The sequence below is a fragment of the Haemaphysalis longicornis genome, unplaced genomic scaffold (genome assembly GCF_048455015.1).
Source record: "Haemaphysalis longicornis isolate Haplotype H1 unplaced genomic scaffold, Haemaphysalis longicornis Haplotype H1 scaffold_9, whole genome shotgun sequence".
In the NCBI taxonomy this organism is placed as follows: domain Eukaryota; kingdom Metazoa; phylum Arthropoda; class Arachnida; order Ixodida; family Ixodidae; genus Haemaphysalis; species Haemaphysalis longicornis.
Window position 1 is genome coordinate 81,731,897 of NW_027526460.1, and position 144,179 is coordinate 81,876,075.

A 144,179-nucleotide genomic window follows, 5' to 3' on the forward strand; every position below is an offset into this window, starting at 1 on the left:
AGTACGCATGTGTTTTCGTGGATCCCTACACCAAAGAGCTGGTTGATACGCTCGAAAACATACAGAATATGTCAGTGCGATTCGTATTAGGTAATTGGCACGCTCAACTTAGCATGAGAGAAAGTAAACGGAAACTGAAATGGCAGGACGTGAAAGATCACAGACGAAACCACAGGTGGAACTTTTTTCGTAATATCTATCATTCGAAAACTGGAGTAGAAGGGGAGAAGTATGTCCAAGCGCCATTCTACATATCGCAAAGTGGGACCGCTATCTTAAAGCAAATTATTAACTTTTCTTTAAAGGTGACGCCTTGCGCGATTCATTTTATTTTACATCAATACTGCAGTGTAATTATCTTCCACGTATGATTGCATTAACTCTTTATATTGACGATTTTCAGCGCGCTTTGTAGAAATATTTTGTTATTTTGTCTCATATTTAATGCTTAGTGTTATGTATCTCCCTTCTGTAATGCATGAAAAGGCAAGCTGGCATCAAATAAATAAATAAATAAATAAATAAATAAATAAATAAATAAATAAATAAATAAATAAATAAAAATAAATAAATACATACATAAAAATAAATAAATAAATAAATAAATAAATAAACTTCCAGAGGCGCAAGTTTGCCTCCGACGGGTTGGGAACCCTACGCATTCAACCTTGACCAATAAAATATTTATTGCCCTATTCGTTGCAGTACGCAAGGTTTCCTGTATGCATGCTACAATTGCTATGTTATTGGTTTGAAACAAATTATGTAACTCTAATTTTACGCCTTTCCTTGCGTGAACACAGAGGGATACAACTGCAGCCACCTGAATCAGGGCGTCATTCGCAACGCGTCTAGAATTTTTTGAACGTAGTGTGACATTAGAAGAAAATTTAATTCTTTTGGACTATTAAGTGGTGTGGACGTATACTCATGAAAACAACATTAAAATAGATTGAAAATGAAAGTACCTGTTCGCTCCTTCTTAGGATCAGCCCTGCGCAAGATCATCAGAAAAGTTGATCGAGTAGATAGTGTCTTTGCAAGAAAAATGGGCAAAAACTGGATATACTTTTTTGTGAGGGAGTTATATTAAATGCTCCTGAGTGTTTTGTTGAGAACCAAAACGCTTCGTAAAGGCATTCACGCCGGTTTTATATACATCAAAATTGGTCAAGCAACTGTTATAAAAATAGTTTATGTAGTCATAGCATGAAAGTGTTCCGGAATATTGCCATAAAAGAAATTGGCTAAAAGCGGGGCAATTTATCTCTCTGAAATTCAACCCACTAAAGTATGCGCCCTCCGCCGCCTCCCCCCCCCCCCCCTCCTCTTTCCCCGTTTATTACAGGTAAGTCGCCCCACAGAGGATATCAGGACCTGGACAATACATCTATTCAAGCTCTACAAAGAACTGAATATTTTCTGTGTTCGGCAGTAAAAGAGGCACAGCAATTAAAGGAACGACATTTGTGAGCACTGTTTAATAAATGAATTTTGCTGTCAACTGAGGCTTGTAATTAAGCAAGGCTGCGCTGAAAGTTTGACAGCTGGTGGTTGCGCGCGAGTGCACTTTGATGTGGCTGCATTGGACCCAAAATGCTGGGTTTGTGCTGCTTGTGCACTACGCGAATGAGTCATCTGCTTGCGCGACATGCAGTGACCGGCCACAGTACAGTTAACGTACTGTGGCTGAACTCCAACGCCCGTAGCACGGCCGTATTTCCGGTAGCTTTAGTCCGGCTGGAGTCCGACGACCGCATCTCGGCTGTCCTCCGGCGGCCGTACTTCGGCCGTACACGGGTAGCTTTAGAATGGCCGGAGCCCTACGGCTGGAATCTGGCCGTATGACCGGAAGCCGGTCGACTGGCCGACGGACACTGGCCGTTGGACAGCCATTGGAGTACGGCCGTATACGGCCAAAAGGCCCACATTTGGACATGGGCCGAACATGGCTGCCGGAAAACGGCCGGATAGAAAATCACCGGCCAAAGTACACCGGCCTGTTTTAGGCCGAACTGTCCTGTGCTGCCTGGGGAGTCTGCCATTAGAGCTAAAAGACTGTCGCCATAGATAATTTTTCGAGCTGTTGCACTTAGCAGCCGCATTGTCACTTTGCTAGGTTACGTGTTGCTCTTTTTTCAGCGTGTAATCACAGTTACTACCACCGTTTCCCGTGCGCCTGAGCATGCGCTTTACAAGGAGCGTCCGGCGTCGTCAAGGTGTGCGCGGGGCTTGGGTGGCTAATTCCACTATGGTTGAATCCTTACGCGTCTTAGTGCAAGCTTCGCCATTTTTAACGCGAAGATTTCTATGCCTCACTGATGGCGTTGTCGTGCCGTAGAAAGCACTGCAAGAAAGCCTACAGGGGTTTCACAAAACGACGATGTTGATAAGGGAAGCACACCAAGCGCATAAAAAGAAAATCTCCAGTGGTAGGAATCGAACCTGGGTCCATCGTGGTATAAAGCCAATGCCAAACCGATTGCGAAATTCCAACGCGGTTGAATTAGTGCGGATTTTGAACTGTGACTTTGACTCAGGTTGCATGGGAAAAAAACTTCATGTTTTAATCCTCTTAAAACAGGTCATTTATTTGTTTGTCAGTTGGATGAAGTCTTTTCATGTTGATGATTGAGGTAGGGTAGGCCTCATAGCCAATGTGAAGCTTCTGTCTTAAAATACTGAATTTTTCTCGCTTCACGTATCGGTATTATTGTGTTGTCGGCAGCGTGGGGCCACATCTTCAAATATATACAAATGAGGCCGCATTGGGTCGCATTCAAATGGGGCTAAATGGGGCCGCATCTTCAAATTTTGAATATCTCCGAAAAGGGAATGTTTCATGTGGTTTGCAATGAAAGCGAAGTTAAAATTCACATGTACAAAGCAAAATGAGTTGGAATGCGAATTACTGGCGGTTGTGACTGAGCGTAAGTGGGGCACGGCAGTGGTGAGTGCGAGTGGTGTCAGTGACCAATGCGAATGGGAAGTGGGAGTGCGAGAGAGTGTGAGTGACGATTACAAGGGGTGAGCGTGAGTGTCAGTGAGTGCGAGTGGTGACACTGAGGGGTAAGCGGGAGCGTGAATGAGTGCGAGTGGCGGGAAGGAGCGGTGAGCTTGAGTGCTAGTGAGTGCGAGTGGGAACGACGCCTGGTGAGCGCGAGTTGTTGAGAGTTGTGAGGACAAGTTGTGAGCGTGAGTGCGAGTAAGTGCGAGTGGTGAGGCTGAATGGCGAGCGTGAGCGCAGTTGAGTGCTGAGTGCTGAGTGCAGTTGAGTGCTGAGGGCGAGTGACAAGCGTGAACACGAGTGAGTGTGGGCGGGAGCGCGAATGGTGAGCGTTCGAGCGAGTGAGTGCGAGAGGTGAGGATGAGTGGAGATGGTGATCTTCAGTGAGTGCGAGTGGGGAGGCCGTGTGGTGAGCGTGAGCGGGAGTGAGTGTGAACGGTCAGGACGACTGGTGAGTGTATTTACGAGTGAGCGCCAGTGATGATGGAGAGCGGTAAGCGAGCGCAAGTAACAGCGAGTGGTGAGAACAAGTGGCGAGCGTGAGGGCGAGCGCGTGCGAGTGATGAGGGTGAGAGCGAGTGATTTCGAGTGGTGAGGATGAGTGGTGAATGTGAGCTCAAGTGATTGCAAGCGGTGACTGCGAGTGGTGAACGGGAGTGTGAGTGCGAGTGAGTACGAGTAGTCAGGACGAGTTGCGAGGGTAGGCACGGCTGAGTGCGAGTGATGAGGACGAGTGGTGATCGTTAGCGTGAGTGAGTGCGAATGGTGAGGGCGAGTAGAGAGCGTGAGTGCGAGTGATCGTGAGTGGTTAGGTGGAGTGGCGAGCGGGAGGCCGAGTGAGTGCAAGTGCGGAAGACGAATGCTAAGCATGAGAGCCATGGAGCAACAAAAAGGTTAGGAGAGGCCCTGACGTCACATTTGTTAAGCCGCGGCCGCCATGACTTGAGCCCACTGAGTCCAGCACTGTTTCCCATCATTCTTTGCTGTTTCCGGTTTGATGTGACTAACATGGTGTCGCCCTCCCTCCCGCTTCGCAGCGAAACAGCTTCGTCGTTAATTTCTCGGTGCGATGTCATGTCCTAAGCTGGTGATTTCACCTTCAATTTGCCCATTCTAACGCTCACCCAAAGTTTCAATGGAAAAACAGCCTTCCTTTTTGAGATCGAAGGACGATTGTTCAGCTCTTAGGCCTGGCAAAGTAGCGCTCGTCGTCGTATTAGCAACAGGCTCGAGAGATCACGAGTGGCTACTGCACTGTCTGTTCGTAGATGGCGCTAGGAATCAAGGCACCCTACGCAAGGCGAGCGTCGCGCACGAGTTGCAAGCTACATGCGCGTGGACTACGTACGCTTTTCACGTTTGCTTACATCAACTCTGTAGTAAAACTGTCTAATCTCACTTCACGTGAATAAGTGGCTGCAGTGGTTTGCAAGATGCCTCTCTGTTGCGGGCCCGGTTGCCGGTCACACTCGCGGTTTACAGGTAAGTATAGCCACCCACGCGCTATTTCTCGAGCAAAACGGAAGCACTAAGTGTTTGCCTCACTTTGCTTTGTGTTCGTTGAGAATAAATTCCCAAACGAAGCAAATCGCCGCAGAAAGTGGGTCGATGCTGCCGAAGTTGCCAACACGCACCGTTTCACCGGCAGGCCGATAAGGATGGAAAACCACTGCACGAATCGACGAGATAACAGCAACTATGCTCACCGACCACGCCAATTATTAACCATGGGGTGCTGTTTTCGAAAAAAAGATTAGACCACGAAGGAAATTGCAATAGAAGAAACGCTGCGAAATCAGCTGTACTGCAAAGATTGCAGACGACGATGACGCCCCAGCGGCTATCGCGCTTGGTTGCCAACGTAGCGAGGAAGCCATGGTCGCCACAGTCAAAGCGCCGTAAAAATTGTCCGTGGCATTTTGCCTTGTTTAGCCACCGCAGCCGTAAAATATAGGCAACACTGTCTATGGGCTCAAGAAAAATGACGCCACTTCCTCCACACTTCTTGCAATGCATTGGGATGCTCGGGGCCGCCCTTGAGTATTCTTTTCTCCGTGATGAGAGCGAATGAATGAGAATGGGGACGGCAAGCGGTCCATGAGAACAGAAGTGAGCGAGAGCACAAGTGAGTGCAAGTGGTGAGGGCGAATGGCGAGCGTGAGCTCGAGGGAGTGTGAGTGGTTTGGGCGTGTCGTGGCCATGAGTGCGCTAGGATAAAAGTATTTTTGAGTGAACGTGAGTGACTGGTACCCAGTTTTTCCGAGGAGTGTCACCCCTCGCATTTGTGAATGCTGATCTTCACTCACTACTCAGGAGTGGTGAGTGCACTTGCGCTACTTGCGCGACGTGCGGGGCTTACCGCATTAGGCAACACTCTTGCACTTGTACTCGCTGTTGGCTATTCGTCACAGGAGCTGCTCGCTGTGGTGGTTGCTGCTGGCGCTACCCACTCGTGCGCACAGCCAATACTTAATGGCCCAATTTTCTTTAGATTTAGGAATATTTCGCCGCTGCAGTCCTGTCAAGGGGCAACATAAAATTAACTCTCGGGTGGCGTGTTGATTTAGGAGTACAATTTGCATGGACTTCTGACGCCATAGGCAGTATGTACTGATACTTTTCTCTTTTCTGTGTAATAACAATGGCGGGACTGCTGTGCACACTCACACAGAATTAGGTTTCGGGCTCGCAGCGTTTTATATAGGATATGATGTCGGTCACGGGAAAGCCAGAAGTGGACATGGAGGAGGCCGAATGTGGAGCATAAAATTAAATAGACCTTTTTTTGCGACAACCTTCGCGTCTTGCGGGATGTGGATGTGCTCGGAAGGGTGAGGTGTAGTGACCAGGGTTGACATTATCTCGAATTAGGATAGATTTGAAGAGAACCCGACACAAGCTAGTAGGAAAGAAGCTGATCAAAGTGCTAAGAGTAACACGTAAAGTTGAAGGATTCAGGATCGCGCTTCAGAATCGATATTCAGCTCATACCAGAAAAGCAGAGTTTAAGACACAGGAAGCCGGCGACATTTTTACCCGCATTATCACGGAGTGTGCCGTCGAATTCGGGGCGCAATGGCTAGATAGGTTACTGGTAAACGTTCACAGGAGACGAAAGATTTAATTAGGAATAGGGAAAGCATCACAATCTCCACCCCAGCTGACCTAATAAAACTAGCGAAGCTTTTGAAGTTAATCAATTGGCGGACGACAGCTGACATACGGAAGATTAATATGGGGAAGATCAGGGCAGCTGTAAAGAACGGATAGCCAGAAAGCAGTGAAGAGGCGTCTAGCAGTGGGGAAGAATCAGATGTACGCACCTAAGGACGAGAGAGCCAATGCCATCAAAAATAGGGATAAAATTGTCACAGTAGCCGAGGCGTTCTACAGGGATCTGTACAGTATCCGGCACATCCAGGACAAAACCGAACGACAAAGTAGTTCAGAGGAGATAGACATCCCACCAGTAACGACAGAACAAGTATGGAAGGTTATGAAAGAAATTCAAGGGGCAAAGCGCCTTGTGACGATCAGGCAACAGCAGACCTTTTGAAGGATGGTGGGCCAAATGGTACTAGTAAAACTGGCATACCTGTGCACGCAATGCCTAATGACCACGAGAGTACCTGAATCTTTGAAGAACGCTAACATCATCCTAATCCATAGAAAGGTGACATAAACCACTTGAAAAATTGCAGGCCAATCAGCTTACTGTCAGTCGCCTACAAGGTAGTTACGAAGGTAGCTTTAGGGTCTCTTGTTCGCTAGGGTCTCTAGCTTAAGGGTCTCTTTAAGGTCACAATGGCTCTCTTGTTCATGGAAGCCTCGATAAGGCAGAATGTTTTAGCTCTTTCTTCAGCTCTGTATTTTCGGCGCGCGCAACTAACAGGGATCCAATGTTTCACTACGGGCTTATCGGAGGGGAACCCATGAATTACATCGTCTTCGACAGTAGGGGCATTGAACTGCAGCTTGAGCGCTTAAGTACCACTAGTACCAGCGGGCCCGATAACGTGCCGAACGTTCTGCTCTCCGCTTGTGCAGGCCCGTTGTCTAAATACTTGTGTGTACCTTTTACTAAGTCCTTGAAATGTGGTTTATTGTCTGCAGACTGGAAAATCGCCATTGTTGTTCCTATTCCGAAATCGGGACCTCGAAATTTTGTGTTCAATTATCGGCCTGTGCCCTTGACTAGGGTCCTCTGCAAGATATTTGAGGACGTACTTTTTAGGAACATCATAAGACACTTGAACTGGTTTTCTTTATTATTTCCTCGGAAACGTGGATTTAAAACTGGTTTTTTTTGTGTTACTCAACTTACAGAATTAAAACTCGACTTAGCATCAACCTTTGACAAATGGGGTTGTGCAAATTGCATTTTTTTAGATTTAAGGAACGCTTTTCACGTAGTTCCTCATTCCTTGCTGCTTGAAAAATTGTCGTGGTACAACACAAACAAAACGGCTGTTGAGTGGATAAAAGAATACTTAAGTTGCAGGACGCAACGTGTAGTCGTTGGCGGTGAACCGTCGAACTGTGTTGTTGTGTCATCGGGGGTGCCTCAGGGTTCAGTTTTGGGTCCGCTCTTGTTTTTGTTATACATGAATGATATTTCCATTGGCATATCATCTTGTATCACATTGTTTGCAGATGACTGCGTTTTGTATCGTGTTATAAAAGGCCCCGATGATTATAATGAACTACAAAAGATTTAGACAAGGTTGCATAGTGGTGTGATAAATGGGGCATGGGTATAAATCTTGACAAAACGGTGCAGATGTGCTTTACTATACAACGGTCGCCACATGTATATACGTATAGCATTAGCGGGACAAGTCTTGCATCAGTGTGTGAATATAAATACCTTGGTGCTTACTTGACCCAACAACTATGCTGGCACCGTCATGTTGCCTATATAATCGCTAAGGCGTGTAGAGTTCTTGGTAAATTGCGTAGAAATACGAAGTGCTTTCCTTTAGAAACAAGAAATTTACTTCACAAGACTAACATAAGGCCAGTACTGGAATATGCTTGTACCATCTGGGACCCCTGGACTGTGACCGACATAATCAAACTAGAAAGGGTACAAAGCTTAGCAGAACATTTTGTTGTTCAAAATTATACTCGCTATTTTAGCCCATCCCAAGCAAAAAAAAAACTTAAGCTGGAATACCTTTCAAAATTGTAGAAAGACATTCAGATTAAAAGTTTTGCTCAGTATATGTCATAATAGAAGCGGCCTCAATCGTGATAGCTAAATAAAGGCACCAGAGTACACCTCTGCAAGGTGCGATCACCCACTTAGGATTAAAGAATATAGATGAAGAACAGAATTTTTTAAGATTTCTTTTTTCCCTAAGACGGTCAGTGAGTGGATTAGATTGCCTAGTGATGTCGTATTACTGTCTTCAAGCGATGCATTTGCTTCAGCTGTGTGATTTTCGTTTTCGCATTTCGGTTTTCATTTTCTTTCAGTGCTTTCTTTCTTGCGCCACCAGAATCATGTTTTGCTCCGCACATGTACGATTATGTCTTGCTTATCTTCTTTGTTGTCGTTGTTGTTGCGCATACATTAATGGTGTTGGCTCTTGATTTCTGTCAGTGATTTGTTCTGAACTGTAATTGATATTTTCATGTCTTGAGTATTACCTGCTTTCTTTGTCTAAGTTATATATGTACTTCTTCCCCCACACTGTAATCCCAAACTGGCGCTGTGGGTACCATGATAAATAAATAAATAAAATAAATAAACCTCCTAAAGAATTTCTGCCACCCTATATTTCAGTCAACCTAAAGACCAAGCAGGGTTTCTTGACCCTGTTGCGAGTTGTTGCGAGTTGTACCGACCGCAGTCTGCTGGTAGCGGGGCCGGTCGCCGTCGTTCCGTCGAGCCAGGACTAGGGGAGAGCTTAGATCAAACTCAATGGGTTTATTTATATTTTTACAGTGAGTTGTCGAGATGAAGACAGATCTTGGCGGGCCGCAGCACGCCCTTTTTGTTGACCCCCGATCCCTAGTTCCTAGGTTAGGGATCCCCACACAAAACAATGCGGACCAATGGTGATGTGTAAGTTCCTCGCTGTGAAGCACCGCCCTCGGGTAGGGACACGCCTTTCAGGTATGTCGGCAGATGCACGGTACACACACACACACACACACACACCCTTGCCACTCGTCAGGAGCCTGTAGTAGAGGGGAAGAATGGAAGACGCGCGGGCGCAGCGTATCCTTTTGGTGTCCGCCGCACGCTGCGTTCCCACGGTGGGGTTCTCGCACGTACTTCCCAGGGAGCCTAACAGCACAGATTAACAAGGTTCGTGGAATCACTCCGAGAAGAGTTAATGGCTTAACCATTGCCACTGCCTTCCTCGCTGTGTTGCCGCCGCCACTGGGTCCCATTGTCCGGTCGTCGCCGTCTGGGCTTTCATTCGCACACGCGTTCAGTTGCTTAAGCCTGGGAAAGAGCGGCGGCTCCTTAATCCCTTTGGGGCAACAACACTCAACACCGCTCAAAAGCCGCTGTCAATCAGTGGCCGCCGCCGCGTCGTGTCGGCCTCCTTTCGTTTCCGTCGACAAACGGTGGGGTGGTCGACCGGCGGGCGACTGACCCGCGCAAACATGGCACCAGTGAGTCATAACAGCTCCTCCGCCGACGGGAAGATCTCGGACGTCGTGTAGTATCAGCTGCTCGACGGGAGCGATCACAGTAGCAGCATTCTTTCAGAACCATTGAAACCACAAAGACCAACCTCCCGAACCAGCAAGCGCCGGCAATGAGTTTTCCGCAACCAGGCTGCTCTTTCAAAGGTGCTACAATGCACCTACGCTTTTCAATTTTTTCATATGGCAACCACACTAATACTCTTGCTCACAGTTAAAACCTTAGACTGAGTTACTCAAAACACTACTCAAAACGATTACTGAAAACGTTCCTCAACTGAAAACAAAAGAAAGCGAAAGAAAAGCTAGAAGGCTCTGCTTAATGTGTCAACATTGGCGTTGGCAGAACCCTTCTTATACTTCACAGTTAAGTTAAGCTCCTGAAGCGCAAGGCTCCAGCGTAGTAGTCGCGGATTCTTTTCCGACATTTGCGATAGCCATGTCAGCGGGCAGTGGTCAGTGACGAAGACAAGAGAAGTTCCATAGAGGTAGCAGGCTAATTTTTGGGTGGCCCACACAATGCAGGCACATTCTTTTTCTGACGCACTGTAGGCCTCCTCGCGAACCGAGAGTTTCCTGCTGGCGTACAGCACAGGGTGCTCGTTCCCGTTCTCATCCTCCTGGCAGAGTATTACTCCTAAGCCTCTGTTGCTGGCATCGGATTGCACAATAAAGGGACGATCATAGTTCGGTGCATGCATTACGGGTGAGCTAACAAGAGCCTCTTTGAGGCCTTAGAAGGTACCCTCCATTTCCGGCCTCCAAACTACCTTTTCGGGCGCCTTCTTGCGCAGTGCATCCGTTAACGGAGCGGCTACTTCCGAGTACTGAGGAATTTAGCGCTGATAATACCCCGTCAAACCCAAAAAGGAGCGCATAGCAGTCTTGGTTTCTAGCTGCGGGAATTCGCTAACCGCCTCTACTTTCAACTCGTCAGGTCGCCTCCTGCCCTGCCCTACCACGTGCCCTAGGTAGCGTACTTCGGGGCGACCTAACTGGCACTTAGCCGGCTTCGCTGTCAGTCCAGCGTGCGTCAAACGTCTAAGCACATCGCTAAGATGGCACAGGTGGTCTTCCCATGTATTAGAGTAAATAGCAATGTCGTCTAAGTAGTGAACAGCGTACCCTTCAGCCCCATGCAGAACTCGGTTCATTAGACTTGAAAAGCAAAATGGGGCGTTCTTAAGACCAAAACTCAAAACTAGGGCCGGAATGGGCCCGTCGATGCCAAAAAGGCTGCATACTCACTAGCTCGTTCAGACATTGGAACTTGCCAATAGCCTCTTACTAAGTCCAAAGTCGAGACGTATTTTGCGGCACTCACTTTTTCGACCAGCTCCTCCACGTTGGGTATAGGATAGGTCTGGTCCTTCGTTATCGCGTTAAGTTTGCGGTAATCCACGCAAGGTCGTGGATCCTTGCCACGAACCTATACTAGTATCATGGGGGACGTGCAGGTGCTCTCGCATGGTTCAATAAGCTTAAGCTCCAGCATTCGATCCACTTCTTTTTTCAAGATCTCCTGCTGCCGCGGGGCTAACCTGCACGGCCTCGACTTCACGGTGGTGTCCGAAGTTAGTTCAATGTCATGAGTGATAACCGTAGTTCGCCCTGGCCTTTCCGAGAAAACTGTGATGTGTTCTGACAACAAGTTACGTAAGTCGACTTGCTGCGTCTCAGTTAAGCCCTCAGTAGGTGCCACGGCTTTCATGACGTCGGTAACCTCCATTGATCTTCCAACCTCAACCAAGCCTGGAATTTCAGGCGTTAGCTCCTCCGGGCTATTAAGAGCCAAGTTCACCTTCTGCACTTCTCCCACATAGCGCTTCATTAGATTGTGGTGATAAATGCCAACCTCTCGGCGTCTTCCTTTCCATTCCAGTGCATAATTTGTGTCCGAGAGCTTTTGCACAACCCGAAAGGGCCCTTCCCATTGAACTTCCAGCCTATTTGCTCGCGAGGGGCGCAAGACCGTCACCTGGTCCCCTTCCTGATAAGCTCTCAGTTTCGCGGTTCGATCGTAGTAGCTCTTGGCTCTACTTTGCGCTTCTCTCATGTTCGCCTCAGCAATGTCGCGAGCGCAACGCAACCTTTCCAACAATTGGAGAATATACTCGACCACGGTAGGGTCGGTACCTTTCGACTCCCAGGTTTCGCGCAAGAGTCGCAGTGGAGACCTGAGCGTCCTTCCGTAAACCAGCTCCACGGGGCTGAAACCCGTCGCTTCATGAGTGACCAATCTCTGCGCAAACAGCATTGCTGGGAGACAGGCATCTCCTCCGGGCTATTAAGAGCCAAGTTCACCTTCTGCACTTCTCCCACATAGCGTTTCATTAGATTGTGGTGATAAATGCCAACCTCTCGGCGCCTTCCTTTCCATTCCAGTGCATAATTTGTGTCCGAGAGCTTTTTCACAACCCGAAAGGGCCCTTCCCATTGAACTTCCAGCCTATTTGCTCGCGAGGGGCGCAAGACCATCACCTGATCCCCTTCCTGATAAGCTCTCAGTTTCGCGTTTCGATCGTAGTAGCTCTTGGCTCTACTTTGCGCTTCCCTCATGTTCGCCTCAGCAATGTCGCGAGCGCAACGCAACCTTTCCAACAATTGGAGAATATACTCGACCACGGTAGGGTCGGTACCTTTCGACTCCCAGGTTTCGCGCAAGAGTCGCAGTGGAGACCTGAGCGTCCTTCCGTAAACCAGCTCCGCGGGGCTGAAACCCGTCGCTTCATGAGTGACCAATCTCAGCGCAAACAGCATTGCTGGGAGACAGGCATCCCACTCACACTTCTTTTCGAAGATAAGGGCTCGCAGGATTCGCTTCATCACGGAATGACACCGCTCTACACTGTTGGACTGCGGGTGGTAAACTGAGCTGTGGATTATTTTCATCCCACACTTCTCGAGGAAGGACCGTAGTCAGAACGCTGGTGAAGACTGAACCCTGGTAGCACTGTATCTCCTGAGGAAAGCCCACTCTCGAAAAAATAGACAGTAGTGCGTTGACTACTTCTACTGAGCTTTGCTCCTTCATTGGGATCGCCTCTGGAAATTTGGTTGCTGGACAAACGGCGGTAAGCAAATACTGGTAGCCTGAATTTGTCGCTGGGAGTGGTCCAACAACGTCTATTACCAGCCTGCGAAATGGCTCCGAAATGAGCGGAACAAGCTTAAGTGGTGCCTTTCCCTTCTCGTGCGGTTTTCCCACTCTCTGACAGGTGTCACACGACGCTCTTACGTGGTCCTCAACTTCTTTGAAGCATCCTGGCCAATAAAACTCCGTTAGGAGCCTATCTTTGGTCATCCGAGCTACTAAATGCCCCGACCAACCAACTCCGTGACAGAGATCAACAATGTCATGCCGATACTTAGCCGGCACTACAATCTGGTCAAACGTGCGACCTTTTGCATTCCGGTAGTGGCGGTACAAGATGCCATTTTTGACGGGAAAACTGACATTCTTCCTCGCCACCCCTTCCGTGACGGTGTTCCAAATCTCCCTAAGGCTGGGATCGCTGTTTTGCTGCTCGATGAGCTCGTCTCTTGTCACTTTCCCCAGTACATTGCCTAGTGATTTTGATACAGGCAACAACAGCAGCCCCTCTTCCGTTTCCCCTTCAGCTATTTCAACGGTAGTCTCCTCCTCTGATCCCTCTCTCTCTTTTTCAGCAGGTGACGGGATAGTAGGCTCCGCTGTGCTGACCGCAGCTGGTGTTGCTGTACGCCCGGCGAAACTCGGTTCTTGCCGCTCTAGTTCGGCTGATAACGCGCGTGCTTTAGCTCTAGTCAAAGGTTGGACTGTTCCCTCGTGAAAACTTTTCCCTTGCTCTCTAAACAGACGGTCGGTCCGATTCGAGAACAAGTAGGGGTATTGCGAGGGCAGCTTGTCTGACACCGCCGCTTCCGTCTCTACTTCTCCGAACGGCCCAGTGATGACTACTCGAGCTACCGGGAGACAAATGCTTCCATCTTCCAAAACCGGCTTAATCCATGCGCACTTGCCGTTGTAGTCTGCTTGTGCCACATAGTCAGGGTGCACCAGATCAATGGTTGCCCTACTGTCTCGTAAGACGCGGCATGGCTTTCCGTTCACTGCAAGGTTAAAAGGTACGGACTAAGAAGCACCTCGCTAGTGGCAGAGTCACAAGTATATGAAAGGGCTGGTCTGGGTCTACGACAGGCTACGGCAATATGACCGACCTCCTTGCATTTGTAGCAGGTAGGTGGTTGCGTAGCGTCAACAGGACTCTTTTTGGAAGAACTCTCCGAAGCCTTTCCCTCCTATTTGCTTTGTGATCCTTGACTACTTGCAGCGAAGTCCGCCTTTTTCTGTGCTGTCATACCTGCGCCAGCCACCTGCTTTCCCGTCCAAGGTTTTCCTCTATCTCCCGCTTTTGCTGGAGGAACCTCATCCCTTTCTCCCTGGCGGGACGCGTACTCATCAGCCAAGTCGGCAGCTGCCTGCACTGTTACTACTCCGGCCCTATCTTGGATCCAGAGCTTCATTGGCTCGGAAAGCTTAGAAAAGAACTGTTCGAGAGCCACCACTTGAAGAGCCTTTTCGAAGTTCCCAAAAGCGCTAGCTCCCTTCATCCATTCTACCAAGTTTACCTTCAACTCGTAGGCAAACTCAGAATACGTGCTGCCCTGCTTCTTTGTCAGATTGCGAAACCGCTGCCGCAACGCATGTGACGAAAGTCGGAACCTCTTTAGAAGGCTATCCTTCACTTTGTCAAAATTGTCCGCATCCTCCACCGGAAGCCGCGCGATCACACCCGCTGCTTCACATGGCAGCAAACTCAACAAATTTCGAGCCCATGTGCTACGGCCAAGCTTCGCTTTTTCACAGGTTCTCTCGAAGTTCACAAGAAAGAGGCCCACATCTTGCCCTACTTTGAAGGGTTGCATTAGTTTTGATAAATCACATAGATTTTGTCTGCCTGCTACCTCCACTCCTTGAACCTCAGCCATATTCCTCGCTTCCACTTCCAGGCGCAACTGTTCTATCTCCAGTTCTTTTTGCTTTAACTGGCACTCCTGTTGCTTTAGTTGGCACTCCTGTTGCTTTAGCTGGCACTCCTGTTGCTCCCGTTTTTTTTGGCGTTCATGTTGCTCTCGCCTTTCCTGACGCTGCTGTTCCTCACGCTTTTTCTCGCGCTCCTGTTCCTCTTGCTTTTGAATCTCATTCGACGTTTCTTTGATATCTTCACTGCTCAGGTTCAAGCCCTCGATAGCGCGAACAATTGCATCTTTCTACATCACCGAATCTACTTCTGCTCCTAGCTCCTACCCCAGAATCAGCAGCTGATTCTTCAACAAACGCTTCCAATCCATGACAGAGAACTAGTGTGGTGCGGCTCACTCTCTACTCACAAGTTCCGGAAACAACTGCTTCTGTGGTAGCCTCTACCAACGAAAAGATTGCACTTCTATCTTATCAGCCTGGCAACCAAAAAACCAAAGCCAGCACTCACCGGTTCACAGCTGTCAGTCTCCATGATCTCGGCGTGTTGTTCATTCTCCGTCCTCCAGGCTCAGGTCCAACCGCTTGCCATCCAGTTGTTGCGAGTTGTTGCGAGTTGTAGCGACCGCAGTCTGCTGGTAGCGGGGCCGGTCGCCGTCGTTCCGTCGAGCCAGGACTAGGGGAGAGCTTAGAGCAAACTCAACGGGTTTATTTACATTTTTACAGTGAGTTGTCGAGATGAAGACAGATCTTGGCGGGCCGCAGCACGCCCTTTTTGTTGAACCCGATCCCTAGTTCCCTAGGTTAGGGATCCCCATACAAAACAATGCGGACCAATGGTGATGTGTAAGTTCCTCGCTGTGAAGCACCGCCCTCGGGTAGGGACACGCCTTTCAGGTATGTCGGCAGATGCACGGTACACACACACACACACACACACACCCTTGCCACTCGTCAGGAGCCTGTAGTAGAGGGGAAGAACGGAAGACGCGCGGGCGCCGCGTATCCTTTTGGTGTCCGCCGCACGCTGCTTTCCCACGGTGGGGTTCTCGCACGTACTTCCCAGGGAGCCTAACAGCACAGATTAACAAGGTTCGTGGAATCACTCCGAGAAGAGTTAATGGCTTGACCATTGCCACTGCCTTCCTCGCTGTGTTGCCGCCGCCACTGGGTCCCATTGTCCGGTCGTCGCCGTCTGGGCTTTCACGCGCACACGCGTTCAGTTGCTTAGGCCGGGGAAAGAGCGGCGGCTCCTTAATCCTTTTGGGGCAACAACACTCAAAACCGCTCAAAAGCCGCTGTCAATCAGTGGCCACCGCCGCGTCGTGTCGGCCTCCTTTCGTTTCCGTCGACAAGCGGTGGGGTGGTGAACCGGCGGGCGACTGACCCGCGCAAACATGGCGCCAGTGAGTCATAACAACCCTAATCACACCATCAATGAGGTGATAAAGAAGTGCGCGGAGTATACTCGAAACATATATATAGCCTTCATAGATTATAAGAAAGCATTTGATTCGTTCGAAACCTGAGCAGTCATTCAAGCTTTACGGAATCAGGATGTAGACGAGTATTATTTAGGAATATTAGATGTTCTCTACAATGGCTCCGCAGCTACCACCGTCCTCCGTAAGGAGAGCCGTAAACTACCTATAAGGACAGGCGTTAGACAAGGAGACACGATCGCTACAATGTTATTTATAGCATGTTTACAAGAGGTATTCAGAACATTGAATTTGGAACCGGTGGGAGTAAAGGTTAATATAAAATACCTCAGTAACCTTAGATTCGCTGATGACGTTGCCTTGCTAAGTAACTCGGGGGACGAATTGCAAAGCACGCTTTCCGCACTGATCCCATTCATGAAGTACGGATAATTAGAAAAATAAAAATGGGGTGGAGTGGATTGGGCAGGCAATGTTAGATAATGAATGATAGCCTACCATATTCCCACAAGATGAAAGGGGAGGAGAGCTGCTTGCTACCGGTACTCACCTACGGGGCAGAAACTTGGACGCCGACTAAGAGGGTTCATCTTAAATTGAGGACGACTGAGTGAGCAATGGAACGCAAGATGATATGTGTAACATTAAGGGACAAGAAGTGAACGGAGTGGGCGAGAGAATAAATGCGTGTTAATAATATATTAGTAGGAATTAAGAAGATATGGACGTGGGCAGGGCATGTAATGCAAAGGCAAGATAACTGTTGGTCACTAAGGGTAACAGAGTGGATCCCTAGAGAAGGCAAGCGTGGCAGGGGGCGGCAGATTGTTAGATGGGCTGATGTGATCAAGACGTTTGCGGGGATAAATTGGTCTCGGTTAGCACAGGACCGGAATAATTGGAGAATATTGGGAGAGGCCTTTGCCCTGCAGTGGGCTAGATGGGCTTGTGATGATCACGATGATGATGGTTTTGGTAGCATCGTCGCAACAAAGTGAACGCACTTTTAACCACCGCTGGGCGTTGCGATTGAAGCATTAGGAACCACTGAGGTATGGTGTCGCAGCTACTGGTGTACATAATGGCTTCTTTGCTACAGCGGTCATATGGAGCCCTACTCATTGGAAGAGGCGTCGCATCTCTTCACAGATTTGTGCATCACAATGGCGAAATGGCTCGGATGGGTGATTGACATGTAGAAGAAGAAGCCAGTTTTCGAGTCTTTGGCTTTTAAAATGTATCAGTATTTGTCCCTCGTTACGGCAGGGCTTCGTTGTGATCTCCACTTCCCCGTTGACCGGGCGTCACACATCCTTCTACGACAGTTAAGGGGCTTTCCTTGAGGCACGCGATTTGACGATGTCCCTGGTAAATACACCTGAAAACATTAGGACTGGCGTATTTTTTGCCAATTTAAGCAAAGGTTTTGTGTTGCTTTATGCTGCATGTTTTTTGCACTGATTCCTGTACGGCAATATGCCTACCCTTCTTGATGTCCACCAAACGAAGATGCTCATCCTCACAAGGATTTGACATAGCATTTATCATTATGACCCGTAAAATGGCCCCCTTCGTTTTGTTCCCCAGCTCCCGCTGAAGTGGGGGTGTGCGTTATTGGAGATTGAGAACAATAGCACGTTATGTGTGACTCTTCATCCACCTTATCGAATCGAGGGGTACGAATCGCTACTGTAGCGTGCAGTGTCTACAATACATACTTCATATAATCAGATCGCGAAAGGTAAATTACGCGCTGATCGCGTAATACGTTATCATTAACGGTGATTTACCATTGCGGATGTAAAATTATCTGCTCAATTTGAAATTGAGACACGGGTCTGGCACTTTGCGTTTTTACGCTGTCCTTGCATGGTTACCAACCTGCTAGTTGTGAATACTAAATCGCTTGCGCTGTTTTATTTTCGTAATTCGTGGCGGGTTTCACCAAAACACTGTAGTCCCCGCCATGTTTGCTACGATAGTTAAGTGAAAAGGGCTTCTTAGTCAAGTGTTAATTTACGCCCCACATGCGGAGAGGTGTTGAATGGGGCTGGGAGTCCTCATTGCGCCAAGCAGCATGTGGTGCGGTGAATTGTTCACTTTCGTGGCAGTTTGATAACGTAATTTCTGAGTGAGTGAGCTAGTTTGTGGTGATTGAGAGAGTGACTGAGTGAGTGAGTTTGTGTGTGAGGGATTGATTGAGTGAGAATATGAGTGAGCGTGACGAGATGTTTGTTCGTTTGATTTGCGAAAATTATGCACGCGTTGATGCTTGCTGTGTCACTGTGAGGTGCTAATATTGTCGTTATCGCCGTTTTATAAGCAACATGAAGTTACACGCTTTTGTCTATTCGTCCCAGTGTTGGTTTGTAGTCAGAACTTTGCAATGGAAGCTATTCACGGCTTGTTACTACAGAAATACTCAATGCTCTCGCTTTTGGAAAGAACAAGAATTTGTAATTGAAGTTTGGCAGAGTCGCTTGTTAGCGCACAGCACGCGAGAAGTTCAGTACTCCGGCTTCGTGGATTTTATAATTAGGCTTGTCTTTGAACGGGAGCATATTACTCATAACGCCTACACTAAACTGCCGCATTTTGCGATGTCATCCCCTTCGTATTACTTGACCATTGACATTGCATGCCTGTTTTTTCTGCGACCGATCGCCAAAGTGCTACCAAACCTCACTTTTATGGCTTCCCGTGACAGGAGACCTGGCGTTCCGGGCAACAAGGCCTCGCTGACCGTTGTGGCTGCAACTACACAAAGTGAGTCGCTGAGGTTGCTAGTGTGCAGTACTTAACGCCAGCTGCTGTGAGTTCAGACCGCGTCGTGCAAATGTATGCCTTTTGTCCGGTATCGAATAGAAATAGATTACTTGTATTTTCCCCTAACACCGCCCTTTTTTGTCTAGTCGCTGTTTTTGTCATAATGTGCGAAAATATGCAACACAACTAACCAGCGCAAGTTCAAACATGAGAAAGTACAGCCTCTAATTGAACAATAAAGCGGTATTTTTAAAATGTCTGGGTTGATTACAAGTGCGGTACTTTCATGAGCAACGAGCCTACTGCAATTGTGTCCGAAATTTGTTTCGATATTTCGAATAATTTGAGCCATATGCGGGTGGTACGCGTCATGCGGAACCCCACCACCAGTTAAGCCTGATTATGTGTTTTTTTACCTCGGCGGCACGTACGCGCCGGAGCCTGCTTCTTTTGTGTTTTTCATATGGCGCCGTCGGACTCGGCTGCACATTCGAAAAATGGCTTGTTTACTGCTGGCTTTCACACATAAGCTTTCAAACTGTCTCGGCTCGCCCTGTACCCTAACCCTTTTGCAATATTATCCCCCCGGTATAGACACACGTAGACTTTCCTCGAAACTCTGTCGGCGAAGGTGTGCAGGCCGCAGAACGCAGTCGTACACAATAAACTGTGCACCCTCTACACCATTACACACAGAGAAACTAACTTTAGGAAGCATCGCCGGCATCACTTCGGGAAGTTAGCCGAAGCAGGAGAGCTGACCTAAAGGCAACCGCGTCCGCGGCTTCGGCGGCGCGTCGCCGAACACCGATGCGACAATTTGCGCTGCGGAAAACCCGCATTCACTCCGTTCAATGGAGATTTTGAAAAATCAACAAACAAAATATCTGCAACCAACAAAGCTATAATAAACATTATTCGAAACTTCACTAGGAGCTCTGGCGACACTTTCTTACCCGTTCTGGTTGAGAAACTTACTAAACGTGTGAGAAGCCTGCTGCCCGTGGTGGTTATTGGGTGCGGGTCGCGACACCTACATGCGGGCGCCTGTTAGCGGCTATAGAAGCCCAATAGTTCGTTTAGGAGCTTCCTCATAGTGTACAGGCTAGACAAGCTTCTACCTTGATATTCTTTGCGAACACCCGCTGCCTGTTTTCAAGCCTTCTACCGGAAATAAAAATTGCTTTCCACACAAGGCACTCAAAGTTCTCCCTTAGCCCTTCACTACGGCATATCTCATAGCCAACGTGGAGAGACCCTCGTAAAAGACCGAAATTATTCTTTTCACTTCACGCATTGGTGTCATTTTTGTATCAAAGTGGGTTCACTGAAGATTTCCACAAAAAGGAATCATTCGTGTGGTTTACAAATATAACGCGCTGTAAAATGTTATGATTTAATGACAGAAGCAATAAGAGTGGGCATTCGAATAGGTATTTGTGGGGGGTGTGAGTTGGGAATGCAAGCAAGGGTTGTGAGTAGTAAAAACCAGTCCCAGCGCGTGTGAGTGGAGGATGCGAGTGGTAAGCGCGAGTGCGGGTGAGTTTGAGTGGCCAATATATGTTGGAAGCGTGAGCGAGCGTGATTCGAGTGGTGAGCACGAGAGTTGAGATGGAGTGGTGAGCTTGCGCACGAGTGAGCGCGAGTGGTGACAGTGATTGGTGAGTGTAAGTGCGAGTGGTTACGGCGAGTGTTGAGGTGAGAGCGAGCGATTGATTGCAAGTGGTGAGGTCGAGTGGTGGGCGCGAGCGCGAGTGAGAGCTCGTGGTGAGGGTAAGTGGGGAGCGTTAGCATAGGGGAGTGCGAGTAGTTACGACGAGTGTTAGGCGTGGGCACGAGTGAGCGCAAGTGGTGAGGGCGATTGGTGAGCATGAGTGAGAGTGAGTGGGTGAAAAAAAAATATATTGTTTGAGTGAGTGTGAGTGAGTGGCGTCAGTTTTTTCGAGGTATGGTACGAAATGTTTGCCTGAAAAGTACGTATAAAAAGCATAGAACTTCACATTTCAGATATTTTTCTGTCAGAGTTCGTTGACAGCTGTTTTCCAAATATTGAAAGAAAAACTTGTTTTTAATATTTGTCAGGAATGGCCAATGCACTTTTTTGTTTACCCTTTGGACTGAGTACTTCGGGCGTAGGGTGATAATGAATAGCTTGCGCTCGGCCTGGTATTTTAGAAAGTTTATGTGTGATACACATGGACAAGACGTATGACATTAGAAACTATTTGTCAATTTTATTCCCGAATACAAGAATGTTCAAAAATATTCCTGCCCTAAACATTCAAACGCCTTTTGCACCAAAAATAAATATATATACCACCAAACATTGTAAGTTTTTGCTTTCAGAAAATTATGAGGTTGAATTTGATGCTGTACAAAAGGGCACAAGGAAAAGGTTGCAATGCTCCAGCTCTTTAAAAGAAAATATCCGACACAGTACCTGGAACTGTCTGTTGCTGTTTGAACCACAGCAGGTTAGTTTGTGACATGTGGTCTCTCATGCTTGCGGTGGTTGTTAGTGCTGCTCTAGTGTCTACGAAAGCTTACCAACCAAGTGCGAATGATGTATATCAAGTAAGAAGCTCTTTATTTATTTATTTAAATGTTATTTTTTTATTTGTTTATTTGCGTCTTTCTTTTCTGGAGTGGGATTTCTAGTCAATAAAATCATAGCTAGCAACATAGACGAATACTATAGCATAAACTTGAAGATCACACCACCGCTGCTTTGAGTCGATGACGAAGAGCCGGTGGAAGTCTACCATGCTGACGGTGACTTAACCTCCACCACTCTCCGCGATGAAAACGCGACTTCTTTCATGCATATGACAACGATTACTGGACCCGCACCTATTCAAATAAAGAATATAGTGAAACGTGACTATATGTAGTGAAATGCACTCTCTTGAAGCCTTGCGCGTGAGTGGAAGCTTTGCGGATTTTATGTTTTTGTCTGCTTTCCGGAGCTGGCTTATGATGAATTCAAACAATAATTAGGAAATCGGAGTGAGATTGGTAGTGAGACGTCGACGGCAAAGGGAACTAAAGTGAATGAAATGAAACGGAGATCTCACTTCATCTCGTCTCTCCCATCCAACAGCCTTATTTCTGGTTATAATATTTTTGTTACTCTTATATTTACCTTTTAGCACTGAACTAAATACTTAACCGTTTACAATTCCTGGCATAGTCCCGCTCCCCCTCTGAGGGTAAAAACCAAGTCATTAACGTAAGAAGAAAGTATGAGCGGCATTCTTGTGAAGCGTTTTTGAAATATAATAAAAAAGCACTGAAAAGCTTGCTGACTTCGGGAGTGCCTGCAGGCGGGCTCAAGAAAGTTACCGTTGGGAAGATCTCGAAAAGAGCTACTAATAGTGCCATTAAGACTCACCATTTCGTCATTTGTACTTATGTTGTCCTTGAAGCGCTGTAGCATATGTTGAATGCATTTTCCGCCCAAACGTCATCTCACCCTTTTATAAAGTTTTTTAAAATAAAGTTTTGATACGAATTCCGCATCAACCACTTGTTTAAATGCAACATGGGCCAAATCCTAACTTATCGTAAAAATATTCCTCAGATTGAACGCATAATTTTTAATTATTTCTGGCCATTAACTTCTCTTAGCTTACATGTCATCATCATCACCAGCCTATCTAGGCCCACTACCGGGCAAAGGCCCCTCCCAATAATCTCCAACTGCCCCGGTGCTGCACCAACTGCGACCAATTTATCCCTGAAAATTTCTTGATCTCATCTTCCCATCTAACTTTCTGCCGCCCCTGTTACGCTTGCTTTCTCTAGGGATCCACTCAGTTACCCTTACTTACCAACGGTTATCTTGTCTTCTGACATGTAAAACATCATAAAATAAATTTGACAGCTCTGCATTTAGACCCGGCTACAAACCTCCACTTTCATACCAAATTTGCTTTAAGTGGATTTGGCGCATTTCAAAAAATACCGCCTCATTATTTAAAGCGGGTGGTCAGACCTTCTGGCCGTGGTGGTGCACTGCGTGAGCTCCACCAAAGTCCAGCGAGAGCTACCACCAAGTGTTCTAGCTCCTGGCATACAGCTGATAAAGATCCGGGCATGCCGGAACCAGCGTTAGTTGCAGGCAATCCTGAGTGGCAGACATCAAGACTCGGCAAAGCACAGCCAAGCGGATGACAAGTGTACGCAGTATGATATACGGCGGAGGATCTAGCCTTGGCAGAGCCTTTACTTGTTTCAGCTAGATCGGAACCATCGACGCGCCTTGCGGTTTTTAAATCTCTATTTCATCCTACAACAAACACACCCGCGCTTGCCATCGTGGTCGTAGCTAGCACCTCGAAGGCTGCACTTGACATGCTCCTCGCAGACCAGTTTGTGGCCGGTGCGCTGGTCAACTCCCCACTGCCGGTAGCGGCAGAACCAGTTCTGATCGCACGCAGAACCGCCAAATACCCCTGCTTTGCAGCAGTGTCGTCACCCCTCGGGAGCTTCAGGGATTGCTCGCCGCACTCCCAGCAGCGCAGCTCACCTGGCACAGACCAGGTGACAGCACATGATTCAGAATTTGGAAGCCCCAACAGATGTAACGGACCGGGCTATCAGTTATCGGCATTCGCGCTGTGGGATATCACCCAGTTCTCCACCCCACCCTTCCCTCTCTTTTTAATGTCTTTCTTGTTCCTCGCCTCCGTGAACATGGATACTTAATTGCAGTAAATGTATTGTCCGGGTTGTTTCATTTGGGCGAGGTTCAGCTGATGGTGGCTGGTTGCCCTGTCTGTCTACGAAACGTTTACTGGTACAAAAAGTGGTCCTAACGTTCGGTATGACATCGTCAATCGCCAAGAACCGCTGCAGCTTTTTGGTAACAATAGTAGGAACTGGCTATGATTTACGTAGAAGCTACACCTTTTCATCACAGGTAAGGCATGAGAGAAGCCCCGCTCATTGGCTGTAAAGCAGTGATTCCTCTGGTCATTGCGGGGGACGAGGCGCTGGATGGAAGTCTGCAACTTCTCATATTGAAACAGGTGAGAGCAGAAGATCACGACGCGTTACTGCAAAATGGTTGTACCAAATTTGTGCCTCCTACCACCAATTGGTTTGCAGTTACATACGTTTTGCGTTTTCTAGGTGCGGGAGCGGCCGCGCGCGCTGAGATACACGCAAGAAGATCAAACTTATCTTTCGCGACAAGGTGACGCTTTAAAGGCCATACTCCCGTTACCACGTGGCTGTTCCAATATTTGGCAAGGTAAATAAGCTGACTAGGCGCATTTTTGCTGAAGTTACAGCCAAAAGCCAGAAGGTCTGTAGGTCTGACCGCCATGTCAGAAGGTCTGACCGCCATGTCAGTTTCCACTCATGGCGGACGCGTTTGAACGAAGCTGCGGAAATTTTCCCACTTTGGTCAAAAAATCTCTCACTTGATTGATTGATTGATTGATTGATTGATTGACTGATTGATTGATTGCTGTTGGTATCCCCTTCAAAACGGTGTGATGACGTGTCATGTTACCAAGAAAAAAAAACAAATATATTCTTTTTATTTATTAGCGCTGCTCTGAGAGCAGGCACAAAATGCTTGTTTTTTTGGGTGCAGGTGGTCGGTTTCCTAGAAATTATTCCCCTCTCTGCTTCTCCAAGCCCTTCTCTCCAAGCCCTTCTCTCCAACCTAATTCGATGCGCCAAGGTTGAGAAGAAAACCAGCGCACCCTGGAGCGTCAATCATTAGGTGCCTGAACATAGCGTGCTGAGCCCATGGCTTTTCGACCGCGCCCATGCACCCATCACTCCTAGCATCGCCGGTAGCCTGCATTACCCAGTTCCCTTCAGTGTGCATGAGGGCGACATTGCACTATAAAATCACGAACCATCACAGAGGACATCACCTTCAGGACCACCGGCCTTCAAAAGAGCATCTACGTTGTAGCGGCCTTCCTGTCGTATAAGGAACTGACTCTGCTGGACAGCACTTGGTTCCCCATTGGGGCACCATCATTCCACGAGCTACTTTGCCACTGAGGCTGCACGACACCCGTCTTCACTATTGCAAGTACATCACCTAGTTCTGCCTGGTGATCGACTATAAGCTGAATTAGATTCCTACGGTGAAGCCCACCCACTCATAGATACAGTGAAATCCCATTATGGCGAACCTCAAATAAACGATTTTTTCAGATTAACAAACATTTTGAAAATCCCCTCTCAAATCTCCATTATTTTTTTTATGTAAAATATTCACTACTAAGAATTTCAGAACACCGATTATTTCAGAATAACGTATCAAATGGTATCATCGTCATATAAAACAACACCAGAAAATAACGAATTCCGAGTGTACGAAATTACTCGTGTTGGTGTGAACGACGACTAAAGGTGGGCATGTACAACTATCATCAACATACTGAACGCGCGTTAGCTCTATCGCCATCGCCTGCGATTGGGGTTCTGGCTTCCTGACAAGACCAAGCATTTCAAGGGAAGCAAGTGCAAAGGCGGCAAGAAGTCGAAAGTGTGAGTTTCTGTACTGCTGTGCTGCAGTGCCACAGGCACTAAAAAAACTCACGCCCTTGGTCATCGGAAAATACAAGAAGCCTCGCTGCATGGAAAATTTGGTCTCGTTGCCGTGTTATTAACAAGCCAATTCACGCGCGTAGATGACGCGAGAGCCGTTTATTGAATGGCTGCTCAAGGTGGGCGATGAGATGGGGAGGGCGGGAAGAAAGATCCTCATTATCGTGGACAACTGTTCAGCACACCTTGTTAAGTTTCGCCTCACAAATGTTCGGTTGGAGTTCTTCCCAACGAACGGCACGTTCCTGCTGCAGCCGATGAACCAAGGGGTCATAAAGAGCGCGAAGGCTCATTACCGGAGGCGTCTCGTTCAACGAGTCCTGATTAACCTTCGAATGAAGGTCGCGACCGCAATCAACGTGTGACAGGCCACGGAAATGATTACAGGGGCCTGGTGGAGCGTGACAGCGACCACCATCAAGAACTGCTGCAGGAAGGCCGGCGTACTTGAGACGCCACGTGAAACCGAACACATGGTGCCAGACAGTGAACAATGTGATTCATGGGATGAAGTCGCAGAAAAGTTCTCCCTGGATGCTGATTTCACCTTTGAGGGTTACATGCAGTGCGACGATGAAGCATGCACGTCTGCTGAACTGACCACTTAAGGCATTGTCAACACCGTTCATCGCGATGATAAAACCAGTGACGAGGACGCCGAGATCGATGACAACGACGCAAGACAGGACCCGCAAGCCGGGGCGAAGAAGCCATGTTTAACGCCGATGTTTTGCAGTGCGTAGCAAAAATGCGCAGCTTTCTTACCAGGTGCACCAATGCCACCGAGGCAGTGGACAAGAACGTGGAAAGCTTCGCATAGTTCGTCTTGCAGTAGTTGAGTGGCAGACGTCAGGAAAATATCACCGATTTTTCAAATATGCGTGCATCCCAACCCGCGTTAAAGGCTAACACGATTGTACACGTGTTCTCAGTAGACGTAGGCGGGTGCTTTTGTTACGTTCACATTTTTACCGCATATTTGTTATTTTTTCACTACAATAGTTATTCAGAATAACAAATATTAGCGGTTCCTTGAAATTCGTTGTATTGAGATTTGACTGTAGTCTGGTGCTATACGGGGTGCGGCAGGTGCTGCAGGTGGTCGTCACTACAAACGTACTATCGTTCGGTGGCACCTCCGTCGGTCTGCTATGCCTTGTCCTTGCCGACCGAACCCTTTACCACTTGACGTAGCTGATGCACAAACAGAGGCGGCCCATTCGGCCGTGCCTCGGTGTCCTACAGTTGTCTCTAACCGCTGGAACCGACATTGAGGCATCCACCTGGCCCATCTAAACACAGGCTCTGCTGCGACAACTCCTGCAAATGGAGTCTGGCCAACGCTTGAGCCCTCCTCGGACGGTGCCCGTTACGACCGAACTCGCGCATGGCGACGCTAAGATCCCTGTTCCAGAAACACACTGAGATCCCCGCAATCTAGGCGTTCAGCACCCGCCGTCTGACAGGATCATCGCCCTCCCGGTGTACACCAGTGCCAGCCTTGCGCGCATAAAGCTACATACCAACTGCGGCACTCTGACACAAAGAGGCCATCCTGCAGGATGGTGTATGAGGCCACTTAAAATTCGACGCAGGTAGCGTTGCATCCCGGCGACCTTTTTAGCCGCGATTGGTTGCACGGCGCCAGAGATTGGAGTAGCCAGGATCGGCCGCTTCCCTTTTCCCGCTTCGTCAACCACTGCCGAGCTGGCTGGAATCCACCTCGCTCAATACCTTCTAGTATGTAGCCACCAGTACACAGCTGCAGTCATCCTTACGCACTCTAGGCGAGCTCTACTCCAAGTGCTGGAAGCAGACATGCCTATGAACCGTAACGACCACGTTGCACCCTTCCTGGTTGCCAAGCTTCACACTGTCACCTCGTGCGGCTGTGAACTGAACCTTTACTTGTTCCCTTCTCAGTGCGGCGTCGAGGGCAACGAGGACGCAGGCACGCTGGCGAAGAGGGTAATGGGCAGTCATCAGCGCTCTCAACCGTGCACGAGATTTTCTCAAACCCGTCACGCCAAACGACTATATTGACGGCTAACTTTCTTCCAGGAACCCGCCGCAGCCACTTCCACTTCGCATAGGGCACTTGGAACAGGCACGCCTACCCAGCCTCTGTCTGAGTGGCTGAACACTGCTGCGCAGGTCCACCATCAGGAAGGCGGAGCCCCACCTGCCTGCAGCAATCGTGCAGAACTCGAAATGGTCTAGGATAATCTTCGCTTCTTCCCGCATCATGACGCAGCAAGGTCACACCTGGGAGCCGCTGGGAAGCGCGGCTATTCTCGACGGGCCCTGAGCAGACAACAGTGCGGTCCTTCCGGAGACCTTGATGCAGTACCTCGTGGCCACGGGGCTACTCCAAAGTTTCTAGCAACCCCGGAGGTGGGGTCCACAAAGTATAGAACAAGGTACCCTTCTTCCTTTTCTCCCAGAACTGGTCTCCTCCCACTTATGCTCCGTTCTTATCTCATCAAGTTGAACGCGGGAGTGCTCTTTAGTGAGCCCAATCGAACTTTCCTTTCTTGCTTCTGATTAAATCACTTACTACTACACTCTGGGTTATCCAAGCTCCGGTATTGTTAGTGGGTTCATTTTCGACGTTTCTCTTGTCTGGTACGTTGCGTTTCAGCGCCCCCTCCATACGATGCCTACCTATTGGACGAATATGCTGAGACTATAGCACGTCGTGGGCCCCGGCTTGGCGCCCCGACATCCTGTATTTACTTCATTTGCTTGTTTTTTTAGTTCAACTGTAACTTCTAGCAGGCGTTCTACCCTGCAAAGCCGCGAGCATAGTTCCACCACTTCCCACCCGGTCTCCAGTACCCTCCAGCGGTTTACTTTACGTAGACTTCCTATGCAGATGCCACTCTGCGAATCAGTTTTACCAGGAACTAAATTGCACGACATCTGCTGCGCAGTAGCATTAGGTCATGCATTATACGTTTTCCACCAAACAGCATGCATACTTTGCATGCTAAAGCTCTAAAAACTCGTCCACAAGTTCTAGGCCATTTGAGCTCTGGGCCATTTCAGAGGCTGTTAGGTTAATTGCCACAAGAGCGCAAGTTGCAAGATGGGTTGCCTGCGCAGGCTAAAAGACAGCATTCTAGCTTCTGATAATACAAACCCTGACTCCAGGAGTGGGGTAGCCTCTGTTTGCTCTCTTGATTGCCAAATCTCTTCAAATGGCACGTGATCATGGGCATGTCATAGACTTTCATTGGGATTCGTGTTCTGCGACTCGCCGTAGCCTGTAAAAGTTCTTTTTTGTTGACAATTAACTGTGCGAACTGACCATCCCGCGCATGCGGATACGTCGAGGAAGAATTTTTTCATCTGTTATCAGACTACCACTTGTACTCGCAGCAAAGATGTCAATTGTTTCACAAAATGCCACTAGCTAACCATCGTATGCCGTGTCTAACACTCTAATATGTACGTGGCCTGATGGTGTCCTTCAAAGTAAGGTCATTCGCTCCTTCGAAGTGTTATTCACATAGAAAGATATAGCTTCAAATACTACCTGACATTGTAAGCCTTTCACCGCGAAAACATGAATACGAACCCAGAAGGACACTTTCATGCACACTAACTAGACCTCAGGAAAATTTTATTTTTGTCATGCACTTCTGATTTTTGTTGTGTTCATGACCCCTAATTTAGTGAAATGGAGTAGCCGGGGGTATATTGACTTCCAACTTTTCCACTGAATAAACCAGTTAGCCTACCTACATAAGTTAAAACTGCTCGTACTAAAAAGAACCGATAAAAACCTAAGAGATATCACATCGGAAAAAAATACGATGTCTTGTAAAAAGCATGATCCGCCACGTGCCGGAAATCCTGTACCTATCTTGAACATTAGACTTTGTATCGGCACGTGGCGGATCATGCTTTTTACGAGACATCGTGTTTTTTTTCGATGTGATTATACTTAGGTCTTTATCGGTGCTTCTGTTGTTTTTCTTTTTCTATATATATATATATTTTCTGCTGCAATAAAGCGCCCAGTTGTTCGTCAGCGCCTGTGGTCTTGTCTACCTTTCTTCGACTGGTCGTTTGCGCTGTTTTGTTAGTCTAACATTGTATCAACTGGCCCGTCAGCACACCCTTCTTGAATTTGCTTTAAAATTGCGCATAATCGTTCCTGTCTACTCGACCGTGGACGCCACGGCGAAAGCTGCGCGCTCTCTCCCGGAGCAGGGGGAGGCATGGGGCGTTCTCTTTGGAGGTTCGTAAAATCAAAACCCACACTCTAGAAGAACCGCACATAAACACAGGATAGTTGATGCGACCTCCAAAGCCGCAGCTGAAAAAGCCACGCATGGCGAGCAGCTTAAGAGAATCACTGCCCTTGAAGCAAACGTCTCGTCAACCTGGGAGCTCTTACAGCTTGATGAACACCTCCAGACTGTGCAGGGTAATATGTTAATTATTCAATCCGATCTCCAAGGTAGCATAGATAACATCCGTGCTTAACTGCTGACTTTCATAGGAGAGGTTCTCAAAAGCGTCCGCAACCTGTCTGGCACGTTCCCCGACTTGACACACAATTTTAACCAACCCTTCAAGTCTGGCTCCGCGACCGTCCGAGTCTGGCAGTGGAGGGTTATAGTAGAAAACGAAGCAACTTGCAATTGCACATCCAGTCGGTTGCAACCCCTCCAGACATGTTAGCCACCCAGGAATCCGGCAAATCAGTTTAACTTAGCGGTTACAACGCATTCCAAAGCGAAACGAATCCTAAAACAGCTTTACTAATCGAGATAAACATCCCGGCGCATAAAATCCAATGCCATAGTGTAGAAATCACCCACGTTCTGTTCACGGTACTTCCCATAAAAAGTGGAGGATATGAATCTTTACTCTTGAACGTATATGAGGCGGTTCTTCGAAATGAGCCAAATCCAGAGACAGAAACTGAGTCGGATAAAGCTGCAGTGACCACAAAAACTCGGCAACTTTTCCCTAAATAAGTGCTGGCTAGTAAATAGTTGATATAACGTCCTGAAAACGTTTACGCAGAATGCAGTTCTTACCGAAAATAAGGCGGATTCTGCTGTTGCCCGGATCAAAATCAGCCAAATGCATTTGCCCAACAGGCAGTTTGCTTTTGGCTTCAGTTTTCAGACAGTTTTATGTGTGTTTACTGAAGTGTTTTGCGTTTCAAAGCTGGCCTACTATGAATTGAGACGGCAATTCAAAGATAGGCGAAAGAATTGTCCCTAGATGTCAACGACGAATTGAACAGAAGTGAGCCATATGAAACAGAAATTTGAAATAATGATTTTGTTTCGTCCCCCCGTTTCTGCAAAATAACTCTGGTTGTAATAATGCGTTTTACTACTATATTTGCCACTTCAGTACTTAAAGGAGCACTGACACGAAAATTTTATGTTACACTTTTATTGCTTTTATCCATGCTTAATTGTCTGGCCAACCTAAAACAGCACTTCAAATACTTCAACGCGCGATAGTTAATTACATTGAACGTCCTGAAAATGGTTTGTTTCAAATTCCTGTGCTTTCATCTCGAACGGCGCAAATGACCTCACCGCTTTGTGCGGACGTCACCAGCGCCCCCTTGAGAGGGTGTTGCGCCCGCTCGCCGCTCGTGGGGCCGCGCGCGTGAAGTGACATCACGAGGTTTTGACGAGCGTTGTCACGTCACTTCTTTTTCCTCTCCTGGAGTGATGTCACGCTGATGTCCATTTGCTGAGTGTCGCTCTGCGCGCTGCTCCGTCAGCGCGATAAATGAGATTCAATTGAACTATGTTCTTCGCGTCGCAGGCCACTCATATTTCAGCCAGGGTATTCTGTTGAGTGAAGGAAGCGAACTTTGCAATAATATTAACGCCGAAATTTGGTGTCAGTGCTCCTTTAACTGAATAGCGGCCGCCTACAGTCCCTCGCGAATCCCTGCGCCCTCACTCTGAGAATACGAACCGCTTCATCAAGGTGGGGATTAAGATATGAGCAGCGTTCTTTTCTAGTTTTTGGAAATTCATGGCAAATCGATGGAGAACTTGCTTGCTTCGTTAGTGCCTTCAGGCGTGTGGAAAAAACGTACCTTAGGAAAGAACTCGAAAAAGGCAGCGATTGCTACCTAGAGGACTCACCTGCTCTCCATTTAAAGTTCTACTGTTCTTGACGCTCTATTGCATAATTATTTGCTTTTTCCACCGACACTCAATCGCATAATAATTGAAAGTCAAATAAAATAAAGTTTTCATAAGAATGCAGCATCAATTTAGGTGTTTCAATTCATTATGAGCCACATCAAAGCTTACCACCACAATATTGTTTAAATTCATGGCATAATTGTTAACTACTTGCGGCCATAAATTTCCCCCAGCTGATATGTAACATATATCACCTAATGCGTTTAATGGTGCTGCGTTTAGGTTCGGTAACAAACTTTCACTTATTTCTCACTTTCACGGTAGGTGGATTTGGCTCATTTCGAAAAAACGTCGCATAGAGTAACCCACGGGCGCAAAATCGCCTATTAAATATTCGGTTTTGCCTGGCCAGGAGAGAAGTCGGCCCCAATGCCCCTAGTGTAGTGGGTAACTTGAATGCACCACACATGGCGTGGGGTTATTGCAAATACCCTAAAAAGGGAAGAGACCATATGGACCAGACGCTGATCCACCATTTCACATGAGAATCAGACTCCAATGCTTCAACCTGAATTGGCAAAAATGGCCATAAAGATTCCGCTCCAGAGCTCACCTTTACACCCCATTTAAAAAAAACGCAAGATGAAGAATCACTAAAAGCACCCTTTGAAGTGATCATTTGATCATGCAAACCGATCTTACCCTTTTCCACACCATTAGAAGACACCCCCGACAGCAGCACCTCTCAAACTGGGACGAGGTCAGGAGTTCTCGACCTGACCACGAAGAACATCAGTAGCATATAACCCATTAGATCTGCAAAAGTTGGCAAAGCAACTGTTTACAGACACTCGAGCCGTAACCAAACTAGTCGAAACAGATATACCTTCGGAGGCCATATATCCTCATCTGGAACACCTGTGGCACGCGTACAAGAGCATACAAAATTGTTGGAGACGGAACAAACATAACCATAGCTTACGCCGTAAACTCGCGAAACTGAAAGCGAGCATTCAAAAATACACACTGCGGCTCTCTCAGGATCAAAGGGGCGAAATCTGCGGCCAGATGCGTGGCAATGTGGGGATGAAACGGACATGGCCTGTTCTCAAGCACCCCCTGAACCCGAACCAGTCGAAAACAGATCATGCCCATCGTCTCACTAGCATCATCAAGGGACTCCCAAGCATGGATGCAGACTTAGTTCATAAGATCAAGGGCATGTATTTGCCCAAGGGCACTAGCAACCCTCCACCCCATACACTAGTCTACCAAGTTCGTATATGGACAGGGAAATAGCTGAAGCAGAAGTGCCACGAGCCTTACTCAAGCTCCGATCGGGCTTGGCACCGGGCCCTGATCAGATAACCAACAAAGTTCTGAAGAATCTCGATGATCACTCCATCACAACCATTACAGGTTACTGCAACCATTGTTGGCAACAGGGCACGCCGCAACAATCCTGGAAAAATGCAAAACTAATATTAATTCCCAAACCATGAAAACCGATTGCTTTGGAACACCTCCGGGCCATTTCCCTTACCTCGTGCCTGGGAAAGCAGTTTGAGCATATCATTAATACACGCTTGGTTCCCACAGTCAAAATTTTTACCCGCTCCCCCTCTCGATGATCGGTTTCTGTTCGGGCCTATCAACGCACTACATCCTCCTCTAAATCTCCCGTGAAGTCATAGTCCTGCAAAACAATTTGGACACGGCGGCTATTCTTGCCTTAGATTTGACCCAAGCGTTCCATAACGTGTCCCACGGCGCCATAATGACTGCAGTGGAATCCACCAACGTGTTGCTTTGTAGGTACAACTATATACGCAGTTTCTTGTCGAACCAAAGCGCCATCCCCCAGATTGGTAGCATCACCTCCGAAACGGTGGATCTCCGCTCCAAAAGCCCACCTCAAAGAACGGTAGTATCCCCCTTGTTGTTTATTTTGGCCATACTTAACATCGCTCGCCGTCTTGCGCGAATCCGAAGTCTCAAATTCAGCCTTTACGCCGATGACATCACGCTGTGGGTCAAATGTGGGCGGAAGCGACTCCCATAGACAGGAGACACTAGAGGAGGGCGTTCAGGTTTAGTACAAGCCGCCAGCGCGGGGCTTTTACTTGCTACCCCAGTAAGTCAGAACTAATTTTACTGTCGACAAAGAGAAGAAAGTACCACCCGACATTTGAATTCTTAAAGAAAACAACCCGATTCCAGAGCCTGCACCCTTAAAGTTCTGGGGATGCTTATCCTTAATAATCGTACTAACACACAATTCCTGCGAAAGTTGAGAACATAAACTATAGTACTCATCAGACAAATCTCCAACCGCTGTAGGGGTACCAAGGAAGAAGAGAGGATCCGGCTGATCCAAGATTTTATTATCAACAGGATCACCCTGCCCTACCTGAATCCGACTGCCACTAAATTAGATAAGGTTAATCGGCTCATCCGAAGGGTATACAATTCTGCCCTCCACCTCCCCCTTAACACACCCACTGCCAGATTTCAAGGCCTTGGTGAGCACAATACTGCAGACGAGCTTATTGAAACCCACTTTTCTAGTAAGGTAGACCGTTTGTCTAAAACTCCCACTAGAACCCATATCCTCAGGTGGCTCAGTATAGGTCATACTGACTGCCCTGTGGCTAACATTCCCCTTCCTTCTGAAACCCGCGGAAAACTTATCATTAAACCAACACAGAGCAACATGCATCCCTTATACCACGCGAGCCGCCGGGAAAAGAGTGCACGTTCTCTCCAAAAACGACTCTTCGCTCGATCCAACGTAGTTATGTTACAGAACGTGGATGCTACGTGGATGCTACAGAATACAGGCCCCGAGCCGTTTTCGCCATTGCAGTTATTAAAGACCTTGATAAACCCCTTTCGAATCCATATCCTTAAGTACTCCACATCCCGGAAGAGGCAGCAATAGCTGTAGCCCTCTCGCAAAGGCCCACCCCCTCGATAATGATCTCCGATTCTAAGGCGACCATTCAAAATTTTGCCCACGGCCAGGATTCATCAGAGGCATCCAATATTCTCCGAAGCCACCCACCCGACTTCCCGGTAGAAATTGCCTGGACTCCGGCGCACACTGGCCTCGCTGGTAATAAGGCTACCTACCCACGATACGGCTCGAGGGCGCACAATCTGAGCCGGACATAGCCTCAAACCCAAACACGGGTCCAGATTTGCCAGAGATAGACTTCTTCCGTACAAAGAAATAACCGTTCAATACCATCTCGACCATCGTAGGTACCCCCAGGCTCATGTAAACATTACTAATTCCGAAGAACACCCGCGGCGTCTCCTTCAGACGAACACGTTCCCTAATCCCGCTATACTCCGCTGAAACCACCCTGCACACTCCCTTCCCCAGAATGCCGCCTTGCACGTAGCACCGTCGCCACCCTTCCCAACATCTGGGGTGCCCTAAAGATCCCTTTCCCCTAATTTCCTGTGATGAGAAGTGAGAGGAAGTGCTCGGGAGATCAGACCTAGAGGTACAAACGTCCTTGGTCACCAGAGCTGCCGATGTCGCCGTCCGACACAAGCCAGGGGCCACAACCACCCCCTGAGCCATAAAAAGCTCAATAAAAATATTCTCTCTTTCACTCTCTTCAGCGGCCTTGAAAATATCACAGGCCTGCGAGTTTTCTCTTTCTCTCCGAAACGTGGGAGGTCTATTTCCGGCCTGGTGCAATCAAGAGTAGGCGTTGATGTCTGCTCGCAAGCGCCCACTCAATCTTCTAGTACTTTTTTGAAGCAATAAGTGCGCTAAGGCTGAATGGTGAGGTTGAAAGGAAAGTATTGATTTCGTTGTTCAAACACCGCGCCAACTCAAAACACAGACGAAACGCCATAAAATTCCTCACAGATTCAAGCACAGAAGAGGTTGTTTCATAGCGCTGACAGGCGGCGGATGGCCATACGAAATGCCAAAGGTAATCTCTGGGGTTGACCACCAACGGGCAGTAAGACAGCCGCCGCTGTGACGACGGTATTACATTGGTGCATAATAAAAGAATCTAAAAAGAGCACGGTTCGTTTTTTTCGTCTTTCACAGCGATTTTCAATGTTGCCGCTTCACTTGCACGTGTAATATCTGGCTCAGGAATTCCTGCCCCTGTAATCTAAACGTCTCGCAGGTGTGTTTGTATTGCTCAAAGAGACTGCAAATATAGCTACAGCGCGAATAAAAACAACGACAGAGGAAGAAGCACATGATATTGGAAGGCATAGAGTGAAATGTGCAAGCCGGGTGTCAATCGTGTTGTCGAAAAAAGAGGTGGATTTGCTTTCGAACACCTTATGTACTTCGGACATGAATTAAGGTGGTGTCTCTATAGACTGTGCGTAGTGCGGGAACGCGTGTTGATATGGTTGTGAGATACCAAGGATTGTACGTCCATTTTCTGCTGTTGTTTTTGTTTTTTATACTTTATTGGTGTTACATGAGTGCGTATGAAAATTGCAGTGTTTCTTGTAATAAATTCAGCTGAAAGTCAGCGCTCGTCCCGTTGTCTTTCTGTCATTGTTTCTTTTCGCGCAGTAGCTGTTTATTAAACCAACTATTAACTCGCCCAATAGTACACTTTGTTGAGTACAAAGAGGGTTGCATGGTCCCTTTAGGTACGAGCTATTCCCGTGACCGGATCAGTTGTGGGGCTCTCAAGCCCGTAATCCGTTAAGTGTGCTTGTGTTTCTTCTATCTGTGCATACATTCTTTACTTCCGAAGAATGTCTGGTGTAAGCGCTGCCTCTGTCGAGCTTTCGTTCCAGCGCCTACGCAAAGGCATCTTGGTACAACTATGAAATAAAAGTTTTGAGGGGCAAAGCTCCTGAGGGTCTCATTAAGTCCAAGTACTAAAAAAACGGGGCACTCGTTTTCTAACGCCTCGCGCTGGAACGTTTCATCTCCCTGTGAAAAACGCGTTCAACAAAACTGTGGTGGATTCCTCTCTCATACGAATTGCTGAAACACGAAAGTGAGATGTGCAGGGAAATCTACAGCGAAAGGAGCATGATTTACGGGTCGGCGGCTGTCTTGGTGGTGTGTCACTTCGGTAAAGGCACCGCAAGTTCGGTCCTGCTCGTGCCGTGTGCAGCAGATGGTTGGGTTGCGAGGAGCTCGGATTGGGCAACACGAGAGGCAGAGATTCTCCCCTGGCGTTTCTCTCCGTACCAAATCAGTCGCGTTCACGGCATAAACCCGTTGGCGTCTTTGCCTTTTTGCGGTGCATAATGTAGCAGTTGTGTTACATTGGGCTATCGCAATGAGAAACGACGCAAATTACGTTGCCCGATCAAGTGGGCCATCGCAATGAGAAACGACGCAGATTACGTTGCCCGATCAAGACGCCAACTGTCGATGCTCGTGATGGTCGTGATGCAGAACTTGCTTCACCTCTCCTAGACCGCAGCACCATCCGCGTCATTGAAACATTTCTGCCCTTTCTCTGTGTTAGTTGCACTGGCAGCATTTCCGTAACGTATATGACGTCAGTGAAATCTTGGGTGTATACCGGCATTAAACGCGTTCTTGGTAAAAGAACCCACCAGACACTCGTGTTCCAATGCCTAACGTTAGAACGCTTCGTGCTTCAAATCAAGAGACTTTTGCAGCAAAGATATATTCCTCTGCCGTCTAATGGTAACGGTTTCTCCTCTTCAGGCAAAAACCCCAAGGCGCCAAGAATACTTTTATACACTGCATGCTTTGCTCCTCCTCAGAATTCTCTTTTGTGCGGGTGGCCCGGGATATTTTTCAAACGTAGTTCAGGCGGCTATAATTTTACATCAACATGGTTCGGGCCAGGGAATGAAGCATGAGGCAGTAAATTGTTTTGCCAATTTCCTTTATGAACGTTGGGTACAGGCGTATCAAGGCGCGACAAAGAAGCAACCCCTCGCTCTATCCAGGGGCGCAAATACTAGTCGTACTTGAGAATATAAAAACCACTGGGGTCTTTCTCCCTGTAGAATCTGCATAGTGACAATATTTCCTGTTCTTTCCAGGAAAAAAAATCTGTTATTTCGTTCACGAGAGTACGAATGTTTACAGCATTTGCGCCTTTACAAGTCGTACGCACCGAGAGAAAATACAAAGAGTTGAGATTTAAGACGTCAGCTTTTGGTGGTTGTTGTGACACAGCGCTGCAACATTATGGTGCTCCTCTACACAATACTTTTCTATCTTGATATAGAAGCCTGGCCGTGGAGGGGTCCCATGCATGCATGCGTTTAGTGTATCGTCATGCCAGTAGCTGAGTGCACTTAAAATAATTACATGCAGTGTTCGCGCCATTTGTTTTTGTGCTCAACAGGGGCTAGCAGAAGTTCTTTCGAGTATCTTCTTTCTGTTTTCCACCGTGCCAAAGCTGCCAGCACACATCTTCTCTCGGGCAGGTTAGTAGTAATGAAAAAACATCGCTGCGAGTCGTGATATTGCCACAGGGGAACTGCAATCATGGTCAAAGGCGACTAAAATTATTATTGATCGCAAGGTGCCATTTAAAACACAATAGACCACAGATATAGCTGCAATAGAGAGAGAAACATTCATTCCAGCTTTCTAACGTGGGAGCGGTTCCCTGGTCCTGAAATCCAAGAGGTGAGAAGAGAGCTGTCGCTCTCGATGCCAGGATCCGCTGTACATCCACATGGTCGTTGGTCACCAGGTTCGCCCACAGCTGAGGTTGGGAAGAGGAGATCGGAGAGGTGGACGTTTGAGATTGCACCCACACTGTAATATATTATGAGGTAGACTTCCGGGTTGTAAACAGAACTGGCATTCAGCACAGTTTTGAGCTAGAAACATACCATGCAAGAGAACTGGGTGAGAAAAGTGTTGGTTTGTAGTCTGCAGAGCAGCGATTCTTGTTCCTTGGAAAGTGCAGGGTGAGGGGGAGGAAAGTGTTGTCTTTCGGACCGGTAATATTACCGGTCTTTCGGAACGGTAATATTGATGTCTTGATATGTTACGAGCGGGATTGACGAGGTCGTCTCCTCGGAATCCTGGAGAGAGAGGGCGCAGGCTTGCTGACGAGCAAAGTTGTTGCCCGTAGGTGAGCAATGGCCAGGAGTCCACATATTAATAACTTTATGGTGGGGTTGCTATGGTAATAGTAATTTTAAAGTTGAAGGGGCCACCATCGTGGCTAAGAAGCTGCGGAAGGCAGATTGGGAATCCGTGATAATGATTGGGTACTTGGTATGTATGAGGGCAAAGGCAATAGCTAGCTCCTCGGCAACCCAGGTTGGGGATATTTTGATTGATGCTCAGGTAATAAGGGCGCGCTTTGTGGTGACTGTGGCTACTTTGTATTGACCATTAGGGTAGGTACTAGCATCCGTATAAGCGATATCTCTTCTTTTTCCATGAATATTCCTATGTGCTTGGCTTCGGGCTTGTCGGCGGCCGGGATGGAGGCCAGGGTGCAAATGTTTCGGTAAAGGGCGAACCCCGATTTTACTTGAGAGAGGGACCAAAAAACTTTATTTTGCCAATATGGTGTTTATGGAAACGAGTCTCAGCCTCTGATTCTTTCCCTAACATCGGCTATGAGAATCCGTTGGCTCCGGCGTAGCCTCTGGCCATTCGGACTATCCGGATTTGGACATCCGCGTTATAGATGCACACAAGGTTCATAAATACTTTTCCACCGTATTTAATAAAGAAGCACGTTACAAATTCTTCTTCTGAACGCATTCAGCAATAGTATGGCAGAAATGTGCGTCGGGTTCGAAAGACACGCAGCCACCCGTTTGGATCAACAATGTTCTCCCCGGCCACGATTACAACTACCGGGAGACAGAGGGGTGATCCATGGGCAGAGCATGCGATTTTTATTGCACGGTGGTGCCAGGTTGTTGTATGATTGATTCTCCCAGGGCGTTTGATTCTCCCAGGGCAGACAAAACAATGCGCAACCGACAATGCTTGTGGTGGATGTGACGATTGACGCTCCTCCCTGTGGTGTGGTGAATTTACAAAGTTGGCAAATTCCTGCCACGTTGAAGGGTTGTAATGCATGGAGTGGTGGACCTTGGTCTTTCGAAAAGAAGAGGCAAGGACTGCAGGCGGTGAATGGTTGCTTTTATGCAATTGTGCAACGGGTATTTGGCCAAGCAGAGTTTGGGGTGAACGTTTTCGGCAACAACCAATCCTCCATCCAACCAAAGAAAATTGCTGTTTCCTGATTGGCATTTTAAGAGCAATTTGTGTTAAGGAGTTCAATGCAATATCATGTAAATAGGTTGTAAATAGAGGAGGAGACGCATCAAAACGTTTGTAATTGCAGATGTAGCAACTATTGTATCGTCAAGGTTTCAGCAAATCGAAGAGTTCGTCTATCATTCTCCCGTTCCAACGGCTGCCCCACCAGCAAGGCAAATGTGCAGAAAGGGAGGGAGATCCTTACTGGCGCAGTGCCACAGGATCTGCACGGCTGAACTGAGGGCGACAGTGGAGAGCGACATTGGCCGAGACTCATTCCAATCGCCTCCAACTGACTAATGAAGCAACAGGGCACCAAGCTTTATTGAAGACAATAAAGCAATGGCATCTCACCGATTTCTTAGGAGAAAGAGCTCCAGGCAAGGGTACCTAAGGAGGGTACCTTTCGATTTTCTGTCCGCCAAAGGCAACGATAAAGCCTTTAAAATTGGCAGACCGAGAACAAAACAACTCGGAAATGAACGGAGACGGGGTTGTAAACTTCCAGGCGTTGGAAGTCCCCAAGAGCCCCACTGGGGGTCAGAGTAGTGGCACGCCGGATACGGCGTCTGAAAAGTAGCCTCCGCTGCTTCAGCTGCAATTGAAAATTGCTGAAGTGGAAAAGGAGAAGCAGCGCTTGATCTCAGAAAGCTAGGTTGTGAGCTTGAGATGGGGCTTAGTCCAAAGAGACCAGTGACAGTGTATCGCTTGGCTGAACGGCAGATTAAGACAGGTGGATCAAATCGGCCAGCTTGTAAATGGTGTAATGGCAGCAGTGGCGAACATAGAGGCACTCGCGCCAATGTTGCTCGGGGACATTGAGGCGATGCTCGATGGTTATGACGTTCCGAGCAATTGGGACGCGAGGCTTGCTTCGCCATAGCTGAGTAAACGGCCAGTATATGCTGACAGCAGAACGGAGAAAAAAATCTCTAAGCTGAAGTTAAGAACTTAACAAGTGGATCGAGACGGGGTAGTTGGTGAATGATGTTACTAAGAAAAAACAGCGCCAGGAAACGATACGACAGGTAGGAAAAACAAACACTACGCTGAACTACCACCTGAGTTTCATTTTGAAGAAGAATGAATAAATACTAGAATCAAAAACAAGGAAGAGAGGAGGAAATTCATAACGCAAACACATAAAATCGAAGTTGATTGTGGAAATGAATGCAGCCGCGAGCGATGCGTCGATCATGATGTCAGGTATTTTATCTCCCTGTCCCACAACTCGATAGAGGCTGAGAGAGCACTCAAACACTTTACGGACAGGCCATGGCAGAAATCTAGCTGCACGGTGTGCAAAGTGCCAGCAATGCCAGCTGTCCCCACCAGCATTTGACAGCACCGTCATCTTGAACCGGTATCGTGAGCAGCGCAAGAGGGAGATACACGAGGCAATATTTATCCACACCATGGTAGATACGTGCGTGACCACACCCTCTAGCCAGTTGTATGACAGGGAGATAAAATACACGGGATTGTGATCGACGCATTACACGTGGCTGCTTTCATTTCCACAATCGACTTCCATTTTATGTGTTTGTGTTATGGATTTTCTTCTCTTTTCCTTGGTTTCGATTCTAGTTTATATTCGTAGTTCTTCTAAATAAAATTCAGTTGGCAGTTCAGCGCAGTGCTTGTCTTTACTCCCTGTCGTATTGTTTTTTGGCGCTCCTTTTTCTTAGTAGCTGAAGTCAAGCATTCCGGACAGTATCATGGTTTCGACACGGGGTTATAAAGGGCTGTTTCTCGAGTAGAAAAGGCGAGATAATAGTCCTTTATCGGTCCTTTATTAGTCCTGGTATCAGTTCGCAGCGTATTCCACCTTGAAACACATTTTGACTATTAAATCCAGAGTTCGCCGGTGGGCACATTCAGGGAACTCAAGCAGCTAGTTGTCACGGAACATTAAAAAATGGTGGAGTCCAAAGCTGAACGCGCATGTTGTTCGTAATGAACAAAATGCGTTTTTGTCGCAGACTGCCGTGGCAAAGGTGGCGAAAGGCTTTGAGGAGAGCGAGGGGCTGGGCGAGCGCAAAACACGGTAAGTGTGAATGAAGGGCAAAAACAACCTAAAACGCTCGCAGATGTGCCTGCGGGCATAAGGTGGAGGAAAAATGTTTCGAATGCAAGCCCACTTATTACTTTGCCAAAAACTGTCCTTAAAAAGGGCTTGGTTGCACGTCAAGTGTCGAAGCAGCAGGGCGTTCAGAAAACACACCGGTGGTTGCGAGAATGCCGACGCCTGCATTAGGGTCAACTGTGGCAACGATAGACGGGGTTGGGGGATATAAGCAACTCAAGAAACACAATTTGGCAATAGTTACGCAAAAGAGCTCGGGTCAACCATTTGACGCGGCAGTGCACTGACAAGCGACAGCGCGCGTAAAGAGAAAGTCTGCCGTACCTAGATACGATTCCAGGACTTCGCAGATAAAGCTGACGGGAGCGTTCGGGCAATAAGAAGTAACTCGAAGCTCGCTTCTGTTCTGCTGAATGCTACTGAAGGACGTGGGATCCGAAACGGTTCAGGCTGGTGTACTTTGTGCGGTCACGCAAAAGCCACTAAGGAGACCGGCCCACTAATCACGCCATGCGATTACACACAACTTCTTAAGGACAAACCTTTTATCCTGACAAGGTGCTAGATCACCGCCTAGCGGTCGAAGAAACGGAACGGTAGCTGAGGATTCAGGGGAGACATGCCAGGAACAACAGGCGACAACCTGCGTTGTAATAACCCAGAGCAATAGCAAGGGGTCTGAGCTGGTCAATGCTTACTCAGGACGAGTTTTTGTATTACCAGGAAAACGTCACAGGTCTTGTGTTTAAGGGGCTAATGATACCGTGTCACAGGCAGAAATGAGTGCTCAGAATTGTGAAGATTCGCTATGGGTGGCTCCATTAGAAAAGCGTAAAACCTGAAGCTGATGAAAAGCTCATGTTCGTTGCCGCGGGTGTCCCGGGACCTGCAAAAGTATTGTTGATGGGGTCACGAATGCCAGGTTTATTCTCCGGTGAGGCAGAACGACAGTGTCTTGGTAACACCCTTGGTGAGGCCTAGCACTCCATTTCAAACAATAATTATAGACTGTATCGCCCTTTTTGGCACTCCTTCAGTACGTGGTCATTGCGGTGCTCTTTGAGTTGTAGATCAACGCAGTAGGTAGCCGGAAGTAGTATGGCTTCAATCACTAACGGCAAAAGCTTCTTGTTATGTAATACTGCAGATAATCTCTCTGAACAGGCAGTGCCGGAGGCCCTATGCTCGTATCAGGGCACTAAGATTTCGTTGAAGATGAAGTACTTGATGTTTCAAATAATGGGAGCTACACCGATATTCTCTACACCTGATCACCCATAGAGTAGTATATTGGTGGAACGCTGGAATACCATGTTTAAAAGCATGCTTTTCAACATATTTAGTTAAGATAGATGCCTGTGGGATACGTTTATGCCTTTCTTGCTATGGGCATATTCATGAGGTTCCACAGGGAGCTACAGGACGGTCACCGCTCGAGCTGATGTACGGACGGGTGCTGACTGAACCTCTCTCCATTCTCAAAAAAACGTGGTCTGTAGACTACGTAGTACCAAAATCACAGGGGTTCCTGAAAACAGAATACATTCCTGGGCTTGTAAATTGCTTGTAAAAAGCGAGAGAGGAAGCCGCTCGACCGAGTGAGACCACTCAGCAGGAGTACGTTGTATGCTACAACGTGAGGCCCCCCGGAAAAGAGTTTGTGGCAAGCACCATGACAGCATAAGGAAGGGGAAGGCAAGCTAATAGCAAATTAGTAGGGCCTGGTCACTCTGATAGAGAAACAGATAACGTACAGTTGCGCAATGAAGCTCGAAGATGGCTCTCTCGATCAAAACGTAGGAGACATACTGGCAACGCTCCAGTCAGATGACTTTGCACACTTGGATCGCACACAGCGAAAATAGCTGGGAGACTTCATCGCGAGACACGTGGGACGGTTCATAAAAAAACGAGGAACGTGAAAACTGGGAATCCACAAAATAAAAATCAAGGTAGGGGAGCAACAGCTACTCGCATCTCCTTACGCTGTAGCAGTGGTGCTTAGAAACGCAAAGAAATCAATTTCGAGATTGGGGTTTACACACCCTGTCGAAATTCCGCACGCGTATTCACTGGTCTGTGTATTAAAAAGGATGGTAGCATCCGCATCTGCTCCCATAACAGGAAGCTGAACAAAATGACAGCGGCAGGCACATTTTTAACGAACATTCCAACTGACCTGTTATACCAGGTAGTGAAAGGCAGGTACATAACTCTGCAACGTGTTCATGGGCTACTGGCAAAGACCACTTGATGGGAAAGTGCAGATTTATACCACTTTTTCTGCTCCCTCAAGCCAGTGCGCATAAAAAGTGATACCCTACGGCCTGCAAAATGCTTCCAGACAATATCTGCAAGTCATCAATGATACACATGCGCCATATCGACATGATGCTTCCGCATACATTGAGGATGTGGCGATCTACAAGGAGATCTGGGAAGAGCACCCCAACGTTTGTCGAAGTGCTTGCGTCACGTCACTGCCTAGCGCGGGGCTTACGCTTAACGCAAGAAAATGCCGCTTTGCAGAAAAAGAACTTTAATACTTCCATGATAATGCGGAGTGAGGCAGGCACCGGACTGATTAGGAGATGGTTCCGGCAGTTAAGAACGTCCAGGTACTAGAAAAAAGGACCACTCCGAAGTTTTATCATGTTGGCCAACAATTTTAGGGAGGATGTGCCTGAACACCTACTTCACACGCCAATGTAATACGAAAAAATCCGAAGCAATCCGCCGAAACAATCACCTTGGAGAACAGAGCCTCTGGAAGCATTTGAAATTTCAGACATTTTGATTTTTAGTGCAGCTGTCCAAGCTGCAAGCACTAGACCAGAAGGTAGAAGTTATCATCGCCAAGGACGCATACCATTACGCTGTTTGTGTTTGTCTGGCACTGCAGGATGGCGAAGGGAAGTAGTGCACTCTGGCTTTCTTGAGCGCAAATATTATCTCGGCCCACATTCTCATGGCCACAGTAGGAAAATAAGCGTATGCGATCACTTGGGCGTTGAGGGAGATAGAGGCATGGTTTTTTCGGGCTAACTTCAGGGTGATCAGTTATCACAACTGCCTCAATTTCCAGGCCTTACACTCCACAGATGGCGAGGCTACTGAACCTTAACCTAGAAGTCGAGCAAAAAGATGTATCTGAACGCTAATGCCGACACCATGTCGCGGTTTATGACTCACAACCAGGACGCATAAAAAAAAGCAAGGAAAAGAGTAATGTATGCTTCGCCGGTACAATTGCGTGACGAAATCAAGCGGCACATGCCATGGACAGTGCCCCTTTTGACGAGCCTGTGGAACCAGGAGAATATGTAATTCTGTGTTGTGTGTTACATGCTAACAATGCAGTGGAAAAGGGTTGGAGGAGAGGTGCTGGCTGCGGAAGACAGGCGGCCACCTGGATACCTCGTCAATACTCCACCGCTCCCCCCCCCCCCCACCACGCTTACGGTGACCGGGCATTAAGGGGTGACTTGTCGGCTGACCATGCAATGACTCTTGCACCACGTTGGCAAACGCTTACATGGTTGCGAGATACCCCCTCAACCACTCCGTCGGCATTTCACTCTCATTGGAAAGCACAGCAACCGACAATGCACGTGGTGGATGTGAGGGATTACGCATCTTCCTGTAGTGTGGTGATTGCACTGTGTTGGAAAATTGCTTACACGTTGCAGGTGATGAATGAATCCAGTGGCAGACCTTGTGATATTGACGAGAAGGGGCAAGGTCTGCAAGGGGCGAATAGAACCGTGATAATTTGTGGGCAGTGGGAAGTGGTTGCTTCCTCGCATATGAAATGAGAATCAGGAGATCACAGCTGGTGCTGGTTTTTTCTTCTCGAATTTCGCTGCGCTTTAAGACTTAAATAGGGGCAGAATGCACTGAGTGTAGCCGAGAAAAAAAATGACCTGCAATTACTTGTGTATTGGCATCAGTTAGTCTACAGCACGTGTTCTGTATCCCCACGATGTGCACTGGTCCCACGTGCAGTCAATGGCGGTGTGACACACGCAGACCACCGTGATCTATAGGTTCCCAAAAGAAAGATTTCCCCGAATAGTATTCGGGTTCCCCTGCGGTAACTGTAAATTTGCGTACATACGCCAAAAACTGCATCAAACACACCTAAAGTAGCGGGAATACACTGACACAAACCAGAAAAAGGTCTTCAATGCGAGTGGTCGAACACACAGAAGTCGGCAGGCACAAAAAAAATCGCGTGCAAGGAACTTGAGTGTTCAAATTACAGCGTTTTTTTAGCTTTGCGCTGCCTACGTGTTTGTGAGTAGCGTCTGATTGTCTGCAAGTTAATGTTAGAGCTATTTCTGGCAGACATTGCCGAGGGTTTTGGTAACGTCAAAGTGACCCAGCAGATTTATCGGGACAGGATTAAACTCTCCGGGAGGAACAGATTACAGAGTATGCCGTTATTGTCTGTGCTCTGGTGAAAAACGTCGTTATGCAACAGAACAAAGTCAATTCACTCCCGAGGTCCGTCTTAAGTTTGCATTTTCCCCTCCAATGTACCATATTATCGCCCGAAGCTCTGCGTGAAGTCGCTGTCTGGTCGCCGTGTCGCAAATAATATGCCACCGATGACAGAACAACCTTCTCAGCCACCCTCACAGGATTGTTGGACAGATGCACGGAATGACCTGTAAGCATGGTTTCTTGGCGACCCGCTTTAGAAAAGATGGTTACATTAAACTCCAGGAGTTTTGAACCCTATCCCGCAAGACGCCCGCATGGATCTCGAGATTGGATTATCAACAAGGGGTTGATGCTGAGTCATCTCATTAAATAGCTTGTCCTAATGTTGTTGGCTGAACTTTGTAATTACGCACACTACTGCGAATCAGTGCGTTTTAGTAGGGAGAGTGGTTTGACTCGGCGTGCTTGGGATATTTTCTTTCCATGCCTTCTTGCCGTTCGAACATCGCAGCGTCACCGCGATATATAAAGTGCCTTTGGGAAACTCAGCCCCGTGCTTTTATAAAAATGCGATGAAGATAATGTGGTCACGTAGTGCTCGTCTTGCCAGACCAAGGAGTTATCATCTAAAATTTTGGCATTTTGAACCGGCGTGAGTACTATCAGGGTAAAGACAACGAAGTGCGCACTTGTTGCTTCGAAGGGTGGCAGAAAGGCTGTGACGGCTATTTTTGTAGGACACGGTCTTATTCCTTTAGCGCTGATATGATACAAGAATTTGAGCTCTGTGAAGATAGTGTCATTCTTTCTGGTTTTAGAGGAAGGCTACCTGAGTGCACTTCCTTGAGTTATTTAGGCAGATGGTGGGCATTAAAAATGTTAAAGATACACTGAATTATCAGAGTAAAAGCACCATATCGTACCTTCAGAATTTGCGGGTGCTGCGGTCATCAGTTTTTGAAATATTGCGGTGGCAGAGCAAGGAGCAGAAGGGAAAAGTGCTAGTAAACACCCACCTGATAATTATAAGACCATCTAGCTCAAGTCAATCTGCTGCAAATTGCTAGAGCACATTATCGCTTCCCATGTTCGCCGTGACCTCGAGTCCAATAACTTCTTGTTTTCCCACCAGCATGGTTCTCGAACAAGCTTCTCGTGTGACAAGCAACTGTTTTGAATTAACAACCGATCTCAATTTCACTACGGATAAAAATAAACAAACTGATTGCATATGTATCGACTTTTAAAGGCTTTTGCCCGCGTTGCCTATTGCCGCCTAATACGAAATTATCTGTTTTAAACTTGATTCCTTTACCCTTAAGTAGATCCTCAAGTTTCTTTCCTTCCGCAAACAGTTCACTACAGTTAATAACTACTCCTCCACTCCCTGCGATCTCCCCTCCGTTGTCCCCCATGGTAGGGTTCTCGGACCTCTATTATTTTTTATCTATATACATGACTGACCAAAATATACATCGTTTAATATGACTATTCACTGACCATTGTTTAATATATCAAGCTATTAACAATGCTGGCGAGCACCTTACCAATCAACACATCTTACCAAACTTAGTGGCTGGTGGGACGTGTGGCAGATGTGCTTTAACGTTTCCAAGTGCCGTACCATGACCATCAGTGGTAAACACAGTAACTACAATTATTCCTACACAACAAAAAATGATACAATAGTTATGTGCTTTTCTTAAAATACGTAGGCGTCTATCTAACACCAAACCTTTCATGCTCGGCACTCATTAGTGTTATTTGCGCGAAAGCTTCAAACGCATTAGGTTTCAAAATTTAGGTTTCAAAACGCTTCAAAATTTACGCAACTCTCCATAAAACATTCGTAAACTGGCCTATGTCACTTATGTACGCCCACAGCTGGACTTTGTATCTTCAGTCTGGCCCTCTTACCAGTCTTTTTTAACCACTAAGATTGAGTTCATACAAAACAGATGAGCGCGGTTTATATCACGAAATTACAGCACTCAATACAGCGTAAAAACATTAAAACAAGAACACCTAATTGCGCCATTGCACGCTGGCCACTCAGTTGCGCTGTTGTGTTTACTACATCAATATATTCACAGCACCAAGCTTTCTACGCTACCCCTAACGGAACCATTGCGCATGTCTAGACGCCTGCACAATTCCCATAGCTTCACTCGAATGTACGCAAACCAAGACATTGAACTCATCAGCGCTTCCTAAGGCTATATACTTGAGGCATTCTCGAACGATCTTCGCGACTTTATCACATGTAACACCGAACCAGCTTCATTTCGCGAACATGTGTGTAACCAATTTTCATCGCACAAATATCGCTATGTTTGCAGCTGGAGCTGGGCCAACTTGCCTAGTTTCACGCTTTTCTTTGGTTTGTCTTTTGTTTACGTTGTACTTACCCTGGTCTCGCATTTTATGTTGTTGCGGGACTTCGTATGTGTGGCAATATGTGTAGGTGAATGCATGTGTATGTCGTACACCTTGTGCTTCTGATTTACTTTTTACTGCGTTTTACCTCTGATGTATCCAAGTGATTGTTCTCCCATGCCGCTCACTTTACTCTTATTCCTGGGAAACCGAATTTTTTTACTTTGTTTCTGTTATGCACCCTGAAGTTGTTATACTGGTTTTCTGCATTTTGACAAACCTTCGCGTTATTATAAATGTTTAAGTGTGAGGTACTACCCATGTATTGGCACTTCTGTTACGATGCTGTATTACTTTATGTGTATTACTGGTCTTTGTTTATGACCGCCCTGTCACATTTTGAAGTTTGTACCCCCTTACTCAATTCCTTCATTGAGTTTCTGGGGTATCACGAATCAATAAGTAAATAAAAATTCGTATAGCCAGATAATCTCAGCAATGGCCACTTGGTATGTCCCCGACGAAACAGCTACAAAAACGAATCACTAATGTATGTACAAGGGAATGCATTTTTTCATGGGGTTCCTCTTGCTTGAGGCGTTTCTGTCGTTTATGTGCAGTTGCAGAGTCCTAAGGTAAATTAAGTGAAGGTTGTTACGTGCTAACGTCGTTGATGTGCTCTTGCCGTTTGAGGTGCTCCAGTGATGTGTACACACTTGGATATAGAGTACACTATTGTACGTTTTTTGTGCTAAGAAATGAAATGCAAATAGTTGTAAAAAGTGTTGACTTCTGGCAGTCATAAAACTAAGTCTCGATTTTGTAACTTCAGCCACCATCATGTTTCCCTCAGCCCCATCATTCTGTTGACCGTGCTGCCAAATCAAGCGGAGTCCGGGCAATTGGGCTCCTGCTCACTACCGTACTGCTGCGGAAATGAGCGCATTTTGGAGCTGGAGCAGCTGCTTTAAATTTACCTAAATAGAATACCTAGTGAACTGCACATACCCAAAAATCGGCGCTCAGCAAGGTTACCGCTAGATTTCATCGTTGTGTGGTTGGGTGGCATTCTGTCAAAGTATGTATGTGCACCTGTTGAAACCCAGCTAAACGGTCAACCTAAAGGCGGCCTGAAACTTGGCACTTCCAAGAAAGCACAATGAAACATGTAATACCGCAATTTGTCAACCGATAACACCACGGCTAACACACTGCGAGCAGCTTCCCAGGGTTTCAGAGTGTTGCTCTTCTCACTGCCCTCCGGATGCACGCGAATGTACATTGCGTTTAAAAGACAAAATGCGCCGCCTCGTTATATGCAGGCAACCATGCGCGGATACATTGCGTTTCGTAACTGTATTTTAAGATCTAGGAAAGAAGAAATGTCGATCGTTGATTGATTGATTGATTGATTGTAGGGTTTAGCGCGCCGACGCAACGCAGGCGATGAGGTGCGCCGTAGTGGAGGGCTCCGGATTAATTTTGACCACCTCGGGATCTTTAATGTGCGCCGACATCTCGTACACACGGGCGTTTTTGCTTTTCGCCTCCATCAGAAAAGCGGCCGCCGCGGCCGGGAATCGAACCGGTGACCTCGTTCTCAGCAGCGCAACGCCTTAGCCACTGAGCCACCGCGGCGGGTAGAAACGCCGATCGTAAAAATACGCTTATTCTTCTTTATTACACCGGTGACATTAGAAGTGTGCGCAAATTTATGCTCAATGAGATTGATCGGGATGTATAATTTTTACCGAAGACACTCCGCATTGCAATTCCAAAGAGTTGGAGAGCCCTTTTATAACCAAAGGTTTCTTTGCGGCGAGAAAAGGCTCTCTAGAGTTGAGCAGTTCGGTCATGCTATTGTTCGTTGTCCATAGTTTGCAAGCGGGCTGCTCTTTTCGAAACAGTGAAACATTTATGTTTTACCACGTCATAGCACACATTCTCCAAATACTAAGTGTAGTATCCGGGGTTTTCGCATCTCAGTGTTTCGGGGGTTCTATCACCAGGGGCTACGCCACGGGTATATATGTGACATCACTCTGAATAAATGACTTTTTTTGGCTTGACTCTTCGACTCGAGCGTACATTTTCAGCTTCGCCCTTCGGGGCTTTCGCCGACGCGGCACCACAATAACGCAGCCGACTCAAGTACCGACCGAAATGTAAGCGCTCGACATCATTGTGGTGTCGCGTCGGCGACGGCCCCGAAGGGCGCAGCTGAAGACGTACGCTCGAATTAAAGAGTCAAGCAAAAAAAAGTCATTTATTCAGATTGGCGTCAAATATATACCCGCGGCGTAGCCCCCTGGCGGTAGAACCACCGAAACGCTGAGATGCGAAAACCCCGGATACTACACTAAGAATCGTACCTAAACCGTAAAATATTTCCTTTTTGTGCAGTTTTTAGACACCGAAGCCTCAATATGGGTTTACTTCCAAAACGATACACAACCCTTGGAAACCTGGACATCCCTGAAATGCTTAAGATATAAAAAACAATTTTTGAATCCAAATATTTACTGGTTCGACCAATTTTTTAAATGGCGAAATTTCATGTAAGTATTTGCACCGCTTCAATGTCAAATAGTGAATCCCAGAGAAGACGAAAGATTAAATAATGATGCATACAGTGCTGACAATGTCGAGAATTGTTCAAATGAAAAGGTTTTGCCGACAGAAAGAGCGCCTAGTCCAGCCAAAAATATTTTCGGGAATCGTTGCATCGATATATATGTTTTTACAGTAAAAAAACAAATATTTACAAATATCACTGAAAGTGAGGTGTAATAACAAAACTTAAAAGGAGCCGGCCATGAATATGTCATGCGAAGACATACCTTGGTCTCTACAAATAAAATATATAAACCTGTTACCCATACCTGGACACCAAAAAGAAAACGTTTTACGAAATTGTATAGAAAAATATTTTCGTTTTAAAACTTCTATATCACCCTTAGGACAAAGAAATAGTGAAACATTTAAACTTTTTTATCCAGAGACACCAAGAGGAAAACATTATAAAGAAGGCTACACAGAAATATTTTAGTTTTAAGCATCTTTATCAGCCTGAGATGAAACAAACGGTGAAACAGTTTACCTTTTTTATTAAAATTTTTGGTGTACGCATTCCGGGTGAGTTTAGCTACAGGAGCTCGCTGTGGTTAGGTATAAACAGCTTACACCTATTTTTTTTGACGCCGCTACTAATATTTGCATCTACAGTGACAAAATCTATATGACCCAAAAATATTGCAGGAGTAAGCTTTGCCAAGTTGCGTTGCATAAAGCCAAGACTGTAATTCCATACAAAAGAAATGAATCATTTTCTGCCAAGGTTCTTTTGACCTTATCCTACCACAAATCTAATCTAAAAAAAATTACCTTCTCTTGCTAAATAAGTTTGAAAGGAACGCAAAAGCTAAACGCACCTCTACCCTTCACTGAAAGGGCATCCAATCAATTGTCAAACCTTCAAAGGCCCAAATCGTGAACGAAGAATGAACCCATTCGTAAATTTTTCTCCAAAAGAGTGAACGCACATACGAAAGACCTAGATGCACACAGATACGCGCTTTTGGAGATGAAGGTATGCTATTGTAATCTTTTATACTCGTACTGTGTTATTTAAAACCGACCCCTTTTCGCGATTTTCAAAATACCGTTTTGACGCAATAACAGCCCAGGCTCACGCACAAGCTGTGTGTCCAGAGATCTTATCAGAGCATTTTGGTCGATCAAGCGGTCTGTGAAGAAATTTCATAGCTTTTCCACAGGACGCCGCTGGTCCCACTCAGAGAGCTCCCAGACTCAGGACACTCCCAGACCGCGCCTGTGGTGCAAATTTCTTTCAGATGAAAACATCGCGCAAATAAGGAGTAACAGTGAACAGATTAAACAGACCTGCGCTGACAACTAACTGAGAATATTTATTGTTGTTACCAAATATAATAGTTTTGTTTACTCCTAAAAAGTAAAAATGCCTGCGAACCACTGATAATCTGCTGAACTTTTTGCCGCGTGAAAGAGATGCAGTTTTTGTAGAGCGCCTGAGTGGGGCGGCTATGTGTGCGAAAGTTTAGACATAGTGGTGGTACTTCAAGCGAAGCCTGAATAATTTTGACACGGCTTTTTGTTGCTTCCGCTTCCGAAAATCAGTTACAGCCGTAGTTCTAGCCGCGTTATGCAAAGGTCGTTGACATTGACAACGTGGTTCTGAAACTTGAGTTCCTTGTACCTAAAGCCGGCTTTTCTGGCTTCAGATTGGATACCATCTTTTCAATGAGCTCGAGAAATGATTTTATTAGTACAAGGCATCTAACCTACTGGTACATGCAACATAAGAGTGCTAAACTAGGCAAGTGTGCACTATCAGGCAGGCTGCTACTGTGTCCACGACTTTTATATTCGTTACTGTTGCCGTGCACACCCAAGCGGCATCAGCTTGAACTCGTTCAGTCCGTTCGGTGTTATTTACTGAATATTCTCCTGGTCTCTCGCAAACCCTTCCAATTCTCGGTACTTTGCGTAGATGTCAACTCAAAGTGAGTTATCCGGGTGGCAGAGGCGGTTCACGGTGTCGTCGCTTGGCAGTAGGAGATTGCGTCATCATGGGTAATTTTGTTATTGCCGCGTGGCGCAATCATAAGAAGCTCCGGATACGGTCCTTTTTCAGCATAATTACACTTGGGCCATAGCAGGGGCGTTTGGGTTGTTGTTATTACAACATATGACAACAAGGGAAGCATTACCATAGGAGCGGATAGCTCAAAGCAAGAGTAAGCTCACGCAGTAAGGTGAGTGTTGCTTACGCCAGCCTACACCTTCAATGATAATCCATACTAAATAAAGAACGGTTGAATTACATTTGTGATCTAAGAAAATGAGTGGCTATAATAGAATGGAAAGTCCTTTTAATTTTGCTGATATTCTTGAGAGAGCAACGGTTTCATGTGAAAGATTGACTCGCATTCAACAGGCCGTTAAATTTGCAAGTAAAATCTTTGATAGCGATGATTTTCATAAATTTCTGATTTCTCCACCGAACGGATTTCATGTATCATTGTTTAGACGATGAAACTTCGCAATAAGCTGCCGCACCAGAACACGCCATTTTGTTTGCTTCACGCCGAAAATACATTTTTAAACAGAGCCACCCCACTCGAGAAATCGCTAGTCAATCTGTGCGACCAAACTGAAGTCAGAGGCACCTCCGAAAGTGGACAAAATTTCTCAGGCTTGAAAGGGCAAGAAAATAAACGTGGTTGTGGGCAATCTGTCAAGTCACAGCTTCTAGAGTGCTTTCTATTGGAGTGATAATGGAATTCGCGCAGAAGTTAGCAGGCTTTGCTTTGATAACCATTGATTCAGAAAAGTGAGCCAGAAAGGCTAATCCGATAATCACGTCACTGTAGCTGCTGTAGAGTACGAAGGATGCTGCAAGGTGCTTAATGCCATTTATTTTTATGGGAGAGGTACATGTGCTCCCTTCACATGATACCATATACTCCGGCTGTGTGGCTGTCCCAAGCACTCAACTTGAAAGAACCTTTCTTCAGCTTGGACCTGATTATACCCGTCGTCCTTACGTGCCCCAGTTCTGCTTGTTTCAGTAACGGTTTATGGTGGCCGTCGACCGATAGCTGGGTGCCGGGTGTCAGTGCCTTGTAATTCGGGGTGATTAGAAGCGCCGCACCACAGCTTGTCTATGTTTATGGCCAGTGGTCGCGTGGTGCCGTATTGATTATGGCATGCTTCCTCATGCCATCCGGGCGTCACGGCGTCTTACCACAGTCGCGTTTCGCCGACGCATCCCGGATAATCTGGGGCAATTTCCTGCATGGACGTCGGGGGCTTCGTCACTGTTCTGTCGCTCCTTCGTTAGAAAGCTTGCTTTTATTCACCATAAAACAAATTTACCTGCAGAAGTCGCGGCTGCCAGGTTTTGTAGCGTGCCCCCCCCCCCCCCCTGTCCCGTGCCCTATAAGTACCCTGTGGCGGGTCACTGGTCAGTACGGATGGGGTGACTCAAGGTGGCGGAGCCGAGCTCAATTTTGGCTGCTGGTGAGCAGGTACTCGCCCATCTGACTAGGATGGTTTTGGGGGAAGCGTCGTGCTGTGTCGACAGAGAAACCTCCAAGACGGATTTTTTTGGCAGGTATGTGGGATATATTGACGAATTCACCTCAGTAAATTTGCAGCCACTGACAGTGGGTGATCTCCACACCGGGGCCTTCTTCGGGATAGGGTCATGCAGTATGAATAGATCATCGGGCAGGTGATGATGGACAATACACGAACGCACCTTGCATCTCCTTAAACCCAGAAACACGGCTGAGGGCGTTGAGCAGGAGGAATGTAGGGAGTAGGTAATTGAACGCGGGGTGCTGCCGTTGGCGAAGTTAGCTGGTGTTTGTTGCGCTAATCATAATACGTCGGTTAGGAAACGGAATTTCTTATTACTTGATACATCACTCGTCGATTGGGAAAAAAATCACTGCTGGTTCTTCTTCCACTTTGTGAAAAGGAACCAGTAGCCACGCTCGACTGAAGAAATGAATTGAATGTGGCGCAGCCCACAAAGGGCACCGAACAAAACTGCCATGTTTCTTTGCAATTGAGCACAACAATTCCCTTTCTCTTAGCGGAATAAAACTGAAGATTTACCGTTTTATTCTAGCGGACGCTTATAAGGCTTTCTGCCTCATTCCTGTTGAAGCTCTTGCGTTGAGAGCAGAAGGAATTACACAGTATATACAATTTCAGTGTAAGCGATTTATTTGCGTGCACTCAATGAAACTCGGCATTATGGTAAAGACGTCTTAATAACAAACGATCATAGGAGTTGCTCCTCGCACAGGGCACCTGTACTATTCAAGGTGATGGTGGGTGGCGACATCATGGACGGAGAGTGCCGATGCTTAAATTGAAACCAACAATGGCGATGTGTTGAGAGGTGGAAGATAGAAGCCTGGAATGGTGGACGCAGGTGGCGCTGTAGAGTTCCCGCTGATGGGCTCAGTTGTGAGCTTAGAGAAATGGAGACGCCAGGACAGAGCAGAACTGGAACAAGTTGCCTTTTTCTATATTTCTTACTCATTACGCTGCTTTAAGCAAATCTGTTGGGCAAGTTGGTGCATTATGATTTAAAAAAATAGAGCGCGACTTGGACAACGACAGTAAAGAAGGACGACGAGACAATCGCTGCACACTTATGCAGAATTCTACAGTGATGCTTCTAAAATCTCCACTATGGTGTCTTGTGCTGCTTATCGTCCGAAGTTTAATGCAGCCAGAGCCCCTCCCGCCGCTTCCCGTCACCGGGTCGCCGGGGTCCCCTTGCCTGGCTGGACAACTAGCTGGACAGCCTGGAGTTGTAGATTTCTATGTTCAGTCCGCACCGCTTCCTCGAAGGCAGGCGGAATCCTTCTTGTGTTTTATTCGTGTGGGTATTCGAGGCAATCCCATACGATGTGCAGACGTCTTGCTTGGGCTTTGTGGAACGCCCGACAGGTGGCATCGGGTATGCCTCCGGGTACATCTTGTGCTTTAGGTAGGGGATCAGGACCATCTTTGTTTCGAGTTGCCTATAGATGACCCCGCCTGACCGTCTCGATCCTTTGCTGGGCGCCAGAAGCATGCGTCTGGCAATTCGATAGGCCTGAGTAGTTTCTTTTTATGTAGTCATCAGGTGTCGTGTGCTGCGCCGCAAATGCTCTCCGACATTTTGCGCGGCGCGGTTAGTGAGTTCCCGCGCACAAGCGTTTGCGGTTTTATTCTGGTTCTCAGCACGTTCTGACACCGTCCCTGCATGTGCTCGAAGAACCACTCGATTCTTGTCTTCCCTTTGCGGCTTGGTTTCCTTCGCAGTAGTTTCTCTATTACGGGAGAAACCCTGCCTTTGAAGAAGTTTTTGACAGCTTGCCTCGAATCACTCAGGACCATCGTACTGGCGGGATCTTTGATGGCCAGCGCGATCGCCCCCTCTTTTGCTCCCTCCGATCTGCCGCTCACAACGCTGGCCGCTGCTCGGACGTTGCACTGGGCGTCCACCACCGTCACCACGATGCCACGTCTGTTGTAGCATTCTCCTGCATCGACGAATCGGCTCCAGCGTCCCCGGCGTGCAGCTCCACCGGCGCCTTGGCCCGTTCTCGCCGCTTTCCCTCATTGTATTTCGGGTGCATGATACGTGGGACTGCATCCACCTGGATTTTGTCCCTGGTGTCGCAATGTAGCTGCATCTTGGTGCACTTCTCTTCGTAGTCGTTGTAAACCAGCTTGTCCACGATTCTTCGGCCTGCTTTTGTTCTTGTCAACCTCTCTAGCTGCGCAACCCATTGGGCCTCGGTGATTTCGTCCAAGGTGTTGTGTACGCCAAGGCTTAGCAGTCGCTTGGTACTTGTGGACTCGGGTAATCGATGCCCGTCTTATACGCCCCTCGGATGAGCGATTCCGGTTTTCTAATCATTGGTCTTGCGCTTGTGAAACTCCGCCACGTATGTTATGTGGCTCATGACGAATTACAGCACTAGTCATGTGAGATTCTCCTCGCGCAGCCCCATCTTCCTATTGGAAACACGTTTCATGAGCAAAATGGCACTGGCAACTTTGCCGACGATCTACGCCATTGTAGCCCCATTGTCGCTCTTCTTGTTGCGAAGCTTGCCTAGTACCCGGATGTCGGACACCCTGGGGATCACCGACCCGTCCTGGGTGTGTGTCTTGACTGCTCTCGTTCTCTTTGTTGTCCACGCTGTCTGTACGTGGGCTTGTACAGTAGCAACACAGACGTACTGGGTGAGCATCTCAATCCAGTGCTCTCGAGGCTCCAATCAACCGACTATACTGCTTTCTCAGGACCTCTGCCACTTGGGCGTCGCTACCTCCCTTTACCCACAGGGTGATATAGTCGGCGTATATCGTATGCTCGACGTTGTCCACCTCTGCGAGGCGGTGGGCGACCCTGAACATCGACAGGTTAAATAGGAGCGGCGAGACCACTGACCATTTCGGCATACCTCGGCTTCTGACCTCTTTGGATTACGTCTCTACCTCTCCAGCGATGAGCACCGCCGTTCGCCTTGTCAGAAAGCTCTTAATACACTCGTAAGATCTTTTGCCCATGTCCAAACTCGAAAATGTTTCGAGTATTTATGAGTGGTTAACGTTACCAAAAGCTCCTTGTAGGTCGAGCCCTAATGCTGCCGTGGTGTCTCGAGTATCCCTGTCGATGGCTAGGTGTCTCAGTAGCGCATGGCGACTTGAGTGCAGAGATTGCGTCGGAAGCCGATCATCGCTGCGCGGTAGAGGTGGTTATCTTCGAGGCAATCTTGCCACCGTGACATCAGGAAGTGCTCGAACACCTTGTCCATGCAGGACGTAAGCGAGATCGGTCGGAGCGTGTCTATGCTTTGTGGTTTGCCCGGCTTGAACATCAGGATCATCTGTGAGCTCTTCGATTCTTTCGGCACGATTCCCGTCCTCCAACAGCCGTAATATTTTGTCAGTGTTACTATAGACGCTTCGCCTGGGTTCTGGAGCGGCCTATTGATACCCCTGTCTAGCCTCGGCGACGACCTGCTATTAGGATTTTTCAAGACCACTCGTACTTCCGCCACGCTGATTTCTCTGTCTAGTCTCGCGGTCGTTCTGCCTCGATAGTCGCTGTGCTTTACCTTCCGCGAGTCGGGGATGTATTTCTTGAGATGCTGCTGCTCCACCGCCATCGCTCCCTTTTCTTTGATTTCCCAATGCGTAATTTTCTCTGGTCTGTCGCGTTGAAGAGATTTTTTCTTGGTTTCGCCCAAGAGGTGGCGGAACAGGTTCCAGGTCTTTCCCTCATGCAGTAGGCCGTCTGCCCCGTTGCAAATTTCGTTCCATGTTTTGTTCCTGAGCACGCGGCTGTGCTTCTAGATTTTGTGATTGAGCTCCGCCACCTCTTTGCGCAGTATCCTGTTGAGCTTTTGCTTTTTCAATCGTTCTCGGATAGAGCGCTTAGCCCCCAGAGGGTGGACTAGCCGGCTGTCGACTCTATCGATCCTGTTGTATCCCGTCGTAATCAACCGTCTTGATGTCCCTGGTGACTCTATCCATTCAGGTGCTGATGTCCGTGATTTTTCCTCTGCTCGTTGAGACCTCTGCATCCGGAATGCATCCCAGTCGACCCAGTGGTGCTTTCGTATTTGTCGCGTTGGTGTCTGTAATCTGATCCTGGTGTCTACCATGGCGTGATCACTGCCTTTATTCGCGCCGCTATTCCGCCGCATGACATCTTCCTCCGCAATGTTCTTAACGAAGTTGAGGTCAGGCGTTGTGTCCCGGGATACAGAGTTTCCGGTACTGGTTAGATTGGACGGGTACATGACTAGGACATATACTTTGGCTGCCGCGTCCGCCGCCAGGTGCTTGCCATTTGCGTTGCCTTTGATGTCACCCCAAGACTGGTCTGTCGCGTTGAAATAACCGCACACGAGCAAATTGGCTCTTCTCATTGCGTGCTTACCTTGCTGAAGAGTGCCCAGGAGAGTTTGCGTTTTCTCGGGCTGCTCTAGATGTTGGCCACGTAGATGGTCGTCTTTTTCGTGGCCTTTTTTGCGATCCAAACCTCAAAAAATGCGTGGTCGGTTGCGATGTTCTTAAGCTCTATTTAGAATGCGGTGTGTTTCTTTTTAGTCATGACGCATATGCCTCTGCTACCCTCTTTTGCGGCGTATCCGTGTAACGGCCAGGTCTTCGATAACGTCCTCTGCACCAGTAGTATATCTATTTCTTGATCACTCCTCCTAAGATATTGTTGTAAGACTGTCGATTTCCTGTCGAGGCCATGGCAGTTCCATTGCCACACAATCACTGCTGTACCTGGATTCGTTGTTGTTCCGTTCGCACTCCCTGCGCCACCAGGTGCTGCAGCGCCGTCTCCATTTTGAGAAATCTTTCGCCGTAGATTTTGCGTTGCTCGGTGATGGCTGTCTGGATCTTCTCGAACATCCGGTCTACTTGCGCTTGCATGCTTTTCTGAGCCACCACCAACTAATCCGCTCGGGCCTCACTGCTGCTGATTTCTATCTCGCCTTGCGTCACCATTACTCGTTTCTTGATGACCGGTTCTTTGTCTTCTTGCTCGGTGTTCCTTCCTTCCGTTTGCGGCTGCGGAGAGGAGTGTTTCGGAGGCTTGGTAGCATTTTAGGGGAGCGTCGCATGGCTTTGCAGCGCCTGGCGCAGCTCCTTGTTTTCGGTGCGAAGGGCCGCAAAGGCGGCGCTTTTTTCTTGTTTCTTGGAGCGTTGTCTCCTGGTCGCATTCTCACCGCTCTTCACGACTGATCCCTTGGCTCTGTAAGGCCAGCTCACGCGCTCTCGCGAAGGCTGCCGTCCCCGCCTCGTGCCGCTGGAGCTCCTGCTTTTGTTGCGCAGTATACTCTCCCTGGAAGGCGATCTTCCCCTCGACTCCGCTCTTTCTCAGGACAATGTTCTTCTTGTCTTGTTGCTTGTCAGCTGCAGCGTTGGAAAGTCTACGGCAAGTGACAGCTGTTGCTGCTGCATTTTTATCTCGGCTCAATGCGCCGCTCCCACTGTCGCCGCCGTACCACGCCCGGCATCTTAAACCGTGCCTTGTACACTTTGTTGCCGGTCACGTGGTTGTCCCTGCGTGGATTGCCCTTCGGCATGCACGCGTGATCCTTCGCTAGATTAGGCTTACCGCACCCCGCGGCACCTTCGCTCCTTGGGGTCTGGTCACACGTCTCTTTGGAGGCGTACGTGGCCCTATCGTTTGCATACATCAAGTTTTTCGAGTACAGCGAGCAATTTAGTAGCGCTTACTTGTTCCTGACGTAATTTGGCACCCTTGTGCCGTCGAAGACTGCCATGACCAACGTAGTTTTATCAATTCTAGCACTGAGCGCTAAAGGGTTTTTGCGGTTGACTATCTTGGCATCAATTTTCTCTGGGGTCTCGGTGATCAGTTTTCCCGTTATTACGCCTTTAGCAGTGGTGTGCGGAGCCGTGATGTAGGTGCACACTCCGTACTTCTGTCCTCTTATCGTGAGTTCTTTGACTTGGTGGTACCCGTTGGCCCGTTCGTCCGGCGTCGTGCAAATGCCAATGATATTTTGTTGCGCGTCGACACACAGAATATCCGCGGTTTTGGCTTCCCAAGAGAATCTTGCCGCCGCATGAACTGCCCAGGAAGCTTCTACTAGGCCTAGCTTGACCACGTTAAGTCGGCCTTTCGGTCTCATTACAATCTTGATATTGTCCCTCGGCAGAGCCGGCATTCTTGCCGCTTTGATGGCCATTGACCTCGTTCGCCTTGCTTTTATCGCTTTGTTTCTTGCTGTTATCGTTTTTCCGGCCTTCCCCGTTGATGCGGCTTTACGCTGTTGCTGCTGCCTACAAGCGAGTCGACTGATCGTGATCTCCTTCCATCCTGCCGTATTCATTTCCTCCGGCGAAATGTCGTTGCCCTCTACTTGCACAGCCATATTGCTAGTATTGCTGGTAAATGAAGTACTGCCTGCATCTCTTCCTCTTGTTCAAAGTTCTGGGATTCTGCCATTCTTCGAAATTCTGGGCCTAGCCTTGGCTTTGACTCGCATAGACGTAGCGGCCTCTCGCATACTGTTGATTTCAAAGGCCATAATTCGACAAAGAAATCCCTTGCCTGTGATGAACTCAATGTCATTCGATACCCGGTGTCTTCGTGATCACATAGATAATCACCGAGAAAACATTTACATTATTGGCGTAAATAATTTACCATAAACTGCGGAACCGATGTTAAACACGTGCGCTCACATCGTCGCCGTCGTCGTCCTCCCCGGAAAGCTTGAAAGGAACCAAGATAAAGCTATCCCTTGCCAAGACAGGATGTCTCCACTCCGAGACTAGCAGGGTAACACGACACACAAATTCCAACGTGATAATAAACGATGCAAGGCGATGCTACACCCGGCTGTATGCCAGAGATGTTAGTCAAGGGGAAACGAGTGAGAGTACAGGCTCGAATTGCGTTGTCCCACTAGTAACTAAACAGGAGGACAAAACAGGCTCTCAAAAGAACGAGAAGAGCTGCAGGGGACGACGACATAATCGTGAATCTTGATAGAAGGAGCAATACGGTACTGGGAAAACTTGCTGTATTATTTTTAATGCTTGAAGACCCAAAAAGTGCCTATCGCATGGAAAAACGGCAACTATATTTTGATTTAAACAACGGGAGATCGCAAGTACCTTAAGAATTATACCCATCAGCCCACTGTCAGTTTTGTACAAACTTTTTACGAAAGTGATAGTTAGCTTCATTGGTGACAGCATGGATTTAAAACAACACGGAAAGCACGATTGGTTTAGGAAAGGTTACTCAACCGCGGATCACATCCGTGTTGCCAATCAAGTGATAGAAAAATACGCAGAATAACCTATATCCCCTTGCATGGCATTTAGAGACTATGAGAGACATTAGATCCCGTACTCATCGCGGCAGTGCTAGAAGCGCTAAAAGACCTGGGAATAGAGGAGACCTACAAAATATTTTTAGAAGTACTATACAAGGAATGCACGACCGGATAACCCTCAACAAGCAAAGCGATATATTACCGATCAGAAGGGGAGTAAGAAGATAGGTTCCATCTCGTCAAAACTATTCACAGCACGTCTGGATGGGTTATATAAAAAGCGTAACTGGGAAAACGTAGGATTAAGTCTAAACGGATGTCATGCAGCAAAGAATGGATTCTGGGCGCACAGGGATAGAGTTTAGAAGAAACGTTAAGGTAGATGAAGGTATTCAGGAGGCAGAAAAATAGACAACAAAAATGTTAAAAAACATGAAAAAATCGAATTGTCCTTTCAGTTCTTAAATTACAACAATGTCCTCCCTCTCTATCTTTAATGTTTTATATTGATTTAGAAAGACCATTTCCATGCCGCTCTTTTTCTTGCTTTCTTCTACCGGATCGTTGCTCCAGTCAGGTGTCTATGGTCGTGTAGGTAGATCCGTCATCGCATCGCCGTGAAGATGGTGGTGGTACCAGCTGAATGAAGCCGCTGGTGCATAGGTGTCCGTGCACGTCGGTGCTGAGGCCAGAGGGGGGGGGAGAAGTCACTGCTGTCCAGTAGGATTCGTGTACACTGCTCGAGAAAGCCAGGAGAGCAGTGCTGCTGCTGACTTGCGGGAACCTTGGCCTCGGGTCCCGCCTCCTTCAGTAGCCTCGAACGACGATATCTCCTTCCACATTTTCGTATTCCTCCTCTTTGTTACCTTGTCTTTCTCCTCGAGCTACTAGAAATTTCTGGCTTCTTGCCCTCTCCTTCTTCTTCGTATAACTCTTGTCCGTACCATGGTTACTGACATTTACGCCTGTCTTAAGAAGTTTTTCTTCAAAAATGTCTTCGACGTTTGAGCTCGATGACACGCACTCATATGACTAATCACCGTCACAGTCACAGTCATTCTGACACAGCTCTGTTTACTTCAATCTTAAGCACCACAGCTAATCACACTTTAAAGTACAGGCAAACTGAATTATAGTAAAATTTCTCTTCCCGCACGATTTTACATAAAAAAAATTAGTTGTCGCCGCAAATCTTCTCCAGCATATATTCGATACAGTTCCGCAACAAAAACCACTTAGTGTTGAATCACGGAAATCAGATTATGAAATCTTCTCGAACGTTGTGTTGTTCTAACCGATATTTAACTAATATTTCTCACTTAGAACATTGCACAAAATACACTACTACTTTCCTAATTCACCAATTCACCCTATTCTGTGCCCCTTTCAATTTTATTTCCTAATCCGAAATTCTTGGCAAACTGCACCTCTAGGATCTATACCGCTCTGTTTCCAATTGCGATCGTTTTTGTACCCATATGCTAGTCAATCATAATGTCTTTCGCCCATGTGATGCTTGGGTTTGCACCACGCAGTTCCTCGAAACTCTTTCTGTCGGACCAGTTTTGAATCTCTTGATCTGTGTCTTCACTTCCTCGGAATTATTGGTAACGCAGTTGCGTTGTGCCACGAGCCTTGAGTCGATCGTCTTTTGGGCTCTGTTTTAAGTGCGAATGCACTTTATAAGCGACCCTGAATTCCGTTGACCGCCGCCCGTCCACATAGCAACAGCTGCGGGTGCGCGCGCTCCTCGTCTTCCTTGGCAACGGGGGGAGATGGCACATACCCACGTGGGAGATTGGCCAGGAATCTCCTCGTCTACCTTGGCAACGGGGGGAGATGGGCGCGCGCTGCCTGGCCGCTGACATGGAACATACCCACGTGGGGGATTGGCCAGGAATCGGGCGTGAGAAGGGCTAATGCACCCGCTTAAAGGAGTACTGACACGAAATTTCAAAGCTGAGATCCGCTCTAGCAATCAAGTACAACGACAACACAAATAGGTGTCTGTGAATGAATGCATCTTTCTTTCTTTGTAGTTGTGTGCGTGTGTGTGTGATCTCTCTTTCGCGAACATTACCGAACCGCGCAAATTAAACTCCTGCATTCGCACTTTCACATGCTTCCCCTCGGGGAAATGCGGGGAATTTTATTACCATTATTTGCCATTCCATACGTCGTTCTCCTTGACAATAACGACAGCCTCTTCTTCCTCCGTAAATGCTGTCGATTTTCGAGTTTGCATGGTCTGCAAGGGCGTCCTCATGGCGACGAAAGTTTCTGCCTTCATGGTAAGTAATGCCACCGGTACTGTTTCTGCTGTGGTTCCAGCTACCGTCTTGTCATGTGGTGTTTTCAAACTGTCGCCGGGTATTTTGCTGATTGCTTTCTCGACACAAGTTTCTCAGAGCTGGGCCCTTCGTTTACTGAGTGGTATTTTTATGGGTGCTCTGTCGAACGCTTGGGCACATGGTGAGCAAGTTTATATAACGATTGTTATTTCGCATTTGCGGTCATTGCACGCATATGCATTATCAGCGTTGAAATAATTGCTTATGTTGGTTATCATCATTTTCATCTTTATTCTTCAATTTTTTGATTCACCTTGTATTCATGACATTTCTGTTTCGTGTCTTCGTCATTCACATTTCTAGGTCTTGTCAAAGTTCCTAAAATCAGGTCGTATGGGGGTTCAACGACACATTTGGCTTTTAGCTCTCAATTGTAGTAAGGGGTCGAAACTTGTATAAGAGCTTTCGGCCAGCACCTTATCGTTTTATTTACAAGAACTACCTGCACTTTCTTCAAGTAAGCTCCTCTTCTATCACCAGACTCCTTACCAATACTATTCTCGTTCTGGTGTCCCGGAGAAGTACAATCCGTCTCCTCTGGTGATCACCGTCTACAAATGGCGTCTGTGATTCTTCATACACTGTCTGACCCTCCTCTCTTTGCGGTTCTGTCCTTTTCTTTGTTTATTGTTTTTTATCTTGAAGTTTCTCTGGGAAACCTTTTTGCATGTATGGCACAGGCAGGTTTGTAATGAGTCCGGAAATACCAGTACTCTGCTTTATGTCTCCTTCTCTTGCAAATCTGACACGATGATTGCGCCTGTTCTCCGCTACCCACACCTCGGCAATCATAGGCTCGGTGTCCTTAGCGCTTGCAGACAAAGCAACAAGATGGGGATTTCGGTTGAACTCTCCAGCGTTGCCTTTCTATAGTTCTAGGCACGCTACTATTCCCTCTCCTTCATTCTGCCCAAGTTCGTAAGGCGCTGAGGTTTGCAATATTCATCTACAGCTGTAGCCATCTCGTCCAGAGTTTTTAGGTTGGGCTGCTTCAGAGATATTTCGAACCTATAATTGCAGGCTGCGAGGAACTGTTCGCTCCCCGTTCGGTCACGAAGTTAGTCATAAGTCTTCCCTGTGTTAGATATTTCGAGACATCTGTCAAAATATCTAGCGAGTCGTGAAGCAAATCGCTTCCTCGTATCCGCGTGATCTTGCTCAGAATTACGGAACTTTTCGCGAAAACACTCAACGGTGAGTCTTATTTTTTGCATGAATGCTGTCTTCATGGTGTCGTAGTCCTTAAACTTTGATGCTGGCATTCTCCCTTAGACAGTTAGTGGTTCGCAAAGGAGACACAGACTCAACGGTGTTGCCCACTGACTTTTCTCCCAACCTTGGCCCAGCGCTACTCATTCGAAATGACTAAAACAAGCATCTAGGACATCTTTTTTGTCAATAAAAGGGTGATTTGAGCTTTCTTGGGCAACTTTCCGCACTCTTGGACGTCTGCGAAACTGAACATACACTGGAGTATTCGCCACTTCGGTTAGATGCGCTAAAATAAGATAGGCGTAGCTTTAACTCAACCAATTCTTTCTCCATGGAGACCTTTTCTCTCTACATTTCTGCCATGCGCTTGCCTCTTCATTCCTGTTTTCAATTCGCTTCCCTCACGATCTGTTGTCCCTCTCATACAGCTCCAACATCTCTTCTTTAGTAAACTCAAGGCTACTTGCCAACGTCCTTTGCTATTCAAGATCCATCTCTTCTACCGCGGTAAACAGCAGGCAATGAAAAAAAGAATCCTGACTCACGAGTGTTTTTTGTCGCGCGTCACTGCGGTAAAAAGATGGGATCCCGGACACAAAGGGATAAAGTTTGGAAGAGACTTTAAGGTAGAAGAAGCTATTGCGGAGGAAGAAATAATAGACAGTGAAAGTACTGACATACCTATAAAAAATCCTAAAGTTACCCAAAGTTCTTCAATTACAACACTGTCCTCCCGCTCTATCCTTAGGGTCCCTATTAGTTTTCAAAGGCCATTTTTATACAAAAAGTTTTGTTGCTTTGTTGCACCGGATCGCTGCGGCAATCAGGTGTCAGTCGTCGTTGAGGCAGCTCCGTGAGTGCAGAGCTGTCAAAATGGTGGCGGTGCAGTGATACGAAGCCGCTGGTGCGTAAGTGACCATGCCCCTTTTTGCTGAGGAAAGCGGAGCGGAGCCGTTAGTGTCCAGGAGCACTTCTGTCAAATCCTTCAGAAAGCTAGCGGACCAGTGCCTTCTGGTGCCTTGCGGGTGCCTCGAACCACGATCTCTCCACCCTCCTCTTCCTGAACTTCATTCTCCTTGTTCCCTCTTCTTTTCCGTCCAGTTTCTTGAAATTTTTGGTTATTTTCCTCTTTTTCTTCTTCGTCTAAATCTTCTTCGCACCCTGGTTCCTGGCACGGGAGACACTTGAGCCATCTGAGGTTTGCGGACGCTATAGTATTTCTGAGTGAGACTACAGAAGACCTACAAACAATGCATGAGGTACTACAATCAGAGAGCACGGCCGTGTGGCTAAACATAAATGTGAGGAAGCGAAACGCTACAAGACGTAACATAATGCACCTACCTCGGACAGGTTCATAATGCTGACATCAACCACGAAAGACCAATGTGGCGCACAATAGCTATGAATTCGGATTCACTCGACAAAGACTCTCAAATATTTAAAAGTAAAGTACCTCTGTCACTCAAAAGAAAAAATGGCAACATTTCCACTCCGTGGATGATAGCGAGGGTGCGGAGTACGGGGACTCGAAGAGACATCCAAGGTGCGCCCCGAGTGACATTCGATTTGCGCCCCGACCATCTTTTGATTTTAGCCGTGAGTTGCACCTTGGTTATTCTCTAAATGAAACTGCAAATCACGACTCAAATCGAATTTCGCTTGCTTTTCGCTTGATGGTGGTGTGCGCACGGATGAACGCGGACGGACATTGGGAGGTCCTAAGGTACTCCGCATCGTTACAGGCGAGGGGGTAAGCCGTTTGACTTTTGGGTACTAACTCACGATTGTAACCCAGTAAGTAAGACGACTGACACTAACTCTGTCTGGTCTACCAGACACAGGCTTGAATCCTGCCGGTGCCTGTGTGGTTTTTTAGCGATTGTAAATGCTATGCGCACGGACGCGGATGGACATTGTGCGGTCCTAAGGTACTCCGCACCTAGAATATGAACCAGTGCGAACTGCCGTTTACGACATATGGGGTTGGAACTTGGCACCTGGATAAACAACTACTAAGCAAACGTAGGTCGCCTCAATGGACCATAGAACGAATAATGTTAGGAGTAACACTCGGTGACAAGAAACAAGCTACCTGGGTAACAGGACAAACTAGAGTAGACAATATCATAGATCAAATAACAAAAAAGAAATGGAGTTGGGCTGGCCAGGTAATAAGACGAACCGACAACCGGTGGATAATTAGAGTAAAAGAGTGGATACGTTCATATAGTTCTAGACAACGCCGCCTGTATTAACATTGCCTGACGCGTCGCGCGCTTTTCAATGGGAAGGGCAGGGGCGCTTAGTTCAGGCACTGATCCGCTATGTGGCGCGTGTCGGCGGACATCTCGCCTTACGTCACTGCTCGCAAGTCGCGAACGCTGCAGCCACTTCTACGACGTGTGTCTGACAGCTTGCCTGTTGGGCTTCAAGGGCCGTTTCGCTTACATCATAGCCGCGACTGGGTGCTAGTTCTGTGGCGCACTGGGGATGTCGTTCAACGTGTCGCTCGCTTCACACTTGCTGCATTTTTCCAAAGATAAAGACGGAGGCTGACTGAAATAGTATAAGAACGTACTGAGTGTTGGGTGGACATATAGCTAACAGAAAAACAATAGAAAAACAATAGTTTCAGATGGGGCAGCCATTATTTTACTGATATTTTCTTTCTGGAGTATTTAGAGAAGAAAAAATTGCGTGCACGTTTTTTGTTCAGGCGCTCACTTCTACGATTACTTTCCAATAATATCACGTGCTTGCAAACTTAAAAAAAATTATAGGAAACAAAAGGGTAAGCAGCTGGGATCCCGCCACGCTGTCCGGGCGCTTTTACAGTACAGTCCTCAATTTTAGAAGTGCGTACCAATGCGGAGTGCGAACAGCGGGATCAAAACAATACCTAAATGCGGAGGGAATAGAGGTGGGATGCCCCACTCAGAAAATTTCAGGGCCTGTGATCCGAGTAGATAAGCGCGGAAAGCCGGCATCAGCCTGCGGCAGCTCAAGGGATTTCGCTTCGTGAAAAAGGAAGCTTTATCAGTAACAGACCAAGACAGACAGGCATGGTGAAAAGCAAGAAGGCGTAGGAGCGCCGCCTCGGGAACGCGAAACAAACTTTCCACTATTTTGCATAGTTTATGAGAAGCGGCGCTGGCTGGCGGACACGAAAGCACGCTGGAAGGCTACGGAGCGGGGAAGGGTAGTAGAGGGCAACAGGAGAGTGGCTGTTTGGCCATTTTTCGCTCACGCGTTAGGCAATGTTTATACAGGCTGCATTGTTTCAGAAGAAGGGGAAGACAAATAATTCGTTGGGGAGATAAAATACGGCAATTTGGGGGCAAACTGTGGAATGAGCAGCGCAGGACAGCAGCAGTTGGAGGTCAATGAGAGAGGCGTTCGCCCCTCAGTGGACCTGAGTAGTCTGCTGCTGCTGATGATGATGATGGCAAGCTAACATTCAACAGTTCCCCTGTCACACAACAGGTTAATGCAGGTATTGTGCGCTAAGCCAAACAACCAATAATTCCAACTCTGCGGCCGAATCACAGTGCCAGTGATTTGGATGCGGTTCCCATTCCTCCAGAAGTCTATGCAAATGCTCAGAAAAAGTTCAGCAAAAAGAATCTTGGAATGTAAGAATCCTCGCATGCCCCAATTGTAAAAGACCATACGCGCAAACTCCCACACAAGTTAGAATTTACACCTAGAGAAAAAAACACATTAACCCATCTTCGCTCACTTAACGTCGCGAGCGATGATGTGAACGGCGAAGCCGCCTAACGTTCTTTGGTCGCAAGGCTAAGCTTCATAGAGCTTCTCAAAGAATGAAGATCTATTTCCACGATCTAACAATGGCTCAGTGGTTTTCTATCCGCTTGCGCATGGCTTCAGTATCCCTTGGACGAGATTCTGGATTCGCCCTACGTGGCTAAGCCCGTTTGCGTGCAAACTCTCGCTGGTGCTCCCGACGGGATGCTTCTTTCGGAGTGCGCATGCCTCTACCCATTGTCACAACATTCTAGGAACGACTACCATGTGCATTCGTTCATATAGGCGCGCTCCTCCAAACAATTTCTTGGATGCGTGCTCTCCAACTGGCCGCCTCCGCTCGTCATCTTCTTGATTACGGCCACCTGCACTCGGTGACGCCTATCCTTCGTGTCGTGGCTTCGCCTACTTGTGGAGGAGGCCGCTCGTCCTTTCCCCACTATGCTGCACCTCTGCTTGGCGCTGGCTCTCTCTCCCTCGCAATATGGCAACTGTGCTTGGCGCATGCTCTACGCCGCTCTAGGGTGCGCCCTCTCCACATCACTTCACCGGCTGTCCCACGCCTCATCCCATGAAATCCTCAACTAAGAACAATGTGGCTGCTAAAATTAGAGTGTACCGGAATTATTTATTTCACAGCGGCATAAAAGAGGTGGTTTGTTTCTTTCCCCTGATGAGGTACGCCGACGCAGCTCGCCGAGGGCCTCAGCGGCGCCACGTTTTAGCGGACACAGTACCGTGAAAGGGACTTTATCCAACTCGCCCTCCACCCCCCTAGAGGGTTGCCCTCGACGGCACAATCTGCCCTACCACATGCCAAACCGACGGAAGCAATGCCACTCGTACCATTTTTATTTCACTAGCCCTCTGCACACCTGAAAAATGGAGGCGAAGGACTCGAGCGGAAATGCAGTGGCTTTAACGCTCGCCACACCCCCTTTACTAACCATGGGGTCTCTGAAGCCATGAGAGGTCGTGGCCCATACAAAGGCAACCCAAAAAAAAGCTAAGTCAAAGAAACAGCCCTTTGGGCACCGCTGAAAACAAAACTCACAATGACGAACGTCGGACATACCTGCCAGCATTGCAGTTCAAGGATCTGGGTGCAATTCTGAAATCAACAGGGAAGACTGAAAGCTCCCTAGAACTTAGCCGTACCGAACGACAACACATAAGCACACGCACACACTCACTCTAGTCATTCCTAAATTCTAATACTGCAAAGAGAAAACATAATGCAGTGGAAATTCAGGAGCCATAAAAATCTACAGGATATTTATGACTCACTGTATTCCAATCGTCCAAGTGTACTGTGCCTTAACAAGACACATTTCAATAACAAACGTGGACTGCCTTCACAGTTAAATGGCATTCAGAAAATACTGACACAATCCGTATAAAGACTGTCCTTGAAGCTGTTTTAATTCGAACCATAAGTCTATTAAGCTGGTATCGTTATGGTCCCACCGCATGCTTTCTAATTTGCAGCTATTCAGTTTGAATTATCGACGATGATTTAATGGACTAATATCTGTACGCTAGCTCTACATCACTCCTCATTTCAAGCTTCCATGCTCTGATGTAGATGCTTTGATGGATCAGTTGGCTGACTGTTTTTGTGTAGACGACCACAATGCCGATAATCCACTTTGGGGGTCTTCACGTACGGATTCCGAAGGTCGATTCTACGAGAATGTTTTCACGCAATCAGAAGCATGCCATTTCAAGAACATTAACCTACCCACCATGATAAAGCAAGCAACACTTGTTCACTCTTCGACATGACTTCGACATGTGCACATGAGGTGTGCACAAACCCTTATGTTAGTAACCACTTCCCAACGACAAGAAAATCTAGAGGTAAAGGTCGAAACAGTGCAACTTTTCGTAGTATTGAATTGCATTTACAGATATATCTAAACTAAATATGCATACCTCAAATATCTAAATATAAATATCCATATCTCACTCACGCGTAGGCGATGGTACACAACTCTTCATTACCCACACTCTCGACGCCACCTAAATGTCTTTTCTGAAAGCCTACGTTGCGGCAGGCGACACAAGGAGGTCGTGGTAGAAAGGGGTCTGCGATCCCGCGCGGGTTGTTCTCAACAAGTCATGTGGGATTCTTCGCCAGCACTTTAGGTAGGATAGCATGATGTCTTTGAACGGGCAAAGTCTCTGGAGAAGCTTGTGCGATGTGAGAAAACAAGGAAGAGTTGGTGTCCCTTTCGGACTCCAATAAACTCATAACTCGAACACAAAAAATTGTGGCGAATACAAATTGTAAAACGAAAACAGACACATAGGCTACGCCTCGTAACCACAACGTTGTACTACCGTGGTACATTGAATTACGAACTACCGAGCGTGTGGGTTTCAGTACATGGCGCGCACCCTCACGAAGGGAGGCGTTGGCGCCGTGCGAACAAGGTACGATAGTTCGTGCGCAACCTGGAAAAATAAACACCATCGTTGGGCGTGTGAGCGTTTTGGTTTGTCTTCCCACCGCATTTGGCGCCCACTCAAGCGAATGTTATCAAATTTTAGCGCTTCGTTGATTGAAAACGGGGCACTGAGCTATCTTTCTTTATTTTTTTATTTTGTGCTGAGCGCCCAACAGACCATGGAAAGACAATAGTCTTTACATATCAAGGTTCGTCCTGAACTCTTGTAACTTGCTCCAACTGCACATACGCGGCCCATCGCCAGGATGCGCGGCATGTACTCAAGGCCAAGCGCTCTGTTGTTTGTGTTTCAATGTATCACGCTAGTACATACTTGAAAACGAGACTAATACGCTTCTACACTTCCAACACCTGTTCAGTTTTGCGCACTACACGAAGACTTTATAGGAGAATTGGAAATAGTTCCAGACCAACACATCCGCTTGCACAACACTTCCTAAACCTGTTCAGGTCTGCACACTACGCGAAGACGTTTGACAACACAAAATATCTGCCGGTAAGAAACTTTACTTACAGCCCGTTTTTCTAACGATTCCGCCTCTCTAGAGGGGAAATCATTGACAGCACACGAAAATTCCGTAACGTTTGAAACTTCACAGTCAACTAAGTATTTATGACAAGTGAACGAAACACGGCTCCATGATACGGTCCTCCTGGCGGCCAAAGTCAGCATAAACTATTGAACGATATCTACAAAATTTGAGAACTACGGAACATTCACGAAAAGGTAAACACGAAAAATACTCCAAGTCTGCGCGTACACAGATAGACAACCATCACCGGAAAACCGCGCGCCACATACAGCTGTGGTGTAAAAGTGGTTCCCTGGTAGACGACGGAAATTAAACTGGAATATTTGTTGAAAAGAGCATTATGTGAAGTCGCGCTGTATCAATTTACACTTTGCCTACCGAGCATTTCTGAGAAAAAATGATTTCAGAAATACCGATTTTTTTATTTGCGTAACCGAATGTACATAACATAAAATAACCAAAAAAATTAGTAAAAGGCACTTTACTTTAAAGATACATGTAAAACATTTTTTTAAACATGAAGATACCCTTAGGTTCACTGCACTGCATCATGAATGGTTCCCGAGTTTGGCTCCTTTGGTGTAGAAGATGTCTCTTTGATATTTAAAAAAAAGAAAGCACAATGACAATATAGGCATATTGTGTTGGCAGGGATCAGATTTCTAAATAGAAGACTTGGTAGGCCAAACTTCAAAATATAGAATAGTGTTTTGGTTTCGCTTTCGCCTCGTGAGACCATTGGAGATTGGCGCTAGGAGAATCGTTCTTATCGCCCAATAAAGAGAAATTTCTGGTTTTCGCACTATCGCCTGAAGAATAATTATTGCTAGATCTATACTTAGTTATTCCAACGTAAATTCCTTCAAAATGACCTGGCTCAAGTTGGGCCGCGCAAAAAACTGTTCAGCCTAGCGGTTAGGTTTGTGGACATCAAACCAGCTATCTCATCGGTTAAAAACAGTTTCAGAGGCCACGCGCCCTCACGGGGACATTCACGGGTGCATTGCCACCAGGCTTGGCCGTAAAAACAAACATTTCCGGTGCCCATGAGTGTTTCTTTACATCTATCAGCGTCCACTGCCGACCCCTTCAGACGCTGTCATCGTCCTGAGAGGATGTGTTCAGATGTGCTGTCCTGTGTTGACGCTTCCACGCTTGGATGAGAATTGAAGTTCTTCGCTATCTATGTGCTAGGAAACTTCCGCAAACACGCGTTTTCTTTTTTTTTTTGCTCGGAGCGAGGACGGTGCCGGTACGAGCGCACACAGGAGGACGCTATTTTTGTATCCCTGTAGCCAGCATCAAAGATTTTCTCAACAAAAATGCATACTCTTAAAACTTGAGCACTTTTCGAAGTTTTATAGCGCCATCTAATAAGTAATATTAAACTAAACAAAATATTACCGGGTAGCTTTACTGAGGTAGCCCTAGAGAGCTTGTTTTAGTGTGGACGACCATAGCTCGTTTTCGGTGGGAGCGGTACAACCCGTATGGATTAGCTCACCTCGTCTACGGTAGGCATAGGTTTAATAATGTTTTTTGCACTCTTACAAAGGACGTAATTGCGGGATCGAACTGCACCATGTCGTCAGATTAGCCGTATCATCTTTTTTTCTGGCACATAGTTGGGCTTAGTTTTGTATCATTGAGTCTAACCTAAAAGCACAGTAAATTTCTCATGGCATGCACTTGACTGTCAGAAACTGTTGCTATCCCGTATTCAATATACAACGTATTACAAAATTTTCTTCTCTAACTGCTGATGCTCAAGCTTTCAGGTGGCGCCTAAGCTCTTTACGGGGAATGTGAGTGGCTTACCTGTACTGTAAACAAAAAACAAGCTTCTAGTACTCAATGCTCAAGTTTCACACAACCTACAAAATTTACTCGCGGATGATTTTTGACGAGTTATAAACAACATAAACCTGTTTTCAGAGCTAAGAAGATGCGCTATGGAAGATTGACAGCAACAGAACCCGAGATTGTGGTCACCGATGCGGGTAAGCACAGTGTTTATATGTTATTTGTAACGTTTCAATGGTGTAAATAATTGCGCCCTTTGCCTTCTTCGGCATAGAATACTTTTATGGCCACCAGTTCCTAAATTGCAAGCGTCTAGGTATGTTGTCTTTACGGGAATTAACGAAACAAAACCGTTATCCTTGAATCTCTGTGGTAATATTCGAATTTCATTGCGTGCTTTAAGGAGAGAATACAAAGCAGGCGTCGACAATTATAAGTGCCTGATGTTTCAAATACACATGCACAGAAGTACACGCGAGTTAATGCCTGTAATAACGCGACGGCTATCCCGGTACGTGGTAAAGCTGGAGTAGTCATAACCCAGACTTTGCACACAACATGACTGATGGATTGCATCCACGCGTGCAGGTGGCGATACTTTGCCAGCGTTTATGTCAAATTACTCCTTATAGTTTTGTAAAGTACAGCTTTTGACTTGACAAAACAAGTGGGGAAATTCGGGTATGAAGTGGTGTCCAACCCAGGGCATCCTTAACTGGATGCGATCCCGAATTGCGCTGTCCAAGGCGACTCATCTCCAGCACGCTAAATGTTGACTTAATGCGTACGGAGCTCCCATTAACTTAAAAACGTCTTATGTACGTCTAAACTCCAACAAGAATATTTTGGTTGTAGTATTTACAAAAGTAGCTATTACCTTAGTGTTGGAGTAAGTGTGAACGAAATAAGTCAGCATGTCATTGCTCTAACCATCAAGAGGCATCGAAAGAAATTTGTTATTGTTTGTCGCTTTCTTTGTGGATTTGCGGGGAGCAGTGGTAATCTGGGAGCATGCCGTCATAATTTACGTTCTCATCTCAAATTTTGGGTAATGGTACGTGCATCTCGACCTGTATTGAGTGTGACGCTGCTTGGAACGTAGCAAGAGCTAGTTGTACGGCTTTGTAACATTAAACCTATACAGGTGTTTTGTTGAACATTTTAAGTATTTTTTATAGTGCTTGAGTAGGCAGATATTTTTTTTGCGCGGTATGATTAAGTGCTGTGGGGAGCCGCATGAAACGTCTTTTTATTCATTCATCAATACTGTAGGTCTTCTACAGACCCATACAGGGAGTGGGCAAGCAACATCTAAGGTATTTTATTAGATACAAAGTCAAAGAAAAGCAATATTTTCATGGAAGGTTAGGGGAACAGCGGAACACTTTGTTCATTAGCAAGTACACCAATAGTACATTGGTACTGTTGGCATACACGAGAAAAAATAATAGAACTAGCATGCTACGCATCTAAAAAATAATAGATGCAAAAAAGTAGAATGCAACGCTCCAAGACAGTTGTTGCAACGCTGCAAGAAAAACAACTATAGAGGCTCCATTACCTCCTCCACAAATGAACAAAATTGATCAATATTTGTATATTTACAGCTTCGCATGGTAGACCATTCCAAGCGTTCACAGCGCAAGGGAAAAAGAAATTTTTCAAATTTTTGCTATGTGCACTGAAAGGCTGCATGCATTTACCGTGGTTTCTCCTATTAGAACGGCGGCCAGGCGGGTGAATATAGTCATATTTACGGATCTTAGTCTGACCGTCAAAAAGGAGGCAAACCACTTCATGGATTGATTGATTGATTGTGGGGGTTTAACGCGCCGACGCAACGCAGGCGATGAGGCGCGCCGTAGTGGAGGGCTCCGGATTAATTTTGACCACCTGAGGATCTTTAACGTGCGCCGAAATCTCGTACACACGGGCGTTTTTGCTTTTCGCCTCCATCAGAAAAGCGGCCGCCGCGGCCGGGAATCGAACCCGCGACCTCGTGCTCAGCAGCGCAAACCACTTCATGGAAGCAACATGATTCCGGAAAGAGAAAGTTTCTAGGTGCGCTTGATTGCGCATGTGCATTGCCCTGACGGGACAAGGATATTTTGAATAGATTAACCTCAGGGCCCTGTTTTGCACTCTTTCACGTTTGCCGCGACGGTAGTTTTGATGAGGGTCCCACCCTATACTTCTGTATTCTAGGATGGGTATGACCAGGGTTTTGTAAGAGGTTAGTTTACCAGCTGGAGGTGCCTTGCTGAATTTTCTACGCATAAATCCTAGTTGTTTAATTGCCTAGTTGGTGATTTAAAGTTTTTCTAGCGAAATAGTTAATTAAGTAGAATTTGTTAATTACCTTCTTACTTATTCTAATTAGGTGTTTGCTTGTAATGACGAAATTGTAGGGGATCAGCAGTGAAACCAATAACCATAATTATATTTGCGATTTGTAATTGCGCGCTGAGCTACCGCGTTTAGACCGTCCGCTCTCGAGATTCGCGCAACCGGCTGCATGCGACAGCTGACCGCCGCACACGCTATCACTCTGCGCTGTACGCCGCACTTTATCTTCGGATTCAGGGAAAGTATAGCTTCGCGGCCGTGGTTTGTCTGCGAAGATAAAGCGCGACGTGCGTGTGACCTGTTAAGCTCCGAGTGACATCAGCGCGTAGGCGTGGCTTTGCAGCGCTCAAATGAAGCACGGAGCCTGTTGCACGCATGTAAAGAGCTGGGGTTTTAAGTTCTCTAGCTCTGCACGCAATTTCAATTGCACCAAAATAATGATGGTTGTCGGTTTGATTAATGATATTGTATTCTTTGCTTATTACAGACACCTAACTAAAATAATAAAGGTAATAACAAATTCTAGTTATGAAGCTCAAGGGTACCTGGAACCCGTCTCATAGCGCTTGCAATGGCCCCTAATTCGTTCTCGCAAGGAAAACAATTTTACCTCCTAAAGCCTTATCGATACACTTTGTTTTCCCTGAAACACCTGGTTTTTACGTATAATGAGCACGATTGGCGAAAGTACCAGTCATAGGTTTTGGTCTGACGGAAACTTTCATTCGGTACTAATAAGAACATGAGGACGAAAGCTTTCGGTGGGATTTTTGTTCCATGAGGACGAGAGTAGCAAATGGGGAGAAATTATACAAAAATATAAATTGGTGCAGCCAATATGATCAGGCTAGAGAGCAGAGCTAGATAACTTTATTTATTGACTCTAACGAGAGTGTACCTAGTCGGCGTCTTCTGTCCCATACTCCGTTCGAGCGGCCCGCCATTTTCACCGTTCCCACAAGCAATAACTAGAATTGGAGCAAGAGCTTGTCAGCTCACTCTCATCCGCACGCGTAAGGACATTGGTATGTGGGGAAAAAGAAGGTTTCTCTAGCATTTTCAAACAATATTGTAGAATTTGACTTGGGCTTCGGAAGCGTTGTGTGCGGGTAAGTGTATAGAGTTGCCACAGTGTTATATATTGAAATTTCTACCAAGATATGAAATCTGCAGTATATAAGGTCAAAGCACGGGACACGGTAGCGGTGAAACAATTAACGCAACGTATGTAACAAGCAAGACAGCGAACCTGATGAGCGAAGCATTAATGTTGTATGGAGAGTAATACGTGAAAAGTAAGGTTCATTTCACAGACGGATGTACAGGGAAGATGAGACCGTGTTGGATCTAGTATGAACATCTTCCCAACTGAGCCCTACCATATGTCCGCAATGCTTGGGGTTATGTACTAGCTTCCCGTTGTTTGACGACTGAGTCACTGTAACCTAACCTCAGTGGAAAAAATCGCCATCTGGGTGCTGCCTAAGGTGATGTACGAGGGCGATGATTATGCTTGAGGTGGGAAACGTGGGCAACATATGTTTTGCTTGTGGTAACTGAGCGAAAGGGCGGATAGAGATATTTGTTATGTGACTGGGGTCACTTGACGGATCGCACGGTAGGTCCCGAGTAAGGGAAGAGCAGTTTTTTAGAGAGCCCCACGCGGCGGGAGGGCAACCATAACAGAACAAAGTCCTAGGTGAAAACTGGAGACCTCGGTGCCGGAAATCATAAAGGGCCTTTTCGGAGAACTGCGATGAGCAGAGGTGAGAGCGGGCAACTTGTCGAGCATGGTCGGTGCGGTAAACTGCGGCTCGCACATATTCGAAAGTTGGAACAGATGGCGGAAAGAGAGTGACCAGTTGCAAAGCACTCTCGTGACCGTAAAGCAGATACAAGGAAGAATATCCAGCAGTGTCATGACGGAACGAATGGTACGCAAATGTCATGCAGGGTAACTCCACTTCCCAGTAAGGATGGCCATCGGAAACATACATGGATAGCATGCCCGTAAGTGTTCTGTTGAGTCTCTCAGTGAGACAAATCTTGTGAGTGTGGCGAAGCACGACGAAGCACGAAGAATATCGGTGACAACCCGAGACGAGAAATAGCTGCTCCGATCAGCAACTAGCTGGCAAGGAGCGCCTACAGGGAGGGTGACGTCTACGAGAAGAAAATCGGCAAGGTCAGAGGCGCAGCTGGTGGGAGAGCGCGTGTGATGCCGTAACGCGTGCGTGGCGTAATCAGTGGCGACTGCGATCCACTTGTTGCCCAAGGGGATACCTGGAAATCACCAAAGAGATCGACGCCTACGCGGAAGAAAGGTTGAAGGGTATGTTCAACGGTTGGAGCAGGCATGCTGGGAAGGTCGTAGGCTTTTTACGGCGTTGCAGAGGTCGCAAGAGGCCACATAACGCCGTAGAGACCGGCAAAGGCCTGGCCAGAAGTAGCGACGACGCACCCAGTCGTAGGTGTGGGAAACTCCGGGGTGGCCTGCAGTGGGTGATAGAGTTGTTGAATGACACCCAAGCGCAAATGTTCAGAGAGAACCGGAAGAAACTCTGGACACCCGGTGCGGATCTTTTCACGAGAGGACCCCATTTCGTAACTTGAAGAGGCGCAGTGAAGGGTCAGATGAGGCAGAGTTCAGACGGTTGCTAATTGCGCCCAGAGATGGATCACGGCGCTGCTCGTCCCCACGGTGCACCAAATCCGTTATTTCGAGCACACTACTTGAGTTTCTCAAAACAGCAGGGTCCGGGTTATCAACCAGGTCTTGAAACAGGCAATCGGCGTCTTTATTCAAGCGGCCGGACTTATCATTTACGGTGTATGAGTACTCCTGCAGACGCAGAGCCCAGCGACCTAGGTGTCCAGTTGGATCTTGCAGAGAAGGAAGCCAACAGAGCGCGTATGGATCGGTTATAGCCGATCACCGAAGCGAAGGATCGTCCATACAGAAACAGGGAAATTGCTTTAAAGCCCACACCATTGTATAAATTCCCTCCCCGTGATTGAGTAGTTCTATTTAGCGGATGACAAGAGGCGGCTGCTGTATGCAATAACACGATTTCGACGGTCTTGTCTCTGGATGAGGATAGCGCCAGGGCCATGTCCGCTACCATCAGTTTGTGTTTCGGTGGCGGCGGAGGGATCAGAGTGGCCCAACATAGGTGACGTGGTGAGAGGAGATATCATTTTAGCAAACGCGTCTGCTTGAAATGCGCGCCAATTTAACTCAGCTTCCTTTTTAAGATGGTCTGTCAGAGGGCGCGCAATGTCAGCAAACCCCCCTATAAAACGCAGAAGAGCATCGCCCAGAAAACTTTGGCGTACATAAATGAGCGAGGTGTTGTGAAATAAGTGGATATCCTTCTCTCGCGCTCCACTATCATCATCAGAAGTGTGTTCGATTAAAGGCACCATCGGGAGGGGTCTCCGCGGCTCGTCCCTTTCTCCACATATTTTGGTGCCGTGAAACCCGAGAGAAGGGACCTCCAGAGGTGAGCTACAGCGAGCGTATTTCGCTTCTGTTCGACCACCTTCTCACCTCTGGAGATTTGGTATGAAGCCGCACAGTGAAGGAGCCGATTCGGGGAGCAGCGGGGCAGCCAAAGAAGAAGACTGAACAAACCCAGCCGTAAGAAATATCTGCACGACACAGCCCGAGATGTCCGTGACAGGAGACAAGACCAACGCGGAGACGACGCCGACTTCTGCCTTCTGAGCCCGGTTACCAACTCTTACAATCGACACGACGCTGGACCGGACCATGGAGGCCCTTCTCGAAAGGCGTCGCATCGTCAGACAAGACATCACGGCACTCATCAGCTACCTTGAAGACCTTCTCTCGACAACACGACCAGCAATAAGTGAGTTCACTGATCTTGCTAATGAATTGACCGAACATCATGACGAACTACGCAAGATTAACTGAGAAGTGGAAGGTGCTGTAGACATTGATGATCTGGAGGCCGAGTTTGAAGACGCATTCAACTTTGACTACCTGGTTTGTGTGGCAAAAGCGAACCTTGAACTTAAAACAATTGAAACAAAGAAAGCTCGAGAAAACCTGAGGACGTTTATCAAAGATAGAATTCAAGCAGAACATAGGGAAAACCGGGATAACCGCACCAAATATTTGAATAGTGACAAATCATCAGATGGAAATCACACTCCCGAAGAGACTCAATACAAAGAAATGGTCACCCTTAATGCATTCCTTGCACGAGATGCAATGATTTCTGCCTGGAATGGGCAATCACAAACAATAGAAACCCCGAATGACATTGACTCAGATGACTTGACTCCAAAGATACTCCAGGAGATGTCTTCTTGCAAAGGGGAAACAGCGCTTTACTTGACAAATGACAGATACGGTGATTACTCTGCCGAAGACAAAAGGATATATCTGCTATGTCCTGGCCTGCTTTGTCCTCCAATGTTCAAACTTAAGGCACTGGTGAAGCAGTACACGCGAAAGGAACAGAGAACTGCAAAGAAGACGCGTTCAAGGACGGAGGACCTCAAAGGGGTCTCTGCTCATACCTTACCACAGCTCAAAAAGAATCAGCCATGCCAGCTCGTGTTGGGAAAACCAAGAAAAAATCTCCACCTCCTGACAAGAAGGCCTGCAGTGCACCCCAGCCTAAAGCGTAGAACTGAAACAGCAGCGAAAACTAGAAGCCGAACCATCCGCTCTGAAAAGATCCGCAACGAGAGTACGACTCACGTGCAGCCGGTTCTAACAAGGAAAAATAACTTGAGGAAACAGGAAGAAGTACATGCAACCCGGACAAGCAAAAGGCTGCACCAAGGGGCTGCAGTAGCTTGGTTCACAGGTCCACGAAAGCCAAGGAATTGTTTCCATCGATGGAGGTGGAAGCCGACACGTGTTGAACTCTTTCCGCCCACTCGGACATGAAATTAGCTCTCATGGACTGAACAATTTCTTGAACACGAACCGTACTCATTGTCGCGCGGGGGAGGATGTTGTGAAATAAGTGGATATCCTTCTCTCGCGCTCCACTATCATCATCAGAAGTGTGTTCGATTAAATGCACCATCGGGAGGGGTCTCCGCGGCTCGTCCCTTTCTCCACACGAGGCTCAGAGAATTGCTTCACGGCGCACACTTTGCCAGGGACGGGTTGAATTGCCGTTATGCCAAAAAGATGTCTTTTTTGATCAGCCAGTCTGGTGAGCCCCAGGGGTTTAGCAAGGCTCGACAATATCTTTGGAGAGCATCTTGTCAACTTCTGATTGGATGTCGCCCCGTTAAGCGCGAGACACGTGATACGGGTGCCTGTGAATGGGCATGGCGTCACCTGTGTCGATTCCATGAGTTAAGAGGCTAGTTCGGCCCAACACTTTAAGTCGAATATGTCACCGTACGAAGCCAAGAGGTCACGAAGAAGGTTTACCTGATGTGCGGAAAGGTCAGGACTAGTCATGACATCGAATTTAGTGGTGGGTGGTGCAGTGCGAGAAGCAGGCGAATGGGTAATGATGTCTACGTTAAAAGCAGAAATAAGGCAATCGGAGACCGGATAGTCTCCGGTCTCCGTGGCGACCGTCATTCCTTGAGGAAGAACCTGGGTGTTGTACACAGGGTGTAGTGGGTGCTGGTGACCATGCTAGGGGTTGCGTTGTTAGGCTATGATGACGGCGTCATACTTGCCAGAACGTCGATGGTGAACATGAACAAGCTCGGCACCCGTTCACAATCGGGAACCCCGTAGCAGCGGATGGGAAGAAACTAGCCCCAGCCGGTTGACGACGGGTAGCAGGCTGCAGGTCGTCGCAGAACAGAACACGGGAACGTTGCGCGCCTCCACGAGGCAGTCGCGCCTTGGTACCAGGATGCCAAGGCATCCAGTAGACCCTTCTCGAGCTCGGGCCCCGAAAACCCGAGGAGGTTCGAGTCTTGAACCTCAACGTCGCAGTCCTCAAACCTGCTTCGTCCACTCCCTTCAGCTCCCCCCACTTCTCCCCTGTTCTCGACTGGCCTCCTTAGCCTTTTGGTTGTAGCCTCCTCTTACTCGTTCATGCGCTGACCTCGTGTGACTTTCCGCTTCTTTTTCTTCGGCAAGGCCGAATGAGGGCAGTACCTTTATGGTCATGTTCCTGTGCTTGCGTGATTTTAGCCATCAAAACGAGTGCGTCACCTCACACATGCCCCCCTTCGAAAAGTTTTTTGCGCAACAAAAACTGCACACACAGGTGTACGCAGTGTACAACACCGTCACACCCCCACAGAGCACCATCACGCACAATGCCGCATCAGCAGTATCATCTGGGTCCCCTCAACAGAAAGCCCTGATCGATTCATGGTGCAAAGGTGCAAACGCAAACGCTCAACATCCAAAAGTGTTCAAAGCACCTCGCAGGTAAACCCCGGTACAGTAGACTTAGAAAGTGTCTTAGCCCGGCAGACTATTACCACCTAAATATATGGTGGCTGTCTGTATTCCTACTTGTTAGAAACTGCATGGCGGCAGCAACACACAGCGTGTTTTCCTCTCCTACGGTCTCTGAATCTTTCATCGACCTTGGGGCTGCTTTTGCTGAACACCCCAGACTCTGATGGCAAGCAGCCGACGCCTTTAGGGCTACTCGTTCACATGCGTTATCTAAAAGAGATCTGCATCCATCTGTTCCCTCTTCGATTTTGTCTTTCGGAAGTGTCCTTCTGCAAATTCCGCACAAACGCACGAACCCATGCTCCTGGAATTGCATTCCCGGCAAGTAAAAAGTGTCCGGCACCCAACACATGGTCTGTCTGACACCGAGGTGTCCACTCATCGAACTCCTGTGTGTCTCGCTTAGTATTTGGCCGCAAAACTTCCTTGACACTACGACTTGTTGATACACGTATCGAGGCTTTTTGTACCACCTCTAAAGAAGTCTGTTCTTTACAAAGAACGTGTTCACGCCCAATCGCTTGCCAGCTAAACCATTGCCGGCCTTCTCCCAACACATCCGCGGGGTTCTGTCTGTTTCTTGTTCACCGCGAAGCTACGGCGGGGTACATTTGATGATGTCTAAATTCATTGTTGGGTTCGCTAGCATGACGCTGTCCCTTCACACGGGTTCGGGATCGAAGGCATCACCGACACCAGGGATATTCCCGCAAAGAAATCCCGGTTGGGTGTGCGCATGCAGTTGGTGATCGTTTTCCCGGAAATAAGGCGATGATATTTCTACCAAGGCATCATGAACGTGGGCACCCTTCCCCTTAGCTAAACAGAGCAGGGCTCTTCCGCGCATTTAAGCCGAATCTGCAACCAGAGAACAGCGAACCATCAGCGTGTTGCTGCCGGTGTCCTTCAATACCGAAACTCCATTTACAAAGAGTTCTGCTGCAGTGGAAAATGTAGTACTTTGGTTTTATCCCGCACTACCATGCTAGTAACTGTCGCTGATTGATCAGACTGGTCCCACGTCTCCTAAGCAGAAGTTCCCCCCCTCCCGTGCTTCGTACAAAGGCGTTGGCGTTCTGTGCATTAAAGACAGCAAGCCGCCGTTTCCTTTTTGCTAGCTCACTTAGGGCAAGTCTTGGCATCCACGCCAGCCCGGTGGCATCCAGAGCAGTACTGTTGCTTCGGCTTCGAATGGCACTCAGTGACGTTGTGACTCGATTTGCACAAAGAAAACACCGCGGCCTCCTAGCTGCGGTCATCGCATTTTCGTCCGGGTCTTCCGAACTCCACGGGTTTGGCTTTCCTTCAAACCACCGCATGTTGACTTGATGCTGGGCCTCAGAAAGTGATCGGCCGCGGTAGACATCGAGAGTTTCTGGCAGTCTGTTTCCCTAAGGAATACTGCTAACAGGCTGTGGCAATTTGTCACGAACTGTACGGCGACAACGCAGTCCCGTACTGCGTCATAGCATTTAGCCGTCACTGACATCTCTATCAAGTAGTCGAAAAACTCTCCAGACGCGTAGCACATTGCTTCCCCTTTTAAGCGTGTTGCGTCTTACTCTGCCGGAACCTCTCACAGTATTCTTCTGCGATGAAGCGGAAACGATTCAGAAGGGCCACTTTGGTCTTACCGTAATTCTTGGAGTCCTGGGGAGATAGTCGGCCAAAGACTTTAAGGGCATCCACTGCTTGGCACAAGCTGAGGGCTGTGGACCGTTTCTCTTTTGTGAAAGGCTGTACGGATGCAACGTGCTCAAACCGCTCATGTAGGCATCGAGATCATCGCGAGCTTCATTGAAGATGGGGATGAAGTTATAAGGATTCAAATAAAAAACCGGCGCCTTACACAGGCACTGCACCACTAGCGCCCTACCCACGCCAACTTCTGCCAACCTAAGTTAGAGGTGCAAGTTATTCTCTTCCTCTTCAATTCGCATTCGAGTAGCCTCACGATGTCGCGCGTTCGCCAGAGCATCGTCCACCCATGCCCGTAACTCTCGATCACGCAACCCGATACTCTTCCCTGCCTCAACAATCTCCTGCACGCTCATCGTACTCTGAATCCTGATCCGTTACCTTTGAATGTAGAAACTCCCTCGTCCTGCCGTGGACGCCAATTTGTGGTGGGGTGAAGCTCCCTCGCTGGTTCTTTTCAGGTATTCTGTGGCAAATGGGACCTGCCACAGTGCGAATAATTAGAAGAGCGTTCATGACAACAGAAAAAACAAACATATATTCTTAACATAACACGGCACACGTCAAAATACACATGAATACAACCAGTAGTAAATCACACCTCAAAGGTAAATGGTACAGACAACCTTACGACATATGAAACGTAAAGAAAGTACCAAGAGAAGTCCCCACCGATGGTTCAGGGCGATGAAGCGTTGTAGGCAGAGTGTCGTGGTTGCTGGTGACCATGCGAGGGGTGGCATTGCGGGGCTACGATAAAGGCGTCGCACTTGCCAGGACGTCGACGAGGAACATGCACATACTCGGCCCCCGTTCACGATCGGGCACCCCGTAGCAGCAGGCGGGAAGAAACCGGCCACTACCGGTTGACGACGGATAGCAGGCAGCAGGTCGTCGTAGAACGAAACACGCGAACGTTGCGCGCCTCCACGAGGCAGTGGCGCCTCGGCTCCAGGATGTCAAGGCGGCCCGTAGACCATTCTCGAGCTGGGGTGCCGAAAACCTGACGAGCTTCGAATCTTGAAGCTCTGCAACCTGCAACCTGCCCCGTCAACTCCCCCGGCGCTCTTCCCTGTTGTCGCCTGGACACCTAAGTTCTTCGGTTGTGGCTGCCTCTTATTGGTCCTCGTTCTCCTTTGGTGTGACTTGCAGCTTCGTTTTCAACGGCAAGGCCGGATGTGGGCATTCCATTTATGGTCATGTTCTCGCGCTTGCGTCATTGTACTCGTGAAAACGAGCGCGTCTCCTCACAAGGAAAAGGAGCCCTGTGCGAATGACATCGGTAGCCGGTACGCGACCGTGCGCGTCCTCGAATAGGTAATATTCCGTTTGAATAATTAGAACGCTAGTCGAAACAAAAACGGCGTGCCGTTAAAGAGGTTTTCAAGCAGTGGTTGGGGATTTGGTTTGACAGTGACTTCAGAAGGGATTGATTTGTGGTTTCAAAGGCTTGAACAAACTTCGCGTGTACCCCTGTTCGCAACCGGAGAAGACTGTATTTTGTGTGTATTTTACCGCCCACATTCCTTCTCCAAATTTACGTGTGCGCTTCCATATTATCATGGCAGGCCGGCCTGTAAATGGCCACATTATCCGCAGCGTACATTTTGAAGAAATGCGTTGCCTTTATATATTCGTTCCTTACAAAGGGTGCTGATTCACTTTCACCGGTGTAGGAAATCCCATGTTTCTTTCTTTAAGCAGCTCTGTTTGCACCGCCGATGGCGCTACATGTGTGACCTACCTGAAAAAACTGTTTTTGCTATTTTGTATCCCTATTTTTTTGTTTACTTTCTTAATTTATTGATCTGTTTCCCCCTTGTTCAATTGTGATTGAAAGGGTTTATCCAGGCTCCGTATTAGCTTATCAGTCCGGCGGGTGTTTAGAAGTCTTGTGCGGCGAGCACCATTACTCCTTCTAGGAGGTTAAATAGATATTGAGGCATACGTGTTCTTTTTAAAGCCAATAATATTTCTTGGGCTACTCCAACGCGAACATTCTCTGAGAGAGAGAAAGAGAAACTCTTCATTAAAGAGAAAAATGCAGAGAGGTTTGCCGTCACTTCGCCGGCATGCTGCTTTGCGGGGAAAGCAGAGGGGAAAATGTAGTAGGTGTAGTGAAGGAGAGCAGAGCAGTAGTAGAGAAAAAAATAAAACAAATATGATCCTTCTTCAGGGCATTGAGTTAAAAGGTTCTTGAGATGAAGGGACGACTACAATTTCGGGACACACCAATGTCCTGGAGGAATTCGAATAGCGCGGATAAGATTTTGCGCTCTGCGGAGAAAGAGGGCCATGGTCCAAGTACCAATCTCACTGTCAATGGTCCAGGGTGGAGGAAATCAATTTTATGTTGTAAATGACACCATGAGTCGGCATAGGCAGAACACTCCAGAATTATACGTTCAACAGTTTCAAGTGAACCACAATTATCACAATATGGTCTTGATGTCTGGCCGATCCGATGTAGATAGAAATTTGTCAGTGTTGTCAGGCTGTCACACAGTGCTGTCAGGGCTGTCAGGGCTGTCATAGGCTTTGTCACACGAAGTCTACGGAACATCGTTTTCAGGTGGCGGGTAGATGCTTTGGCAGCCACATTCTGACATATGTGTCTATGTTATGTAAAAAACCGTAATGATGCTGCTGCAAGGAACATGAACGGTTCCTTTCCGACAAAGCTAGTGCCTTGGTCATTGTGGCTGCATCATGCTTCGTGAAGAAAATCTTCTTTTTTCTTGTCATTTGTAGCCCCTGCGGGCCGCCTTGTCCGTTTTCTCGTTTCCGACGATGCCGGTGTGGCCTGGAAGCCACTGGAAGGTAACGCGATGTCCAGCGACGCATGAGATATGGTGCAAATACTTTACGTCGCGCAGGATATGTTCGTGAAAGCTGAAACAGCTAGCGCATTGTAAACTTGGAAGTGCTACCTTTGAATCAGAGAAAACGGTCCAACATGTCGGCGGCTGGCGTAGAATGTATCGAAGTGCTTCTCTAATTCCGTATAGCTCTTCCGACGCAGGCGAAGTCGGTCGAGGAAGCCGATATGAAAATGCTTTTTCACTTCATAAAATGAAAATTCCCGAGAAGCTGCACCCTCGTGAGGCCAATTCATGGGTAAAAATGGCAGTAGTTCCAGAGTAAAATCTGTTAATATGTGCAAGCATCATCTGCAGCAGGCCAATTTGAAGTATATGTTTTTTTAATCAATACCAGGTATGAATGACTTTATCTGGAGAGGCGTCAGATTCCAGGTCGGGAAGTTCCGTGGCATGGTCGGCGGTGCTTGAGTTGGAATTGAGGAAATCATACTTTTTATTGTTTGCACAAAACTAGAATTCAGATTTTTAACAGCAATACGACACAGGGAATGGGTTCGTGCATGTAGCGTATGCCTCAAATGAACGCGGAGCGTTTATTGGAGCCGTAGCACGTCCAAAAGGAGGCAACCTCCTTCAGCAGTTCTCCCTGAACACGAGAAGCCGTTAGGAAGTCTGAGGAATTTTCTGAGGCAGATATTCCTCGCCGCCTATAGCTTTCTTTTGCTTGTAGGTGTCAGTTGCTGCAGGACAGGAAGGCTACAGCGCAACACGCCATCCACATGCGACTTGAACAGCAAAACCATGGAGCGGCAATCGCTGCCCCAGTGCCTGCCAGCAAGATACCCAACAATTTGCGATGCTGTTGAGATTCGCTTCCGTAGCCTGTGTACTTCAGGGGCCTAGGACGGGTATCTGTCTAAGAGAATACCAAGATATCTTTGGGTCCGTTAGTAATGCAGAGGCCGGCCATCCAGGAATAAAGGATATGCATCCTTGTATTTGCAAGTGAATGCCATGGCGACGGTTTTTTCTGAGGAAAGATGGAGTCCTTTAGGCACTAGGTATGCAGATATTTTTGCAAGCGCCGTCCGAAGTTTGTTTTTGTTACGCTCCGGGATTTACATGCACTCTAAAGACAGATGTCGTCCGCATAGAGAGTGATCTTGACGCCACGGGGGAGAACACGCTTCAGGTGGATGAGCGTGAGAAAAACACTAAAGGGCTAAATACAGTTCCTGAGGTACTCCTCTTTTTATTTCATGATACGATGTTGGTTCTTCTGCCGTGTACATGAAGAGTTTTCGTCCTTCAAGGTAATGTGAAATCCACACTTATATTCTTCCGCCTAGTCCAAGTGCAATAAGGGATGCTAGCATGGCATTGTGCTCAACTGAGTCTAATGCGGATTTAACGTCTAGAAACACTGCAACAGGTACAGTCTTTGCCAAAATTTTGTGGGCCACGGCGACCGTGGCCAGAGCAGGCGTGCGGCCAAGCAGGGGCGCTGCGCTTGCCGCTGTCGGCTGGTTACGCGGCTAAAGAGAGGGAGGGGAACTATCACGCTTTCTTTCGTAGTATGCGGGAGCGATAGGTGCAGCGGGGCCGGTTTCTCAGAGCAGGCGGACTTCGCTACAGCGCAGGCACTTTCTGCAGCACTTGTTGCTCCGGGCACACTACAAAAGCGAGAGAAAAAGTTCCCCTTGCTCTTTTTAGCCGGTTAACCAGCCGACAGCGGCAAGCGCAGCGCCCCTGCTTGGCCGCACGCCTGCTCTGGCCACGGTCGCATCCGCCTGTATGGCCTATAGGCCATACAGGCGGATGCTGCAACGATAGGCTTCGCGAACAAAACAACATTCATAACGTAGTGAGGAACATCTTGGTATCTATTGCCGTGACTGCGGTTCCACTTCTTAGTTCGCGCGCACTAGGATCCCCGCTTGACACCCAAATAAGGTAGTCCGGGAGATAAGGGAGGCAACCGAAATCGCCAGGCTGCAAGATCACTGTGTAAGTGCCCCATGCATAGCCATATCAAAAAAGAACTGAAGTTACTACGGGGAACCTGCACACGTTCATGATTATCTTTGCTAATACTCACAGCGGCAGGTGAGCGGGGTTGGCCGATACGAGAACATAATAGACAGTAGTGCCGAAGCACAGCTGTCTATTTTGGAACTCCAAAAGCATGCGAGGCCAAAGCAGGACGTCGTTCATGAATCACACCGTCCTGGTCGTGATCGCGAATGGGAGGCAGGCACTCACGGTGCGCGAGCAACAACAGTTCCCACCTGAGATACATGGTCGCCGCAACTGCCACGCTGCATCGCCGATGCTACGCAGGCCAGACCTCCGGTCAGACTTCCTCCGTCTTCCGCGCGAACCCTGTTCGCGCAGCCCGCACGCCTATGGCGCAGACGGACCGGTGGTGTCATATCTGTGGGGCGCGTACGAACCAGCGGAGCGCCGGACTGGTTTCAGCACTAGTCTCTCCCCGAGCGCGCGGCGGCTCGGGATCGCGGGAAGCGGATGTACGCAATTTCCACACTCCTCCCAAGTAAAGACTGGACGCACCTTGTGCTCATGTGACGCCACGTAGCACCACACTCGTCACAACGCCTCAAGTCAGCAAAACTACCACCAAACGCTACTCCTATGCCACTCCACACCAACACTCACCACGCGATGCTACCATCACGATGTTCGCTTCACAAACCAGCAAACACATTGCACCGATTTCGAGTCTCTTGCGGTTGGGCAGCACAGCATGATGGCAAGCCTGGAGGTAGCATGCCGCCTCAGCCGAAGAACGCCGGGGTCGGGCCATGATGCGACCCCCACTCCTAGCTGGAGGTGGTAACAGGAACGGCCGCGCCCACTGCGGCTGCCCGAAGGCTCCCGCCCCTCACGTTGGCGTCAGATTCCGCCGCCTCCAGGGTTCAGTGGCCACTTCGACTACTGCTCCTCCCGAACGGTTGGCTGCCAGAAGTACGGTGGCGCGTTGGGCCGCAGCAGCAGCTGGCGGTAGCTCCGCGGGACGTTCTCGGCTCCGCCGGCTGTTCAGCAGGCCGTTTTTGCTGTCCGTGGCAGTCGTCACTGGCGTTGTTCCCGGTGGTATCTGTATGCAAAAAGTGTCGCTCTCACCCGCTGGTGCGAACTATTGCCATCCTTGAAGTGGGGAGCAGCGGTTCTCGGCAATCTCCTGTGACTGGCGGGAAACCTCATCGACGACCACGCCAAATAGGGTCACAAAGCTGCATGCCCGAGGTTGGCATGCAATCACGAGTCTGAAAACTATGCTTCAGCAGCCACCCCCACCTGGAGGCAGCTCGCCTGACTATCACGGGTTCTCGGCATCGAAACACTCATCTTAGTTATTTCGGCCTGGTGCGTTAGTCTGCAAACCGGCATCAGAATTAAGGAGGCGCTGCTCCTGCAACTAACTTGCAGCAATACAAGACGCTTTAGAGACAGCGCCAACCCCAATACATGCGGCTCACGGGCGCACATACATCACCCTTATAGGTCTGCTGAGAGTCCGTTTCATCCAAAGACTGGCGATCCCTGCCGAGCCGAGATCCCTGCCGAGCCGCACGAACCTTTTACTGCCTAAACGCAATCTCGAGCGAAGAATTGACGGCGTCAAGATGCACGCACCCCGGAATCGCCGAGACGACGATCCCATTGCTCTTGCTTCCCCCGGAGCGAACGGAGACTGCCCTTTAGCGTTGCTGTCGCTCTTCGTCAGGCGCCAAATCGGCGCACTCCACCTCCAACTCGAAGAACAGTAACGGAGGGCTTATCGTAGGGTTTCGAGCTTCTAAACACCCACCCTCATTCCGTAGTGTCCGCCGCGCCTGCGGGAAGCTTCAACCGGAGCATCCGGTGCAGCTGCGTGTAGGAAGGTGAGTGTACGAAGGTTTACACCTGGTGCGTATAGGCAGGTTTACACATTTGCCGTCACGGCTGTATTGGCCACCGTAACTGTCGGCCTGCAATCACCTGGTATGAGGCATTTCGTCCGAGAAATCTACCGGACAAAGCATAGCGGGCTTCCAGCAACGTATACATCCCCGAGCGGGTAGTCTGAACCACATCTGTGGTCGATGTAACAGACGCAGTAATGTTCGGGACCCCCCGTCCTCACCGCACATTTCGGCGGACACAATCGGCACTGAAGCTTCGGCATTGTTCTCCGGAAGCCAGCAACCTCGAATTCATCTGAAGACGACACCCACGTTCGGGCTCCATGTGGGATCTCTCGGGGTTCCTAGCGGCGACCTAGACAGTACTCCGGCCGAGGCCACCAAGCCAGCTCCCGTCGTGTCAACCACAGTGACCCCCGTTCCAACGGCAGCCCAGTGAGGGTCGCCGATACGAGAACACAGTAAACAGTAGTGCCGAAGCACAGCCGTTTTTTTAAGAACTCCCAAAGTATGCGAGCCCAAATCTCGACGGCGTTAAGGAATCACGCCATCCTAGTCGTGATCACGAACTCCCGCGAAGGCAGCCCCGCACGGCGCGCGACAAAAAACAGTTCCCAACTGATATACATGGTCGCCGCAACCGCCGCGCTGTTCCGCCGATGCTACCCAGACCGGACCTCCGGTCCGACTTCCTCCGTCTTCAGCGTGCCCTTCTTCGAGCAGCCCGCGCGCCTATGCCGCTCACGGACCGGTGGGGCATCTCTCGGGGCGCCGACCAACGAGCGGAGCACCGGAATGGTTTTAGCACAGCACGTCTCTCCCCGATGCGCGCGGTGGTGCGACATCACAGGATGCGTTTCTCCATGATTCCCACAAGTGGCACTCTTGGACATCAAGCTTGGGTATTTTCTGTAGATAAATATTATTTTACAGTTTGTCGACTACAAGAAAGTTTTTGAATTCTGAGATCACCCTTCCGCGTTCCTCAGCGTCGAATTTTATTGTGTGTAATCCATGCCTAGCTTTACAATCACTTATATGATATTTTTGGCGAACTATTCTATGCGGCTTTACCTACGCCTCTTATCTGCTACCAAATCTTTGATCATTGTGTTCCGAAAAGCAGGGCTTAACGAAGAACTTTGCGGTGACCCAATCAGTATATCACACTATTTTTTGTGTACTTGGTTTGGAAGGCAATGCTGCCTAAGAACCATCACAGCTATGCTAATAGATTGTTTTGCCGTATCACCTTTTAAGAACGTGATACGGCTATGAACTACTCCCTTATCGAATAAAGGCATTTTATAGCAAAGCTGTCTGCGGCTAGGATCCAGCACATTGTCTCCGACGACAGACCGAGCTATGGACCAGACTATCTAGGCAACGCCACAGAAAACCACAGTTCTGGGTTTGGGGAGGCTTTAAAAGCTTTATACCTAATCATACCAGCTCAACCACCATGAGCAGTGACATCTCAATTTCCGCTCTCGAACTTCCCACCTACAGAATGGCTTTACGCATCTCTGTATTAGCATATACAAAGAAAAAGTTCCAAGCCAAGCGGCGTTAGACAGCATGCACAGAATGCATTCCATCTTTACGCATATCTTTATGGTGGTTCTTAATCAGCGCACACCTCCTTCTATGGAATACATGCGCCATAGGCCAGAGCACTGTTCTTGTAGAGTTTAGAAAGGCCAAACTCCCCCGTATCACGTGACCTACGTGCACTTAAAAAGGCAATGCGCTCCATCCTCTTTCAAAAACCTACCGTCCTCTGTCAATAACCTAGTAAGTAAACCATGTCCACTGACTCTAAACCGGCACTTCACTGCCTACTTCACTCCATCAAGCGCTCTACCTAAGAACTTTCCGAACAATATTTCTGTATCTTCACCACCTTACAACGATTGATTGGCATAATACCGCACATCAGTGGATGCCTGGTCACTCTCGGATCACAAGAAATGAGAAAGCTGTAAAGGTGACTTTGGAGGCCAGAGCTAACGAAATATTCGGAAAAAAAGGTTTGTAAGCACAGCACATCCACCTTGGCGAAACAATACGCCCTTACAGAAAGAAACTGGTCTCGGTCTCTCTCTACTCACATTGACAATTTATGTAGCACTTTACCTTCATCTGCCTTGAAGATTTACCCAGCAGATTCCTCGTAACCTTATACCATCGGCTCCTACTTAGTGCAACGTTCGGGGATAGTTAAAGTTTAGGCATTGGACTCACTTCTGATTCCAGTTGCAAGAACTGTGCGGCAGAAGAGACAGTCGAGCATATCTTGTTTCAGTTCCTATCTTATGTGGACTCTAGCTCAACCATTCTCGGCAATATTGTATGTATATGTTATTTGCGATGGACAGTCACCCTAAACACTGTTTTAGGACCATGGCATTACCACTCACAGCAGCGCTAAACCCTAAAATGTTTGTTCACATACCTTAACGACCGCAGGCTAACTAACAAAATTTAGAAAGCTCGCACCAACGCGTAAGACTTTAAGGCAGCGCAGCTGCACGCAACCTTCACGACCATCAGGACAGTTTGAGACCACGATTGCAGCCGATGGTTTGTTTGTTCTTCGCTGCTTTAACGACCTCTACTCTATTATTGTTGCTATAAGTGTGAGCTTCTTTTATTTTTAGAAGTGATAATCATTGGACATCACCATGGAGGGGCGACGCTACGACGCGTCTCTCTCGCTCCAAGCAAGAGTTGCCAAATAATCGAGTGTAGTCTCTCTCGTACCGAGCCAGCGTTGCAACTATTAGGGCAGATGCTGAAGCTTTTGTTGTTCAAACTTGGCCAATTTCCTAATTGGGCATGATTGGCTTCACAAACATGCGCCGCGGACACTGTGTGGTCGCCCCTAGGTACGCACGCAGCATCATTCCGCATTTTCTCCTTTTTTTTTGAACTGCCGGGTGGACGCTGAAATCTTGGCGAATCTCCCTAAGTGAGTATGCTTGGTTTGTCAAACCTGCACATGGGACGCTCTGCAGTCGTCGAGAGGCACGTACACACGAGCGCAGGGCATCACTTGATTTTTTTACTGTGGGGCTGTCGCCGCGAGGCACGCGCTCACGTGCCCGCGCTCGGCAACATTTTGAAGATTTTAACTGCGGACACGAAAAATAACAACTTCGTAAACAGTTTCGCTGTTAAAACGTCAGCCAATCTACACTCCAAGAATTTCGTAATTGGCGATTTTACACTAATGGCGTTCACCCTTCAACTTGTATACTAATTCTGTCCTACCCTATTTTTGGCCTTTCTTTCCATATCTCCTCCCCTAAAGGGACATGAAGGCAATTTTGTAAGCGGGCTACTCTCTCTCTCTCTCTCTCTCTTACTTTCTCACCGCCCAAAAATTTAATTTGCAGTGTTTGCGTTATTTTCTATAGGTTTTGATTTTTCAAGCGTTTTAATAGTCTTATATTGTGTAAAATATGTATGTAAAGTATAAGCCACTGCTTCGTGTGCTTACGTGTTCGCCACGTTTATCGGTCCACTAATTCTCTGGGAAGTTAAGGATATTGCCATGAACCATGCATTGCGGTTGTTTGCTTATGTTTTGTTTTTACCACCCGGCTGCGTTCGTCTGTGTGCTCTGTGTGCCAAGTCAAGCGTATGTTCCATTCTTCATTTTTACGCCGCTCGTGTTATCTCGTCGGATGGGGAGAGCGTTTTGAACTTGCGTGAACAGTATAGAATATTAAATGCACAGCATTTCAGTAACTCACGATGTCACCTGCGTTGTCCCGTCGTAGTCCGCACCATCGTTGTCTGCACCCCTCCCCCTACACTATATAAAAGAAAATACTATCCGGCGCCTGGTTTTGATCCCTCAACCCTGCGGGCGGAACGCAATGTACATGGTGCTCTACCCACTGCGCCACAAAGCCGACACAGAATGGGACGCTACGAACGCGCCTTATATCGTTGACTCATTCAAATTACTGCTGCCGAGCGCTCTCTCGTCAGCAGTTACCACAAGTGCAACAACATTAACGTAACGCAAACTACTTAACATCGTGCGCCCCCGGAAATGCTGTGCACTTGATCGTGCCCCTCGTGACGGGGATGTTTCACTGCGTCGCCATGCGAATAGTTTGCCACGCTTTAGTTTCAGTTCTTTCTTTGCTGGGGAGCCGACAAGCAGCGCCACCTCCTCGCACTTCCCGCGGCGGGGGCGAGAGAGGGCGCTGGCGTCTCCGCGGCCGCGTCTGCGGCCTCCGCGGGCACCGGCGCCGGTGCGGGGTTTGGCGTTCCGTTCTCGGGAGTCAGAAATGCAGGTCCCGAGTCCGATGGTGTATACGATTTTTCTTCTTTCATCTACTTGTGTTCTGGATGTCATTCCATGGTTTGAAAAACACGAAAGATAAACGCCCGCTGAGCAGATGCAGCGGTATTCGATTAACCGACATTCGCCTGTACACGTCACTTTGTTGACTGCTGCTTCGTCGCCTCTGTATTATTTGAGTTGTTAGGCCGGTACAAGTTTGCTCCAATAAACTTGTTTTTTTTCAAAGGAACTTCGTCGTCTTTTGCTTCGATCTGGTGGAGACATCTGGTGGTGGTGCAGACATCTGGTAGAGGTGCCGGGTACATGTACCCGAAGCCATCGTCAAGTCGACAAGCGAGCAAACCTCGTTTCAGTCGCCGAGAGCAAGGTCTTCAGCCACATTTTGGACTGCTTCAGGATAACGTAAAGAAAGAAGACGTCGTGACCACCACCATAATCAACACAGGCACCATGACCAGCGCTTCCAATCCTGTCCTCGTTCTTCAGCAACCAAGAGAGCCACCATCATTCGATGGGTCACCTTCGGAAGAGGCCGAAGACTGGTTGCAGCAAGTCGAACGGGTCAGGGTGTTTAACCCATGGGACTACCCGGAGACACTGGGGCAAGGGTTCTCTACATTGCGGACTCAGCATGTATCTGGTTCGAAAACGATGGCAGCTTCCTAGAGAGTTGGAACGATTTAAGGGCGTAATTTTTAACCACGTTCACCATGGTTTTGCGAAAAGAGCGAGCGGAGGTATTGCTGCAAACACGGACACAGCACCCTAACGAAAGCATTATGTTTGCCGAAGATATGAAGAGGCTTTTAAGGTGTGCTGACCATTCCATGGCGAAAGAAAATGAGCTATGCTTCCTAATGCGTGGTGTGAAGGAGGAAATGCTTGCTGGACTTGTCCGCAATCCGCCTAAAACCGTCGCCGAATTCGTGACCGAAGCAGGCATCATTGAGAAAGCCCTCGAAATGCGTGCTAAGCAGTATGACCCAACTTTGTCGGCACGGCCAATGTGAATTGCTTGGACAGCATGTGGATTCCCGCAGATAGCCTACGCGAGACTATCCGCGCAATAGTAAGGGAGGAGCAGCGCAAAGTTATCCCAACCCCGCCGCAGCCCCAAGTCACCACCCTCACCGACGTCATTAGAGAAGAAGTGCAGCAAGCGTTGAGAACTTCCACGACGCCAGAAGCACTCCGCGAGCAGCCAGCCATGGCCTACGCGGCTCGTGTCCGTCGCCCTTTCCCACCGGTGCCCTATCGCCACGAGGCTCCGTACCGTCGTCCCTGTCGCCTGCCCGACCACCTGCGGTGCAACCCCCCGCCCAAAGGAAGACTGCCGTGTGGCGAACGCTCGAAAATCGTCCGCTGTGCTACACTGCGGAGAGACCGACCCCATCAGCCGTCGCTGCCCCTACAAGAGGCTTGGTTTTCAAAGGTCCTCCGTCGACGCACCACGCCGCCGACCCGTCCCGCGCCCATCTGAGATCGAAGAATACCTGTCTAACTCCAGCCGTGGACCACCACTTTTTAACCATTCACTGTCACCCTACCCGTACCAGTCGCTGAACCGCGGTAGCAATGCTGATTTCGCACGTGAAAGGTCCCCCAAGCCCACTCGAGGGAAGCCAAAAGCAGCAATTTCAGGAGATGAAGTTGCACAATGGCGGAAAAAGGAAAACCCTCCAACGACCAAACCACTCGCCGAAGCCCATGATTCACGACATGCCCTCAGCCCGACGACCCGGTCTAACCTTGACGTGACCCCGAACACGAAAAATGTTGTGAAATGGCTTGCCACTTGAATTAATCAAGTTTACACCGTTTTGTTAGTCTTTCATCTGCAGTTCATAGGTGGCGCCACTTTCTCGACATTAAGGCTTGTGGCCATGAAGAAAGAAGAGAACGCATTGAAACATTCCCCTCGCGAGGGGCACGATCAAATGCAGAGCATTTCCGTGGGCGCACGACGTTAAGTAGTTTGCGTTACGTTAATGGTATTGCACTTGTGGCAACTGCTGATGAGAGAGCGCTCGTCACCAGTAATTTGAATGAGTTAACGATATAAGGCGCGTTCATAGCCTCGCATTCTGTGTCGGCTTTGTGGCGCAGTGGTTAGAGTACCTTGTACATTGCGTTCCGCCCGCAGGGTCGAGGGATCGAAACCTGGCGCCGGATAGTATTTCTTTTTTTATATAGTAGGGAGGGATGCGGTGCGGACTGCGGACGCCAACGCGGCTGACATCGTGAGTTACTGAAATGATCTGCATTTAAAAAACGACACGGCGTGACGCGTACCCGATTTGACCAAGCCTGCGGCCAAAAATACGACAATAACTACGAAGCATAGTGCGCAACCATCAAGACTCACAAGCTGAGATACGACACCCCGATGCACCTAGAAATCGAGAAAGGCGGCGTCCGACGTCCGGTTGTCCATCGACGGCTTTGATTTAGTCGCCCTCATCGACACGGGAGCGGACTACTCAGTGATGAAAGGATCATTCGCATCTAAGCTGAAGAACGTTACAACCAGATTTAACGCGAAGTGGAACGTGCACATCACGCGCCACCGTAGACGGCAAGACGCACCCTGCTGCGTTTGCTATTTTCCCTAACGGCTCCTGCGACGTATTTCTTAGAATATACGTTTAATGGAGAACGGTCAAAGAATTGCTCTGCAGACCAAGTCGATAACGTTTTCCCCCGATCACTTCGTGACGCCGGAAACGAACCCCGAACACCGTGCTACTATACGGATCGCCGACGATCACGTCACCGTGCCACCTCGCGCAAGCTTGATGATCACTGTTTACGGTGAAGATGCTGCTCCCGACGTCGACGCTATTGTAAAGAGTGACCAAAGGTTTGTTTCTCGACCCCAGTGTCTTAGTCGCAAGAGGCATTGCACGCTTTAAGCAACGCCAATCCTACGTTTTGGTAACTAATTTACCCGAGGAGTACCAGCATTCAAAAAAGCGCGCTGTAACTACGCTCCTCGAAGAAACGCAAGAAGCAAGTGATGTGACCGCGGTCGCCGTCTTTCAACGCGCATCCGAAGATGCCACCAATCTTCCGGATCCCTTCGACGTGAATCCGGTGCTACCGAATAAAAAAAGGAAGAAATTATTGATTTGCTGCGTCGCTACAGTGAGTGTTTTTCGTCAAACTCAAAATTACGTCAGATACCTCTAGCGAAGCACAGAATAATACCCGAAAATGCAGCCTGACCTACCCGACAGTCCCAGTATCTCGTGTCTTAACACGAGCGGGAAGCCATCCGGACATAAGTGGAAGGCGTGCTCAGCGACGACATTGTATAGCCATCGAAAAGCCCCTGGTCTACGCAGGTCATACTGGTGAAGAAAAAAAAAAGGCACCACATTAAGGTTTTAGGTTGACTACTGCCGACATGAACAAAATCACCAGAAAGGACGTGTACCCCCTGCCATGAATCGACGAAGCCTTCGATCACCTCTGCCACGCGAAATACTTCTCATAGATGGATCTAAAGACAGGCTACTCGCGTATAGAAGTAGACGAGAGAGACCGAAAGAAGACTGCATTCATTAGCACGGACGGCCTTTACGAGTTCAAGGTGATGCAATTCGACCTGTGCACGGCACCAGCAAAATTGCAAAGAGTTATGGACACTGTGCTGGCTGGCCTGAAGTGGCACACCTGTCAGGCACCCCTCGACGACGTTCTGGTATTCGCCTGAAATTCCGATGAACACCCTGCAAGATTGCAGTCTGCACTCAAGGCTATTCGCACGTCGGGGTAATGCTGAAGCCTGAAAATTGCCGCTTTGCAAACGAAGAACTCACGTTTTTGGGCCATGTCGTCAACACTGCCGGTGTCCTGCCTGACCCAGCAAAAACTTCACCCATAGCGAACTTCCCAAGACAGAAAGACAACAAGGGCGTGTGAAGATTTCTCGGACTATGCGCATACTACCCACGAGTGAATTGCTGGGCTAGTTGGTTCATAATGTTCAGAAAAGGGGAAACCAGCGAGCAGAACACAGGACAAAAAGAGGAGACACACACAACACCGCTGGTGTTGTGTGTGTGCCTCCTCCTCTTGTCTTCATTCTGCTCGATGGTTTCCCCTTTTCTGAATACTACTCGCGCTTTGTCGCAAATTTTGCACGCAGTGCAGATCCACTAACGCGCTCGACGAAAGATAGCGCCCCTTTAAATCTGGGAAAACGCCCAAGAAAAAGCATTCTGCGAGCTGCAACAATGACTGCAAATCCCGCCCGCGCTCGCTTATTTCGACGAAAACACCGAAACGTAAATTCACACAGATGCCTGCGCTGTAGGGCTGGCTGCCGTCCTCGTCCAAAAGCAAACCTGTTTCGAAAACGTTATCGCCTTTTCCAGCCGTGGTGTTTCGAAGGAGAAGAAAAACTACTCAGCCTCCATGAAGAGGGCCTGGCCATTATATGGACCATTTTCAAATTTCGCTCATATGTTTATGGTAGACCGTTCAAGGTTGAGGCAGACCACCATGCGCTGTGTTGGCTCGCCAATTTGAAGAACCACTCTGGCCGTCTTGCGTGGTGGAGTTTACGCCTGGAATAGTTCGACATTAAAATTCTGTATAAATCCGGCAGGAAACACTCCGACGCCGACTGCTTGTCCCGCCGGGCCGTCCACCCATCACCCCAAGACTCCGATGAAGGCAGCGCGTTCTTTGGAGTCGTGTTGGAGGACGACGTAGCCGCCCAGCAGCGTACCGTCCCCGACTCACGCGTCATGATCGACTACCTCCAAGGACTCAACGTCACTGTGCCCAGGGCCTTCAAACGCAACTTCTAGCATTCAGCCTGAAAAACCCCGTCCTTGTGAAGAAACATTTCAGCCCCCGAACGAGAACGAGTTATCTTCTTTTCATTCCCGCGGACGTACCTGACGAAGTTTTGGAAACGTGCCGCGATGACCCGTCTTCCCGAAATCTCGGCACAGCTCACACATTGGAAAAATCAAAGAAACGTAGTGCTGGCCCGCCAAACAAATAACGTCACCCAGTACGTCCGGAGCTTCTGTGACTTCCAGCGACAAACAACGCCGGCGCCGAGGTCCGCCGGACTTCTGTAGCCAATCGCCGTCCCATCGAGGCCCTTCCAACAGATTGGAATGGACCTTCTGGCCCCGTTCCCTACGTCACGATCAAAGAACAAGTTGACTTTCGTAGCGACAGACTACATGACTGGTTACCCAAAGACGGCTGCTCTTCCGAGGGTTACTGCACGAGAAGTCGCGAAGTTCTTCATAAACCTAGTTGTGCTGCGACATGGAGCCCCTGAAGTCCTAATCACGGACCGCGGAACGGCCTTAACTGCTGAGCTAAAGCAAGAAATCTTACGCTACAGGGACACGGATCACCGAAAAACGACGGCGTACTACCCCCAAACGGACGGACTTACGAAACATCTAAACAAGACGATCGCGCATGTGCTGTCTATGTACGTTGACGTGGAACATTAGACTTTGGACAAAGTCCTTTCGTATGTCATGTTTGCGGACAACACTGCTATCCAGGAAACTAGACAGATGACGCCGTCGGAAGACGGCCGACTACGATGCTTGATGCCGAGCTTCCCCACGTACAAGAAGACGACCTCAATCCCGACGTCCAAGGATACCTTCAGCGTGCGGAGGAGGCCCGCCAGCTTGCTCGAGTTCACACAACGGACCAGCAGCTGGTGAATGCCAGACGCTACAACCGTCGACGGCGAGACGCCGAGTACCGCCCAGGAGATCGTGTGTGGGTTTGGACTCACATCTGACGACGCGGACTCAGTGAAGAGCTTCTGCGACGGTATTTTGGACCCTACCGGACTCTACGACGTGTTAACCAACGTACCTACGAAGTGATCCCCAATGGTGATTCAGGAACATCATGACGACGCACGCGGCCCGAAGTCGTCAACGTAGTTCGCTTGAAACCTATATATAATTTTAGCATCAAGTCGATGCACTGTTAGAGGGGGGGGGGGGTAATGCCGCGAGCCCTTCCTTACGTTTGTTTAGTTATGTTTTTTACCACCCGGGTGCGCTGGTCGGTGTCAACTGTGTGCCAAGTGAAGCACTTTTTCCATTCTTTATTTTTGTGCCGCACGTGTTATCTCTTTTGATAGGAATAGCGTTTTGAACTAACGTGGACAGTCTAGGATATTCTTCTTTCATTTACTTGTGTTTTTGATGTAATTCGATGGTTGAAGAAACATTCGCGCCGAAAGATAAACGCCCGCAGAGCGGGTACCCTTGGTATTTGATGTACCGACATTCGCCTGCACATGTCCCTTTGTTACTACTGCTTAGCCGCCTCTGTATTATTGTAATTTGGGGGGTGGCGCAGAAGTTCGCTCCAATAAACTTGTTTTTCCTTCAAAAGATCTGCGTCGTCTTTTGCTTCGTGACAATATGGACAATGTAGTTATTTCGCATCGTACAATTTTATTGCAGGTTACCGAGAGACGACCTTCAATGCACTTTACGTGAACAAAACTACTGGTTGTGGGATTTTCGCAGTTACTGCCAAATCTTGCAAGTATCAATTTATTTATTTATTTATTTATATACCTCAAAGGCCCCAGTCCGGGTATTAAATAAGGGATGGGCATAATTATTACCAGATTAGCATTCAACAACGGTCTTGAATAGATGTGGGTCGGAGTATGCCTGGCGAAGGCAGGCAAATTGTTGCAGTCCCGGGGAGTTGCAACAAAAAAGGAGCGAAGATTAGCAGTAGTTTGTGGTGGCGGCGGATAAACGGCTCGTTGAGGGTTTGTACGGCCGGTTAATCGATGAGCAGCCAAGGGGGCCGGCACGTTAAAACGAGCATAATAAAATTTTGGAAAAAGACAGAGTCGAGATATATGATGACGTGATTCTAGGTTATTGAGGTGGCCACGCGGTTTAAGTTTGAAAACGCTGGAATGATAAGTGTACACAGAGTAGATAAACCGGGCTTCGCGATTTTCTACAGATTTGAGTTAGATAGTTTAGATTAATGAGGGTCCCAAACAGAGCTGCGTACAGCAATTTAGGGCGAACAAATGTGGTATAAGCTAAGAACTACACTGATGGGGGAGCTAGTTTTAAATTCCTACGAAGTACACCCACCCCACGATTAGCGGAGGATGCTACGTTGTTAATGTGAGTGAATTAGGTGAGGTTGCTTGAGAATTGCACGCCGAGGTATTTTTAGGATTCTTCTGTTAAGATTATGGAGCTGGAAGCGGTGTAAGGCGCTTGCTGTAATGTTGGCTACGGTGGAATGATTTTAGTGGTGTCTTGTTTACGTTTAGAGACATTAGCCAGTCGTTACACCAGGACTCAATGAGGGTAAGGTTGTTGTGAAGTGTAGCGATATCAGTAGGTTTTTTTATTGGACGGCACACGACGCAGTCATCTACAAATAGGCGAATATATATGAAATGTTAGCTGGATGTAACTGTTAGCTGAAATAAACTTTCTAGCGATATTCCTACCGCTGTGGTTGTACATACAATTTATAGTGTTTGAGTAAAGCACCCTTCGCAATAAAGTGTCCACATTTACAGAAAATTATTGTTCGCCAGAATTAGCGCGTGCTCTGTTACAAATGTTAAGGAAAACACACCATTTGTGATGTTTACGTTTTGAAATAATAATGTTATACCTTTCTGTAGAAGACCAAAGTTTGTCAAAGGACCCAATTTTAATTTATAAAATATATAGTGGAAGTGTTCTTTCGACCTTTAGGAATTTTTTCTGGGGAAATCAGTTGGTCAATGTTTTATAAAACCGTTTCATGTCCCTGTTTGACCAGTACCTATTTTAGGCAACTGTGACACCTGCGGCATGGTTGTGTCTGCTTTTCGTGTTTTGCTGCACCATGTGCCAATTTTCAATTATGCACCGGAGATGCGTACACTTCACGATTTTATAAAAATCTTCGAGACAATCCCCCTTTTTCTGGTACTGTGACGTGCACAGTGCTTCGGTATTCACGGGCACTTTGTGGTATCCGTGACTATAGGCCGAAATGTTACACGCGCTCTAAACCATGAGAAATTATGAAGGAAAACTTGTTCTTATGTGTCATGTGGCCTTCTGCGGTATTTAATTTCCTTTTGTACTTTTTCCACTTCGCAGTGCCAACCGTTTGTAGATTACATGTTTGGGACACGCATATCAATTTGACATCACAAGACTGTCAACTGAAGTACCAAGATTATTGTGGCAACAGCACGCATATAATATATGAACGTTCCTGCAAAGAAAGACGACTTTCAAAAGTTCACAGCCGCGCGATATAGTTGCCGTTGTCACCGTTTGGAAAATCACTTGAAGTGAAAAAAGTGCCCAATAAAAACTTGAGTTACTAAGCCACCAGCATTAACTTAAACGTGTTCTTCCTTGACTTCGATCGAGCATTTTTCTTGAATTAAAATTCTTTAAAACTTCTCGGCTGAGTAAATTGCCATGAAAATTAACACATAACTATTTGCTTCAAGATATTGTTTGCACGGTGTTGTTTTTGTTCAAGTTGATTCCACTTCAACATTTTAGGCTCGTCAAAATAGCCTGCCGAAGAACACAGAGGTGCTTTAGAAGTCGTGAAATAGAATGTTTTTCGAAAGTTGAGTCCACTTTAAGTGCAAAATAGCCACTATCTTTGTTTACTGTTGCGGTATAAATAATGACAACGCGTCCTCAAAATTTGCAACGCATTATTGTGAGTATTACGATCCCAGATTTGTAATACCAACTAACAACTTCACAAGAAAGCGGGCGTTAGGGCACCTATGCATAAAACATGCATAAACATGCATGCATAAAAAAGTAACATTTCCACCCGTACAAAACGAAACCGAATGGACAGCACTACTCAGTAGGCAGCAGCGGCAGCACATCGGCGTGACCTAATCAACGACACTGCACTGTTGCAGGCATGGATCCAGCCGCCCATACTTCTAGGATGGAGGCACGCTGAATTTCTTCGAAAGATCATCGGACTCTTCTGCGCAAACGTTCTTCTGCCCATACTTGGTCAACAGCAACAGCCGCACATCGACTGTGGCGGTACCTATTCCTGTGAAATCACTACAAAAAGCCGAACATCGTCCTCGTCGATGCAGTAGGCAGCAGCGGCAGCACATCGGCGTGACCTAATCAATGACACTGCACTGTTGCAGGTTAGGTTTGAAGACTTGTTTGGACTGCACTTCGCAATATACTAGCCGCTGCTGCTGATGCTACCATTACTGTTGCTTCATGTGCACATTGATCGCTTTTTTTTGTTTTTTGTATAATTTACTGGAACCATGTCGTCCGAAGAGGGGGATGATTTCCCGTGCTGTAGGGAAGTGTGCGCCAAAGATGAGGGCTTGAGGTGTGGGAGTTGTTGCGATAGTTACCACTTCGGCAGCTGCTCTGACATTTCCAAAAAAACGTTTATATCCAAAGCAGAGTCGTGGCGCAAAGCATGGCGATGCCTTCTTGCAAGCGCGTGAACTCTAACGGTAGGAAAAACGAAGAGCCCACTGATTTTTCTGCTTCATTTGCGGCCTTGCACTCGAAGCTGGAGGGCCTTATGACGCTCAAATCTACAGTGGAAAAAATCAAGCAGTCGGTGCAAGTGATGTCAGACAAGCATGACCAAATTCTCGAACAGCTGAGCAATCAGGATAAAGAAATAGCTGCACTCAGAAAGAGGGTGTCAGGAATCGAAATGCGAGAGTTGCGCAAGACATTGATGACGTGGAATTGCAAAGTAGGAAGTTAAACTTTGAATTTTATGGAATTCCTGTTGCAGAGGATGAGGACTTGTTGGCAAAAGTGAATGAAGTCGCTACAAAAATCAACGTTCCTCATCCTACTTGTAGTGACGTTGTATCTGTGCACGGGCTACCGGCAAGTAGAGATAACATTCCAGGCATTTCACGCTGTGAAGGACTCATTTCTGACACAAAAAGACTGAACTGAATCGATCAAAATTCAATTTCTTCATTTTAGAAAACTTGACCAATAGAAGCGGGCATTTGCCTGCAGTGGCAAAGGCCTGGGCTCAGAACAACGGCTACCGATATGCCTGGCACAGGAACAACAAAATACTTGTGAAACGTGGTGGCGGTGATAATGCTTTCATTGTACGCAATGAAGGGGATCTAGATTCGCTAGCCTAAGACTGCGCGGATGCATCTTTGGCAGTGATTTCCAGTAAAATGGACAGTGAATACATACTGCAAAGGGATTTTCAAAATGCTTGTCGGAAGGAACTAGCACATTCATTAACTTTCTTTCACTTGAACACCCGATCGGCTAAAAATGAAACCGCAGAACGTGAAGTGCTCTTCAATGAATTTTAAGTAGTATTTGATATAATCTTGTTAACTGAAACTTGGTACGTTGACAGTAGTTTGCCAACGCACGACAATTTCATACAGAATAGATCTTGTGGCCGCGGGGAAGGTGTATCATTGGTGGTGCGGAAACATATCTCGTGCGAAATACTATCGCAATACTGTTGTCAGAATCAAGACTATGAAGTCCTAACCCTAGTGTCGCGGATCGCGACGTAAGAAAGGAGCCCGACAGCCGGTCGCCCGTTCGATGGGCTCGTCACACAGAACTGCTCGAGCACAGGCGCGAGCTGGCCCGTGCCCCCGTTCCCGTGCAGCGGCCTCTTTATTGCTATCATCATTGCCATTCTTCAACACCCTCCCCCGCCGCCGATTCTGGTGGCCTTGGCGGGTTAGCCTCAAGAATATAAAGGCGCTGAACTGGACGTCTGATTTCTTGTCCGGATGAGACGCGCAGGCGACACGACCGTACGACCCCGTCGCGGCCTGGAAAAGTTTCCAACACTCGGCCTAGCTTCCACAGCATTGGGGACGAGGCGTCGTCTTGGATGACCACAACGTCGCCAATCTGCACCTCGGGTCCGGGTGGCGATGCAGCTCCGTGTGCAGAGCGCAAAAGAAGCAGGTATTCTCGGCGCCAACGGCGCCACAGGTGCGCCATGATTGCCCGTCGATGTCGTGCTCGACGTTGTATCTCTCCGCTGGCGGACGTCGGCTCGTGCAGTCCCAGCCTCTGTGGCAAAGAGGTAGTGCGCCTGCCAGTTAGGAAGTGAGCCGGGGTCAGAGGGGAGAGCTCTTCAGCATCTGCTGCTAACGGCGTCAACAGACGGCTGTTGACGGCCGCCTCTACTTCGCAGAGAACCGTCTCGATCTCTTCCGGGGACAGTCGACTACGTCCAAGAGCCCTCCGGAGCGTTTCTTTTGTGATCCTTATGAGCCGTTCCCACCATCCGCCCCACCACGGTGCCCTTTCGACGCTAAACTTCCACTGAATTCGGCGGCCGCTGCAGAAGTCGAGGACCGCGGCCTCAGACATGGTGTGGAGAGACCTGGCGCAGTGGTGGAATGTAAGGGCGTTGTCGGAGTATATCGTTGTTGGAACTCTACGCCGGGATATAAAGCGTCTCAGAGCCAGCAAAAACCTTGATGCTGTCATACCAGATGAGAGCTCCAGGTAGATGGCCCGTGTGACGGCGCAAGAGAACACGACGATGTAACCTTCTCATATTCCGGATGCGACGACTGGCAGTATAAGGGTCCGCAGAAGTCAATGCCAACCACGGAAAAGGGGTCAGCTTCGGTAATCCGATCTCGGGGCAGAGGGGCGACAGGCGCTGTTTCGGCCTTTAGCCTACGTCGGCGGCATGGCAGGCAAGCATGTAGAACACTTTTCACAACCTGACGGCCCTTCAATATCCAAAAGTTCTCCCGAAGCTCAGCGAGTGTTAGATCTACACCGGAGTGGATCAACCGCTCATTCGTGGCTGCTATTACGAGACGCGTGAAGTCCCCTCTGTTCGGCAAAACAACTGGATGACGGACGTTCATCGGGGACTGCAGTTCTTGCAGGCGGCCCCCGACGCGGATAAGCCCATCTTCGTCGATGAATGGGCGAAGCAGCGATAGGCGGGTTGTTGCCCTACTGGGTTGGTTACTTGCCAACGCCTCCAGCTCCTCAGAAAAAGCTTCTCTCTGAACATGGCGAATCCAATAGTTCTCTGCTTGGGCCAACTCTTCAGTCGTCAGCGGCCCGGCTGTCGACTGTCTGGCTGTGGTCGCATTGTTGATGAAGCGGCGAACCCAATCAGTTACCTGAAGCAATCGGGAGTATTTGGTGTGCCGGTTAATTTGAAGCAAAGGCTCAGGATGCACGCTGCCGATTGCACAAGCAGCGTTTGCAACGGCTTGCTCCTCGTCGCTCTCGCCTAAGATTTCCAAATGTTCCACTGGACATGACTTCTGGCAAAGCAAGCCACGGCGGCCCGCACCACCAAAGCTGAGAATTTCTGAGAGCGGATGCTGGTAAACCGCGTGTGAGAAGGTCAGCAGGGTTGTCTTTACTTCGGCAGTGTTGCCAAGGGTCATGGCTGGCAGCAAGATGATACCAGGTCTCTCGGTCGCCGTCCTTGTCGCCTCCCGGTTCGCCGCCGCCGCCAGGATCGTAGGGGAATTCGTACGGCATCCGAAATGCCAAGGTGACCACGCAGTAGCCCACCACGAGCGCACTCACCAAACGTAGACCACACGAGCGATGTCCGGGAACTCTGTGTCCTGCCTGGTCACCTCCTAGGCCTCCGTAGCCACCAGGATCATAGGGCAATTTGCTCTTCTGGCGGCCCAGTCTTCGGTTAACGAGCGCAGTCGTATGCCCCTTCCAGGCACGTGCGTCGCCAGTACAGGGCAGCATGACTGGCAGCAGGACACCAGTGATCACTCCTTGTCGTGAGTTGTACAGATCCTGATCATGAGCTGCGCAACCGTGGGTCCGGAACGGTGATCGTGGCTGCGGATGGTGTGGCTTCCAGGAGCTTCCCATGGGGCAGCCAAGCGCGGCAGTCGAAGCTTCCCGGTTGCCGTTCACGAGCTCGCCGCAACCAGGGTCACCTGACCGTTCGGGAGATCCAACTCGGAAGGACGGTGCGCCGATTAGAGTCCGGAACAACAGGAAACGCTGACGCCAGCCCAAATTCAAACGGAGAAGCCACCGCCCGGAGCCACCCTGCCACCGGCGTGCAAGTGGGAATGGCGCCCGCTCACGACGCCCAAGAACCACGTGCTCTCTCCTCAAGGAACCCCCACGATCGGCAGCGATCTCCGATGCGTCGAGGAGCATCACGCTGGACGTGTCCGCATCACCGTACATCGTGGTCATGGGGTCCTTGGAGAGGTCAGTTCCGTGGCCGTCCTGGACGACGACGCAGTCACCGCTGGGCGGGTGGCTGGGTACACCCAGTTGTGCCTCAATAAAATCGGTCGTGCTCTCCGCTCGCCTCTCTGACGGATCAGACTCGTCGACAGCTGTGAGGACGTTCCGACGGTCAGAAACGCACGTCTCACACACAGTGGGAATGTTCGCCACCTTGTCAGGCTCCGCGGCTATCCTGCTCTCACCGGAGGGAACCACGGTGTTGCCGTGCCGGGTGACGGCGGAGAAATGGTTTGGTGCTCCGGTGCTCCGAGCAGCCTCTATCGAAGGAGCGGCAGATGGTCTGGCGAAGTACACCTGGGTGCGCATCGTGACGACCTTTTCGTCGAACTCGTAGCTGTCGAACAAATCGGCCTCCAGGTCGTCCAAATCAATAGTCTCCTCATATATGCGCTTATCGAGGGACTTCAACTCCTCGTACCTGCTGTCGACGGCGCGCAGGTGCGAGCGGATTTGGCCGGTCGACGTAAGCGGATCCTGTAGCAGTAACTGAATAGCAGCTACGCCCCTTGTGACGGCTTCCCTCACAATGTCACCGCGGCGGCGTAGCTCCTCCATGGCAGACGGCGCGAACGCAGGCGACCGGGTGTCCTAGGCACGAGCACGAGCGGCAGAAAGGGTTCGATGACGAGGCTCGCAGAATTGGGTAGCTTCCAAGGAACAGCCTAGCGTCCTCGAAGACTGCGCCGCATCAGGTCAGGTCTGCTCGTGGGTTGTCTCCCGGGTTTAACGGCACCAGAATGTCGCGGATCGCGACGTAAGAAAGGAGCCCGACAGCCGGTCGCCCGTTCGATGGGCTCGTCACACAGAACTGCTCGAGCACAGGCGCGAGCTGGCCCGTGCCCCCGTTCCCGTGCAGCGGCCTCTTTATTGCTATCATCATTGCCATTCAGAATGTCGCGGATCGCGACGTAAGAAAGGAGCCCGACAGCCGGTCGCCCGTTCGATGGGCTCGTCACACAGAACTGCCCGAGCGGGAGGCGCGAGCTGGGCCCGTGCCCCCATTCCCGTGCAGCGGCCTCTTTATTGCTATCATCCTCATTCCTCAACACCCTCGTATGAAATCACATTATCATTTCCGTGGTGTATCGGGTTCCTGATGGCAACCTGCGTAATTTTTATATTTTTGTCTAATCCTGGCTAGCTTATGCAAACAAAATGAAATGTGATGTTGTTTTAGGGGGTGATTTTATTATCAATATGCTTGCTGATACGCCAATGAAAAATGAGTTCGAACAACTTATACAGTCGCTTGGATGCAGAAACGCAATTCTGGCTCCTACACGTGAAACCGGCACAACCGCTACCTTACTTGACTTGTTCGTTACAAATGTGAATACAACAAAACTAAAATCGGAAGTAATTATGAGCGACATAAGTGAGCACAAAGGCATCTACTTATGCCTTTATAAAACCGGTTTAAAAAAGAAACAGACAGTGCCACCAATATTGTATCAAGCAGTAACGGATACTAATCTGTGCGCTTTTCGAGGTAAGGTGCGTACTTGTGACTGGCGACATGTGTTTAATATAGGGGACACGGAACGCGCCTAATATTCCTTCTTTGATACTTTTTTAGCTCTGCACAAGGAGTGTTTTCCATTCCAAACCATTCGGCAATCTGGTAAAATCCGCAAACCCTGGATCCCCCCTGAGCTTCCTAATAAAATCAAAACGGAAGATTAACTGTATAAAAAGTTTATTAAATCTCGCGATCCGAAAGAGTTTAAGATGTACAAGTCTTTCCGTAACAAAGTCATGAAAGAACAGAAAACCGCAAGAAACAATTACTTTTGCGAATACTTTAACGCCACTTCAAAAAGGACGGATGTTACATGGAAAAAACTGAACGCAGTTTTAAACCGTGCTCCAAATTTCAATTCGGTAACAAAGATTAATAAAGATGGAAACGAGCTGTCAGGTGGTTGTCTGGCCAACGTTTTCAATGAATATTTTGTTAATTTAGTACAAGGAGGTATTAGTAGCAATGCACTGACTATTTTTAAATTCAGGAGTGATGAGACATTTTTTTGCGCCCGGTAGCCGATAACGCGGTGAAATCAGTTTTTCTAGAATTGAACAACAGCTGAAGCTGTGATGCCTATGAAATTAAAGTAACACCCGTAAAGCTTGTGTTAGATCTTATACTAGCGATCCTAAAACATATATTTATTCTTTGCCTATCCCAAGGTGTTTTCCCGCAACATATGCAACTCGCCAGGGTCAGTGTTTTATTCAACAAAGGCCACAGGAATGATATTTGAAACTGCAGGCCAGTGTGAATACTGCCTGTATTTTCAAAAGTACCGGAAAAGTAATTTTGTCTAGAATGTCATACTTCTTCGATAAGTTGAAGTTGCTGACCGACGCTCATTTCGGTTTCGGGAAGCACCACTCAACAGAGCTTGCACTCTTAGAGCAAAAAGAATTTATTTTGAACGCTTTTGAAGAAAGAAAGTTGGCTGTTGGTATATACGTGGATTTACCAAAGCTTTTGACTATCTGGATCTCACTCTTCCTGAAACAGCTAGAATACTAAGGCTTCCGGGGAACGCCTTTAATGCTTCTAAAATCCTATTTAAGCAGCCGAATGCAGTTCGTTCAGATAAATAAGCACACGTCCGCCGTGAAACCTATCCTATCAGGTGTGCCACAAGGCAGCATATAAGGCCCATTTTTATTTAATATTTTTGTTAACGATATCTCACAGATTGATAACCAAGCGAAATTTGTCCTTTATGCAGATGACACCACTTTGCTGTTTTCCGCTTCATGGGCAAATGAACTCGAATTGAAAGCAAATAAGTCTTGTAGAACTAGGAAAATCGGCAGATTTCAATGGACTGAAAATAAATACTAATAAAGCTAAAGCTATTGTGTTTCGCACTAAGAATACGCAACTTAACCGCGTTATAAATTTTTAGCTATGTGGCGCGAACATGGAAATAGTCAGATCATTTAAAACACTAGGTGTAATTTTCTCAGAGAGCATGAAATGGAACGAGCACGTAGAGCATGTCGCATCAAAGTTATCTCGCATTACTGGCCTTACTTTCGTTAACAAACACATCCTTCCTACTCCAGTGAAGATTCTTATTTATAACTCCCTGTTTGCTTCGCACCTAAATTACTGCTGTTTAATTTGGGGACATACGGGGGCTGTCAATATACACAAATTACATGTCTTACAGAAAAAAATGCCAAGAAAGGTAGCAAACGTCTCGTATGATTATCCTTCGCATTTGTTATTTCGAAAATACAAAATAATGACTGTCTATAATGTTTATGCCTACCGTATGTGCATGAGCTATAAAATGGCAATAAAAAGCCCAAGTAATTTCTTTTACAGTTTAGCCGCTTTACAGAAACGACCCGCGATACACGCAACACGCAGCCATGGTGTTTGGAACATTCGCTCGTTTCGAACAAACTACGGACAAAAAATGTTGAGACATAAAATTCCGGAGATGTTAAACTTTTGCATAAATTCAAATATAAATTTGAATACTGTGAAGAAAGGGATTTACGAGTGTTCATGTGCAGCCGTAACGAAAGCTAATCTTGGCTGTTCTCTATTTGTGTTTTTGTTGTATTGAGTGCAATCGATGGTCTGTTCCTTTTCGCTATCTCACTGTCAAAAGTGATTTTAAGTGCAATGCACTTCTTAAGCGACCCTGAACCTGCGTCCACCGGAGATGTCCGCGCACGTGGAGATGGGCGCGCGCAGCCTGGCCGCTGAGATGGCACACACCCACGTGGGGGATTGGCCAGGAATCTCCTCGTCTTCCTTGGCAACGGGGGGAGATGGGCGCGCGCTGCCTGGCCGCTGACATGGCACATACCCACGTGGGGGATTGGCCAGGAATCGGGCGTGAGAAGGGCTAATGCACCCGCTTAAAGGAGTACTGACACGAAATTTCAAAGCTGAGATCCTCTCTAGCAATCAAGTACAACGACAACACAAATAGGTGTCTGTGAATAAATGCATCTTTCTTTCTTTGTAGTTGTGTGTGTGTGTGTGATCTCTCTTTCGCGAACATTACCGAACCGCGCAAATTCAACTCGTGCATTCGCACTTTCACATTCTTCCCCTCGGGGAAATGCGGGGAATTTTCTGTGTAAAAAGCGTTTTTAATGTTGCAAATGCTGTTTGTATATTTCTGAACCGTGCGCTGGTCTACTATCAACGCTGCGTTGCCAAGCAAAAAGTGTTTTCTTGTTTATGTTTAGTTCTAGTTTTAAAGTCTTCGTGGCAGCCCTACGTTGCGGTGTGAAATTGGAAGTTTTTTTCTAAGGTGTTTTTTTGTTGTTTGTTTCTTTTTATATTTTGCTTTGCTGTTTTACTAGCCTGCTAGTTCTTACAGTGGGAAAGAAAGCGTTTGTGAATTTTGCGGCTCATTTCCATTTTCCTTTTCTTTTCTGTTTTTTTTTTTCGGAACGCCTGTAAATACAGCGCCATTGCTTTTTTTTGTTACTTCCTTTTTTTGCGCTTCATGCTGTGCTAGTGCCTCTTGAATTATCTATGTATTATTCGAGGAGGAGGGAGCGCCGTCAAGCTAACCAGATTAGCTTTTTTTCTTTCTCTTCCTACATCATTGTGGATGGAAAAAGAAGGCATTATTATACTAATGCATGCGATGGCACAGTAAAGATTTTAAAGCAATAACGAAGGCATCTCTTTGGGTATTCCTGCATTATGAATAGCAAGAACGAGGGTGCACTTATACAGGCAAATAAAACGAGGTAGGGGCGCAATGTTATAGTAGGTCGAAGTGATTTAGCTACCAAATCAGGCCAGGTGATCAATGCAAAAATAAAGCGTCCCTTCGGTATGATGGTGCTCAACGCAACAGAATCAGTTTTTCATATCCCTCCTCAAAACAAGCTCGGTGACAGAATGCAATATGTAGGAATTAGTACGAACTCAGTAATCAGGTTGCTTTATCTGTACAGTTGTCACAGGAATATAATGTAATTGCAGCAGCGTTACACAAATTATTTACAACACCACGACAATTTAAACGTAAAATTCACCACAAATTTACACTCTTGTAAAGTGGCGCAAAGCGGTATCCATATCACCACAACGCTGTCGAGTTGTTATTGAAGCAACGTTTCATTTGTAAGGTATTACTATTACGCCTTTTAATAACTCTGGTTAAAGTTAGACAACCATGCACTATTGAGGCTATCCTTTATTTAAAATGCCATCCAACTTCTGTTATTCCCGATACTATACTTTTGGTCATAAAACTATCTATCTGGTTTCTTATACTTACAACACGGCATTCCGAATTAAATAGAACTTCAAGAGGTACGGTACTGAAGTTGTCAAGCTCCTGGTTTTTGCTTGAACTACGTAGACTGGCTAAAATACACACGTTTTATTCTTTATCCGGCCAATCAGGCGGAATTTATATTTTACAGCGCTAAACAATAAAAACAACCACGCGTGGTTTGTGGCGGCCGCAACAATTAGCAGCAGTGACGTCGATAGAAGGTGCTATGTGATTGGACGGTGTCCAAGATTAGAATTCACACCACTTTCGGTTTCGGTTCTGTGAAAAAACATGCTCGGCATCCGCCGTTGTTGGTGGATGGGCATTTTCGATATCTCTGTAATCGGCATACCATTCTTGCCAGTCTGTCGGCTGTAAAATGCGTTAGATATGCATACCAGCACAGCTTGGATTCCTAACAACAGTAGCAGAGGCGTACGCAGTGGATAGACGCCCTCCACGGAACCATAGATGCTCAAATGCGATGCACTTTCGCCCACCTTTGGAGCCTGCCTGTCTCGTGCCTGTCTCGTAAAGGGGCATGTTCGCACCAAGCCCAGGGTCGACTGATTCGGGACTGTGCCTGCAAGCAGTCGGTGCTTATAGTAACACCACGCCAACGAGAACTCAGCAGCGCGTCAGTGGTAGTCTCCACGCGTTCGCCGGACTCTCTCGTAGAGCAATGAACGTTGCAACGCAAAAATGGTGAATTGAATATAGAAAACATTTCCCAAAAACAAATAGGTCAACGTTAAAAAAAGAGAAAAATATTCTATGGCGGACTCAAACTTGAGACTTCCAAAGCAATGAACCTAATATGATTTAACAAAACTTGTTGCTCAGCTAGTTGGCACATACTTAAAGAAAGAAGAAAACGTGGCGCAAACTAGATGTCGACAAAGAAAATCCTGTACTCTATTTCCCCTTAGTTTGAAAATAATTCACAGCCTCCTTCAACAGTGAAACCACATTAGGACTCGGCCAATCCCCCAGCGTGGGTACGCGCCATCCTTTTTCTGCCTCCAACCAAACAAGGTAAGTGATAAACAGCCATATACATATACATGATACATACACAGAGCTAGTGCTATTTGGCGCCTGTATATGTGTCACCTTGTTTTCTTTGTCCACGTCTAGCTTGCCCCACGTTTTCTTTTTTTTATTGAACTTTGTGCGCCAGACCAGTTGGCTACAAGTCAGCGCTAGCTGAAGCGAAGATATTAAATATATAATGTATGGCCAGTTTACGTTTCCATTTATTCTAAGCATTCGAAGCAACTTAGATGCCTTTTTCTTGAATAACGCCTGTGCAATAAGCGTCCTCCCAATTACCACAATATCAACTGTCGAGCGACTGCATTCCTTGAAAAGAAAAGCGTTCGTTGATGTGCGGTTGGTTGAGCTGCTGACAGCTGTGCTTGTTCACCTAGCACGTACGTGCTTCCCGCTTCCTGCTTTTACGCTATACGATAACATTTTTCGTCGATTTTAATTCCTTCGTACTTATATTAACTTCGCTGACCTCTCCCACCTTCAATTTGCCTTAGGTTTAGTAATAGCGTAACAGTTACCCAAGCGTCGCACGTGCGCTTGTGTGGAACGACTTTCACACAGAGCTTAATACAGTTGTCAAACTAACCCCTAAAGGTCCGTTCTTCCTAGCGCAAACGTGCCGGGCTTAGTTATGACTGAGCGAATCAATTGCGACGACCGGCCTGCCGCCGGGCCACCAAACGCTCGGCCGACTAATTCTGTCAGAGGCTCGGTGAGTGGTGTTGTAGCGTCGTCAAGTCAAGCCTTCTTGTTTTTACGTCATTCGAAGCGCATAGAAAATCGGCAACGGAAATGGAGAGAGGATAGAAAAATTTTTGAATTGATTGTTTCCACTTAATAACGTCGTGTAAATCAAGTGAGAGTGATTAAAACATGCCCTAGAGACTCCAGACTACCGTTTTCACTTGCAATCCCGCAATGTTTACAAATCACTTCAGTCTCCTCTTAAGCTACAGGTAACCAGTAAACGCATCCGGTAGACTGGAAGAATGAAACCATCTTCGGCAAAGATGGCATCACAGAAGTTAGTTTTCCATGCGTATCTTCGTCAGCAACAGTTGAAGCATTCTCGTAGGAGGGGTTAAGCAACCGCATCCTCGCTGTCGTCGTCATGCAGCTTCTGATCTTGCGTAGTGCGGCAGCGTGTGACATGGGGGTGGGGGGTTGGGGGTAGAGGGGGTGGGATGGCTGCAGCAGTTTGCATTTTTAGACACTGCGCAAAGCGGGATTGTGTACCCACACGCGTCGGGCCGCCAATTTAAACGGATTCGCTATCTCGACCACTCAAATGAGTGTTGTATCGGTGAGGTAGCAGGAATTCGCAGAGGATGCGTTCTAGGGTGGCACTTCCGCTGCGAGAGAACGTTTATTAAGTGTGGTGACATTTTATCCCGCGCCAAAACCCACTGAATTATTAGAAAAAGTCGTTTATTTAGGAAAGCAGTGTGCAGAACTCATCTCTGGAAACACGTTAGTATAAAGAATAATAATGTTTGGTCATGCCGTTATGAGCCATTTCACAGTAAAAACACCAGCGAAGGTTTTGGTCGCACGACAAACACATGACGCAGAAATTAAAGATAGGTAGGTGGATTTTTTTCGTTTCCAGCGTTCACGTGGGTCCTAACTAATAAAAGACAAGCATGCTCGCACACGTTCTGAATTTGACACCTTCTGAATTTGACACTGCATATACATAACTAATGTGCTCAATTGCATACCCAGGTAATGAGATGTAGATGCTTGAGGTCTAATATTTTATCTCGCGTAAGTGGGCGAGCGCAAGAACGACGCAAGGCAGACCTGGGCTATGCCTGCCCGAAATGTGTATAACAGAGTTTATGACCCGAAAAATCTGCGCACAATGATGATGATGATATATTATGGACACATAATCATGGGCGTCGGCAGGTTTTGCGCAAAAGTTCAACTTGCCCCCCTCCAAACCGCATAAAGACTCTCTCCCCCCCTCATTCGCTACTATTACTCATCCCCGATGCACTATTACTGCTCGCGTACTTTTCCGCTGAAATTTGTGACCATAACATTCCAGAATGTTCATTCCAAAGCCACTGTTAGATAGAAAAAAATTCACAGCATATCCACGGGGTGAATGATGATGAGTGGGCGAAGCTCCTGAGGGGAAATCATCGGTAAAACCGTGACTCTTCAGTGAAAGTTCGCCCGCTACATCTGTGTCCGAACGTAACGTCTAGAAAGTCTCGCTAAACCGCGCGTCGGCACCTTGGGGCTGAGCTCACCTGATGCGTTTTGCAGACGCCTCACGAGCTCTCATTGCATCGGTGTCTGCCTGCCGATACGCGCGCTTTCTCGCCGCTTCCCGTTCTCTGACGTTTTGGAGATCCTCTTCGCGCCGCAGCGGTGGAGCTTCGCGTACGGCAGGATACTCGCGCCGTTGCCGTGACGCTTGGGCCTCTCGTTCTCGAACGCTGGAATCTCGGCGGCGTCGTCGCGCATCCAGACGACACGCTTCGGCCTCCCGCTCTCGTACGGCAGGATCTTGGCGGCGGCGTCGCGCGGCTTCACGGAGCGCTTCTGCCTCGCGGGCTCGCACATCTGCAGCCTTATCCATCGGGCGACTCCGAGCGCGCGCCAACAGCGAACGGATTTTATTACAACGCTCCCCGCCATCTAGTAAACAATCCAAGAACTAAACTAGAGGTAGCCACGCCATCTAGTAAACAATCCAAGAACTAAACTAGAGGTGGCTACATACATACGTCGAGGATGGACAGACCCACGCCTTAAGGAGCTTCGCCCCTAAAAAGGCGGCGGTAATACGGGGAGGGGCTCCTAAGCGGGAACGCAGGTAAACACCTCAAACAATGATCCGAGGCAGCCACCCCTGTACGCCTTAGCCGTGCAAACGCCGCCGTGGCATTTTTTTCTGAGAAGTCTGCAGAAATACGGAAAATTCCCTAGAAATAGATAGGATTCTTATGCCGCTTATCTAGAGGTAGACTTCATCACAGCCAATTATATTGTTTTTTTCTAAATTTTTCTCTTAATTATCTGTTTATAGCGATTATAGGTGTTACTTCTCCGAAATCTGAGTTTTTGTCTAATGGGAGGGCGTTGCACGCTTTGCCATTTTCATTTTTTTTCTATTTTGCTTATTTCTTGGTTTTTACAAATTCTGCCCGACCAATTATCGCTAATTACGCCATTAGAGTGATTAAATGCGGGACTTCTGCGAAATGTGTTTTTTGCTTAAATACAGGCTGTTACACGATCACCCGGAAAAGGTATTTATTTCTATTCTTTCTTATCTTTTGGTTTTTCACAATTCTGTTGGACCGATTAATCTTAGGGTTTCATTGAGACGAAATCAGCATTGTTGTGGAAATGGAGGATGTTACACGGTCCTCACTGTTGGGGCACTCGGCGAATAATGTAGCATTCTTCGCCGAGTTAAAACCGAAGTTTTCACTTCAGACGAAATTTGCGATCTCCCTTTTACCTCTATGGTTTAGCTATGCCTCAGTTGTTCATCAACGACCCCACTCGCCTAACGGCAGGTGCTGAGCCACTGAAGGAGCGTGTCAAATGTGTCCGGAAGGATAGATTCTGCGCTTTTGCTCCTGCAAAACACTCTGGTCGGAAAGTGCTGCTTGCAGTGGAACGTAAATTTACTTTTTTCTGCGCAGAGACGCTAAAGCGGCAGTGCCATGACTGTGAGGAACAAGTCTCTGATGCCTCCGACAGTCCGTACCTATCCCATTGAACCCCGCCGTAATTAACACAAAAGGCTACAGGGACCCCTCTTTTTAAACACAATAAATGCATCCGTGAATTGCAGAATGCAAAGATGCAGGCTCTTCGTTATACAACTCGGGTAGGAGCCGATGAATGTGGGCTCAAATGCATTTGATGGCTGCCATGGTGATAAACTCTCTCGGCTACGTTTGCCAGGCCCTTTCGGACTCCGCCACTCCCCCCCCCCCCCCCCCCCCCAACCCGAACCAAATGTTAACAAATGTGGTACTACCTACTGCTTGCACCTAGTTCTCCTTTTTACCACTGTTCCTTCGTAAGCCGACTGACGATTTCGATTCGTCGCCTGAAATTTTACTTGCGGCTCCCGTTTGAAGGCAAAGAATTCTTGCCACCCCATTTTTTGCAATGCTGATAGGTGGCAGAGACAGTGGCAATTCGGAAAACCAGCGTTCAGCCGTTCAGCTGCCGTGGCGTCGACAACTCACTACCTCTGACCTGAGGAAGTCGTGGCCACAACGTGTGTCTCGCACGAAAGAAAGGACGGAGAAAAAGTCGGGCTAGTGCACCTCTCAGCCTCCATGCGCTAAAGTGAGCTCGCGTTTGTAAGCATCGCACAGATAATAGCGAAGCTTGGTGAAACTGTTTTCGACCATCATGAAGCTCATGTTTTGACCTTTCTACAAACCGAAGATGTACTGCTTCTTTAAAAAAAGCCAAATGCCGATTTTTATCGAACGCCTTGTTTGATAAAGAAGAGAAGACTTTTCGAGTCGGTCGACGATATCGAACCCTAACATATTTCTTACATCATTGTCGGACCTGAGCAGCCTGCACCGTCGTATGTACGTCTACGCGGCCCGCTACCCGTGCCGACCCCGAACCTACGTTGCGACCGTCATTCGAGCCACGGACGGTACCACCATGAGTGCGGTGAGCTTCGCAGCGGAGAACGCTACACAAACGGAAGAGGCGGCGATCGCGCTAGCCCTGAGGAGTGCTCCAACAATCACCACCATATTAGGCGACTCCAAGTCAGCTATAGTCAACTACAGCAAAGGCAGCGTGGGTCCTCCGGCCCATCGCTTCCTTCGACCACTACCCGACCCGAAGACCAACACTACACACCTCAGGTGGTTTCCTGCCCACGTCGGCCTCATACCCGGCGGAGTGGCCAACCGGAACGAGAGGGCGGACGCCGTCGCGCGCGAGCTTACACACCGCGCGGCGCCCCTCCGCCTCTCGAACACGGCGCGGGCCGCAGGGTATGACGGTGAAGGCGACGAGGAGCAAGGAAACGACAACGAGGAGAACGAAGAGGAAGAAGACTACGAACCACTACTGGAGTACGGCGATATACTCCGGTACTACAAAGAGCAAAGAAGGACACAACCCCCACCTCATCCCGGACTCAACCGGCACGAGCAGGTGTTACTCCGACAACTACAAACAAGAACTGTGATTACACCGGCTCTGGCGCGCTACGTGTGCCCAGGACGCTTCAAAGACTACATGTAGTGAGTGCGCGATTGAACCCGCTACCATGTCCCACATTCTGCAAGCCCACCACCACCACCGAGACGAACAGGGTGGCGGACGAGTGAATACCGGTGCAGTGGGCGATCCCCAGTGCTGTGACACCCCAAACGCGGACACCGCTGACGCGTGCGCAAACGCGGAGTGCGCGAGTGCTACGTGTGAGAACACTACGAGTGCGAACACTACCCCGACCGACATCCCACCGGATGTAGTGAAAAGGATCACATCGCCGAACTGCGCGCAGCAGAGGCAAGCCATCCAGCGGCTCGAGGAAGCCCTGGCTCGGCAAGAGCGAACGGAGCTCTCTGACGCCGGCGCGACTCACTACGGTGCCCATCCAAGGATACGGGGGAGAGGCTGCGTGGCTGGAGGAAGCTTAGTAGCTCGAGCCGGGCCACTGGCCCAATACCCCTCGAGGCCTTAACCAAGGCAGGAATGGGAAGAGGACACCGCCTACTTCACAGGGTCTCCTGATTCCCCATCCCCACGAAGGATCATGCAATAAAGTCTTTCTCTCTCTCTCTATTCCCTGAAATCATCAGTCTAAGGGTAACTGTAATGAACTCAATATCCCGGCTCCACTGTTTTGCGTTCAAAACGTTTGGGTACACCCACCTTTTGAGCAAAGGACCAATAAAAGGTGACTGATTACCTATAGCTTGCTTTTCCCGTTATGCTTTTTGGTCATGCGTCCTTGTTCTGCGTAACTCTGGCTTTAGCATTGCCCATGAAGTTTTGCCATTAAACAGCGAAATACATGCCTATTAGACCAATTTATGTTAGATTAGTCAAGCTTGCCTAATCGAAATCTCCTTTTTTGGTTTTAATCTGGCGTATTGGTTGAGCACCCGTCGGGTTCAAACCGAGAAACAGATAGCGAGAACGATTTAAAATCAGCCTTACGATGTTGGAAGTTGGAAAGCTAGATGTTATACATGAGAAGAATGCATAGTAGAATTATGAATAATGTACCACCTTAGTCTATTCTATTTTTGGTGCTTTGTTAAGAGTGGACATTTTAAATGGACATTTTAGAAGTGAAGCAGTCCACACCGGTTCTGAAGAAAATACTTAGCCATCGCTAGAAAAAAGTTACGCACCTACATTCAGACGCCGATGAGACACATTGCTTTGGTACAATTGTCAGTGTGCTACAAATTGTTGCACGCCACGTACAGCCCGGCCAAACACTCTGAAACTCCGGGAGAATACTTGCTGTATCTTTTTTCCTTACTTAGACTTTCTGTTATTACCACGAGCAGAAAACGTTTTATACGCCGCCTCCCCCAATTGTGTAACTTTTATTCCCTTAACTAAACGCGCAAACAGAACAAGCAATATTTCAAAGAGAAGCTGTGTGAACCCGCCAAGAAATACGGCAATTTCGACAAGCGCGACTGTAAAGCTGAACTTCGGTGTTGACAGTGAAAGAACACGAAGTTCAATAAATACACCGCGAACATCCTGATAGTTGCTGAAGGGATAGATGTTCATATTAGTCGTGTTCTGCAAACGGCCATTCAAATTCCGCCACGACATGTCGCGATCGAGTGTTTTGGTTTGATTGATTGAGAGGTTTTAACGCGTCCACGCAACACCGGTGATGAGGGGCGCCGTAGTGGGTTCCTCTTAATTAGTTTTGACCACATGGGCATGTTTAACGCGTCCCGGGATCTCGAACACGATATTTTTGCTTTGGTCCCGACATCCTGAGGTCCCGAGATTTCTGCTTTGGCCTATATCAGAAAAGAGGCCGCCGCGGCCGAGAATCCAACCCGCGTACTTGGGCTCAGCAGCACAACGCCTTAACCAATGATCCACCACGCGGGTCCGATCGACTGTTCATTTAACGTGATTCAGTGCGTGAAAACGTGGTTTCAGTCGACGATGTCCGACAACCGTCTTACTCGACTCGTCATGCTTAAGCTTCACAATGAAAATGATTGGAGAAGCAAACAGAATTCACAAAAACAACCACATTGTGATGCGCGCTCGTGTAGACTCAGGGCTTATATTTATAGATTAGTGACAGAAAGAATGGGTTTTCACAAAGCAAATGGCAATTTTCGCACTCTTGCCTCACAACATCCTTCATTTATATCGTTATCTGATCGGCGCGATGCAATTTTAGATCTTTATGTTTAATAAAATATCGCCGCTTTGTAATGCACTTTTTTTTCTGAAGTATGACTGTTCATAAACATTTTAAAACGTGATCGTTAAATTTCATCAGTCCTAAAAAATGCGGGCCAATTCACCCTGTGAAGGTTGTACCAAAGCAAATCTGTATACAAAAAGAACAACAATTACCCATGCAACGTCACTTAAATTCACACACGTGAAATTACAAAGAGTGACAGCAGAGACAAATGAAATGTACTTAACCACTGTCCTTCATTGCACCAGAGATATTCTTCGCTAAGGTTAGAACAATGAATGACAAACTAATGTTGGTTAATTGAGGTTTATTGGTGAAGCACATACCCCAGGCAGCACAGGACTCTTCGGCCTAACTCAAGCCGGTATTGCTTGCATTCACTAGCGAGGCGCGCATGCAGGCAACCATGGGAGTGCGCCGTCAGTGGTTATACATCGGGCTCCGCGGGATGGCGGTACTTGTCCGTGCTAAGCGCATGAGTGTGTTACACGCTATAAAATGCCTCACCGAACGCAGAGTTTCACCTCGAGCCCTATGTCAGTGCGTATAATAGCATCTCTGTTGACGCCACCCTTGAGAATCGATTTGAAAAGGAGCAGTCAACGCACACCGGTGTTTTTTTTTTCTTCGGCTGGCGGATGCAGTACCCAAGCCGCGCCATGTTGTGGCGCATCGGCATGTCTGTGGCCGTTTACAGTGTTGCCAATAGAAGAAATAAACAGCTAAACTTTTCAACGAATACCACCTGTACTTTGGCCGGTGATTTTCTGCCCGGCCTTTTTCCAGCAGACGTGTTCAGCCGGTGTCCAAAATCTACCTTTTGGCCGTATACGGCCGTACTACCATGGCTATCCAACGGTCAGTGTCCGTCAGCCAGTCGACCAGCTTACGTTCATACGGCCACTTTCCAGCCGTAAGTCTCCGGTTATTACAAAGCCACCCGTGTGCGGGCGAACAACGGCCGTCAGAAGACAGCCGAGATGCGGTTGTCGGACTCCGGCCGGACTGAAGCTGCCGGAAGTTCGGCCATGCTACGGGCACTGTAGTTCAGCCACAGTACGTTAACTGCACTGAGGCCGGTGGTCGACCACAGCTTGCAGCGCAAGCAGATGACTGAGTCGCGCAGTGCAGCAGCACAAACCCACCATTTCGCGTCTACTACGCCCACATCAAAATGAGTCTGCACGCCACAACCAGCCGTCCAGCCTTAAGTAATTATCAGCGTCTTGACAGCAAAATTTAGTTGTTAAACAGTGCTCGCAAATGGCTGTTCCTTATTTGCGGTGCGTCTTTTACTGAAGGATGCAGAAAACGTTCATTTCTCTTTGCAGAGCTAGAATATTTGTATTCTCCAGGTCCTGATATGTTCTGTGGGGCGGCTTACTTGTAATAAACGGGGAAGGAGGGGAGGGGGGGACGGAAGGCGCATATTTTGTGGATTGAATTTCACAGTGATCAAAGTGTCGCTTTTAGCCAATTTCATGTAGGGCAATCTTCGTGAACACTTCCATGCTCTTAATAAATCAACTTTTTTTACAACAGTTGGTTGACCAGTTAAGTTGTATATAAAACCGGCGCGAATGACTTTACGAAGCGTTTTGGTATTCCACAAAACACTCAGGAGCATTCAATATAAGTTCCTTCAGACAAAAAGTATGTCCAGTTTTTGACCATTTTTTTGGAAAGGAATTTTCGACTCGACCAACTTTTCTGATGTTCTTTCACAGTGCTGATCCTAGGAGAGAACGAACAGGTACTTTTATTTTAAATCTATTTTTTATGTTTTTATGAGTTACATGCACACAACTTAATTGTTTAAAAGAACTTAATTTTCCCGTAATGTCGTAGCGCGTTAAAAATATTCTAGACGCGTTGTGAATGATGCCCTGCTTCTGGTAGCTGCAGTTGTATCCCTCTGTGTCCACGGAAGGAAAGGCGTAAGACTGGAGTTTCATAATTTGTTTCAAACCAATACATGGCTGTTGTAGTATGCATAGAGGAAACCTTGCACACTGCAACAAATAGAACAATTAATATTTCATTGGTCGAGTTTGCATAAGGCTCTCAACCCGTTGGAGGTGAACTTGCGGCTCCGCAAGTTTATTTATTTATTTATTTATTTATTTATTTATTTATTTATTTATTTATTCTACAAAGCGCGGTGAAAATTCTCATAATAAAGAGTGGGCACAATCATACGTCGAAGATAATTACACTCTCGCGTTGACCTAAGATAAATCAATCGTCCAAGGCGTCACCTAAAAAGCAAAGTTAATAATTTGCTTTTAGATTCCGGTCCCACATTGGGATATGTAGAATGGCGCTTGGAAATACTTCTCCCCTTCGATTCCAGTTTTCGAATGATAGATAATACAAAAAAATTTCAAGCTGAGGTTTCGTCTTTATCTTTCACGTCTCACAATTTATGTTTACTTTTACATTCCCTCATACTAAGTTGACAGTCCCAATTACCTAATACAAATCGCACTGCCTATTCTGTTTGTTTTTGAGTGTATCCACCAGCTCCTTGGTGTAGGGATCCCAGAAAACACATGCGTATTCCAGCATTCAGAGCACATGAGTGAAATACGGTTGTTCTTTTACGTTAGACATAGGTGCTCTGAAAGTTTGTCTGAGAAACCCAGAAAAATGTGCAGCCATAACCTTTAAGTTGTGAACGTGCTTATTGAACCTCTAACCACTCGTAAATAAGCTCCTAGTTACTTATATTCCCCGGCCGTTCATAAAGCAACGTAATTTACGGTATAAATACTCGATTGGAATGAAGTTTTTCTTGTAAAGTTGACGTTAACACACATTTTAACACTCACTGCCTTTTCTGCATCAGCACACCAGTATGTTGTTAAATTCAAATCCTGCTGCAGGTATTCAGAATCACGTTCATTCTCTATAGTCCTGTAAACTACATAGACAGTCGCGAACATTTTGAACAAAGATTTGGGGCCAATACTAATAACATTTTTATATAACAGAAACAAAAGAGGGCCCGCAACTGAGCCTTAAGAAATTTCGGAGGTTTTTCGCAGTATCACTGGAAGATGAATTGCCGAAAACTTGCGCTTCTGCGCGCCCTTACCGTTCTTTGGTGGGGTGTCCTTGACATGGGGCCGGTTGGGCTCCTGCGTTGTGGTTGTGCCCGCTTGCTCGACGCAATTTAGGGCCAGTTATTTTCGGTGACCCACCGCCATCTCGGGTCGGACATCTGTGCCGGGTCGATGTCTCCAATGCTCTCCATTTCTTGAGGGCGCGAATATCTTCGAGCTGATGCGTCGACCAAGCCGGTGGGCGAGGTGTGGAGCGGCTATGGCTGGCGAGGATTAGTTCACCCGTCGGTGTGGGACAGTCTTATTGTGGCAATAAATGTCATTCCCATGGCCTAAAAGGTTATCTGGTAATGTCCAGTGAGTCCTTGCATGTTGCCCGTTCACCTATAACCAGTCATTACTGTTTGAAAAACGAAGTTAACTCATTTAAAACGTAGAAACACCTTGCTGATGAAAAACGGGTCGGCGTCGTTCGGATCCCTAACGGCTTTTTCTTCACTCATGGAAAAACCGGTCCACACCGTACGGTCGGTCCCCTTCCAAGCAATAGAGCATAAGCTCCCAGACGCATTCCGTTATTCGGCTGTGCGCCATTAACCCAAAAAATGACGTATAAACTGACATTTTACGTCGGCTAGTCTCCTCCTGAATACCGGTGGCCAAATATTCTGCGGCTGTTCGCTTGCCGTAATTCGTCCGATGACAGCTAACCGAATAAAAAACGTGCATTCTGGAACCGTACGTCGGCCGGTCTCCTTTATAACACCGATTGCCCGAAGAAAACGAATATTCTGCCACGTGACGCGCGATTTACTGTTGAAAGAACGAATTCGTGGCAGCTGTGCTCCAGCGGGTCTCCTTTCGAACACCAACTGCCACAAGAATACGAATATTCTGTGGCCGTTGACTTGCCGTGCTTCGGCTGAACACCGCTTCCCGAAGGAAAAAGGGATGCCGTAAGGCGCTACTTCGGCCGTCATCTGTCGGAACATCGGCATCCGAAAGTGAACTGAATATCTGGCAGCCGGGCACATGTCGTTGCGTGTCTGAACACGGGCGACCGGAAAAATACCGAAGCATTGGTTGCCGAATGTTGGCTGTTCAACGTATGATCAGTGGCTTCCAGAACATGGATGCTGGCCGGACATGCCAGAGAGCGGCCATAGACGGGCCGGTCTTGGGACACACTTTCTGTGCGGCCTGGGAAGTGGAAGCTGTTTTTGATAAAATGAAAGAAAGCTGAAACGCGGTGTTAGACGAGCTCACTTCTCTATCTCTTCCGCAGCCGACGGAGGAGACGAGATGGGCGGTAGCGACAAAGAAGTAAGGTGCCACACGTAGGTGTGAGGTTCCTTTAATTTTTACGAACCTCTGACGCATGCACAGGACAGGCACTCGCAGTGGAGCGATACGTCGCGTGACGCTATCACGTGCAATTGAGCAAGAACGCAGTGGGTCGTAGTGGTAAAAACTGTTGATCCAAAGGTGTACAGGAAGAGGCGCTGGATGGGAGCATCGGCGCACTATAGTCCCCTAGCCGACAGCCAAGAGCCCGTGGGCATTAGCGGCCAGTTCACCCACCTGCATCACACACTCTTTGGAAAAGTATTGGAGGGCATTTTCCTCAACACATTTCAACAGCATTTAGAAAATACGGGACAGATGAAAGGCTCCATGTATGTATTTCGTCAACACCTCAACACCCAAGACGTGCTCCTTCAACTAAAGGAAGAAATAATCGCACCATCCACCCGTCACTCCCGTCGAGCAATCCTTCCCCTGGATCATAAAGGGGCATTTGATAACCACGTGGCGATTCTTGGTGGGCTAAATCAGACTGGCTCCAGAGAACGAACCTACAGCTCCATCGCCGAGTTTCTCACAGATCGCCGAGCCATACTCAAACTAGGGGATATCACCTCTAAACCAATCCAACTCGGCAGTCGTGGCACGCTCTAGGGATCTCTAATGTCTCTCCTCTTGTTTAACATCGCATTCATTGGCCTTCCCGCTGCCCTAGAGCAAATACATAACCTTCGACATGCCATTTATGCGGATGGTATCACCCTGTGGATGGGCAATGATTCCCTCGGGGGAATTCAAGAAACTATCCAACGTGCTGTGGACACAATAAACGCGTATGGCCAAGCCAATGGCTTCCGCTGTTCTCCTCAAAAGTCAGAATTAATTATAGTTAGTAAGCACAGCCTCAACTCTGACCCTGACGAAGTCTCGATTACCCTCGACGGACACACTATCCAACCGGCTAGAGCCTTGAAGATCCTGGGTCTTACTATTCAAGCCAACACTAGAAATAACCAAACCCTTTACAACCTCAATAAAGCGACTGACCAGTTAATCCATATAATTCGTCACATCAGCAACCGGCACCAAAGCATGAAAGAAAAACATACTCTTCGGCTCGTTCAGGCCCTTGTCATCTTTCGCCTCACTTACGTCGCGCCATATATTGTCCTAACTCGAACCGACACCGACAAACTCGATCGCCTCAACGGGAAAGCAAGAAAAAAAGCTTTGGGTCTCCCGATGAGTGCGTCTGCGGCCAAATGGCATGGGGCTTCATGCCATTTGGCCACTTAGCATGGGGCTCCACAATACTATAAAGGAGCTCATCGAAGGACACCGTTCCAGTCAACGCCTTCGACTTGCCCGAACCAAAGCACGCAATATTCAATGCTCATACCCAGACCAGATCCACCTGGCCACAATCCCCGACACTTGGCGCCAGTCCAGTTTTGCGGGCCCTATTCCCAGAAATATGCACCCGGACTTCCCCGCTGGTCGTAGAGAAGCCCGAAGAAAAGCCCACGAAAAACTTTACAACAGCCGATCCGACGTAATCTACACAGATGCGGCCAGTTAACCAGATAACCAATTTATGGTGGCAGTGGTAACCTCCAAGAACTCCGTCTACACCACCGCTTAAATCCGGGCAACTTCCTCCCTGGACGCTGAAGAATTAGCTATTGCGCTTGCCCTTACCCAAGCCACCTCCAAGATTTTATTGACCGATTCGCAAGCCGCCTTTCACAGGCTCTTGTCGGGACGGGTGGCCCCCGCCACATGCCGATTTCTAAAAGAACACTGCCTGCCCATCGGGCGGACCTTGTGTGGACTCCTGCCTACTCTGCATCGACGGGCAACAATTTCGCTTCGAAACGCTCGAGACCTCACTCACCGAGCCACTGAAAGCCGGTCTGTTTCCGTACGTCTCCTCACCTACCAAGAAATCACCCGATACTACCTTACCACGAGACACACCTTCCACAGTCCTCACACATCTTTGACCAAAAACTAAAAGATCCCAATCAGGCAAGTTCAAGGAGGCACTTTTCCCCACCCTATCCGTATGCATTTACGGTTTCCTACGCAGTACTCTGATAAGTGTAAATTCTGCCAGGAACTAGGAACTAAAAACATCACCTTTGTAGAGGCGGGCTAAAAGCACAAGCTGCTTTCGGCAACATCGTAATAAGACACTGCCCGCCGGGGGTTGGGGCAGCGTTTGGTCAGCACGGCAACGCAGTCCAGCCTTCTTGCTGGCGTGTTGCTGTGCCAATCCCCGGTTTAGCTGCCACCTGCTGCCTCTACAACACCTGCAGGGGATGCGGTAGCCCCGCCTCTTGCCGGACCGCCTTGTGCAGCCCAGAATGATGAGGAACCGCCGATTGAGCCGACTCCAACGAGTGTGGCGATTGCGAGCGCTGCTGGGAGCTCTGCCGCTCTCACAGTTTCATTTCCACCGGCCCTAGGGACACCTAATGGCACGGAGGAGATGAACACGGAATGACCCTAAGCAGCGCCCAACCAAGCCACACCGTCTGGCCCACCCGTGGCCGAAACCAAGGGCACCCGAAAGGATGCCAAGGCCAGGGTGCCCGGTCCTCCGGACGCCCCCAGGACATCTCATGAGGAAATGGACGTCGGACCGTTCCTGCCGGCATCGCAGTGCAAGGAACGGGCTGCGGCATCCAAACAAACAGAAAAGCCCAAGAAACCTGCTTCAAGATCACAAGCCCCGAAAGACAAAACACACACACAAACGTTCCAGTAGCTCCTAAATGCACTTATTTCAAGAGAAAATATTATAGAGTGGAACTGTAGAGGCCTCTTTAAAAATCTTGGTGATGCCTACAAAATATTGCATTCCAATCAGTTAAGTGCTATATGTCCACAAGAAAGGCATCTTAACTCCAAACACAAAAATTTTTTGAATAGTTACAAGGTATTTAGTAAGGACAGGGATGGCGGTGGTACATCTTCTGAGGGTGTGGCCATCATTGTCAGAAAATCATTGGCATGTCACCCTATCCAATTACCGACTGTCCTTAAGGTTGTTGCCATTAGACCCATAATTTTCAGTAGGCTAATAACAGTGCGCTCCATCTGCATCTGTCGTGATTTCAAGCTTTCAAGCTCAGATTTTGAGGGCCTTTTAGATCAGCTACCGGAACCTTTTATTCTCCTAGACGATCTCAATGCACACAGCACTCTTTATGTCTTCCTCCGACAGATGCCCGAGGTCGCCTATTTGAAAAATTTCTAACATCTTCAGGATCATGCCTATTTAACGGAAACAAGCGTACATACCCTTTACGGCCCAGCCCACACAAACGTGTGGGTCAACAAATTCGTTTACTAATTGGCACCCGTTTTGGTTTCGGTTTCACAGCCCTGGGTAATCGCTACGAATGGTGCCCAGACTTTATTGGTTTCGGTATTTTACTCATTTCACCACCAGGGGGCGAGACATTGCACATTAAACACGGCGCCCCAGGTGGCGCTATCACGCTAGACGACTTCAAAATGAAAACAAATACTTCTTGCTATTCTCATATTTTGTGAATAACAAGCGTAAGACGCGACTTCCAGGACTTGGAAAAACACGATCTTGTAAAAAAATACACCCGTTCCCTTCGTGTGCGGTCCGTCATCCCGATTGAAAAATGCACCCACACATGTGTGTGGGCTGGGCTTTCGCCGTTACGAAAATTTTGCCGGGCGGTACAGCGTGGCGGGCTCGTGCATTGCAGAGCAAGCGATAAAAAAATTTTTCTTGCTTTCTTGGTGTCTTAATCCGCCTCTTTCACAACCCCACTGCGCATGCGCAATCCCCTAGTGGCCACGTCCCTGCGCAGTCCGGTAGGGGCAGCAGACTACATTCGCCACATCTCCCACACAAGCGGGAAGGGGTCGTGATTGTAGTTACATCGTTTGCTTTCTTGTGTGTGCTCGTTGTGCGCGGAACAATGCCCACAACTTGTGCTGCGTTCCGCTGTAACTCGGAGGGCCGAAAAGGGAACGGTGTCGGCTTCTATCGCTTCCCGTCAGCCGCACGCGTTCGGCTACGGCGTCTGGCATGGATAAAGGCCGTGCGCCGCAAAAGTACAGATGGCCGTCCATTGGAGCCGGGTAGTGCGTCCCGGTTATGCGGGAAACACTTTGTCTCTGTTAAGTACCTTACTACGAAAAAACCTAATGGCATTTATTCCCGTACTTAGATTTTATTCTTTTTCCGGACAGGCTATGTACCGTCGGTGTTTGCGCATACGTCAGGAAACGAGTACCGCCGGAGCAGTGCGCTTGAGCGCTTTCTGCGCCAGCAACAGCGGTCGGCGAAAAAGAAGCGATCGGAGCACGGTGGGTTAAACGCAAGATCGTGATACATTTCATGGATGCGCGCAGAAAATAGCATACGGTAACTGCGAGCGCAACTGGTGCGCGAAGGAAGAAGAGCCGTGTCTTTTTTAAATGCAGAGCATTTCAATTACTCACGATGTCACCCGCGTTGACGTCCGTAGTCGTAGTCCGCATCGCTCCCCGTCGGTGTGGCATTGGATTGGATTCGATTGGATTGGCTTGGATAAACTTGGCTTGGCTTGGCTTGTATTGGATTGGTTTGGATTTGGATTGAATTGAATTAAAGGGGATTTTGTTGGATTGTGTTGCGTCATAGCCGCGCCACGTTGCGTCATAGCCGCTCCACGTTGCGTCATAGCCGCGGCAGGGGGTTCACGGCACGTTTCACGTTTCACCATCGACTTCATGGACAATATCTACGCAGGAAGAGAAGGCGGCGCGGCGGCGTGCTGCGGATGCTGAGCGCAAGCGCCGCAAGCGAGCCGCCGACGCCGAACTTCGCCAGCGAGAAGCCGCAGCCATTCGTGAACGTCGGGCGGCGGATGCAACGCTGCGAGAACGTGAAGCGGCATCTGTTCATAAACGCCGAGCCGCCGACAGTGAACTTCGGCAGCGAGAAGCGGCGGTCGCTCGTGAACGTCGGGCGGCGGATCCAACGCTGCGAGAACGTGACACTGCATCGAAACGCCGACGTCGAGCCGACAACGACGACGTTCTCGAACGCGAAACCGCAGCTAAACGCCGCCGGGCCGCCGAAAGCGAACTTCGGCAGCGAGAAGCGGCGGTCGCTCGTGAACGTCGGGCGGCGGATCCAACGCTGCGAGAACGTGGCACTGCATCAAAACGCCGACGTCGAGCCGACAACGATGACGTTCGCGAACGCGAAACCGCCGCTAAACGCCAGCACCGAGAAGCGGATCTGGCCATGCGGCAACGAGAGACGGCAGCAGCACGTTGTCGTCGACTCGCAAATCCGGAGGCTGCTGCCGCTCGAAGTGCGCTTCGTCGGGCGGATCCCAGCGTACGTCAACGAGAAGCCCAAGCCGAACGTGGTCGTCTGAAGCGGACCAGGAGGCCGTTCGACTGCGTGTCCGACCACAACGAAGTCAACAGCAGAGCACCAATGACGATTCACGGGTCCTTCATCGACCTCGTCTTCGCGTCGGCCTCCTCGTCATCACCATCGACGTTGCGCGTCATACCGTTGCTTCCCGATCCCCTAACGGTCCACTTTAGCGACCACAAGGCAGTCGTGTTTGGCGTCTCGTGTGGCGGTGGCGACAACAACGACAGCAACAACAACGGCAGCAACAACAACAGCAGCAGCAACAACAATGACAACTAACGATCGCCTCATCGACTCCTCCTCGATTGGGGACCAAGTCAACGAGAGGCATTTACGCGTTCACGAAGAAAGAAGACAGAAGAAAGACGACAAGATTAAATAAAGAGATCATAACCTGCTAATAAATGATGTCACGTGACCTCGCAATTAGGAGTCGTCGTTAATTACAACAATTAGCAACAACAATAGCAACAACAATTACAACAACAACAACCATTACGTAATTCATACGACTTGCAGGCGCGCACCCCGCCGAAATGCTCTGCATTTGATCGCGCCCCTCGCGAGGGGGATGTTTTTTTTTCATACTATATGCGCCTCAGATGACCTCCTTGTGCAGAGATACATCGGATATAGAATCTTGTACTGAGCATTTTTTTTTACATAAAATGGTCTGGCTATCTGCGGCAGACGGACAGATTCAGTCAGCGCTGCCGACCGCAGTGATTTGTAGACAATGCTTGTAGCTCAGTAGCGCGCTGCCCAAACAGGTACGCTGTTACATAACGCTGCGTGCGTGCGTGTCATGTAGCGGCACTAGACTGCTATGCGCGCAGCATCGATAGAAGTTAACCTGCACGGCTGCTATGCACAGAAACTCATGCATTCTTACGATCTCTTACGAAACGGAAGTGTGGCGTCGCCTTTGTAGTCTTGAGGTGAAGTCTCTGACTTGGGCACAGAAGCTCTGGGTTCGAATCCTAGTTGCTCTGACGTGCAGTTATTTTTTTTAAATAATGGTTATCTTGTTATGTTTTATTTTTTACAATGGCCACCTTTTCTGAGGCAATCAATCACTTTATATTTCTCAGGGTTATTTTTCAACTAGAAGGGACTGCTACACTTCAGGGCGTTTGCGGCACAGGTCACCCAAAGCACTTCTCTGCACTTCAGGAGCTCCCTTCTTTAAGCAATTTACTGCCCTTATATGCAGTATTTTTGAGAGACTGTGGTAAGGTTGTACCTTTTAGGGTGATGTCAACGCAGTGTGCGTACTGTTTGTATTCCGGAAAATAACAAGTGTCATGTGTTAGGATTGGATAATGCCAAGTGTACAACTTCAGTTTATTTGTTTACATTGTCCACTGTCTTTGGCTTTATTGAGTTTTTTTTTTCAGGTAACCCAAGAGCAGCTGGCTGTTCTTTTAACGACGAAAACCTCCAAAGTGTCCAAGGTAGATAGTGTGATTATTCTAGCTTAGAGCTAGCTTAAGTTCACTTCAAAACTATCCACTCACTGTCATTCCCCCCCCCCTCCCTCATACTTCAGCCAACAGCACTGTGGCTGCAGGTGTTGAAGGTGCAAGGCCTCAAAGCACAGCAGGTACATATCGTTGCAAGTGCTTTTGTGTTTTCCCATTTATGTTGCACGCTCTATTTTAACATGTACATTTGCAGGCAACCCACCTTGTAAAGATGCCTTAGTTGACAGTGGCAGTCCATTAAGTGAGTGAAGCTACAAGATTTTATAAACTGTTGTTGGTTTACTATGGCTAGGTTCTTACAGTTTTCTTTGGTATTGCAGCTGACTACACTGCAGCTCAAACGTTCGGTGGTGAAGCAGACTTCTCCACTGAAATAGGTTGGTGTTTACTTCAACCTCACATTTAATTTCTAGTTGTGTTGCGCATCTATGCAAACCTTCACATCTTATCATTTAGGCCCCGATGAGCATACGGCTGCCACAGCACTACTGATGCCCAACATGCCACCTCCAGACGCATCAAAGTGTGCAGTGCTGCGTGCACAGAACTTGTTGCAAAGCTCTTGAAAGAGATCATGTTGTAAAAAAGAAGGTGGTGAAACTGGAGGCCGAGTGCAGGAAGCTTGAGTCCCAACTCTTGGCTGTCGACAGCTTAGATAACAGTGTTTTCAAATTTTACACTGGCTTGGCCAACAAAGGGCAGTTTGATGCACTGTATGGTCTTGTTAAAGATAACGCTGAACGCATGATGTTCCCATGGAACGACCAGCCTGCAAAAGAAACTGGCAGGGATCGAGAGCTGTCCAAGCGAGAGGAACTGTTTTTTGTGCTTTTCCGCTTAAGGACAGGCTCTTCGACAAAGGAAACAGCAAGAAACTTTGGGGTGTCTGAGGCCACGGTCAGCCGCACATTTTGGGCGTGAATTAACCTCCTAGACAAACAGCTCTCAGCAATAACCACTGTTCCGACAGTGGAGCCGATAAAGGAAAACCTTCTAGAATCATTCAAATTCTTTCCTAACACCAGAATAGTGCTTGATTGCACAGAGGTAAGGATTCAAAAGTCCATAAAGTTGACAGCACAACGGCAAACGTATTCACTGTACAAACGATACAATACGTTTAAAGCTTTGGTTGTAGTGACATACGATGGCTACGTGTCGTTTGTGCCAGATCTCTGGGGAGGCCACACCAGTGACACCGACGTGGTTAAAAAAAGTGGAATCCTAGAGATCCTTCAGCCAGGAGATGGTGTAATGGTTGGTAAAGGTTTCGCTTGGAGAATCTTGTGCCCCCTGGGGTGACTGTCCACATCCCACCCTTCGAAAAAGCGCCCCAGTTCTCGCGAGAACAGGTGAGAGCAACGCGAAAGCTTGCTAGGGCAAGGATTTAGGTTGAAAGGGTGATCAGGCGCATTAAGGAGTACCATTTTTTTGACAAAGTGATACCTAATAATATGCTGGACACTTCCAGCAGCATATTTCGTACGTGTGCCTTCCTTAGCAACTTTAACCTACCGATAATGGAAGTGAGGGAAGATGAAGCATGGTAGAGAATGTGTTCAAAGGGAATGCGTAATTGATTGATTGTAGGGTGTAACATGCCGACGCAACGCAGGCGATGAGGCGCGAAGTAGTGAAGGGTTCCGGAATAATTTTGACCACCTGGGGAGATCTTTAACGTGCGCCGAAATCTCGTACACACGGGCGTTTTTGCTTTTTGCCTCCATGAGAAAAGCGGCTGCCGCAGCCGGGAATCAAAGCCACGTCCTCCTGCTCAGCCGCACAACGCCTTAGCCACTGAGCCACCGCGGTGGGTAAAAAAATTGTGTATGGAATGTGTAATGTGCCCACCTTACGTAAAGTTCTAAGCGAAAGTTCCGAGGGGTGCAATATTTAATTTACTAAAAGACCCCAAAGATCAAACCACTCATTTGTCCTTCCTGCACTTGAGCCGACAGTTCACCCACCAAGTATGTTTTCTTGATATCACCGTAGTTTTGGTTCGAGGTGCAGACACTGTTTCTAGTTTTACGCACCTGACCCGAAAGATCGCCTATCCCGTATTTTTCTCTTGATATCTCTGAAATTTGGTTGGCCGTTCTTTCGCATCTTTACGATATGTGAGCAGTTGCACACTTTGTACAGCCCCGGTCGTTGTTTTGCTCTAAGTACGTGTTTTAAGTGTGTAGTAAAGTTACTTTTTCTTGTTATAGTTGTTTTGTACATTTGTAGTTTGTACGTTGCATTTAGGTATCTCCCCTTCTTCGCATCCCCTTTTTATGTTGCTGTGCATTCGTATCTTCTGTGCGGGAGTTTCATTTACTATTCTTGTACATAGCTTGTTATGCATGAAACAGCCAGGAGGTGTTTTCGCCTTACTTGGCGGGACAGCAATCCATAGTGGAGAAAAACTTCCTGTGTTTGCCTTAATCTCTGTTGTTGAAAGTCTAGTGTGTCAGTTCCATGTTTGAGGATTAACTTTATAAATAACTCATGTACAACATACTTTTGTACAACAGCCTGATCTGTAAGCAACATTATTTTTGTGTACTGGAATTATGTTTTTTCATGCAAAAGGCACTTTTAAAGGTCTTAGCCATACTGACAATAAATTGACAAACTTTTATACTACATGATGCCATACAGTGGCTGATATTTGCACCTCTATTTGGTGTTATGTTTAAAGACTGTACTACAGGGTGTGTCCTTTCAAAATGCATTTTGCTAGATTTGTTTATTGACTTCATTGTCTAAAATGTTCCTAATTATGCTTTGGCGTCTATCCCACTCACTCACATTTTTTGATGATGATGATGATGGTTGGATGTTTATGGCGCAAGGCCAACTGGGGCAAAGAGCGCCAAAACAATAGTCATATATGAGGGGTGAAACCTTAAACACTAAGTAAAGTCAGTAAAAACAAAAGTGAAATCACAAAACGACAATGAGCATGGCTGGTGTATAGGGCCAGATTTCATGATGCGTGATAGGAAATGAGGTTTAAAAACTTGACCTCTGACAAATACTCAAACTCACGTTTCATAGAAACAATGGCATCGTCACCTAGAAAAAACAATGGATGTGGGGGAATATGTTGTCTGTAGAGTTCTCTGAAGTGTTTGTGTCGTGTTGTGTGAAGTGCCTTGCATGTGATTAGTATGTGCAATACGGATAGGGCCTCTCCGCACCTGCTGCACTGGGGTCTAGAAGATCCCGTCAGCAGATACGAGTGCGTCGCATGGGTGTGCCCTATGCGCAGCCTACCCAAGGCGACTTCCGTGTGTCTGTTGCGTGAGTCAGCTGTGTACCGTCCCAAGTGTGGCTTTATTGCATGTAGTTTGTTGTCTGTCTGTTCGTCCCAGTGTGTTTGCCATGTTCTGCGCAGGTGTTGTCTTATGTGTGGCTTGAGGTCTGTGTAGGGTACGGTTGTTATGTCTACAGTGTTCCTGAGTGCAGCAGCAGCAGCCCTCTCGTCTGCCAACTCATTCCTAGTGATCCCAGCGTGTCCTGGAACCCAGCAGAGGAGCAGCTGATGCTTCTTTGCTTACACAGACATGATAGTGTTAAATACAAGATTAACTATGTGGTTTTTGGGGGGTGTATGCGATGACAGTGCGCGAACAACACTCAAGGAATCTGTGTAGATGATAGACTTTGGAATTTGATTGTCAAGTATGTGACGTACAATCAGCAAAATCCCATACGCTTCTGCTGAAAAAATTGTCGTGTGGACGCTCATGGTTCTGGCTGCACTGAAATTCGGACCATGAGCAGCGCAGGAGACGTAGACGCGTCACTGTAAGATTCCGCACATGGGTATTTAAACTGCAGAGACAGAAAGTGCTGCAGTATTGCAGCTCGCGGTACCCGATTTTGGTCAAGTTTCATAAAAGAAAGGTCGGAGGACACAGGACGAACTTTCCAAGGAGGTAAAATGTCTGAAAAGGATGATCTGTACACATCTAAAAACGAAGCGCTCAGATCCGAGGCTCGCTCTCTCACTCTAAGTGAAAAGGGCAGAGGAACGGATGGGCGATTTACAAAAAGCACAGATGTGGATGTGTCGTTAAAGACAGGATAAAAAGGATGGTTATTCAGCGATGAAATTTTAAAACCATAAAGTAAATCCATGTATCTCCGTTGGTTCTCAAGGCTCCACTTATTACACTCGGCATACAGACTCTCGACAGGGCTAGTGCGAAAAGCACCCGACGCAAGCCGTAGCCCCAAGTGTAGCACTGGGTCAAGCATTCGCAACGCTGTTTTACTCGCCGACCCATATACCACACTGCCATAGTCTAAACGAGACCCAACCAAAGCAGTATAGAGCCGTAGTAGGACTTATTTCTCGGAACCATACGATTAATGGGAGAGAACCTTAAGTATATTCATTGTTTTCAGACATTTATGTTTAGGTTTCTTGATGTGTGGAATGAATATGAGTTTCTGGTCAAACACAACACCTAAGAACTTGTGCTCCTTGTTCACAGGAAGCGACACGCCATTCAGAGTAATGTCTGGGTCCGGATGGACCCCGCGCTTCCTGGAGAACACAACGCAGGAGCTTTTTGCAGGATTCAATTTAAACCAATTCTTGTCTGCCCAGCCGGCAAACTTCTTCACACCAAGCTGGACTTGACGTTCGCATATTGACATATTACATGATCTAAAAGATATTTGCACGTCGTCTACATACATAGAATAAGAGATTGTTGGTGGCAGTGCCTTTCCAAGAGAGTTCATCTTTACGATAAAAAGAGTGCACCTCAACACGCCACCTTGCGGCACGCTATTCTCTTGGACGTGAACCTTTGAAAGTGCACAACCAGCTGATACTCTGAACGCTCTCTCCGACAAATAACTAACAAGGGTGTTCAAATTATTACCCGAAACACCGAATGACCTGAGGTCACTAAGGATCCCATAACGCCAAGCGGTGTCGTAGGCCTTCTCGAGGTCGAAAAAGACAGTTAAGCAGTACTGCTTATGCACGAAGGCATCCTTGATGTATGAGTCAAGTGCAACCAGTTGATCGTTCGTCGATCGCCCCACCCTAAAGCCTGCCTGGCAGCTCGCGAGAAGACCATTGTACTCGAGGAAGTACACGAGCCTCCGATTGATCATCTTCTCGAAGAGCTTGCACAGGCAGCTCGTCCGGGCTATTGGACGGTAACTTGAGGGGGACGACGGGTCCTTTCCCTCCTTCAAGAAAGCCACTACAATGGCCTCCCTCCAAGAGTGTGGAATGTGCCCCGAAATCCATATTTTATTATATAGATGTAGAAGTGCTTCAAGTGTGTCTGCGTGTAGGTGTTGTATCATTGTGTATGTAATGTTGTCTGAGCCTGGAGCTGAGGGTTTACACGTGCTCAGAGCAGCCCTCAGCTCATGTAGTGAAAACAGGGAGTTGTAAGAAGTCTGTGATTTGTTGTTGTCGTGTGGGGACTTCTTTTCACAAGAGGCTTTATACTTCAGGAAAGTGTTCGTGTAGTGTGCTGAACTGGACACGAGTTGGAAGTGTTGTGCGAGTGTGTCAGCCTGGTCTTCCAGTGTGTCCCCTGTTGTACTGACCAGGGGCAGGCTGTGTGTATCTTGTCCTTTGAGTTTGCGTATACGTGTCCATACCTTGCGTGTGTCTGTGTAGGAGTTTATTGATGTTATGAAGGAATGCCAACTCTCTCGTTTTGCCTCACGACGCACGCGTTTTCCTAACGCCTTGGCCCGTTTGAACAAAATGAGGTTACCCGACGTGGGGTACCGACGAAGGACACCCCACGCCTTGTTCTGGGCCTCTCGCGCCCGCCTACAGTCCTCATTCCACCACGGCCTCCGCTGGTTGCGCGGGGCACCGGAGGCGTGGGGAATGAACTTTTCGGCGGCGTCGAGGATGTGCGCCGTGAGGAGTTGTGCGGCTTCATCTACGTGTAAGTGTGCTATGGATGTGTGGTGTAGTTTCGATGTCTCTGTAAATGTGTTCCAGTTAGCTCGTGCTTCATTGAACCTATTATGGGAAGATTAACTGTTCGGGCCTGTGCCTATATTCGTTAATGAAGTGGGGAAATGGTCACTACCATATGGGTCCGTGCCCACACCCCACTCAAGACATGGAAAGAGAATGGCAGAGCCAATAGCCAGGTCAAGATGTGAGTATGTGTTGTGACTTATGTTATGGTATGTAGGCTGTTTATTGTTGAAAAGGCATGCTCCAGAGGATGTAAGAAACCTCTCTATCAGGCGACCTCGGGCATCCGTACGAGAAGAGCCCCAAAGAGAATTGTGAGCATTAAGGTCGCCTGTTAGAATGTATGGTTCGGGCAGCTGGTCAACCAGCGCCTCGAAGTGAGAACTCAAAAGTGTAACATCAGGAGGAATGTATATGAAGCATACCGTTATCAACCTATTAAATATTATTAAGCGTATCGCTACAGCCTCAAGGATAGTGTTTAAAGTGACAGGGTGGCATGCGAATGATTTCCGGACGATTATGGCCACACCGCCAGAAGAGTGTGTGCAGCCATCCCTGTCTTTCCTGTATACCAGGTAACTATTCAAGAAATTTGTGTGTTTAGAATTCAAATGTGTTTCCTGAACACACATTACACTTGGCTGATTGCTATGCAGAATCTCATACACGTCGTCAAGATTATTCAGAAGGCCTCTGCAGTTCCATTGTACTATGTTCTCTCTTTCCATTATGAAGTGTTCGGAGCTACTGGACTGTGTTGTTTATGTGTCGTCTTTCGGGGCTGTGACTCTCGTCTTTTTTGGCTTGTCGGGAGGCTTTGGCGTCGGGACGCGTTCCTTGCGGTGCACCGCAGACAAGAACGGACCGACGTCCATTTCATCCTCGGATGTCCTCGGAGCGCCTGAGGGATCAGGCTCCTTGGACCGCGAATCCTTTGGGGCGCGCTTTTCCTTGCCCGCAACCACCGAGGGATTCAGGAACGCCTCGGATGGCGCAGGCGGTGCGGTGGGGGTGGGAGCTGCCGCTGGCTACCCCAAGTCCATCTCCTCTGCGCCCTCGCCTGTGGCTTGGGACGCTGGAGTGGAAGTGGAGGTTGCAGCATCGCTTCCACCAGACGTGGTTGCCCCCACAGCCGCTGCTGGCTCAGCGAGCGGTGCGGAGGTGGGTTGGGCTGCCTGAGGCAACCCAGGGACGGGGGGGGCGGGGGCGGGACCAAGTCCGACTCGCGGTACTGGGTCCCCGCAGAAACCAGACGCCGCTCCGCCCCCCGGCGGCGAGCTGCGTCGGCGTACCTCCCCTAAGGGAAAGAGGCGAACCTCTTCCGCGCCTCTGGGAAAGTGATGTTTTCTGTTACCTTGATGTTGATTATCTTTTTTTTTCTCTCTGGAACATTTCACACGTGCGGGAGTACGCAGCATGAGGTCCATGACAGTTGCTGCACATTAATTGTTGAGCCTGGCAGTTATCTGTCTCATGATCTTGCGACGAACATTTCGCACACGTTGTTTTTTCACGACAGGAGGTGGTGCCATGCCCGAACCGTTGGCACTTGAAACAGCGCCGCGGGTTCGGGATGTAAGGCCGGACAGAACAATGAATGAAACCTGCTTTGATGGATTCGGGGAGTGTGGAACGGTCAAATGTCAAGATTATATGCTTTGTCATGATTTGCTTATCATCTCGCCGCATGGTGATGCGCCTCACTGCCGTCACGCCCTCGCCTTTTAGACCTTCGAGCAGATCGGCTTCCGTCTCATTTATCAGATCTGGCTCAGAAATCACACCCTGAGAGCTATTGAGGCTACGGTGGGGTGTGACTCTGATGTCCAGATCTGCCATGCGATTCTGGGTAAGGAGGCTTGTGGCTTGCTGGTGAGTGTTCACCTCGACCAGAGCTTCGCCGGTTCTCACTTTCTTGGCTTGGAAGGACTTGCCAAGGATGCCTTCAAGGAATTTGGTGATAAGGAACACTGACTGGGAGGAGATGGGATTTGACTTGTCAAGAGATTCAACAATCAAGAAGCGCGGATAGTTATCTGGCTTTTGGGATGCAATTGTTGGCAAGGGTGGGAATGACGCTTCGGTGCGGCCTCTTTTCGGGGGCCGATCACGTTTGGGGGGGGGGGGGTTTGGAAAATGCCATAATTGGAAAGCAGGGAGACGGGGGTACTTTCTTCTTTGACCTTACCCTGGTAGTCAAAGAGGTCCCGGAGCTCCCTGCCTGGTGAACAGACAGGGAGCCCATCCGCCGGAGCTTGACCTGGGCTCCGACGGCCACCGTTCGTGGTTTCTAACCCTCCACCTATAAACACATCGCCACGGTTGGATCCAGCTTATGTTTGGGGGCTCGGGGTCCGCGGTATCGCCAGTACCGTCACCAAGATTACTCAAGGTGCCCCGTGCGGGGCACTCACATTTTTAAATGCATAGCATTTTAGTAACTCACAATGTCACGCGGCGTTGGCGTGCCTTGTCGTAGTCCGCATGCGCGCCTTGTCGTAGTCCACAGGCGCGCCTTGTCGTCCGCAGGCGCGCCTTGTCGTAGTCCGCAGCCAGGCCACTGCACTATGAAAGGAATAACAGTTTCCGGCGCCCGGTTTCGAACCCATGACGCCGCAGGCGAAGCGCAAGGTGCCCGGCGCACTACCGACCGAGCCACGAAACCCACACAGATTTCGATGCACCGAACGCGCCTTATATCCTTACCTCATTTCTCGTTTGTTTCAAAAGCACCACAAGTTGTCCCGCGCCTCCAAAAGATGGCGACACGGGTCCCGCGATCGAGAGATACGACTTGCCGGCGCACCCCCTCGGAAATGCTGTGCATTTGATCGTGCCCCTCGCGAGGGGGATGTCTTTTTTACATGTGTCCGTTTCTGTGATAACAAGCGGAACTTACCTGCAATGACATAGCCTCTTAGCTTGATTTCTTTTCGCAAAAAATCCAACCTACCACGCGAGAGACGTTCTCGGCATACCATCCAGCACTTGCTGTCCTCACTCGTGTCTGAGTTGAAGCACCTGAACCTGTTTACTGTTCCCTTTCTTGGTTAATATTTTTGTTTGTTTAGTTTGGTTCACTGACTGTCTTAGCTGTTCTCAGTTATGTGTCCAAGCAGAGCTTGTACTGTCTTGTGTTTACCTCCCGTTTCCACCTGTCTGTTTGAATTTGTTGGTGTGTACACGCACTTTTTGTAGTCATGTGTGGCTCGTGCATGGGAGTAAACCAATAGTGGAAGTAAGAAAAGATGAAGCATTGTTGAGGATGTGTTCAAAATTTATTGTGCAACCTTTTTTTTGCACGTCAGTTTCTTTTGAAATAAATGCAAGTCCAGGAGAAATTTTATCAGTCTACTCTGTTCAGCTTTTTCCTTTCCAGCACGGTGCAGTGATGATGCTCAAAGGCAGCCAATTTCACACAAAGACACAACTAAATAAAACTGGAGGACTCTGAAGCTTCACCTTCAAGAGTCGTTCACACAAGAGTTTTTCCCTCACAGTCAGTGCCGCCAGCTTTCCTTCACGATGTCCCTTAAAGGAGCCACGAAGACAAAATACAAGTTTGTTTTATTGCAAATATTTCGTGTCTTACAGCATCCCCAGTGCTTGCGCAGCAGCGAATGATGCTGTATTCACTAGAAATTATTCAATTTAGGTTAAACTATTGATTCTCAAACCAAATCGTTTGTTTTGGTGACGTTTGCAATGAAGCCATAACGGTGAATGTACAAAAAAACTTCCACTGCGCCATTCGGCTCTGCGGCCTCAAACAAAAGTTCTGTTTTTGTCTCATGGCCCCTTTAATATGATACGGCTGAATACTGCACATGACGCAATGCACTGCTTTAGCCGAACAAGAGATGGGATGACTGCAGAGAATAAAACGACCGTATGCAACAATCACAAAAGACAGAGCAAGAATGCTTCAAGCAAAAATATACCAAACACACTGTAAATAACATAACCAACACACTTCCACACAACAGCACTACATGGTGGGTGACACAAGCTGATAGGGTGTTCTACTTAAATAGGACAAACACGTATATTGCTGAGCTAGCTAACTAAACTCACTTTTGAGGGCAGTGTACAGGTACTCCGAAAAAAGGTACCTCATTGAGATTACGTAGTGATTGAAACTT

General features: G+C 47.9%; 1 long non-coding RNA gene across 1 annotated transcript; it reads left to right on the top strand.

The window, feature by feature from the left end:
* Positions 1-21,295: 21,295 nt before the first annotated feature.
* On the top strand, positions 21,296-102,350 carry LOC144151634 (uncharacterized). Its single transcript, XR_013318929.1, has 4 exons — positions 21,296-21,415; positions 51,093-51,247; positions 74,357-74,421; positions 102,223-102,350. It is a non-coding gene; the product is annotated as an uncharacterized LOC144151634 (long non-coding RNA).
* Positions 102,351-144,179: the final 41,829 nt, after the last annotated feature.